The 122,186-nt window shown below is 41.1% G+C and overlaps 2 protein-coding genes, 1 long non-coding RNA gene and 1 pseudogene across 4 annotated transcripts; 1 reads left to right on the top strand and 3 right to left on the bottom strand.

The window, feature by feature from the left end:
* Positions 1 to 1,757: 1,757 nt before the first annotated feature.
* Positions 1,758 to 17,523, top strand: rab39bb (RAB39B, member RAS oncogene family b). The gene is made up of 4 exons (XM_085450774.1): positions 1,758 to 2,270; positions 4,979 to 5,260; positions 11,615 to 11,795; positions 12,708 to 17,523. The coding sequence occupies exons 2-4, from the start codon at positions 5,046 to 5,048 to the stop codon at positions 12,951 to 12,953; spliced, it is 642 nt and encodes a 213-aa protein (XP_085306900.1). The 5' UTR covers positions 1,758 to 2,270; positions 4,979 to 5,045; the 3' UTR covers positions 12,954 to 17,523.
* Positions 17,524 to 21,931: 4,408 nt separating this feature from the next.
* On the bottom strand, positions 21,932 to 28,830 carry vbp1 (von Hippel-Lindau binding protein 1). The gene is made up of 6 exons (XM_085450775.1): positions 28,705 to 28,830; positions 26,905 to 27,029; positions 26,580 to 26,646; positions 24,407 to 24,505; positions 24,121 to 24,259; positions 21,932 to 22,762 (listed from the first exon to the last, which is right to left on the bottom strand). Exons 1-6 carry the CDS (start codon positions 28,783 to 28,785, stop codon positions 22,686 to 22,688), a joined length of 588 nt encoding a protein of 195 aa, XP_085306901.1. The 5' UTR covers positions 28,786 to 28,830; the 3' UTR covers positions 21,932 to 22,685.
* Positions 28,831 to 30,037: 1,207 nt separating this feature from the next.
* On the bottom strand, positions 30,038 to 92,201 carry LOC146714311 (scavenger receptor cysteine-rich domain-containing protein DMBT1-like; annotated as a pseudogene). Its single transcript, XR_014916506.1, has 22 exons — positions 92,181 to 92,201; positions 91,770 to 92,109; positions 91,365 to 91,676; positions 90,921 to 91,248; positions 90,502 to 90,857; positions 85,851 to 86,162; positions 80,834 to 81,148; positions 80,332 to 80,643; positions 75,158 to 75,472; positions 74,709 to 75,020; positions 74,314 to 74,625; positions 73,812 to 74,123; positions 73,366 to 73,677; positions 72,891 to 73,238; positions 72,490 to 72,801; positions 59,800 to 60,114; positions 59,117 to 59,431; positions 52,377 to 52,691; positions 33,487 to 33,795; positions 31,211 to 31,519; positions 30,361 to 30,497; positions 30,038 to 30,139 (listed from the first exon to the last, which is right to left on the bottom strand). The product of XR_014916506.1 is annotated as a scavenger receptor cysteine-rich domain-containing protein DMBT1-like (transcript).
* On the bottom strand, positions 61,631 to 62,801 carry LOC146714312 (uncharacterized). Its single transcript, XR_014918792.1, has 2 exons — positions 62,468 to 62,801; positions 61,631 to 61,877 (listed from the first exon to the last, which is right to left on the bottom strand). It is a non-coding gene; the product is annotated as an uncharacterized LOC146714312 (long non-coding RNA).
* Positions 92,202 to 122,186: the final 29,985 nt, after the last annotated feature.

Here is a 122,186-nt window from a genome sequence, read left to right on the forward strand (position 1 = left end):
GGCTTTAAGTCAGCAGAGTCCGGGGTTACAGGTGCATCGTTCTCCTGTGTTAGTGTCGCTTCAGGCTGAATTCTTTTTGTGCTTGCAGATCACTTAGATCCTTTTTTGCACGGAAACATGTTTGAAATAAATTATAAATCCTCCGAGCCAAACACAAACCAGTGCGTTACTTAACATGCTGTGCTCCCTCTGCTGACTGGAGTCTACCATGGGACAGCAGCTCTGGGTTTCTGGGGGCTGATTGGGTGACTGGGCTGATTTGTCACACAGGTTTGGGAAACACTTGCAGTATTTTCTGTGTTTAGCAGGTAGTTAGTTTAAGGATCCCAGATAACTGGAGGCTCAGCCTGTCTCAGTTTATTCTGCTTGATCACCGGTCAGCTGTGCCTCGGGTGGAAGAGCCGATCATCTAACAAGCAGAAGGTCAGCGGATCCCTGATGACTGATGGTCACATTGAAGAATTCTTGGGAAAGATACTGAACCCCGAGTTTCCCCTGAAGCATCAATCCGAGTTTGAGTGTGTGTGTGAATGTTGGATAAAGCCATGGATTAAAAACACTGTATGAATGGGACTTGCAGTAGAAATCACTTTGCACCCAACTGAGTAGAAAGGCAGTGTGTGAGTAACTATCCAGTCAAGCTGCGTCTCTCTACAGTCAGCAGGTGAGCTGTTGTTTACATCTCCTAGCCACGAGGACTCCCGTCTTCACTATCCCACATCAGCTCTGTGACATTTCAGTCAGACCTCTATCACATTTTCCCTTTTGTTTTCTGTGCCCACATTTAAAAAGCACCTGACCCACGCAGCACAATCACTCTTTAAATCAGCTGCTGTGGCTCAGCAGGTCGCCTGCTAACTCGAAGCTCCATGGTTTGAGCCTCAACTCCTCTAGTCTACACGCCGAAGTATCGTTGGACAAAATACTGAATGTCCATTGGAGTGTAAGTGTGTGAGGGTTAGGTGAAAGTGCTTAAGCACAGATTTAAAAAAGTAATACAGAGAACATTTCATGTGAATGAGTTACATTGTGGATTCTCTGAGTGATATCTGACTTTATAACAGGTTTATTTTTATTGTTTGTTTATTATTTATTTATGTCCCCACAGCAGAAGCATGAGTAACACACACACACACACACACACACACACACACACACACACACACACACACACACACACCGAGAGAGAGGGCGTTCTATTTGTTATTGCTTAAAACTACAACTCCCAGGTGCTGGAGCTTCTCACAGGCTGTTCCGTGACTGCGCAGTGGCACATAGACAGCGCAGTGAGTGTGCAGCTTCCATCTGGTGGCAATATTCTTCAATAAACAAATAAATTATTAATAATAATAATGAAAATACTCACAGTATTGTTTGTTTTTCCTCATCCATAAGTCATATTTTCAGTTAGTTTCCTCACAATTACGATCTAACAACCAAACATTTTGACTTTTTGGTCAAAATGTTGTTAGAGAAACTAACTTCTGTAAGTTTTTTCAATATTCAGGGTTTTTTTTTTTTTTTGGTCTTTAAACTGTGCAAATAAAATTAGTCTTTGTGTGTTTTATTATCCGTTACTTTGATGACGTCAGCAGACTGTTACAGTACATAAATCCAGTTTTCCCTACATATAAGTAGGATGCTCTCTTACAGAGGCATAATGCAGCTTCTGGGCGTTAATATTATGATACATGGAGGTTTACTGTTATGTGCCCTCCCCTCTAAAAGCCGTGCCGCCTCCCGGTGTTGCGCCTCTGCGCGTTCCTTTACGGTAGTGGTACTGATGCGGGATGAGTCAGGCTATATGATGCTGCTGCCATTTCATCAGCAGCGAAAGCCTCCAAACCCCGAGCAAACACAGAAACGATACCGCGGGATTTCCCTCTCACAGCCTCGTAGACATCCTCTCAGCTCGGAGGCTCGAAACAGAGTACAGAGGCCTGCTCGCAGTTTATTCGCGGCTCCGAGCGAAAGCGCAAGATCCCTTTTTTCTGGTCGCACCTGCACTTGGATGCGTTTTTCTCCTTTCAGCACTCAATCGGGCCTGACATTAAGGAGGAAGTCAGCCCTGAGTCCTCAGGGGCCTGCCGCTCACCAGCCTCTGTGATCCAGCTTCCACACAAACATCGAGGTTTCGCCGCTTTTGGGTTGTTTTTGCGGCTCCCTGAGCATCGATCCCCCGGACTAGCCTGTATCATGGAGCCCTCAGCAGCCTGAACAGCGTGACAAGAGCGACCATTCTGTCCCGAAGCACTCCACTGCTGCTCCAAGTAGGCTGTTTTCCTCTACTGTTTTATCTCCGTGTCTTTGTGGTGTCGCGATAAAAGCGATGGCTGATTAAACCGAAATGACTATTTCCAGGCCTTTAGATTGCTTTGCATGGATGTGATTGAAATTCATAATAGCAAGAAAAGTCGCCTTTGGAAGAAACATCGTTGTCTGTTGTTTGATAAACAACATCAAATCGATGATAAGTCGTGATTTTGCGCACAAACTCACCTCAAACACGGATAAATTTACGCAAATAAATAAATGAAGCAATGGGATCAATAACAACCCCCACCCCCCTACGCATGTAATCATGTCAGTCTGAACCGCAGCCATCTGTAAATGCCGGATATGTGAAACCCTGCGTGTCGTGTCGAACCCACGAGCTGCCCATCCCGGCGCGAGAGCCCATCAGGCTGCTATTCAGCAGGGATTCAGCCTCTAATGTTTGCATACCTCCCGAGCTACGCAACCTGACTCCACAGAGACGCGCATGGGGTGATGGGAGGCCGCGTGCTCGCCTGATGGCCTGGTCGGGAACAGCTGTATTGTGAGGATCTGTAGGGGACAGGGCTGCTGTACAGAGAGCAGCATAGCTTATGTTATCAAATCCCTTAAGTCACATATTTCAGGAGACGTTTTGCCTCTTAAAAGAGAAAACAGAGCTGAATGGACTAAATAAACATAGTTCAGGATTGAATTACTATTTCAGTTTACATTTTTCTGCAAACCCTTAATGATCTGATATATTTAATGTCGTATACCATGTGCAGAATATGCATGAGTAAATATATACCTGTTCAACTGGCACATTAACAAGAATATCTAACCAGCAGCAGCTCAGTGCATTCAAGCATGTAGACGTGGTCAAGACAACCGGCCGAAGGTCAGACTGAGCATCAGAAAGAGAAAGAAAGGGGATTTAAGCGACTTTGAACATGGTGGTGTTGCTCGTGCCTGATGTTTGAGTATTTCAGAAACTGCTGGGATTTTCCCACACAGCCATCTTTAGGGTTTACAGAGCAGCGGCAGTTGTCTGCGTGAAAATGCCTTGTTGGTCAGAGGAGAATGATCAGAATGCTCAAATAACCACACGTTGCGAGCAGAAAAGCTTCTCTGAATGGTCTACAGCAGCAGAAGACCACATTGGATGTCACTCCTTACAGCTAAGAGCAGAAAACTGAGGCTGAAATCCACACAGTCACACAAACAACAGAAGACAGGGACAATAGAAGATTGAAAAGATGTTCTCTGCTTTGTGTCTTCATTTTTATGCTTTGACATTCAAATAATAAGGTCAGAATTTGGTGCAGACAACATGAAAGTATGGATCCATCACAGCTTGGATCACCAGTTTTGGATGATGGTGATGTAATGGTGTGCTGGATGTTTTCTTGACACCCTTTGGTCCCTTTAGTAGTCAGATTGTTACATTAATATATTTATTATATTATTTTAAGACATGCTTTAACATGTCACCACCTGTTTAGAGTGGTATTTGTTATTGTGTAGCAATCAGAATCGAATTTGGATCGAAGAATTATTTTGTATGAGAAGTGGCATGGAGCAAAGAGCAGATAATTACATTTGAAAGGTAGAGGAGTCAAAATAAAGTCACACGAACTATTGGAAACATTGGGCACATTTCAAAACCCCATCTATAACTGAAGAACTTAAATGTAGTTAGTTACCTGTGACTGGTTTAATTATAGCTGCAAGAAAAATCAGTCCAATCAAAGCAGTTGGTTATATTTGTAATTATATCCCCCCCCCTCTGAAAAAAGCAGGCTTTGATTAAATCAACAGTTGATGCCATCAAGTGACTAAAGAAGCGTAAGAGGATTCCTCCTTATACCCTGTGGTGTTAATCATATCACACAGGCATGTGAGCAAATTACCAGTCGAAGGTAGCGACAATAGCTAACAATATCAACAGTATTGATATTGTTAGCTTATGTTTCTATTTGTTTATTCCTGCTCTGTCCACTCTGCTGTTTCTCATCTAATCTTATCTTATGTGCTCATTGCCTCTCACTCAGTGCTGCAGAAATGAGCCCTAAAGCCCAGAAACATGTTTCTGGGCCTGCAATCTTAAAACAGATGTTTACAATCCTCTTGAGTTTGTTCATATTAACCGTGGAAAGTGAAAAATACCAGGTTATAATATAAAAAGTCTACAAATGAACAATTAAAAAAAACACCACTGGACGTCCATTTACATCATATGTGGCCACAGAAGTAAAAGTAAAAGTCATCTTACTTCCTGCGCTTGGATTAAGGCTTCAAAAATTATAGCTGTGTGAGTTTGTGAAGATAATCCTGCAGAATGAGACTTGTAAATATCGCAACCTTTTATTAATTTTAGTGATTATTTCTTGTGATTATCCCCAAAAATCCCATCGACTTTTCATCAAGGGAGCCCGGGTATTTCTAAGTATCCAGGCTGGTCTGCAAAAACCCTCCAAAACTCATTATTTTGTCACCCTGTGGGAGCTTGGACATTGCAGCTCAAAGAACAGGAAGTGAAGGGTCAGATGGTAGCATTTGGTTTGCAAAGAAACAACCACGCTTAAACCAAGAAGAACAGTAAGATGTGCACTTAAACAAACAATCTAATGTTGTTTGTTGATTCCTCTCTTCCCTCGCCTCCTCCCTCCCTCCCTCTCTCTCTCCCTCCCTCTGTCTCTCTCTCATGTTTGTGCACCAACAGCTCGTACCACAGCAAGTAGACCAACACTTACAAGCGCACCGGGGAGAGCTGCAGACCAAGCTAAGTCATGGAGGCAATATGGCTCTATCAGTTCCGGCTGATCGTCATCGGGGACTCCACGGTGGGAAAGTCATGTCTGATCCGGCGGTTCACGGAGGGTCGCTTCGCCCAAGTGTCCGACCCGACCGTCGGGGTGGACTTCTTCTCCCGCCTGGTGGAGATCGAGCCGGGCAAGAGGATCAAGCTGCAGATCTGGGACACCGCTGGTCAGGAGCGCTTCAGGTAAGTGTGTGTCTGGAGCTTTACAACGAGTCTGCGTTTAATGTGGTGTTATTTCCTTTACATCTTTATGGAAATATTATTTAAATTTACTGGAGGTGACGCATGGTAATTTAAGAATATTTGTTTAGCAGGAGAGGATGCGTTTATATGCAGCAGAAATAGTGACATGTGTGCAGGGTGTGTCAGGAGCTATCAGTGTTGTGGTTTGTGTCGTTTTGGGTAATTAAGAACCATGTAAGCGCTCAGAACTAGACAAACACAGCCTGGATGTCTCAGAACGTGAACCAGCAATAATTTGCACAAAGAAAGCTGGCATTCAAATGAGCTCCAGGGTCATGTGCTCAGAGAAAACAACCAGAGCGTTTGTTTCTAAAAAGAAAACAGTTGCAGGTGTTGCTAAAACCTGATAGTCGTCATTTTGGTGCTCCAGGCGACTCTGAAGTGAAGTGAACTGCCTTTACAGAGAAAAAAAGCTCTCAGTTTTTTTTCAGATGGTGTGTTTACATGGTCATAGTCAGATTACACAAACCTATGGTGTGTAATATGGTGTAATAAAGGTGTAATAAAGGAGAAAGAACAAAGAGTAGTTTAGTAGTTAACACAGGTCCCACAGTGCTGCAAACTACTTCCAGAGGTGCAATCACATACAGAAATGCAAATAGTGGCTGTTGTTGTCGTGTCCCAGTATCCCCTCCTTAGTTCCCAATCCCTGTTGTGGTCATTTTTTTCCAGAAAAACACATTTGTCGATTTCTTTTTTACATTCCCGCACGTCCAATAGTTTCGACAATCCCCTTCCAGGAAATTGCTGACAACAGCGAGGCTGCTGTTGTTATTCTTTCACTGATAAGTTCAAAAACTGTGATGAGAAAATACCCAGAAATGCACAGGAGGAATCAACAGGACTGAACAGGTCAATCACAGTAGTTGCAGACTGCATAACTGTACTTTGCTGCGTATTTTCAGAGAGCATGCCAGTGTAGGGGTTTGCAGTTATGACCTGGATTTAACACCAAAGTATTAAACCTCTCTCAGACTGATTGAGATAGGGAAATTATTTTTAACTAATGAAAGAGTTAAACACACATTTTATTAAATGGGAGTCTTTGAAATGCCAAGTATGTCATGTAAAATGTACATGTAAAAATATGTAACTGACTAGGAAGCCAGCGTTTAATATGCATCCTGCGATTAAAGCTGAGATTTTCATGCTGAATGTCCTGACACAAGCCCAAAGTGAACCAGGGAGCTTTTGGTTATTAAGTCAATTTGTAAACAAGTATGCACTTATTTATTTTATTTAAGGAATCAAGCGATCAGCAAGTCTGTTGTAGCTGAAATGCGATGACCAATTTAAATTTTTATTTCAATCATTTCAATTTACTCATTTTATTAAAATCTTTATATTTTTAAGTGTTTTTATTTCTCATGCACACTCTGAAGTTTTCTAGTGTTCATTTGAACTGTCACATCATCTTTCAAATGTCTGTGTGCCAAGCTAATTGATCAAAATGCTGATTTAATATGTTAGATTAAAGATGTTTCTCCATCAGAACAGAACCTAGAGTACATGAAGGGTAAAAAAGGGTAACGCATAGCTATAATAATGTATGCCTCATAGCGGGAAAGCACTTTCACACATGCACGCACACACACAGCACAGCTCATCATCCTAACAGAAGAGGACCGGTCTCACCTGTCACCATGATGAAAATCTCTATAGCAACCGCAGCAAGTCCCTCCGAGAACGAAGGATGTCTCAGACCTTTTTCAGCCCGAACACCACGAGGCCTTTTCCTAGAAATAAATCTGTGATACAGTGACTTTTCTTAGAAGCACTTCACACAGATAAGTAGCACTTCACTTCTCAGATGATTTCCTTTGAATTTATGTATCATGAAATCATTTTTTAGTTTCGTATGCTAGCAATCAGATTTTCTCTAATATAATATAATATAATATAATATAATATAATATAATATAATATAATATAATATAATATAATATAATATAATAAAAAACAGTAAGCCATTCTCTGACAGGTTTATGAAAGTGTGTTTGGTGAGAAAAAAGAACAGCATTTGAGAATATGGACAATTTTGACTTTGTGTTATTGGTTTTTGGATGAGAGCTGTGATGTCCGTGACACAACCTAGTTGATTATCTTTCAACTTAGGATATTGAAAAACTTTAAAGTCGTGGAGGAGCTGGCAGCAGTGCACTCAGTGAAAGAGACAACAACAGGAAGTGATTTGTTAATGGGGCTAAGTCCAGGCTTAGATAGGCTTGGGCTGCAATAGGATAACTGGCAGGTGTTATGATCAATATGTCTATAAATCTGGGAAAAATGTCCAACAATTTGAGTTGGGTGCAAGATAAAGTGATTAACAACTGAATACGGCACTGAATAAAAGATAGTTTGTTACACTTTTGATGGGGGAGGAGACTGAACATGGTGACATAGGCTGCCACACAGCTGTCAGGTGGCTCAGCCTGAGCAAAGAGTGTGGAAACTGAGAGCAGAATTTCAAGAGTTTGTTGAGAAGAAGAAAGTCAAAGACATCCTAGAGCTCAAATGCAGAATGGAAAGACTAAAGACCTAAAAACCATATTTGCATTTGAAATGCTCATGACGAGGTTGTAGCTTCTTCAAAGCTAGTTGGAGAACAGCATTTTTATTCACATGCCAACAGTGAAGATGCTTCATGTTCTCCTTGAAGAAGTTTTATAAATCGAGATATAGATCCTCTCTCAGTGATGTTTTCCCACAAGGATCCAACTCAGATATTGAACCTGACTTTAATGCACTTGTTGAAGCCTGTCAATTGGTAGACCCACAAAACCCCTATACAGGAAGTTGATTTCGGCGCTCTGATAAAGAAAAGTCTTGATCCCGGATCCTGTGAGTCTTTCCCAGTAGATAATGCAGGGTTCTTCAGCTGATGTGGATGAAGGGACTCGTCCAGCCTGACTGCCTTGAACAAGCAGGTGTCTTCCCTGCTTGTCCTGGTATGAAAAAACTCAAGTAGCCTTGCAGGTCAAATTTATCAGGAATTTCCTTTGAGTCTTGGCAAAGGATAAGCACACAAAAAAGAGAATAATCAGATTACATGAATTCTACTTATTGAAGTAACTCACTCTAAGCTAATGTTCATGTTGTTCCTATCTTTGGAACAGAGGTTGGTGGTGAGATGGACACTTCCAGCACTGAAGATGTGCTTAGTGCTCTGTTAATGGTAATAATCAGGAATGCAGGATTCCTTGATAAGTCCCACATCTTCACAGAGGAAACCTTGAAAGTCTTGAGAATCTGCAATCCACTTGGAAAATGATTAAAGTCCAAATCCTTCACAGAATTATAATCCAACATGGCAAAGATGATGATGAGCAGAAATAAAGCCAAATCCAAGTCCGATCTGTAAGTCCAGTCCACCATAGCGCTTCTGCTGGAATTTCCAACGGTGAACTTCTGGAACTGCTCATCTCGCAGGGCGCCAGAGACGGACCCAGAACGCCTCCTGGCATCCCAGTTTATTCTTTGTCAAGTGCCCACTCACTCCACTTCTCTCTATAATAACTAGTCAACCAATCAGGTGTTTACATAAGATTCACTGATCTTCAGCCCCACCTTATCACTCACTCTTTATCTCTCTCTTTAAGTATGGAAAATGTCATTACATTGGAACAAGTCACCCACATGAGCCCACATGCATACTGTACTTACTAAAGGTGTATTAATCAGCTGGTAATATTAATTTTATAGCACTGTGTATCTGCCAACATTTATAAAATCAGTAGGTACAAAGAGGCTTGAGGCTGAAAACTATGAACAGAGGAGATGGACAGATGAACTGTTTCCTTTGTTTTTCCCCTATAATTGTTGGTAATAACAGAAATAGAGGACATTATCAGCCTAATAATTTATCTACATGGAGCAAACAAGAATTTAATCATAAATTTATTCATTTGTCACTTGTTTGTCTGGTTATCAGTGGCACAGACTGCACCCAGATAATCCTTCAGTTATTACACTATGGTTGACTAAAGTAGCTGTTTTAGGAAAATATTTAAAAGCCACTATTTTGGGAACTTGTGACGCAGCAGTCCTTGCTTGTTTTAATCCACCACACAGTCCTCTGTTCACTTCTTCTCCACCAGCGATGCAGATCTCTTAGTCATTGTTGTTTCATCTGCGTGGTTCTTGCTTCTAAAAATACATATAAACTATGTGTGTGTCCGATCAAATGAATCACTCTCCGGCTCAGGTTTTTCTGCTATCCACTCCTCCTCTCTTACTGTCTCCTCTCTGTCAGCAACTCCTCCCTTCTTCCTCTTTCAAAACACGTCTCTCTTTCCGTCTCCAGCTTAAGCCTCTAATTGTCCTTCCAGTTATATTTATATTCGCATGCAGTCTGTGAGGAAGAGAGAGAGACGTCATGAGGCAGTCGATGTGTCCCTGCGTGCATGCAGGTTGTCGCATCTCGTCAAAATCTAGCAGCACTTTTCCTCCCTGTCAGATTGCGTAGAGGAGTTACAGTTATATAAACCACAAATCCAGTTTCCACTTGGTATTAAAATGATACCCTAATGACACCTCCATCTTCCTCTGCGTTCACACCTCCTTTCGTTAGGTTTATCTGTTTTATTACTAATATGGCTTATTTTTCTATTCATCCTGAACATATAATGGGTATGTTTATTTTTAAAATCAAGAGAAAAATGTATAAAGTGCAGGGTGTTTGTGATGTACAAGCTGCGTGTCTGGCTAACCAGCTTAACTGCTGCATCAAAGACTTAATGTTTTTTGAGGTAGACGAAAAATCGCTGCAGGAATAATTTGTAATTAATGTATTTCACACAGTAGTTCTGGATTTTTAGCAGTTCACTACAAATGTTTATACAATCCAAACTAAGGACAGTGTTACCCAAGATGAGTTATCCAATATGTCCTGTCTGTTCTTAGTTTTTTTCTGTTGAAACTTTTTAATAAAAATAGTTTAAGAATATATTAATAGTTGCTTACACAGACCCAGAGATTCCCCGACCGGCTGTGAGTAGTTGTTGGAGGTTGTTTTGCAGGTACAGTAGTGCAAAATTGGTATGTAGTGCTGCACCGAAATCCTCCTTGCAGCTGCTTTGGTCACCACCTGATTGCTGTGGTTGCCTGTAGTTTGCATGGAAGACTCTACTCACCATGCAGGGGAAACTGTGAAAAGTGTGCTGCAGTAAATTTGAAGGAAAAACTTTTATTTGAATGATGAATTTCTAAGTTTCACTACAGCTTGGGGAGTAAATGACGAGCGTCTGCAAACAAATTGGTACCTTTGAGCAAAACTACAGGCAACCATGTTAGCTAACAGGCGAGCCAGGATACAGCAGTCTTCTGTACCTACAAAGCTGTTTTAAAATAAATCTGCTGAAAACATTAAAATGTAATTTAGTGTTAAATAAATCCACGGAGCTAAAAGGTGCTTAAATAACTAACTTGCTACAGTTTCTAAATTTAGCCTCATTTATTAAAATTACAATCAGTGTTTAAAACAATTTGCTGAAACAGTGATGTTACACCCTCGGTCACAACTGGTGTTGAAGTGATTTCTGTACACAACAATGATCCTGACTCACAGTCTATTAAAAAATTACATATATTTTTTGCACTAAGAAAGTTAAATGCTGTTGAAACCAGATTTGATGTCTCCTCTCCATCATCAAGGCTTTGTGAATGTAATAAATGTAGTTATTAAGACTATTTCTCATTTTACTCTTAACTCATCTGCATCACACATGTGATCAAAATGGTTAGCAAGAGAAAACTTATCTGTTAAAGTGATTATAAATGGCTTGTTTGCATGCTAATGCTAGCTCTGTTTCCATGCAAAGCAGATTGTAACTGCTCTAAGAACTCCTGTCACTTTCCTGTCGAAGACCAGAGGTTTATCCACAATATGCAACTGTAAGCTGCTACTGACTACAATAGCTTGACTGCAAGCAGAGTTAATCCTGCTTCCAGAGATGATTACCAGCTTCGACCACAAGATCGCAGTGATTTTAGGATTGGATACAGTTGAATACAAGACTTATGAGAAAACACAGAGATGAAAATAGATTTTTACATTTTTATTTATTTGTAAATTTTGCTGGACAAGCAGAACTTGCTTTGCTTGACCAACAGAACTCGATTTATTTTCTTTGTGAACTTCATACATGTTCTTTGCAAACAGAAAGTATATCCACTGGCCACTGCTTTATCTGTTTAACTTCATATAATCAAATTCTTGTGCGTTTATTATAGTTGGTGAAATAACTGCATGTAGGATTATGTTAAATGCTTCCCTCTATTTTATGTCCTTTCCAGGTCTATTACCAGGGCTTACTACCGTAACTCTGTGGGTGGGCTTCTCCTCTTTGACATCACCAATCGCCGATCTTTCCAGAATGTCCATGACTGGCTGGAGGAGGCTCGTAGTCATGTCCAGCCACATAGCATCGTATTTCTATTGGTGGGCCACAAGTGTGATCTGGAGGCACAGCGGCAGGTGTGTACACTGTAAAGTAGATTAAAACTGGATCAAAACAAGCACTTTCCCCTGTTGTGAAAGGTTACGCACTATGCAATACAACAAAGTCACAGTTTTGAAAATAACTTTTTTGTTCACATTTATTTATTTGTTTTTGTTTGCACTTATTTTGTTCAGAGGCACAGTTTATTGTCTTGGGTCAGTAGGCAGACAGAAATAAAAATATATCCCCTCTGAAAATTAGACAGCATAACACCACATCTACATTAATATCCCACCATCGTGAGAGCAGGAATAAAATGAAATGAACGAGGAAATTATGCAACATTTCCCATATTAGCCACTTACCCCTATCTTGATCTGCCCACTTTCATAACTTTGTGTTAGAGGGCTCGTTTACCAGCTTTTCAGTTGCCATCATAAATTGGTCAATAATGCTTCAGCTTTATTTTGTAACAGGACTGAACAGTCATTATCTGTGAGTGTGGAATCAGGCCTATCAGCAGAATAACACACTTCAGAGTAACTGGAGACTCTGTGACCTTTGGAATGAAATAGATGATACATGTAAAATTAAAAATTTAAACTGTTCTGTGCAATATGCAATATCAATGCGCTCAAGTTCAAGGAGTGTTTTAGCCTCTTATTGGTTTGGGATTTTTAGTTGTGCTGGGTTAGCTTAGGGCATGCCACAATATGATGCATAATAATGTCTTGATGTGGAAATATGCAGCTGAAGTAGTCACTCAAATTTGACTTTGTGTGCGAATGGCAGTCCAATCCAATAAAAACCTACAGCTTGTCTTCTTAGTCCTTGCACTTCCTGATAAGACCATTTGTTGTTGAATTGCTGTCGTGGCACTCAAATGTGTTTTACAGCCACTACAGGAGATAGCGTCATTAACTCACTTAGCTCATTTGATCTTGTAGGTGACCCGCCAAGAAGCAGAGAAACTGGCTGGGGCGTATGGGATGCGCTATGTTGAGACGTCAGCCCGTGACGCCATCAATGTGGAACACGCCTTCACTGAGCTGACCAGAGACATCTTCGCCCTGGTTCGGTCTGGTGACATCACCATCCAGGAGGGCTGGGAGGGTGTGAAGAGTGGGTTTGTGCCCAATGTGGTTCACTCATCCGAGGAAGTGACCAAGAGTGACCGCCGCTGTCTCTGTTGATCTGGGAAGACTGAAGATAGGGGAGTGAAGTGGATCAGAGAGGGGTAGCTGACGGACTGAGGTGTCAGCCCTCTGACTGAAAACTGGTGGTAACCCTCGTTGTTCTTTCTTAGAAAAGACACAGAAAGGGATGTTTGGCATATTTTAACAAAAAGGCTGGTAGATCATGGAGAAGAACACCTTGAATGTGGGTGTAAGACTAAAAATGGTTGCGCCCATTAAAGATGCTCATTTGAGGGCTCCCTTTTCTTTTGTTTTGGGCTTCTTTCCTGAATAAACCTCCCTTGCAAAAGCCTTAGAAAGATGATCCATTTCATGTTTCTTCCTCCGTTTAAGTCTTCGGTCACCTCTCTGCTCCCTAGCCTTCTCCTCTCAATATGCAATTACACGATCGCACTGAAAGCTATCACTCCTACGTTAGTGTCCAACATCTTTTTCAGCATTTTCAGTGTAGTGTACTTAGATTCAACCTCATTGATTATTTGATTAGCATCTACAGTACTGTGCCAAAATCTTGAGTCAGCCTAATGTTTTAAATATTGTGTTTGGAAAATAGGAAATAGTTGCAATAATGTCCTAAAATGTGCAAATACACAATCCCAAGACTATCCCACTCTGCTTCAGTTATGTTAAGATCCGTGCTCTGGGGAGGCCAGTCCATGACTGATATTGCTCCACTGTGTACTTTTCTATCCGGGTATATTTGTACTGCATAGGAAGTGCTTTTGGGATCATTGTCATGCTGAAAATGCAGATGCTTTCCAGATGATATTGAGTGGTGGATCATAGCATTTATTTTGACAAAATCTCCAACACCACTGGCTGGAATGCGCCCCAAACCATGGCAGAGCCTCCATCATGTTTTACTGATGGCTCTTGGCACTCACTGTTGTACTTCTCTACTGATGTCCTTTGCACATGTGAGAATTTGAACCAAAAATGTGAAATTTGGATTCAATGGTCAATAGTTCAGTGGCTTAACAACAACCCCCCCACCCCTGAAAGACCTTCAGAAAGGCTGGACAACTATTGCTCGAGACCACATAAAAAAATGACAAGAAAATCTGGCTCCATGAAAGCAAAACATAGAGAAATGAGAGGCTACTCAAGATTTCTGCACATTACTCTATCTCCACTTTCAACCATCAAAGCTCAATGGAGACGTCCTGGAGGTCCTAAATATATAAAACGTGATTTTGTTGCTATTTTATTTGACTTTGAAGCAGTTTAGGCCTCCTGTAAGCTCAGTGACATTGACTACATGGTTACATCCACTATCATTTTGCTAAACACCATACTGCACATCCAGTTTCTAATGGACTCCTCAAGCAAGAAAAGTCAACGTGTACAGCTGTGTAACCCAGGTGGATTCTTGTAAAAATTTTGTGCTGGTTTACCTTTCAATGAGACACTTTTTAAGGTGGATTAACAGGAGTGAAATGGAGCCAAACAGCACCTTAGTAACCAAGTTCGTCTTAAATGTGGTACCATTTGGGGCATTTGAAGAAGGAAAACAAGCGACCTAGGCAAAAGAAACAGATACATTGGAAAGAGATGCATTGAAGGGAAATGGACTCCACAAAAGAACCACATTACCCACAATGCAAGACGAGACAGACAGAACTGAAGCTTCTAATACAGGGGATACTATTTTTTTTTCTGAGCAAGTAGTATACAATTTTTTTAATGTGTGTGGGTAAGTGTATCATATCTAACTTTTGTTTTTAATTTAACACAAAGCTTCAAGTGGATGTCACTGCCATGATTACTTGAGTTATACTATTTATAAGATGGCCATGAGGGTAGATTTAAAACAAAGGGGAACATTTGAGATCTCAAATGACTATATTTCAAACAGTCTGAATTTGAATGTGGATATATAATCATTCAAATGTTGTTAAAATATGTTTATGTGTGACCTAGAGGTTTAAGAACGTGAAGTTTTAGCCACATTTAGCCCAATTTTACTATAATTTTAATCTTGATGCAAAATTCAGTATTTGTGGGTTACTTGAATGATTAAATCACAGCTGTCTGCTTTATGTTATATTTATTTTTGAGGGATACCTTTAGTAAATTTCTTTAAAAGGCTTAAATAATAAATAATTACATCATCATTAAGACCAGAGGTACAGCTACTTTGCCATGAATGGAAATACTGACCTAACTACAATAACAAATTTTTATTTCTGCACATTTTTGTACAACTTAAGCGAGAAATAAGATGTTAACGTTTTGCACAGAGACTAGCTTTCACCCTATTTTGACTGCTAAGCTAAGCTAACAGCTGCTAGCCTCATCGGTCCTTTGACTGAACATATTCTGCAAAAAAAACGATTGCTTTTAAAGTAATTTTACTCTTAAATTAATATTATTATTTTACACTATTAGTTTTTTTTTAAAATACCAGACAACAAACAAAACAGTGAGTAGAGAAAATCAGCAGGTAACCTTTTTGCCATTTATATGACATGTTCTGCAGAAATCAGCACTGGACTAAATATAATACTCTGCTTACCCTGACCTACATACCCACACCAGTCACTTTGTTAGGTACACTTGTTCAGATACCCGTTAATGAAAATATTTAACCAGCCAATTGTGTTGCAAAAATGCAATCCATTTTAGGTGTGTAGACACGGTCAAGACAACCTGCTAAAGTATAAACTGAGTGTGTTAATAAAATAAAGATATCTGATCCCAACATAGGGTTGGAGTTACATGTTAGACTGCCTTTAGTGTGCACTATGAGAATGGGAGAGAAAGTTAATTTGACTTTGAACATGGCATAGTTGTTGCTGCCATGTAGACCATCTGATTATTTCTGTTGCTCTACTGAGTTTATAGAGATTGATGAGTGTGGCGGGGCGTGGCCTGCGGTGCCGTGCAGAGGAGGCGGACGCACCGCCACAATGAGAAAAAGAGAAAATATCCAGTGAGCTTGAGTGAAAATGCCTTGTTGAAGTCAGAGCTCAGAGGAAAATGGACAGACTGCTTCGAGCTCACAGGAATTCAACAGTAAACCACCCGGTACAACCAAAGGATGCAGAAGACCATCTCTAAATGATCAGTGTGGAGTACAGCAGCAGAAGACCACACTGGCTGCCATTTTTGTAGACTAAGAACAGTAAGATAAGGTTACAATCCACACAGGCAAAGTTAGATGATAGAAAATTCGAAAACTGCTACCTGGTCTGATGAGTCTTTATATCTTTTGTGAGATCCGTATGGTAGGGTCCCAATTTGCCATAAATGACAGGAAAGCATGGATCCACCCTGCCTTGTTTTAACGGTTCAGACTGGTCGTCGTGTAATGGTGTGGGGGATATTTTCTTAGAGTTGTACAATGAGATACAGAGCATCTCCTACTCAGTGCAAACATGCTGGGGGGGAGGGGGGGACACAGTTCTGCAGCGCTATATACATATGGATAGTATTAACAGAGGGAAGTAGTAGTAGGGGGGATGGAACACCACGGCCCACCTGAATACTGTTACTGACCACGACCATCTCTTTATGTCCCATCTTCTGATGGCTGCTTCCAACAGGATAACACACCATGTCACAAAGATCAGTTCATCTCAAACTGGTTTCTTGAACATTTCAATGAGTTCACTGCACTCAAATGGCCTCCATAGTCTCCAGATTTCAGCCCAACAGAGCTCCTTTGGGATGTGGTGGAACGGGAGATTCTCATTATGGATTTGCAGACGACAAATCTGCAGCAACTGTGTGATGCTGTCATGTTAATATGAACCAAAATCTCTGAGTACTGTTTCCAGCACCTTGTTGAATCTATGCCACGAAGAATTAAAACTAGGAAGGTGTACCCAATAAAGTGGCTGGTGAGTGTATATGAGTGTAATTAAAGCCATTTTAAACACGGAGAAGGAACATATAGACGGTTATAGGGTTCTTAGCAATTAAATGTACCTTAAAATACTCATCTAAAGAACCTGGATTGTTTGGTGTACATGTAGATATCTATATATCATTTTGAAAAATTTCCATTTTTTTCCCCTCTCTGTCTCTTCTGTGTAACTAGGATGCTGCTGTAGATGTAGGAAACTTATGGTTTGATTAAATGTTTTACTCTGGTTGTCTGTAACCAGATATACATTCCTGCTATGATCACAGCACTGATTATTCTTTTTCTTTTGTTTTTTAAATGAATGAGCATTACAGTCCTCTGTCGGCCAGTGAGGATAAGTATATGTCTTCATTTTCTCACATTGTATGCCTTCTTTTTAAGTGTTTCCAAAGAGTTTTGTGTCTGTCATTTTATTTTTACATGAATGTATCGTTAAGGGGGATTTTACACTGAGTTGTCCTATTAGAGTAATAATTTCGAGTCAAAGCAAAACACTCCTCTGAAAGCTTTGAAAAGTGATGTACATGTTTTGAGAGTTTATGAGAAACTATTCTAATTATAATAACCCATTTCCACAGCTATACACACTGCATTATTCCTCATTGAAGTGAGTGAAAAGCTGTCGCCAGACGGAAAAGATCGATCTTCAGAAAAGTCCTTACAGGAATAATAAAAAACGCCTGAGCGCTCTCTCCCTGATGTCCTCCTGTTTTTGAAATGTTTCATCTCACAACCGCTTTAAGAAGTGTTTCCTTCCTCTGCCTTGCTGAATCATTAGGGACTGGAATTGAGAACCGGTTCTTGTAGAAAACTGGTTCCCAGTAGTCCAAGTCTGCCTTTCTATCGTTCCCACATATTGGTTCTTGCACTCTTGCCATGATCAGCTGATTCCTGTTCGCAGATCTTTTCTCTTCTACTAAGAGAAAGATCTTAGAGATGTGTGTCCTCATTAGGGATTTGTGTTGGTATGTGGGGTCTACTCTTATGTTATTACATCATCATTAAGACCTTTACTCTTTACAGAGTAAAGGCCCTTTCACATCGGACACGCATGCACTGCGCCAAAATTAGCGTGGCACTGGCCGCTGTGCTTTGCTTGTATGTATTTTTTTGTGGAGGCTCTGCGTGTACTAGATGCGCCCACTACTTGTCATTTCAAAACATGTATCGCTCTGCCTTTGTATCCTCTACGAGAGTTTGTGTTGTATTATGCTCAAAGTTCCCAAGAGGATTTCATTGAGTCGACAGTTTAGAAGGTTTTCGTGGGTTTTAGTCTCCTGTGTGTGCTGCTCCTCCTCATGGGTGCCGAAAGCTTCGTCAGCAGATGCTGTCTAGCTTTTAGACCGGCATGACTGGAGAGACAGAGTACAGGTTTTCATCTACTTCCACATGAAGAAGAGCATAAAGTCTGCAGGTTACAGCTCCAGCACAGTTTGTCTTATACTCTCACGATGATCTTCATGAAGATGAAACATGTCAATTAAATCAATTATATATAATACAAATGTTGCTGGGCTTTACTGAATAATGTCTGATAGCCTGGGAGCCAAAAAGAGCCCAAGCTTTGTGAAAATGTGAAAATTTCCAAAGAAAGAAAGAAAAACGAGAGAGAGCATACATTTTGGACTTTTAGCTATATTTTCCTCAGATTTGCAGTTCTCATTGAAGAAAAAACACTATTCTGTTATATAACAAAAAACATCCAGTTTTTTCACTATATACTATTGAATTTTATTACGGTTTTCTGTAGATTCACAGCACAAGTTATTTTGCAAAATAAAATAAATTTTATATTTTGTAATTATAGGACAAAGTCTGGATAAGAGCTGCCTGCACTTTTTCTACAATTAAGCCAAAAGAGTGACACTGACTTTTACAACAGCAGCGTTATAACTGTGGAACAACTGTGATGCATTTTTGAAGCTGTGCACATTTTTCTTAAGAAGCTTCATGCTGTTCACAATCAGTTTTTAAATAGGTGGTTTATTATATTTAATGTACAGCTGAACTTCTTCCCAGTAAACTTATTAGACATAGTTTTAGCTGTCTGGACCTCTTAAGATTAAATTTGGCCTGACTTTGATACGCCTGGTGACAAAACACACCCTCTTCTTACCAACTCAGCCCATCCTGTTTCCAGTCTTTATGGGGGAACCCTTTAAGATCATCTTCACTGTCCAGTTTAATCAATGTGTCTTCAAAAATACAACCAAACCCTCCTGGGTGGACAAATTTTTCTCACTTCCTATGCTGGACAAAACCTTTTACAATAAAATTCATTTTTTTCATTCTTAACTTGCAGAAAGTGTGAAATCTACTGTAATTTCTTTTTCATGCTCCACATTTGTGGTCTTTTAACATGTGAGACTTTCTAAATGTTGAAGGTTATTGTAGGCTTACAGCTGAAAAGAGCATCGACGCTCTTTACCTCTAAAACTGTTTCTTTTCAATAGAAGGACAAAAATGTGTAATAAAGACCAAAAAGGCACGTTCAAATTTAGTCATTACTCCCAAAGAGAAGTCATTTTCCGGTAAAACATACGCTAGTGTGTGAAATAAGCAGTAACACAGGCTTTATGTTAGTAGCCTCTTCTTTCCTAGAAGTCCACAAGGCTCTTGTGGTCTGGAAGTGTTTTTTAATGTTTCAGTGCTAGTTTGACCTGCAGCCTGTGAGTGAAGTAATTTACTTTCCTTTTCCGGCTCCGACACACACTCCACAGAAAGTCACATGAACTTGCTGATCTCGAAAGATACACTCTGTCAACTGGTCCTTTCCCCCCTTACAGAAAAACCTCCTTGGCCTTGAAAGGCTCTGAATCTTGACTCGGCAGGAAACAAAAAGAAACATTCAAGGGTGCCGACAAAGTCACCTCAGGACCTGTGAAGTGATCAAGGGAAAGTATTTTGTGAGATGTCTTTCATATGATGGAAAGTAGGTTCATGCTGACAGCAAAGCAATCTCCTTTAGGGCTCTTATCCAAGAGGAAACACTGCACCGTTTTCTGCCAGGATCCTTGGCTTTGGTTTCACTGAGGCTGCTTTCACACTGAATACAAAACACTGATGTCACCACGGCTGTAGCCTTACAGGGGCTGAAAGCTTTTTATCTCCACTGTCATTTTGTTGCAACCTTGTTGTTTTCAACCTTGTATTGCAAGGACAGAACATGTGTTGTACACAGACAATATATAGATGCATAAAAGAGGTGAAAAGTGAAGCCAGTGCAGGAGGGCAATAGCAAAGAAAAGCAACAAGAAATTCATTGCTACGCATGATACACAAATCTGAATTTTTTAACAGGGTTTATTTTACAGGGTTTGAACAGTTACACCTAAAAGTCAGATCTTTCTACAATGTTTTATTTTATTACTACAAGGATGTGGATGGTAACTGATTTCTGTCAGCAACATATAATCGATGGCGATGACGTCGATACAAATCAGTGAAAAACGGGTTTAACCCCTTCAGTGTATCTGTGCACTTATGAAACTACAGTCTTAAAAACAAAACACACCATCTTTTAATTCTAAAAAATAATATATCAGGACATTAAAAAACATTGAGGTCTTAAGATTAACACGGCATATCATCGTTTATGTCACAAAACCTAATCAGTGTGATATACTACATAAACCCTTTGATACAGTAGTAAAACCACCTTTGGTAGCAGTAACTTGAAGTATGACTTTGTCTGTGTCTCACATCATTGTGGGACTTTTAAGCCACTCTTCTTTGCACTGCTGCTTCAGTCCATTGAGGTTTGCAGGCATTCATCTGTTTGCTGCTGTGCTCGGGATCATTGCCGTGTTGCATCACTCAGTTAGACGGATGGCCTCACATTTGACTCTCGAACACTTTGTACACAAAAGTTCGCGGTTGACTCACATGTAGCTGTGCTTTAGAGCCAGACATCTCCACCTTGGGCTCATCTGTCCACTAGCAGGTGTGCTGCTTCTTTTCAGAGAGAAGACCCTTCCAAACAAGCCATTCTCTGTCAGTCTTTTTCTAATTGTGCTGTCATGAAATTTAGAGACTGAGATGTAGGGCTGGTGTTTTCTGCAGTTTCTCTGAGCATTGCACGGTCTAACTTTGAGGTGAAACTGCACGGATGTCCACTCCTGAATGATTGTGGCAACTCTTTAATGTTTTGCATTTGTGAATAACCTTTCTCACTGCAGAATGATGAACTTCAAACAGTTTGGAATTGGCCTTAAAAGCTTTACCAGACTGATAGGCAGCAACATTTGCTTTTTTAAAGATTATTGACGCGTTTCATTGTCAGGAATAATGCTCCAGACCAGCAACCTGCTGAGACATCTGCATTTATAAAGTGTATTTAATTTAGCAGCACCTACCTCTCAACGCCTATAGAGGGAGCGAAGAGTTCTTAGTTGTTAAATACTTTAATAGACTATTTGTGATTACACCATGTAACGTGTCATCTGTTTTCATTCATCTGAGGTAAATAATTTTGGAACTTGGAAAGCCTTACCTGCCTTGTCTTGTGGATGAGGCTGAAAGACTATGCACTGGTATACAGCAGTGTAAGCTACTGGTTTATCTACAGACAGAAAACAAAGACTCCCTCATGTATCTCATTGTGGATTCGTCCACCATCTACTGCTCTCAGTCCTGTACTTCGAGAAGTGTAAACAATTTATGTGAGAGCTTATTTATTCCAACAGTGACGTGAAATATTTTTGTTGTAAGCAGACTGCATGTTATCAGCTCTGTTTCCTTTCCATTAAATCTTGTGCTTCAGCGCAGATGCTACATTATTTTGGGGGAGGGGCTACTTATGCTGGTATGTCAATGCAGGAAGTTTACACACACTAAAAATCCATAAAACTCAATTTTCAACTAGTTTTTGTTCGAGTTCTTTCTTATAGGTTTATCGCATATTCAACATGAGCCCCATTTAAAAAGATCTCTACTATTTGAGCAGCTATTGTCTACCTGAAGCTTCTTTTAACAGAAGCAGCTCACTATAATAAACGCAGACACTCATTTGTTTCCCTGCATCACTTCCTGCTGGCCTCCGTACATGTTTCACTGCACTTATTTACACACTTTCTTTCTCTGCTGAAAAAATACACACAGCACCAGGTCAAGGTCTCATCTCTTTGCCCAAGTGTTCTCCTTTTACTTCATTCATCGTTTAATGAATACAGTGAGAGACAAATAAATACAGACAGAACAGTGGTAAAAAGGAGGAGGAGGAGATGGGTGAGTGTGGAAGGTCAGAGGACGGAGGAGGAGCAGTGGTGGGTGTGAAGCAGGACTACAGTCCAAACTAACTTTATTGTGTTGTTCGTCTCCTGTGGAGACGATGGTTTTCTTAGAGCTTTATTCTACTCACAGCGTGGTTTTAGAAACTTAAAGTCCTGCATGTAGATGTTGCTGAAGGAGGAACAAAAAAGAATAACTAAAAAACAGGAGAGTCCGGTCAGTAAGGAGGGAAAATGCAAAGAGAAGATGACGTGAGAGAGCCCTCGCTCACAATCTGCCAAAAACAATCAAATAAAATGACAGGAACATACTCAAATCTTTAAAAAGAATACAAAAATTGCCTCGTTGCTTTTGTTAGTTTTTACTTGAAAAAATACTTTAAAAAGTAACAAATCAACAGAAAACAGTACTGGTGGAAGTTGGAGGCTGGCTGCATAGAGGGCACAGAAATCAACTCAAAGCCGCAGCTCGAGGAAAGATTTCCAACACGCCCTCTACGCGCCGAGCTCCGGGGTGAACATACACGTGAGTCTGGGGGACGGGGTTTGTTTTTTTTTAAAGTTTTTTTCTTTTTAGTACTGACTAAGGAGAGATATTCAGCAGAAGGTGGTGTGGACGCCGTCCCGTCGATATTAAGACTTGTCTGCTGATTTGAGGAGGTTTTCTTTGCTCCTTCTCTTCACGTCCCAGTTGTAGACTCGCGCCATATCTGGAGGGAGCAGCGAGTTAAGGAGCAACAGAGGGCTCGTCTGGATTGATGTTTTGATCTGGAGTCGTGAAATAGTTAACCAACATTACAAAACATTGTCACCCTTACCTGCTGTGTCAGGTCGACTGTAAACTGAGGAGATGAGAGGTACATCTTGCCCTCATTCGACTTAATGTAATTATTACCGCTTGGTTGGTTGCTCATTTTGAACAATATTATTTTGTAATATTTATCGCAGGCGTCCTCTATAACGGCGTTTAACTTCCACTCTATGAACTGTGGCTGATTGCCTTTGGCGAAGTCTGCAGAGATGCAGATCTAAACGTCTGTCGGCCGTGCACTTTACAGTGCAACATCAGGAACGTCCAGACGCACAGACTCACTATGATTGTGTCTCAGAGGCTGTGACTCTGGGACTGGCCCAGCACCAAACAGGGTTTTCCATCACTACAAGTAGCAGTAAACAGTCGTGTTGTACACTTCTGTTAGACCTCGAATAACCGGATACATTTTTTGGTCTGACTCACACAGCTGGAGCTTCCAGTCACACTCATGAGCTGATGATCTTCCTTCAAGTGTACTGAAGGTCATAACCAGAGACCCAGCTCTCATTATCCTCTCATTAAAGTTTGATAGAGAAATCAGTGAACCCAGTGAAGTGATGCTGGTGACCAGCAGGGACTTCCAGGGAGCGATTCATATGGGTTTACTCCCTTAAAGGATCATCTTGAAGGTTATTTTCAGTTTTTAATGGGCAAAACTGCAGTTTATCATCTATCATGGTCCACTTCATGCTGTGTTTCTTATCAACCAATATTTATTTTCCTTTTTTAAATCATTGGTTTATCACTCAAACAAGTTACTCAATGAATCGTCTGGTCTAAAAAACACCGGAGAGCAGTGCCTCATGCCTGAGCAGCCTAAGCTGTTTATTCAATTATCTTTGCAGCTCTGGTGTAACAAACAAATAAACCTCTGGGTTGATTTGTTTGTTACACTCCGTCTTAAGTCTGGACATTATTTTTTAAGTGAAAGCTGACAGAGGCAACTTACTTTCACTTTATGGTGAATGCACCTCAAGAATCGATGCTTTTTCTTCTAAACAGTGAATCATTTATACTCATTAAGTCATTTCCAAATAACAACTGAAATCCTGTGTGTAATAAGCTGCACTGAAACAACACCAGCAGTACAGTGTGAGGTCATGCCCTCCACTCACACAAATGGAAAACCAGTAGTTTGGCCACTAGATGTCGCTGTTTTTCACTGAAAAGTGAACCATATTTGCTTCAGAGAGCTTTGTCAGTGCCATCAGTGGTGTAACCTCCGCCTGGGCGGGCTACGCTGCGGAAGGATACTGACTTCAGTGGTGGTGAACTGGTCTCGCAGGAAGTCCAGATCCTCCTCGAGCGTCTCCAGGTTGCGAGACGCCGTGGAGAGGTTCTTCTCTAGCAGAGCCTGAGCTTCATCGATGTCGTATTCTAACATGACGTTTGCCTGTGAGGAGAAAACGTCAGGGTGGGAAGAAAACGCTAAGCTTCATCTAATTAACTCTTCTATGAATAAGGTCCACAAGACAGCCCTTTTTGATTCATTACTTTTTGGCTTTATCCTTGAAATAAAATGCTCACTGAGAATACTTACCCCTAACCATAGGCAGACTTTGTCAGTGGGTGGCACTGACGCCTTGCAGTAAACATTGTCAGCCAACAGGAAGTGTGTCTCCATTGGCTCTGTGGTTTCCTGAAGGAAAGCAAACCTGGTTAAAGGTGCTTCACTATCAATTTCTCTGCCACACACTTTAACTTTGGCCGACCTTCAAGCATCACCACCGCTTTGACCTCGACAATCTCACAGTTAAATGAAGAAGTCTCTGTGGTTTAGTCAGACAAACACTAAAAGATTTAGTTATTTCTGTGTTAAGTGGCCTGATTGATAATGTGATAAAATATTAAGTTATTGGCTCATTATTTAACCAAGTGTAATAAAATATGTGCAGATTGGTCCTTTAAAAAAAAAAAACAGTATTATTTTTTTTAACAAGATACATTTTTATACACTGAATTACATAATTTTTGAACTGATGAAGTCATGTTTTAAACAGCTAAGATTTTGGCTTTGAAATTTACATAATCAATACCACGTTGGATCATTTGTAAACAGTAGAGCTGATGTGTGATGTAAGGATGTAAAGTGCAGTATGATTGCTTCAATCTTTAGTTTAACAATAATTAAAGTAACTTAGCCGTGTAATATTTCCAGCAGCTGCACAACATTGTCACACAGTAAAGCTAAAAATACTTTCTACATGGGACTTTTTGACTTGGATCAAGCGTTTTCACCAGCTGCTTAAAGCTCTGCTTTTCCACAAAGTTACAACATCAGTCATTTCCAGCCACTGCTTCCTCTGCCTTTTTCATATGGAGAGCAGTTAGCAACACTTGGTTGAGCCATTTGTTTATATATAGTATCTCCTTCTTTGTAACATGTCTGTACTCAATAGTATGATTTTGCATGAAGTGATGAAACATGTTTGTGGTTTCCACCTTCAGCAGCGACAGTTTTCTTGCGTACTCTGCACAGTATTGTGCTTTGTTTGAGGTTTCCACAGTTTCGTTGTACACATACAATAAAGGGCTATTCTATTTTATTCTATTGTTGAAGTAGATCTTTTTAAAATTTATATATGCTGACACTCAGTTCTCGTTTTCACTAGGGGACTTAAAAGCATTGCGTTGCTATAGCAACGATATCCTAGGATAATATTTTTGTATTGCATAAAAATCTATACTGTTGTTATCATGGACGATATGATGCGTCTCTGTAGATGATGGCATTTCTTCTGTCACGGCTTGAATTGTGTGTTGGTATTAAACGTACAGCCCTTAAATGGATACAGTCACATCTGCAACACGGGAGTTTCCTCTGTGTCCACACTTAGTTGTCGGGTACCTCAGGGTTCTGTGCTGGGGCCCACTATCTTCTTTCATTTCCACATCTCTATTCATTGCTTTGAAGATAACCTACAGCTATGTAGGTCATCGCCTATACAAACCAGCAGCTACGCTTCTATTCAGGCAATGGTGAACTGTCTCAGCTATACAATCATGGTTGGAGATAAACTTCATTAATCTGAACAAAAGCGAAACAGAAATTATTTTAATTGGACAGTCCAACCTGTAAGATGGGTATGACAGTGCCATTGGTCTCTTAACCTCTAACCTGTAAGGAACCTTGGTGTGATATTTGACATTTCTATTACCTCTCGTCTAGACTGTTGTAACTCTTATATGTTAGCTCTGATCAAACAAGCTGTACAAAATGCAGCAGCTCACTTTGATCGATCACATTACACCTGTACTAGCCGCCTTAAACCGGCTTCCAGTCGATTTCAGTATCCAGTTGCTTTAAGAGTCTCAGTGGATACAGAACTTTTAGCTGCCCATCATTTTTAAAAACCCATTTGTTCTCACTTGCTTTTGAGTCTAGTTGAGCAGAGTACTCCGTCTTTAATCATGCAAACGCAGTCTAATTTACTTGTTTTAGATTTTTTCTGTGTATACTTATTGTTGATTTTGCGACTGTTGTATACAGTGTACATTTTATATAAATTGTACAGCACTTTGGTCAACTGAGGTTGTTTAAAATGTGCCACAGAAATAACCTTTGACCTGACAGGCATCCCTATAAATGAATTCAAACCATTATTTGTTTGATTCACTTAACATCAAGTCAAATTACAACAGGCTCAACACATAATTACACTGGTGTCACACAATGGTAACATTTTAAAGTTGTTCACAACAACCGTACGCACCTTCTTCTTCTGCATGTGTCGTAGGATTTCTAGCGTTTGTCTGATTTGAGGGATCTGGTTTTTCAACCTGCGAGCAAAGAGATGTGATTTGGATGTTATTATGGAGCATGTGTGGAGTGTGTCCTTATTCTTCTAAATTCTGCTGATGCTCTCCTTTAAATAGCTCACTAAATGTCTTTAATATCTGTCCAAATCTTTGATTATCACTCAGAAATTATGTCCACCAGCTGATGATGTCCCATATTAACACCAAACTCTAATGACCTCTGTCAAACTCTGTATAAGCCAACAACAACAAGGTTAAGTGTTCCTTCACTGGTGTCACCTGAGTTTCTTCTGAGACAGGTTGAGCTCCATGTATTTATATTTCTGGTACTGTTCGTCCAGCCTTCTCAGCACCGCGTCCGCCGTCTCATTGCCGGGTTGCTTCATAAAAGAGTCGACATCCTCCTGAAAATCCAGGCAAGAGAGAAAGAAAGCATTAAGCAAGATTAACTAACAATGAACTAAACTATAACAATAAACCAGAAAGCAAATAGTTGAGCTGGTTTAGGCATCAGATTGGGATGCCTCATAAGCGAGGTGATTTGGGCACCAGCACACGCTGGAGAGATTATGTACTACCTCAATTCCAAAACAGTTGGGATGAGGGCAACAATAGTGGTACTAGAAAGAAAGTTTTCCAACTAATTAGGTTAACTGGCAACACGTCAGTCACAAGATTGGGTATAAAAGAAGCATTTTGGAGAGGCAGATTTCCTCAGGGTTAAATACAGGCAGAGGCTCAACAGTCTACAAATTGCAGAATCATTTCAGAATAAATTTTTCGAACGGCATCTTCGTGCCACGTTTTCAGTAAGTTAATGTTAAGAAACTTATGACGTCAACTCTTCTGTAACAAAAAACATTGTACGTTATGGAATAGCTGGTGATTTGGACGTCAATGAGGACAAATAAAGGCAACTCTACAGAAAGAACAACATTATAACTTTAGAAATTACTTTATTACACTGTCAAGATGTTTAATAATCGGGCCCCATGTATCTTAAAGATCTCATAGTACCATGTCTTTCAAATTAAAGGCCTCTTAGACTCTTACTGGTCAGAAACACTTCATTTCTTGACGAGGCTTTTATTGTCAAAGATCTGTTGGGACTTGCAACAGCTCAAACTGTTTCTACCATAAAAATCTGAAACAAACACATTTTAAAATCACATTTATAATATCTGTGAATCTGATGTTCAGCTTTTGATTAGAAATGTACATGTGCTCCTTACAGGTGAGTGAGGGATAGAGGGAGCAGAAACAGAGAGATTACACATCCAGGAAGCAAAGCTGGACGTGGTGGCTGACAGGTGGCGATGGAGACTACATTAATCTGCACTGTGCTCTGACATGCACATGCATGTAGGTATATGTGTGACTCAACCTGTAAGCGACAGACCAACTCTAGTTTTAATTGTATGTATTTGCTCAGCAAAGGCCAAAGGACATACATGAGTGAAGATTAGCAGTGAAATAAGTGATGAATTACTGAAAACGAATCACCTAAGGTGCTTCTAAGTAAATGAAGATCAATATTTTCTAGTTTCGGTGGAGCTTTGAACTGCTGACCTCATGAAACAAACACGTTGAAGACACGGCAGTGGGCCCTGTGATATAATGCCCATCCTAAAGGAGAAAAATAACCTGCAGATCACGTGACGCTTAACTTTCTGCTGTATTTGCAACTGTCAGGAGACAGGACACCTGAGAGCAGTAGCTCATACATGTTCGGACGTATTCACTATACACCTTAAATCTAAATGTGCTTATCTTACTGTCTGATTATGCACGGATGAGGCTAATGTCACCAAAGCAGCCTCCAGTTAGACTGATGTGTGGCTGGATGAACTGACCTAAAGCCTAAAGAGGAAACGAGGCATAGTGACAATAATGCAGTGATGTCCATAGATGGAAACGAGCTGCCGCCCAGCCTGCACACACAGCAGGATTATCTGTTAGCTTAGCTGTTAGCCAGCATGCTGCACCCGCACACCGGAAGCTACAGCTACAAGTGTGTCTTCAGCGGAGTAATAACAAGTCAAACCAGCGACACAGCGAGAAATGTCCGGGTTTACCCACCACAAAAACCGCTTCTGGGATACCGAGGTGCTTTCTCTTTGTCGCCCCTACGGCATTGCTGTTGTCTATGATCGCTGCCATCTTGGAGAGAGGATACTCCTTCCTTCCTGACGTACGAGCATGCGTACAACCGTCTTAAGCGGGGAAACAAGACTGTTGCTTCTAGTGGTCGCAGGCTGCAACTGGAGTAACACAAAAGGCTCACCGAGTATTTTTGAATCAAGAACCTTTTATTCTCACACATAATAATGATACATTATTGATGATTTATAATAGTGTTAGTAACATGGCTACAGCATTCAAGACACATATAAATTCAACCAACTAAACAAAACATAATTACAGTACTGTGAAAAAAGTGTAGTCATCCCTCATTTCTCTATATATTACTTCCAAGGAAACAGACTTTCTTCTAATTTTTAAAGTGCTCTTGAGCAACAGTTTTCCAGGCTTTCTGAGTTATTCTCTGGAAATTGGCTGCTTTTTCATTTATTTTCAATCCAGCCCTTCAACCAGACCATTTCCAGTGGAATGCTTTTGATTTTTGTTTTTTATTTGATAAGCCACATAACACTGGTATGAATTATTCAAGCAAAAATGCATCTATATATAGAGTTTTGCACGTTTTAATTAAATGATTCTATCTTCCATTTCTCACACAAAATATAAAAAAGAAGGGATGGCCAAAGACTTTTGCGCAGTAATGCACATCTCAGAACACTCATGAAATAAAACCACAGAAAAGGGAAGAGTAGGTTAACTCAAGCGATCATGCAATGTAAATTCATTATGCAATAAAACCAAGAATTAAAAAGAAATGCTTTTTTTCACTAACATAGACAAAAATATTTGAAGCTTCAGTTAATATGCAGGTTTGATGTGAAATGCGTCCTGGTAAAACACACGGATGAAATTTATCAATCACTTCAAAACATCTCAGATAAATTGGTTTGAATTTAACTTTGTGAGAGACAAAGAACAATTCATTATGGGCAAGGAAGGTTAAGGAAGATATATTTCCATATTGTTTTTCATGATGCAAACCACAGGGAAATATAACTTCCTTACCTTGAAAATCACTTCACTTGACCTCAATTCAAAGCAAATGTTAAATTTCATATTTGTCTGTAATATTTCTCTGAAGGCACCAACAGAGCTCGTCTTCTTTGGAAAATCATCAGAGAAATAAGTCATCAAACGAGAGAGATTATGAACCACAACAGAAAGCAAGCAGTCACACAGATATCATGTGAAAAGTAAAGATTAAATGAATCACATCAGTTTTACAGGCCGTAAGCCGCCTTTATCCAGCTATTGAAACAAACAGTGTGAACTATGGAGTACACGCCTCTTGTTTTTTGATATCTTTCTTTTCTGGACGTTTCCACCAGCTCATTTTTAGGTCGTCAGCCGTACTTCCCAACTCATTTTTGATCTGCACAACAGAAAAGAGAATTTACTGATTACACCACAAATTATAGTCTGTTATAGTTACATTTTAAATGAAATTTGACATGAAAGAGACACAGAAAAATGCAAATAAAGCATTTTTTTCTGGGAATATTAATCATCTAAGACTGTCTTAAAAACATCTGGAAGGTTTTTTCCTTAAAAAACAGTAAAGACACTTTACTAAGATTTCTTAACATAAGTTACCGAATTCATGATGGACTCCATCACAGCTGGGTCTTTCATGTCCACGGAGGAGTCGACAGCAGCCAGATTCACTTTCACCAAGAGCTTCCTCCAACTTCCTACTTTCTCACTGGGTGTCACACCTTCGGAGAGGGCATCTGGCCTCAAACATGGGGACATCCAATCACACTGTTAACATCTAATCAGCCCATGCCCTCTCACACTTTATCCTCCTCTCTCTAGCTGTCTGACTTTTCCACATCCATAATTTAAAACAAACTTTAAACTTCAAAATCACTTCGTTACATTTTCTTTTCTGTGTTAATCCTAACGTAGAAAATTCCATCACATTCGAACCTTAATTTACTTTACTTTCCGACAGAGCTGGTAATATTATGGAGTCCTCTTTAATTTTAGTTAATATCTGTAAACATTCCCATCATCATTTCCATCATCATCATGAACACCAAAACACGGCCACTTCGAGTTCTAACAGCGATGATCATAAATGTGGATGCCTCAGACTCAAAACTAGCAACCAGTCATTTTAAAATAACAATAAAGTGTGTGCATTTTGTTTTGCACTTGTTCTATATATTTGGTTGCACTACTATAGTATATTGTAATATAACTGCAGCTACTTTTAACGACTCAAAGAGTTTCCACCGAAGACAGATATGCATGTAATTGATTTGTCACAGATTTAAAGTTAGATGCCGTTCTTGGCTATTTAACACAAACTATTTAACCTTCTGGTTGTACCTGTTTTAACTCATTTGCCCTTTACATTTTAAGTCTGTATCGTTTGATGTAAAAATAAGTTTTCTTTACAGTATTTGACATCTTGTGAATGACCAAGAATATATCTCACCTGAACAGATGACACTAGCGTCCTCAGAATGGTCACAGTCGTGGTTGCCAAATCCACTGTTGGGACAGTCAGTCAGAAAGTCTTCACTGCCTGAACAGGTCACTTCATCAAGCCATATTTCTCCAGTTCCTTCACCAAAGGAAGCGTTCTGAGGAGCTTCCAGTGCCGGTCCACAGTTTAACTGTCTGCAAACCACCTCAGCAGCATTTAAGTCCCAGCCATCATCACAGACTGTTCCCCAGATGTTATTGTGATAGATTTCAACTCTGCCAGAGCACTGAGTCAATCCAGACCCGGCTAATCTGATGTCTGAAAACAAAACATAGAGACCACAGATTGTTGAGAGAACATACAGGACACATAACTGAATTATAGAAAAGGAAAATCACACTCTAAAAGCGAACGTTTCTAACAGTATGAAGTTTTTAAAAGTACAACAGTCTACCCATAATTTTGATGGCATTTTGTTTAATGTGCATATTTTGTATAGCTAACACGCCTTTATTGTTAAAGTGGTAAAACAATCTCCAGACAATCCTTATTGCATGTATCATAAATTCTGTCAAGTACAAACTGAGGATTCAGATGTGATTTAATGTTAAATCACGCCTTTCAGAACACTCAAGGACACTGTACACAGTAGAAAAATAAAAGCAACATAAAAACAAACAGTTTACACAATCATAAAAGCATAAGACATAAAACAAATTTAAAATAGCAGAGTGGAGAGGTTATGTGGGATAAGCCATTTTGAACAAGTGAGTTCTGAGTTGGGACTTAAAGAGAGAGAAGGAAGTGATATTTCTTAAATCAGGAGGTAGGGAATTCCAGAGTCGAGGAGCAGAGCAGCTGAAAGCCCTGCTCCCCATGGTGGCAAGACAGGGGGAGGGGACAAAGAGAGAAAGGGAAGAAGAAGATCTGAGACACCGAGATGGGCTGGTGATCTGAACCAGATGAGAGAGATATGGAGGAGAGAGATGATGAATAGCCTTAAATGTGTACAAGAGTATTTTGAAATTGATACGATATTCGACCGGGAGCCAATGAAGCTGCTGCAAGACAGGAGTGATGTGGTGGATAGAAGGGGTCCTGGAGATGATACAGGCCGCAGAGTTCTGGACGCGTTGAAGCTTGTGGATGGACTTTTGAGTAAGACCAAAAAGAAGTGAATTACAGTAATCGATCCGGGACGTAACAAGGCTGTGGACAAGAATGGCAGTGGCATGTGGGGTGAGAAAAGGACGGAGACGATTAATGTTGCACAATTAAAAATATGCAGACCGAGTGACATTATTAATGTGTGAATTGAAAGATAGAGTACTGTGGAGGATGACACCCAAACTTTTCACAGAGGAAGAAACGAAGACCGGCGAGTTATTGATAGTAACAGAGAAACTGTTGGTTTCTGGATAATGTTGACTTAGTGCCTACCATGAGGAGCTCGGATTTGTTACTGTTGAGTTTGAGAAAATTAGAAGAGAACCATGAATTTAGTTTGGCTAAGCAGAGGGTGAGGGAGGATGGGGGAAGAGCAGAATCAGGTTTAGTGGACAGATAAAGCTGGGTGTCATCGGCATAACAGTGAAACTGGATATTGTATTTATGGAAAATGTGTCCAAGCGGAAGAAGGTAGATAATGAAAAGAAGGGGCCCCAGGACAGATCCCTGGGGCACGCCTGGTCAGAGGAAAGGGCTGAGAAGTAAAGGATTTGAGTTGAATAAACTGAGTGCGATCAGACAGGTATGATTTACCTGTCTGGCAATACTTATCAGCTAGCATTCCTCCAAAAATGTAAAACTACAAGGAAATGTTTGTCCTCTTACACTATGGTTGACACGCTTCCTTCCTTTTGTTAACGCTGGATTAAGTTAATAAACAGACAACAACAGAAAACAATGGCCCCCTTTTATCAACATTTTTAATGACAAAACTTCAAATTATGTGAGGTTGTTGTAGTAAAGTGGGAGGATTTCAACCTGCCCTTTTTCTCTGGGCTTGGAGTGGACACCAGGACTACAAACATGGATTTATCTGCCCTCCCAGTCTCAAACACAAACCATTTAACTTCTGTTTTATCTTTTTGAACTCATTTGGCCTTTGCATTTGAAGACTGTATCAGTAGTTGTAAAAAGAAGTTTTATTTACAGTATCTGACATCTTGTTGATGACCAAAAATATCCTGATTATGTTCACAGTGTTGTGCGGCATATAACTCTTGCATGAGACACAAAAACATAATGACCTAAAATATCTTCAGCATCTAAAAGTTTCTCACCTGTACAGATGACACCAGCATCCTGATCGTGTGCACAGGTGTTTGTTCCCCATCCACTGTTTTGACACTCAGTTAGAGAACTTTCACTTCCTGAACAGCCCACATTATCAAGCCAAATCTGTCCACTTCCTGCACCAAAGTAAGCCATCTGAGGAGCTCCTAGTGCCGGTCCACAGTTTAACTGTCTGCAAACCACCTCAGCATCATTTAAGTCCCAGCCATCACCGCAGATTGTTCCCCAGATGTTATTGTGATAGATTTCTACTCTGCCAGAGCACTGAGTCAATCCAGACCCGGCTAATCTGATGTCTGAAAACAAAACACAGAGACCACAGATTGTTGAGAGAACATACAGGACACATAACTGAATTATAGAAAAGGAAAATCACACTCTAAAGAGATTAATCCTTTGATGCATTACATGGTGCAAGGTTTTTCTCGACTATCGACCTGGCAAGTGGCTATCATCAAGTGGCAGTTCACGAAAGGAACAGGCAAAAGACTGCTTTTACAACCCCATTTGGGTTGTGTGAATATACCAGATTGCCCTTTGGCGTGTGTAATGGTCCAGCCACTTTCCAAAGACTCATGCAGGCCACTATGAGTGACTTAATCCTTCAGATTATGCTTGTGTACCTTGATGACATATTAGTCTACTCATCAACTTTTGAAGACCATTTGGCACGTCTTCAGACAGTGTTGCAGAGACTCAGGGAAACTGGGCTGAAGGTTAAGGTGGAGAAATGTCGTTTTCTCCAATCTAGTGTACACTTTTTGGGTCACCAGATCTCAGCTGAAGGGATCGGTACGGACCCAGACAAGATAGCTGCAGTGAGGCAGTGGCCAGTACCCACCACAGTTAAAGAGCTGAGATCCTTTTAAAAATAGCCCTAAAAACTAAGTCAGACAGAAAAAGAGTTTAATTCTGAAAACCAAAAACTTCTAAATCTGAATTATGACAGATGATTCAAAGTGGACTTAAAACACTACATGTATAAAGGCTAATTTACGCCATTGAGCCCTGCCCTCAAAAACTGACATGGATGCAATTCTGTCTGTGAACCTGGATTTAAGACATAACAGTTTTTCTGTCAAAAAACAAGGATGTAGTGTCTACTTTCACTCTCTTATTTTCCCCTGAGTTATTGGTTCTGCTATTAGCTATCATAAACAAATGTAGACCTATTGACCACAGCCGACCAACGAATATGGTGACGTTACATTCTGCACTGACAGAAGATGGTGCCGAACATGTTCTAAAAACTTCAAGTTTAAGGACTTATTTCTTAAATCCATTTACGCAGACAGTGTTACAAGGCTCCATGATGTAAATTAGCTTATAAGTGTTTCATGTGTACTTTAATTGCATGCTTAAATGCAAACCCGGAGAGAACTAAGAAAACGTGTGTGTGTGTGTGAGAGAGAGATTAACACAAAAGGAGGAGAGAAAAGTTTTCTTCTTTTCCAAGTACAGAAATTTAAATAAGCAATGCGTGGCACAAATGAGGACAGTGCTATCTATTACCTTTATAATAGCTTTTTTATATATAGCTTATATATAAAAGTGTCTCGAGCCAACTGTTGTTGGGATTTAGCACTATATGAATAAAATAGAATTGAGTCAAACTGAATCTATTTATTGTGTAGCTCAGAGGAAACAAACAGGGTTGAAATCAAACTTGAAACTTGAAGTTGTTAAATTGTTCTTGGATACTTACCAAACAGCTGTGAATGACCATCTGCAAAGTGGAACATAAAATAAATATGTTAAACCAGGGACTGGTTTGCATTAGGAAGCGTGTTTCAAAGAGAACGGAAATATGTGAAAGTTCAACTTGGATCTGTTCTCTAATCATTTATGTCTCAGCACTTTCAGAATTGCTGATGTGAACATTTTGGTGAAAGGTTCAGATTATAGTGATGTGGAATTTGTCAACACATTTTGGTTTCTTACTAACCAAACAGCAAGAGGAAACAAATCTAAACATTTAGTGAAAAAGGAGTTTTATGATTTACACCACCTGACTGTGTACACTAAGTTTAAAACATGTAGTACTATAATGACCAGTTTCAACATTATAACAATATTATAGCTGCAGTGAACATTAGTAACCATTGAGAAAGTTTTATAAACACCAGGGACAACTTTACAGTTATGATCCAGATAATTTCACTGGCCAACAAACCTGTTATTAACCAGTTTAGTAGATATTGTTAAAGGTAAACTAAAACGTCCTCGTTATTGTTACTATTGATTAATAAAGTGTTATTGAATTCAGCACTGCCAGTCACAAGGTAGTTGCTTTCTACTGACTTTCTATTTGTCAGTATAAAAACACTATTACTTGTTTTATTTTGTCTTTTTAAAGTAATATGTATTACTTTTTTTCCTTGGCCTTTAAATCACAATGAGCTTGTACCGCTTTTATTTGTCTTATTTCCTACTCAAATCTTCTCATTTAATGCTTATTTTTCTTAATTTTTCAAATTTCAATGTTTTTTTTTAAATCATGTCTTCCTTCCTCTTTTTGTTATCTTAAATGTACTGCACCTTGGTCAATAGTTGTTTTAAATGAGCTATATAAATAAATTTGACTTTAACTTAGACTACGTAAAAGAAAATTAATGCATTGTAATAATAATGTATTTAATTCTTTGACCTGGTCAGGTGGATTTAAATGAGAGTTCCTTCTTTGATCCATTTTGACTCACATTCCCATGTTGTGTCAGCCTACAAGCAGGTTCACAAGTTTGTTTGTATCTAAAGAACACATTTTTATCTGCAATAGTCTTTAAAGAGGTGCAGTTGAACTTGTAATAAACGACACAATGAGAAAATATTAAATAAAAATAAAACTTCTTTCTCACCTTTGCATAAAAGAATAGTTACCACAGAGAAACAGGAGACAAACAGTTGGAGAGCCATTTCTAACCACACCTGATTTAATTTGACTTATTAAATTCGAATAACCACATGCCAAGCTCCACCCACTGTCATATGCTGTGGGAGTGTCGGGTCGGGTGTGGTCCAGGTTCCTGTTGTCCGTCCCCTGGGGTGGAGTTGGCCTGCTCATCACCTGCTTCCAATTTCCAGGGCTCCATCTAGAGGGTTTTTAAGCCAGCACTGCCTGCCACTCCTCGCCAGTTCGTCCTGCTACCACCCGTGGTAAACTTGGCCTCCTCTGTGCTCGGACTCTGTGTGCCTGGATCGTGGGTTAATGTGTTCTCCGTCTCCTGTATTCTCCAGATTCATCACCCGTCGTACTCACCAGCAGCGCTGGTTCTGTTTCCGTCCCGTTGTACAGTCTGCCCAGAACCCTAGGACCACATCTTCTTCTCAGCCTGCCCTCCAGCCCATACTTCAACTTCCCTGGACACCTTGGAACCTGGACCAGCCTCCCCACACTCTCCACCATCCCTGGAACACTCCCACGGCAACCCCTTCCCCGCCTAATAGCCGGTGTTTTCAAGTAAGCACAAGACTCTCCTCTAGTACCACTCACCTCTGCCCTTTAATTGGTTCCCATTCAGTAAAACCCTTCTCCTGTGTTTGCAGAAGTTCCCGCCCGTGTTCTCCCTGTGTTCTACGTCCGTTTCTCCGCCCTCGGGCCTCCCTCAGCTCCTGCGAATGATTTCTGTTAGACCCAGTCTTGTTTAAGTTCCTTTTCCTTTCAATAAATTGTACATAGTACGAGCAATTGAGTCTGCTCTTGAGTCCACTGCATCCTTGTTTGTGACACCCACAGGCTGATGTGTGACCTTCCCATCACAAACAATATACCAAATCAAAGAACGTACCAGTCTTTGAGGACACTGACTTTTTAAATAAAAGCTCTCCATCAGGTAAAAAGCATCAGTAGAAAATTAAATTACTGTTTTTGATTACTGATTAACTAAATGACTCAAAAAGGAAAACTATGTGATTGGCTGTGCGTGGACATTGACAGTGGATATTGGAAATTGACACAGTGACATGCGGTGAATTTTCCCAGTACACACGCAAACACAGAGCTGAAAATAACAAGTGGTGGAAGCATTTTCAAACCATCCCCTTTAGAAAAGAAACAATAAAACACTATGAAAACACCTCAGCACGCGTAAAACTATTATTGGACTAATGTGCATAAAATATTAACAGCAAACATCAGCTGAATTAAAAAAGTTGAACATTGTGTAATATGGTTAACTGTCAGTATCTATAGGGTATTCAAATATAAGTGAAAAATGTAGGGGAAGTGTTGGCAGAACACAAAAACATACACCGTCTTTATATTTTTTTCTTGTTTGCAATTTGTCTCCCTGCAGCTATGTAAATATGTAAATACGCTAACAGAAAAGTGAGATGAGCCGTGTGGAAATAATAAAGGAGGATCCAATCGCAGGCAGTAGTGAAGGTGTGAAGGTGGTTTATTGAACACAAAAATAAGAATGGGCAAACGGCAAACGGAGAACTAAACTATACTGGGACAACTAAACTACTGAACCTGAACAAGAACACGAACCTGAACATGAAGGAAGACGGAAGATGGTATATGACGGTGACAGCAGGGAGAACACACGAAAGGAACATGGTAGATACACAGACGGACCAGCAACTACAAAGACAGAAGACACGACTTAAAAAAATGACACATGGAACTAGACCTATACTAAGCAGACACGACCGAAGAACAAATCCTTAAACAAGAACAAACAGACACAAAGAATTCTAATAACAATAATAATAATAGCACCCGAAAACACAACAATCATACAAAAATAAACCAAAACATCAGAACTCAAACTACTGGGTCGAACCGACCCAGAACCGTGACAAAATCACATTTTTAAACACATTCAATTTCCACCTATTACAAGGTTAATGTATAAGGGTTCATGGTTAATCACACAGTCATATCATGTGGTAAGTAAAATAATTAAAATTTACTTGCTCATTTGGAAATTAGGCCAACCCTGTCATGACTGGTGGGTGGTCCGAGCTGGATAGTGTAATGAAAAGTTCGATTCCCGCCCGGTATCCAATAAGGGTCCTGGCTTGACCCCCCCATGCTAAAAGCCGAACTCTGGAGCGGTGCGTCTACGTGTGCAGCTTGGACACAAGCATTTCACTACATGTTGTACACTGTATGACTGTGTATGTGTAACATATGTGTTAAATACTTTTGAATTTCACCCAAAACACATTTTTTTGGATTAAATATGTCATTTTGCATCTCAATCTCCTACCTGTGTGATCTGAGTCTGTGTGCGTTCGTGTGTGTGTGTGCGCTGCGTGGTGACGTAGGCGCGTGCATGTGTGCCCCGGTCACAGCTCCTTTCAGCATGGCCGGAGGTAAGTCACTGCCACGTTGCTCTCAGCTAATTAAAGTTTGTTCAGATCCCAAGCTGCCATGTGAATACAGCCGAACCGCCGCGTTTTTGTTTGTCATTAAGAGACTCATTCGGGATAAGTTTTGTGGAGGGCGGAGTTCGCTAATATACGCTTATAATGAGTTTTAGCCGAGAACGCAGCTGAAATGCTAGCATAAGTATAATGTTTGAACTATAAGTACCAGAATATTGGGTCCTGGTTATTGAATTGTATTTATCTGACTGTTTATTTGTTTTTGAATTATTTTGTTTATTGTTCTTATAAGTTGTTTTTGATGTTTTTTTAGTGACATATTATTTATTTTGTGCTTTTTGTTTTTGAGAGCTTAAGTTAATGTTTTAAAACAATTTGTTGTATTTTATTTATTATATTATTGTAGTGTTAATGAAGCTGCAGGCACAGCTCCTTTCAGCATGGCCGGAGGAGAGGTGTACTGGCAGTCGCGTGACACACACAGAACAGACACATATTTCTGTGTTGCAGATGTGCAGTAAAGAGCCAAAGACCCAGTACTGTCTCCTGCCTCTTACTTTCACGCCAGAACACAACGCATTGACGGGCGTAACACATGAACGGGTTACATATGTGACAATAAAGTTTGCTTGTTGCTGTTCAGTTTGAATTCTTGTTTATCATTAGTCTCTCCTTTTTTTTAATATATAGATTTGATTGTGATGTATTCTGTAGTATCAGTTCTTATTATACTTTGTTACTAGTTACCAGTTGTGTTTATAGAGTTTAATTAGCATTAACAGAGCTCCCCCCATCTCATCCTTCTGTCTTCCCCTCTGCTAAGTTCACTTATGTCCTGTCTGTCTCTTTTTCAGTGCGGTTGTTATTCATTCCCCGATTTACACGGGTAGACATTTGTTTCCTGTCTTTTGCATTTAATTTTACTTCTCCTTCTATCCCATTGTTGTTGTCTCCATGATTACTGTTTTTTGTATGAATAATGACGTCTTTCCCTCAGTCCTTGCCTTAGTATCCTGTTTATTTTCCTGTCTCGTCCTCTTTGCGTTCTTCAGGCTCTTTTGGGTAATTTCCATCTGTTCATACAGTTTGTTATTTTGCTTTTAGTAACTTGGCAACAGTCAAAAGCCTCTACATTTTCCACACAGTCTTTAATCCCTGCATATAGTGACAAATCGAGATATTCCTCAGAGGTGTATTTGTAAGCATATATCATGTACTTCATTATTTTTGCACCACTACTAGCAATAAAGTACCTTATAAAGTGGCTGATGTGTGTGTATAACTAAATATCAAATATGAGTTTTGCTGAATGCTTGTCTGGAAGTTTTTAACAGCTGCTTTTTAGTAAAAAACAAAACAAACAACAACCCTTAAGTTAACTCATTCACTGCCATTGACGTCTATAGCCGTCAATGGCAGTGAATGAGTCAATGGGTTTAACTCATTCACTGCCAATGGCTGGCAGTGAATGAGTTAAGCTAATAATGCTTAGAATTAATTCTTTTGTATTCCAGTTTATTTCACTCTCCCCCTGAACTGTCTTGCAAGTATACACCTCACTGGACTCATCATAACTGAGCATCGAGTTGTGTTAAACAAACACATCTCCTTGTTCTTAAAGAGTCCTTACCTTTAGCAACCATCATCCTTCAGTGCTGAGTTACGTCCTCTAACAGTTTGCATATTTTTTTCCTTTGTCTTTTACTCTCAACAGCAACATCCTGATTTAATTTCCCAATGCAAATCTCTGTGCTGTTCTGTGCAATGCAATTCTTAAGATTCTGCTACTTCTCAGTGTCAAGCTGACCCTACTGAATGGAAGACTTCATATTGTCTTACTCTGTCTCCATATAATCCTTCACATATAAAACCTGTTGCTGTACCAGTTTTGTTTTATGACACAATATTCTCACATATATAACTTGTTTATATAAATACCATTAACAAAAACATACAGACTGCTGTCATAGAAATACAGAGCTGTGTTTCATGGTGAAGGTGAATGTTTTACTCTGGAAATTACAATAAAGGAGATGAAAGAAGATGCCGCAGACGTGTGAACTTAGTTGTATAATGCAGTGAAGACGAGTCGGTGTCACAATGAGACTGGGCCATGTGAAATCACCATCATGTTTGACAGAGGGGAGCCGGGGGAAGGGGCCGGTATTCATATACAAGTTTCGACATGACTTGGAAGACCACGGAGTGTGTACTTCATAGAGCTCAGTGAAATTAAATATAAAAATAACCCATTTAAAATCCTGTCTCTCTTTTTTCCTGTAAGACAAAAAAATGCCCCCTTCCCTGCAACTGCTATAAAACCCCCCCGATGTAGTAGTATTTTCTTTTTATTTATTTTTTGCCAAGAATCAAGTATTTATTCTCAGTGTCTCGGTGATCTCTTATTTCTGCTGGTCACCTGTGCCTCAGTATTATTCCACAACTTAGACACTCACATTACTCACACTCTCATGAAACATACATATAGGGACTTGGGGGTGGGGACACTAAATGGCATCCAGGGGACGAAATGTTTATTCAGCCTCACCTCTGGTGCTGATGCCCACCTCTTAATTTTAAATCCATATAGACACTGAGGGTTTTCAGGAGGGGCCGTGCTGACACCTGCTGTTATCTGGGCTGTTGGCACCATGTTGGCACCTGGGAGTATAAAGTATGTATGGGGGAGTGTCAGTGTGTCTACTGCATTCATTTCTGTCTGCCAACAGACCCAGGGTCCAGTTCTGTCTGCTGAACTGTGCCCCCTGGGTCTGTTGGCTTCATGTCCTGGGGGGCAGGGCTTTGGCTTCCCACACTAGATGCATACATGGAGAAACCTTATGAATAAAAGCGTGCTCACACGGACAGGTATACAAACAGGTACACACAAACACGATCACTATCACTCACTATCTTGTATTATTAGTACCTAGTGCTATTCAGTAATGTTTATTATTTATTATTTACTGTTATTAATTCATATTTTGGTTGTTGCCTTGGTTTCTCTGCTGTGTTGTTTTCAGCAGTTGTTGAAGCTGATTTTCATTGTTTCTTCTCTCTCACACCATTATCCCCCATCAATAGCAAAACACACTTAGTTTAGTAGCATGGCACTCTTGTAGCAAAAAAGTGTTACATTTTGCTTCATGCTCTGAACGGTAGCACCACCTGGTGGCCAAATATAAAAACTCAAACTTTAAGGTGAGTAGTCCTAAATAAAATTAAATACTATTAAATGTGGGATCAAAAATGTCATTTTAAAGGTTTTTTATTTGGGCCTTTTTTGGCCTTTTGGTCATTTTAGGATAAAATGTGGCGGCTTCTCTGTAGCTTAGCCATTTGAAGCTAATTTCTGAAATTGAGACAAAAATTCTATTTAAAAAAAAAAAAAAAATTATCTGGTAAATATGAACTCTATTCATTCAGCACAGCCAAAATTCCATGAACATAAAAAATGGCATGACATGGAAATTTGTGCCACTCCGTAAGAGTGCCCTGCTGACCACCACTATAGCAGTCATAATTCCTACATTTAAAGTCCCTACGCTCACCTCCACATTCCCATCTTTCCTTTTTAACATACCTTCCCTCACTCACTTTATCTTTGGCCAACAGTAGAGGGTTTCCATCAGCACCCTTGTAGCTAACTGGAGGTGGTCTCTGTCAACCCTGGTCTTAACTGATCCAGTGTAAAAGTGTCCGTGATTATGATCCGCATATTTGATTTGTCCAAGATTTTACAGTGAGTGCTATTCTTAAAACTTCTCTGCCTTGTGGCCAGTGGCCATGGCGGGATTTTCTATGTGAAAAACAGTGATGAGTGAGATTGTACTTTTTGGTTAGGCTATTCTTTATGAACAGAGCTACTGAAGCTCTGAGATTACACACAGAAAGGCTAAGACAGACACAGTGAGTATTAGACAAAGGGCGACCAAGTAGAATGAATGGTTGCTCCATGGCCCTCCGCCGGGCAGCAGGAATGGACACAGGCCCCGGCCGGGTACAAGCCGCTCCCACCCGAGGAGTGGGGATGGGGATGAGGGATGAGCCAGGGATCAAACCACTAACCTTCCGATAAGTAGGTGACCAGGGGTCCGTTCTTCGTACCTCGCTAAGTAAGTTAGCTGGATTAGATTGTTGACGATTTCGCGTGATCTTGGATCGTTCGGTTCTCCGAAGCTCATCCGGGACTTGCTGTCATAGCAACAGATCCGTAAGCGTAAACCTGCTCGGGAGCAGGCTTACTTTATGTAAACAGGATTAGATCGCGGCCACTCAGGTATGTCCGCTTCATTTATACGAAAGCAACAGCGATATTTTAACCACTGTTTTACCATAAATAAATATTATCAATGTAACTAAAGATAATGCAGCACTTGATCCTTTTATTGATTTCATACAGATCATTTCCTAAAAAAAGGGAAATGTACTATTAATCATTCTATTTCATGTATTTGATTATTTCAGATGTAATTCATATTTTAGAGTTGTAATTGTAAATTACTTCGTGTAATCAAGATGAGAGACCACGGCCATAAAAGCGAAGGTGGATTTGGGAAGTCTGTCGCAGCCATGTCCTGTCCGTTTACGCGAGCAACCCATTGCGAAAGGTGCAAGATTGATAAGGAGAGTTTTCAGAATTCAGCGTATATTGCAGGATAGACAGGATCCTTTAGCTCAGCGCGACAGTGTGCTCATAGAGAGATATCGATTTTCCCGTGAGGGTATTATTTACTTAACCAACTTGTTGACGAGGGGGTGCAGGACCACCACCTGTCTTTTTTTGCTCTGCCCTTTTCTTGGTTGCTGTTATAAACAAACAGATTATTTCTGGGTCTCTTTTCAAGAGACTAAAAGCAATATAAGTGATAAATATTACCATTCTGTAGAATATTCTTATATTTCACTTTTACTTGTTCCCATGTTCTAGTGGGTCCTGTCGTGGCTCTAATGTGAAAGAGGATATAATGTAATATAATATAATAAATTTACCCTACCGCCTACTGGTGTTGGCCAGAGGGGCCGATGGCGTGATATGGCAGCCTGGCTTCTGTCAGTCTGTGATGATCCTGAAAGTGTGGTCTGACAGGAATATAGGCGCACATGTTCCTGTCCAGCCTGGGGGCAGTATGAAATATGCCCGTTGTCCACATAGCCAGGCCATTCCTTGCACCCAGTACTTGCCGTTAGAAGGTCCACTCGTGTTCACAGGGGCGCCCTCTCTGTGGCCTGCAGTTTGGACACAGTTTGTGGTGTTTCCAAGGGGTCTGTTACCTTTCTCTTGTTTGTAGCACATGGAGTGGTTCTTCCCTGGGAGTTGGTCCAGAAACACTGGGAAGTGGATGGATGTATTCCAGTTTGTCACATTGAAATCGATCCAGAAGAGTTGATCACATGTTCCATTACTAAGTCCAACAGCATGTGGGATTGTGTCGTTGGGGATGATTCGGCTGTGTTGGAATCCAATGCCAGCGAAGCTGGCTGCACACTTTGCTTGAGTGTTGTTCATATATTCACCATATAGTGTGGGGTGTGTCGATGTGCTGGGCATATGAGAACAGACATAACAGTCTGTATTTGCCAATTCCGCCTTGGTCCTGTCGTGGATATAACGGTACCAGGCATTGTTCACCCAAGGGTGGATGTGGTCTTGCGTCATGTCTATTAGGTGGGAGTTGTCGTGCGTCCATCTTTTCTGTCTGCCTCGTGGTTCAGCTGTTGTTGGCATCAGCTGGGGTCCTGTAAGGGTGAGCGTCGTAGTCAAGGTAACCAAGAGGGTCCACCTTCCCATGGTTGCACACAGGTCCGTCACACCGTGTCTGTCAAGTGTTCTCTATCTGTGAGGTGCCCACACTTGAAAAAGACCAGACTTTGAATTTCACTCAAATTTATTTTGACCAGCTAATTAGATAGCTGATAGGTAGGTAGATGGATAGATAGGTAGGTAGCAGCAGGTGAAAAACCTTTCAACACAAAAATAAAGAACATTTCATTAACCAGTAACCATTCAGATAAATTACATGCATTACACAGAAGACAGATGAAATAACAAAATATACACTTCAGTAAAGCCATTTACCATGTGGTTAACTGTGTTAATTTAACTGTGGTTCTTAAATACACACATATATACACAAACATACATACACACATATGCAAAATGTGTCTTCTTTGCATTTTACACTTTTTTATAAACAATTATATTTTAAAGTATACATTTTAGAGTTCGCAAACATTTTAATAGAGACTTTAACCAAGGATTTTCTTTTACAAAGAATTATTTTCCTTAAATCAAAACCAAACATTTATTCACTAATTTTACGATCCACCCAAGGATTTGGGGGGGGGGGGGTAACTATTTTTAATATTAATTAACATAAATATGTGGGAACACTAACTGCACAAACAATTTATTCAAACTTAAACATTCATTTTTGTCAATATAATTTTTTTAAACTTAAATGCAGCAACTATTTCCCTAAGCGTAAAACATTTGCACAACTGAGCTTCCATAGTTCCAAATATATATGCAGCAAATGTGAGCTCAAGAGCTTACCGATAGCCCGTCTTCCTCAAAGTCTTCCTCACATTGGAAAAGTGGATCGTACTTTGTTTGCTGTCCTCTCAGTATGTCTCACACAGGTCAAATGACTGCTGCATGCATTTTAAGGTCTACTAGGCACGCCCACCCTTGATTGCTCTAATGTGGCTCACCTGGCAGGGCGGCGCACACCAGGCCGCGCTTAGTTGTTGATTGCACACAAGGTCTAATCAGCAGCCATGCGCAAGCAGCAGCACTGAACAGGTAGTGGGTAGGAGGAGGAAGAGAGGAATAACAGCCACACCTACTAGGTCAGCGCGACAGTGTCACTTTGCCGCCCTAGAGTTGATCAGCGGCTGGAGGTTGAAGTGCGAGCAATTCCCTACGGGCGCCCAGTCAGCACTTCCCCCTCACCACTGAAGCAACCTAGTGAGGGTGAGACTTTCCCTTACTAGTTGATTTCTGTGAAGGAAGTGGAATCCTCTGGGACCTCAATTTTTTTGCAGTGGCTCTGATGTATCCAGGAGGGTCTCTCTGCTATTTTGCAGGCAGTTGGAGTGGTCAGAAGCACTTGGTATGGACCCTCCCACCATGGCAAGCTCCAATTTTCCTTTGGAGTACTCGGACAAGGATCCAATCACCTGGCTTCAATCTGCAAGAAATAGGTGAAAAAGAGTCTTGCGGCAGTGTATTGTTCAAAACGACTTCTCTGTTTGTCAACAATTGAGTCATCCAATCTGCCAGGGTGGTTTCACGGATTGATTTATCTAGTGGCTCGCTAATAACTGGCAATGGAAAAGGCCGCCCATGTATAATTTCAAATGGGGACAGTTTGTTATTTCCTTGTGTTGTTCTCATCCACATTCTGGCCAAGGGCTGCCAGTTTCTTCCATTGTTTTCCTGAGCCTTTGTTTTATAGTGCCATTTGTTCTCTCCACTAATCCTGCACTCTGTGGATGGTAGGCACAACGGTGTTTTAAACTGAAACCTAGTGCTTCAGATACTTTGCTGATCACATCATTTACAAAATGGGTTCCATTATCTGATCTCATCAGAGTAGGAATTCCATATGTTGGAATGAAATGGTTGCATAGACGCTTTGCAACTGAGATTGCGTCTGCTTTTTTCACTGGATAGATTTCCAGCCATTTTGAGAAAACATCTATAATTACTAGAGCGTATTTTTGAGCCCTGACACTCATTCAATTCAATGAAGTCCATGTGAATTGTATGAAATGGGTGAGGTGGTGTAGGAAACTGTCCTCTTTTTGGCCTTAAGTTACCTTGGGTATTGTGTTTTTGGCAGGTCATACATGTTCTCACATATTCTTTTGCTGAAGTTTCAAAATTAATAGTGTAAAATTGTCGGTTTATTATAAAGATCATTCCTCCCGTTTAAACATGGGCTAAGCCATGGCTCACTAGAGCGGCTGTTTTGTGCAATGATTTGGGAAGAATGGGTTTTCCTGCTACTTTCATTATGTCATCAGCGTCTAGTGCTGCTCCGTGTTTTAGCCATTGTTTTTGTTCTTTGGGTGGTGCTGCTTTTTGTTCGTCCTGCAGTACAGATAGTGGAATGGTGTGATTTTCATGAGTTGTTAACAAGACTGTGGTTGCTATAGCTGCTGTTTTTGCAGCTTTGTCAGCAAAATTGTTTCCCTTTGTAATTTCAGAGTCATCCTTCTGGTGTGCTTAACATTTGCAAATTGCTAAATGTCACATCACATAAGGAGTTTCCTCCCATGTAAACAGATGTGTGCCATGATAAAACCTTCCTCCACACACTAGAAATAAGAAACTAATTTCAACCCTCTGTTACATCTTATTCACTTATTTTATAATCCAGTCATTTTTCAAATCTAGTATCAATCAACGAATTTGCATATCAGCTTATAATGCGCTAAGCTGACAGGTCAACAGAAATGCACGTTCAAAATATTATCACAAAAGAGAATTTCCTCCATACAGTAAATTACTTGTGTTGCATCAGTCAAACAGAAAGCATCTCACAATTTATTGTTACCAACTAAATGTATTGTCTGATTATTGCTTGGTCATACCAGACTCTCTCTGTGTCTTTATTTTTTCTTCTCTGTTTTCACAAACATTTCACCTATTGTCCTGCAAGCTGGAGAGTTAAATGTCAGCAGTGGATAAATTCAGCATTTGATAACCAAACTCCAATGAGAGATACAGGCGCATGTATAGTGTGTGCTATAGTGTAAGCTGTTCTTCATTGCATGTATGTGTGTTAGTACGTGTGCATGCAGGGCCTCTGGGCCTCTCTCACCCAAAAGGGCATTTTCTTAACAGCTGCCTTTCTCTCACGTGTGTTAAGAAAGGTAAATGTGCTTGAGATTATTATGCTGTTATATATTACATTATACCTGTAATCAAAAGGAGTGAATCATGATACTGCTGTAGGCCACATCATACTTCTTGTGTAATCAGTATGTAGTTTTAGTTTGCATCATACTTCTGAGTTAAAAGAATGTGAAAATCATTAGATTTATTAGATAGGTTTGTATTATCCTATACTGCTGATTTACTGTGAGTGAGTTCCACTGTTTCATGACATTTCATACTGCTGAGTTATGAAGAGAATATTATGTTCAGAGAGTCAGGGCCTCTCTCTTTTTTTTTTTTTTTTTGTTTTTTTCATTGTAGAGACAACAGAGCACATTGCACGGGAGCAGAAAAACAGGGAGCCAAGGTCATAACTCAGGCTCACTGACAGAAAGAATGTGAATGCTTAGTTTTGTGGCTGTGGCGCATTTTGTATAGCTTCTGTTCCTTTGTTTAGTAGCTTTTTGCCTTCACCTGAGAGGGTGTGCCCTAAGTATGTGACTTCATAATTAGAGTTTATTTAAAGATACCTTGTGGCCTTAACTCAGCCAAGTGACGTAACACAGCCATAGTATTTTGCTTACACCCTTCCTCTGTGTGGCCAGTCACTAAAATGTCATCTACGTAGAGTAGAAAACTGTCTCTGCTGCTGGCAAGAGGCAGGACATCATTGATTTCTTTAAAGCTTCAGCATAGAGAGTGGGGATTTGCTACTACTGGTAGCATCATTTCAGTGATTTCATTTATTGCTCGCAGATCATGCACTAGTCGGTATTTAGCAGTATTAGCTTTCTTCACCACTTAAACAAAACATCACTCTTTGTTTTATTATTATTATTATTTTAAATTCTCCTTTCTCAAAAACAGAAAATGAAATCGTAGTTGTTCTTGGCTGAGAAATACAAAACCTCGTTCTTTCTTTTTTTCCCTTCAAGACAAGAAACTAAGTTTTAACTTTTCTGCCTTATCACCTAAAGCAAAGCAGACAACCCAGCTCTCAGCTGGCTCTGAACTTATCATCATCAAGGTCGCATGATGAGAGCTACTTCAGAAGTCACAGTACTCCTCACTCAAGCAACACGTCAAAAAACAAAAAAACAAAACTCAGCACACTACACAGAGAACAACAGCCAAGACACAACTGAAGATGCTGTTCTTCTTTGTTCTCCTTAAATTTTAGCATAAACTTCATCTGCATTAGTAAATCATATGCCGAATAATTATGTGTCACTGTGATCTACAAGTATGGTCAGAAATTTATTTATTTTTCAAAACAACAAAACAAAACAAGTCGCTGATAGCATGAATGCTTTACACACATGTGTCAGGATGCTGCCAAAGGCAAATCAGAAGTGTGAGGGGAAAAAAACTGAGCTCACAGACAGCTGCATGTTTGAACCCTCATGCAGCTCCTGCTGTAAAAAAAAACAACAACCCATAGTACTTGCTCATCAGCTTACAGTGACCACATATTTAATTCAGCTTCTCAATTTTGTAGCTTTAGCTGTTGTATACAGGGTATAGCTTATTAGTTGTTAGTATAGGTGTGCTCTATATTTCAGCAATGTCTCATCTAGGATGACAGGTTTTCAAGCAGGTCAAGTGCCTCTTATGCACTTAATTAGTTTAGATATTTTCTTTATTTTCTTCATCTCATATATCATTGTACTGAATTTGAGCAAACCTTGAGCTTGATGCAGACTACTTCTAACAATTATCCACCTCACATCATAACTGACTAAGGTGCCTCTTCATATTAATATTATGTCATCATTAATGTTACATATAGTATATTACAATATTTTATTTATATTTTATTTTGTATCCACCAAGGGCTGCGGGTGATCTGCAGTTTCACCCCCTCCCAAGGTGGAGACATTTTCCTTTTCACACACTTTCCTTGGCTGAACAATGACACAACCTTAATATACCTTATGCATCTCTCTATTTCATTTAATATGTGTTTGTGTGAATCATGTATTTTCTTTCATTCTATGCATTCTGGGCATGGTCTTCATCCCAACTATGTGTCATTGTTAATACCAGTTTACAGGTTGTTATCCTTGCTATTATTAGCTTGAATACATTACAGTTAAGTTCTAATTCAATTTAGCCTTTTGTTTATTTTACTTTATTCCTCTTGTATTTATATGTATTCAGTCAGGTCTGTTTCCAGCCCTTGTTAAACTTCTACTTTGATCTCAAATTTTTTACTTAGTGAGGGATTATTATGTTCTTCCTATATATTGACCAAGATGGCGGCGCGTGAACAACGCGAGGCTCAGTGTCTCTCCAGAATCTGCTATTTAGTGGGTTTTTTTATCTACTTTTAACCGGATTATTCATCCAGAATTGCTGTGCGTTGCTGATTTATGCACTGAAGCTGGCACATTCCCTGAGCTTTTCCAGCAAGATGGTGCACCACCACATTATGGGTGCCAGGTCCGAGCATTCCTAGATGAAAAGTTTCCTGGAAAGTGGATTGGTCGTCGTGGCCCAGTTGAATGGCCCCCAAGGTCTCCCGATCTGACCCCCTTAGACTTTTATCTTTGGGGTCATCTGAAGGCAATTGTCTATGGTTTGAAGATACGAGATGTGCAGCACCTGAAACTACGGATACTGGATGCCTGTGCTGGCATTTCTCCTGCGGTGTTGCTATCAGTGTGCGAAGAGTGGGAGAAGAGGGTTGCATTGACAATCCAACATGTGTCCAACAAGTACATTGAACACATGTTATAAGTGGTTAGAAACTTGTAAATAACTCATGAAAGAATAAAGTTACGTTGAAACCAAGCACACCATTGTTTTTCTTGTGACATTACCAATAAGTTTGATGTGTCACATGGCCCTCTTCCTATTGGAAAAACAAAAGTTGTATCCAAGATGGCCGACTTCTAAATGGCCACCATGGTCACCACCCATCTTGAGGAGTTTGCCCCCTCACATATACTAATGTGCCACAAACAGGACTTTAATATCACCAACCATTCCCATGTTATTACGGTGTATCCATATAAATGGCCCACCCTGTAGTTTAAACTTAATTTCTAACTTTGGGAGAGATAAAGAAAAAATCTCTGAGGACAAGAAAGGTTGGGTATGGTATATTTCCATATGGTTTGTGTTCCATTATGCAAACCACATGGAAATATAATTTCCTTCCTTTAAGGTCACTTTCCTTTATCTCAATTCAAAGCAGATGCTAAGTTTCAGATTTGAAAGTAATATTTTTCTGCTGGCACCAACAGAACTCGTCTTCTTTGGAAATGCATCACAGAAATAAGTCATCAAACGCATTAAAGTAAAGTTTGGAGTCAAAGAGATTATGTGTCATGTACTGTGTGCGGGAGGCAGAAATAGTGGACCCAAAGTGCAGACTCCAGGAGACGAAAAAGTGCACTCAAACAGCTTTATTGCTGGATACCAAAATAATTAAATTGAAAATATAAATAAACTATGCAGGCAGGCTGACAGACAGAACACACAGTGTAGAATGAGGGATGGAGCAACAACGAGCAGGGGAAGACGCAGACACTAGATACAAAAGGTGAACAGGACCAAGAGGAAAAAGCTGGGAGATATGCCTGACACTGATTACACAAACGAGATGGGGAGCCTTCAAAACTGAAGGCACTGACATAAGACACAGACTTTCAAAGTAAAACAGGAAACTCAACACAAATGCAGAGACACAGGCTTTACACTGAGACCTGACGGAACTGGAACAGAGGGTGTACAGAACCAAACCCTAACAATTAGCAAATCTTAACAGAATACATAACCAAAATAAACAAGAACATAAGTCAATATTAATAAACACAAAACAGTGAATGATCAGACTCAGGACCATGGCATTATGTTTGTTTTACAACTAAATGTAACACAACAGAAAGCAAGCAAACACAGATATCATGTGAAAAGTAAAGATTAAATCAATCACATCACTTTTACAGGCTGTAAGCTGCCTTCATCCAGCTATTGAAACAAACAGTGTGAACTATGGAGTACACGTCTCTGTCACGTTTTTGATATCTTTCTTTTCTGGAAGTTTCCACCAGCTCACTTTTAGGTCACCATTCGTACCTCCCAGCTCATTTTTGACCTGCACAACAGAAAAAAGAAAATTTAATGATTACACCACAAATTATAGACTGTTATTGTTACATTTTAAATGAAATTTGACATGAAAGAGACTCAAGACGCTAATGCTAATAAAGCAATTTTTTGGAATTTCTCATTATCCAAGACTTTTTTTTAAAACAGCTCGAAGGTTTTGTTATTAAAATATAAGTATAGTCGTTTCACTAAGATTTTGGGATCACACAAATTACCAAATTCATGATGGACTCCATCACAGCCGGGTCTTTCATGTCCACAGAAGAGTTGACAGCAGCCAGATTCACTTTCACCAAGAACTTCCTCCATGGAGCTGGTAAGATTATTAATTTATTAATTAGTAATGCAACCCTTTCATTTCTCTGGACTGCCATAGGAGTATACTAGCTTTTGATAAGCTCAAACACAAAGCATTCACCTTCTGTTCATATTTGTTTTAACTCATTTGCGCTTTACATTTGAACACTGGTTTCAGTAGTTGTAAAAATAAGTTTTATTTGCTGTATTTGAAATCTTGTGAATGACCAAAAATATATATCTTACCTGAACAGATGACACCAGCGTCCTCAGAATGTTTACAGTTGTGTGCTCCAAATCCACTGAACTGACACCCAGTTAGAAAGTTTTCATTTCCTGAACAGGTCACTTCATCAAGCCAAATCTGTCCGGTTCCTTGACCAAAATAAGCAAACTGGGGAGCCTGTAATGCCGGTCCACATTTTAACTCTCTGCAAACCACCTCAGCATCATTTAAGTCCCAGCCATCATCACAGACTGTTCCCCAGATGTTATTGTGATAAACTTCAACTCTGCCAGAGCATTGAGTTGATTCAGGCCCAGCTAATCTGATGGGTGAACCTGAAAATGCAGAAAAGGAGTTAAGAACAAAAAAAATATTGTAATGGCAATTAATAGTTAAAATGGAGAAGTTTTCCATAATTAAAATACAGTTTGTAGTTCTATATTTACATTAAATCCTTTTGTTTAAAGTTATTGTATTTCATATTAAATAAAATATTTTAAGAAAGCCTATTAAATTTAACATTCAGATGCTCAAACACTGTTAATCTTTGATCTCTTTATTTGCATGATATTGCTGTAAGCATCACTGTACTGCCACTATAAGACATTTCACTTTGTATACATATGAGGCTTCATATAAATTGTCACTAAACTACAGAGAAATATTTGTTATTTTACACTGTGGTTGAATAGCAAATTATAACACACTTAATTCCTGTTGTCAACATTTAATTCTGTTAACAGAAAGCAATGTCAATACTCTTGATAACAAAACTTGAAATTTGTGTTCTAGTCCTGGGTTTTATGTTTGTGTTCTAGTTTGTCTCATTTTGTCTTATATGATTGGGTTTTCTTAGTTTTAGGTAAGCCTATTCCTGGGAGCAGGACCCTCAAGCTCCCAGGCCTCTGGTAGAGGACCCGAGCTTGAAGAATTGACCGCCCACAGGGGCGAGTGGGGAATTTTTATATATATATATATATATATATATGGTAGAGGACCCGAGCTTGAAGGATTGACCGCCAGCAGGGGCGAGTGGGGAATTTATATATATATATATATATATATATATATATAGGCCTGGGAGCTTGAGGGTCCTGCGCAGTATCTTAGCTGTTCCCAGGACTGCGCTCTTCTGGACAGAGATCTCAGATGTTGTTCCCGGGATCTGCTGGAGCCACTCGCCTAGTTTGGGAGTCACCACACCTAGTGCTCTGATTACCACTGGGACAACCGTTACTTTCACCCTCCAAATTTTCTCGAGCTCTTCTCTGAGCCCTTGTTATTTCTGGAGCTGCTCGTGTTCCTTCTTTCTGATGTTGTTGTCATTGGGAACCGCTACATCTATCACTATGCCCGTCTTCTGTTTTCTACCACCACTATGTCCAGTTGGTTAGCCGCCACCATTTTGTCCGTCTGTATCTGGAAGTCCCACAGGATCTTAGCTCGCTCATTCTCCACCACCCTACCACGTCTCCCACGTCTCCCATTTTGACCTCAGGACTTCCAGTCCATACTCGGCACAGATGTTCCTGTACACTGTGCCGGCCACTTGGTTATGGCGTTCCATGTATGCCCTGCCTGCTGGCATCTTACACCCTGCTGATATGTGCTGGATTGTCTCAGGGGCATCTTTACACAGCCTGCACCTGGGCTCTTGCCTGATGTGATAGACTCTCTATGGATCTTGTGCTCAGAGCATGTTCAGAGGTGCGGTGACACCCAAACTAGGCAAGTGACTCCAGCAGATCCCGTTAACAACATCGGAGATCTCTGTCCAGAAAAGCGCAGTCCTAGGAACAGCTAAGATACAGGACCCTCAAGCTCCCAGGCCTCTGGTAGAGTACCCGAGCTTGAAGGATAGACCGCCCGTTACGGTATTTGTTACTATACCACACTTGTCTTGTTTTCCCTATGTAGTTTCAGTTGTTTACCATGGTGTTTGTCATTTCCCTAATTACCATAACTCTATGTGCATTTAAACCCTTAGTTTGAATAAGGTCTTTGTCACATATAGCACGTATTTGGATGTATTTTTTCTACCACCCATTGGACTTCTGTTACACCAACATGGTAGGTTTGTATTTTGTGCATTAACTCCACTCCATCTCATGAGTCTCCAATTGGGTCTAGATACCTACACATGACCGAATGACGCAATCAGTGCCACGACAATAACTTGGTCTTAAACACCAAAAAGACCAAGGAGATCATTGTAGATTTCCGGAAGAAGGGTCATAACAACCATCTGCCTCTCTTCATTGGCAGTGAGGCGGTGGAGAGGGTGAGCAGTTTTAAATTCTTGGGGGTAACTGTGACCGAGGACCTGTCCTGGGGCAACCATATCACCTCAGTTGCACGGAAGGCCCAACAGCGCCTCTACTACCTGAGGAGACTGCGGAGCGCACACATTCCCAGATCTCTGATGTTGAACTTCTACAACTGTGCCATCAGCAGCGTTCTGATGTATGGATTTCTAGTGTGGTTCCCCAGCTGCACCAAGGCCAATCAGCAAGCACTCCAGCGGGTGGTGAAAGAAGCTGGCAGAATTATTGGAACAAGTCTGCCAGAGATCAGTAATATCTTCCCCACTCGCTGTCTGAGGAGGGTGCACAGTATCCTGCGGGACCAACATCACCCTGCGCGCCACCTTTTCCATCTGCTGCCCTCAGGGAGAAGGTACAGGTTTATACAGGCCAGAACATCCAGACTGGCCAACAGCCTGTATCCACAGGCTGTGAGGCTCCTGAACTCTCTGCCCCCCTCTCACGGACAATAACCATATCCAACTTCTTAATAGCAATGAACTGGTCTGCATTGGTGCATCATATCTTTATTCTCTTTCCCCCTCCTGCCCCCCCCCCCCCCTCTTTCTTAAATAGATAACTATCATATCTGACATCATATCTCATGTCATGTTTCTCAGGTCTTTGTCTGAATTTCTTATGAACATTACTTGTCATGTTCTTATGTTGTTGCTAAGGATTGGCTTATTGTACTGGAGTCACACTGGGTTAAATATTTACACTTGGGTTTTAAGGGGTATTTATTATTTTCTTCATTATTTTATTTACGGTTTGTATGGAAGCCCCAAACGCAATTTCATTGTTCTCTGACAATGACAATAAATACTTAAAGTTCAATGTACTCAGCTACACTGTTATCCAGCATTGCTTGTGGATGAGGAGCTGAGTGAGGATCTCTTAAGTTCTCTTCCAGGATTCATAATTCTAAGAACATAAATATTTTATCAGTCTCTCTGCCATGAGGGCAATTATCTGTAATAAACCTCAGCTACTTCTGTTCCCAACAATCCTGGACATTCTTTATTTAATAACAACATGAAGACACAGCTAACAGACTGAAACCTGAGCATCCTCTTTTTTTTGGCCTTTATTATCATCACCTGGACAGCCCTCTGAAAGATGAAGCAAGGCTCCTCTGATGGACTCACAACTGCAAGCCAGGCGTTGCAATCATCTTTGACCAGCTGCCTTACTTCTAGAGCCAGTAGACTTTGCTTGTCCTGTTGAGCACTCCCAGTCAGATGGGATTGCATGCCCTGTGCTGAAGTCCTAAACTCCCTGAGCCTGAGGGTCCTGAGCTGCCTGAAGGTATCTATAACTCTATCGTTGTGTTAGTGTCACATGGTCAGGGAAACAGAACACGGAGCACCAGAAGGTCCCAAAACAAAACATGGGTCCAAAACTAAAAAAAAAAAATACTGGAGCCCAAGAAAACAGTCCCAAAACCAGTTCAGGGGACCAGCCCAGAGGCCAACAGCACAAGAGTTCAAAACATGCATGCAAAAAGATCTTTTGTTAAAAGGGTTGGCGTAATAAGCAAATGCTTCAGCCAATACCTTTTGATTAGCCTTGTCTCATGCTTTCTTGCTTTGTGGTAGATCTTTGTTCTGTCTTCACTGAGATATTTGAATGCTAATCAATAAAATAAAAATAAAAAAAAACCCAAAAAAACCAAAAAATACAGTTCAGTTCAGGAGGCTGACTGTGTGAAAAGCAGCGATAGTGACACCATTAAAGGAAATCCGGAGGCCGACAATGCAGAAGGCAGTGGCAGCGACAGAGCAGTCCGGAGGCTGGCCACGCGGCAGGTAGTGGTGACAGAGGTGACCTCGTTCAGGGGGCCGCCCTCGACAGCGATAATGTCCAGCTAGAGGCCTGGAAAGTGGCCGGCAAAGGCGAGGTCGTCCAGGCCGAGTCGCATTTGATGGCAAGACAGAGGCTGGACCAGGCGAGGATGGTGCTGGACCAGGTGAGGATGTGGAAGCCATAGGTGATGGAGCTGCAGGCGACGGCATGGAAATCGTAGATGATGGAATTGCAGGCAACGGCGTGGAAGCCGTAGATGATGGAGCTGCAGGCGGCGGTGATGGCTGGATGGGCCCCTTGGACCTTCCAGCGAAGACAGACACAGGACCAGCAGGCGCCGAGACTCCTAGCAGAGACGGATCAGAACCAGCAGGTTCGGGACCTCTGGCAGACACAAAGGTAACTGGAGCTGCACAGGGTCCTGGCTCAGCCCAGGAAGCACTGACATGGTGCAGTTCCTAGGGGCCTGCTTAACCTTCAGGGGGCCAGAATCAGCTGGGGACTGAGACCTAGCCTCTGGGGAGACCCTGGAGTGAATAACTGCACCTAAAGCAGCTAAGTTATGAGAAACACCCTGGTTGGGAATTAGATTTTCTCCCTGCATAGAGATGATGGATGGCTGAGTGGCTCACAGAACCGAAGACTGAGCTACAGGTAGCGGGGACACTGGAGTCTGAGCTACAGGTATCGGGGACAATGGAGACTGAGCTAGTGGCTGCTGAGCAGGTGACACTGGAGACTGAGCTAGTGGCTGCTGAGCAGGTGACACTGGAGACTGAGCTAGTGGCTGCTGAGCAGGTGACACTGGAGACTGAGCTGACGGTTGCTGGGCCGCTAATTGAGCGGACTCGGTGGAACTTTTAAATGACTCGGGCAATGCTGGCTTTTCAGTCTCTAGGGAACGCAGCCTCTGGGAGGCCCTGAATTCCTGCAACATTACCACTTAATGTCTTTGAATGAGTGTCAGTAGTCCAAGAAATGACACATTCAGGTGCACACTGAACAGTCTCTTGAGGTGGCAGCTTGGAAAATAAAACAGTCTTAGTATCATTAGAGCTGGGGTTGTTTGGTGAAAGCCACAGCTTTAGCAGACTCTGGGATAGCTGATACGGGATTAACAGGGTCAGAGAGAGTTAATCCAGGCTCAGAAGAAGCAGAAGAAACACAGCCCTTTGTTTTCCCAGAAGTCTTAAAAATACCAACCTGGGAGAGGTTAGTTACTACGAAGGCAGGTAAGCTACGCGTATTAGGTCTCATCAACACACCCCGAACAACCCCAGAAGAAAAAGTCCTGAAGTTCAAACCAGTAATATTGTCCTTTTTACTCACCACAGTCGGCTGCTCTGATATCCCGAGGTCCGACTGTGGTGAGGGGCGTTGACGGCGTGAGTGTCATTTCCCTTTCAAAGGCTCAGCCGACGGGCCGGGCAGAACAACCTCCGTCGGGCCAGGCAGCGAAGCATTAGTTGCTGGGTGGGTGGTAGCAGCCAGGGGGTGAAGGCGAAGCTCATTCAGAATGAAATTCTGTGCGAGCAGGTGAAGTGAGCTGAAACCAATCGCTGTAGCTGGTTAGCCACAGCTTGCCGAAGTTCTTTCCCCTCATGTTCCAGCCACAAATTAATCAATTTGTCCACAGAGTACACAATATCCTCACAGAGCTCCTTGAGCGAGTCAAATGCTGCTGGGTCCATTGATGGCTGGTTCGTACTGTCACGGCCAGCGGGGCAAGCCGTTTGTAAATTATTAAAGGACCCAAAATGCAAGCACTTCTTCTGATGAGAGTGAGCTTTATTGAAGTGGATGGCAAACAACGAAAAAAGGGCGAGGCTGGCGAGAACAGAACTGACAAACCTAAACTAGCAAAACTAACTTGAAACCAGAACAGAGATGCAGGGAGATAACGCAGACTAGAGAACAAAACACCATATAACGCAGACGAACCAGCAACTGCAGTCAGAGGCAGACAAAAGGCTTAAATACACAGAAGGATAACGAAGGAATGAGACACAGAAGGAGGGCACAGCTGGGAGTAATTAGACAGTAATTAGACAGGACGGGACAGGGGAAACGAAACGAAAACACGCTGAACACACTGACATCAGACACGGACCTTCAAAGTAAAACACAAAACACACACACGCAAAGACACAGACTCAGAGACGCGGGCTTAACACAGAGACCTGACGACACTAGAAGGGATATACAGGCAGGGATGACACAAAACAGAAGGAGCACTGAATAAACACTGGGAAACCAAAACACAAATAGTCATAAATCATAATAAAATCCAAAGTAAAAGTACAAAAACCAAAAACACAGGACCGTGACAGTTAGCCTCTGGTCAAAGCTCTTGTGGTGCCTTTTCACCTCCATGTTTTTCATTTGGCTTTTAGGTCCCACCATCCTGATCTCCTCCACACGACCTGAAGCTGGATTTGCATGCCCTGCCAGTGTTTTAACTCATTTGCCTTTGAAGACTATGACGACTATACAAATAATTGTGAAAACAAGAAATTATTTTTTACAGTATTTGGCATTCTGTGGATATATCTCACCTAAACAGATGACACCAGTGTTGTGATAGTGCCCATAGTTGTTTGAACAGTATTACTTAAAATAGGATTAGGGTTAGTATCTAAACGTTTTCTCACCTGAACAAATGACACCAGCATCCTCACCATGTATACAGTTGTGTGATCCAAATGCACTGTGCTGACACTGAGTTAGAGAACTTTCACTTCCTGAACAGACCACGTCATCAAGCCAAATTTGTCCAGTTCCTTGACCAAAGTAAGCTGATCGAGGAGCTTGTAGTGCCGACCCACAGTTTAATTCTCTGCAAACCACCTCAGCATCATTTAAGTCCCAGCCATCATCACAGACTGTTCCCCAGATGTTATTGTGATAAACTTCAACTCTTCCAGAGCACCGAGTTGATCCAGACCCACCTAATCGGATGGGCACACCTGAAAACTCCCCCCAAAAAACAGAAAAGATAGGAACATAAAGGACTTGTAATGTTCATCTATAGTTGTATGTAAATATAAAGTACAAACTGACTGATCAGATGTGATTTTGCATAAAATCATGTGTATTTACGAGATATAAACCTTGAAAATTTTACACATATTGTGTGTCCTCCTGGTCTCAGGTTACCTTATCTGTTTTAACTCAATTGCCTTTTATATATTTCTAGTATTTGGCATGCCTTGGATGAGAAAAATATATCTTAACAGAACAGATGACGCCAGCATTATTATTGTGCCCACAGTTATGTGTGACACAACTCATGTATGTCACACAAGAGGATAATGACCTAAAAACGTTTTCTCACCTGAACAAATGACACCAGCATCCTCGTGATGTCCACAGTTGTGTGATCCAAATGCACTGTGCTGACACTGAGTTAGAGAGCTTTCACTTCCTGAACAGACCACGTCATCAAGCCAAATTTGTCCAGTTCCTTGACCAAAGTAAGCCATCCGAGGAGCTTGTAGTGCCGACCCACAGTTTATCTGTCTGCAAACCACCTCAGCATCATTTAAGTCCCAGCCATCATCACAGACTGTTCCCCAGATGTTATTGTGATAAACTTCAACTCTTCCAGAGCATCGAGTCGATCCAGACCCAGCCAATAAAATGGGCACACCTGCAAACAAAAAACAGAAAAGATATGTTGTGAATATAAGATTCAGAAGTTGTAATATTGTAAATTGTAACTGTAAATTTTAAAGTGGTAGGATGGCTCCGTTAACAGTGAAGTTTAAAAAAGAAAAGGTTAACAGATGGAAATTAAACTAATTCCAAAGTCAATAGAAACTGCTTAAATTTCCTAGTATTAGTTAGCTTTCGCCAGTTCTAAAAGAAAACAATGTGTTTGTGTTGTGCAGGCAGACCCTATACAGATCAGAGCTTTGGCTCAGGCTTAGTTGTCCCAATCCCATCTCCCAATACCCACACTCCTGACACTGAACCAGCACCTCTGTTAGTTGAAGAACAAAGTTCATTCTTTTATGTCAAGCAATGTGTCTAATTGCAGGGAGGCCCCTTGGGATTTTTTTCCTACAGACTTTTTATTTATTTTGCAATAAAATGCATTTGTCACACAACAGGCAGGTCGGCCAGTGAGGAATGTCAGTCCATGACAGCATTATAAAATTAAATAAAATCTGAGTTCCACTTAGGTCTCATGACATAGATACTTTTCAATTGGCTACACTTTATTCGGTAACTGAGTTAAGTTATATTTGCCAGTACCTTAATAATTTAAATAAAACAATTTTGATCAGTAAAACATAATTTTAAACCATTTTATAGATGAGATTTAAAATTTATATCCATCCAAAAAGTTAATGGCTATTTAATTTATATTTGTATTTGATGTAAAGGCACCAATCATTGTAAAAAACAGACAAACAAAAAAAATCTAATAATATTATCATGAAAAATATTAAAATGTAACAAATTGCACATTTCTCAGTCTTGCATAAATTAAAAAAAATCTATTCATCTAAGCAGAACATTGGTCGATGTCTGCACAGAGTTATAATTCTAGGGCTGGCAGTGTTTGCAACATTAAAGTGGTGGGGCCCAAAGTGATATTTCTTTTTCACAGTTCCCAAATCCATGGTGTTACTCCTGCAAGGAACTGTACACTACTGATCGAAGGTTTTGGAAGAAATTTTTTTAACACATCAATTCTTCTTCTTGTCCAATGAATAGCCTGAAATGGTACAAAAGTAGGTAGGCACCCCCAACCAAATTGGGTACCACAGCATTCTGCAGAGCCATGCAGCATCCTCTGGTATGTGCCTAGCTGCTTAGGGGTTCATCCTACACAGCAAATCCAGCATGTCCAAATTAACACTGTCGGATTTGATTTCAACACTATTAAAGTGTCTATATGGGTCCACACCAGAGAGTGTTAATTTAACTCTTTTTGGAGAGTTGGTACGTTAACTCTGATTTAGTGTTAAACACCAAATCTGTCTGGAGTTGATAATTTAACACTTGGTGTTAAGAGTTTATATATTAACTCTCAAAGAGTATTTTAGTTTAACTACGTAAGAGTTATCTTCTAATTCATTCTAAAAAGCGGGAATTTTACTGTTCTGAACTTCTAGAAATTTCTTTTGGAAATAAACATTTACTAAAAAGATGCAATGGTTTTTGAAAAACATTTATTCTGAACTGTGCACCACAATTTCAAAACATTTTCTGAAAGATGTAACAGTGTACATGTTCTCACTTTCATTAGAATTTTGTTTATCAAAAGGTCTGACATGGTAAATGCAAATAACAGCATTCTCATCACTTATTTCTTCAATACAATATGCATGTCCTTCATTCATCCCTTTGTGGAACTTCAACGCACTTCTGCTCTCCCCCATATTCCATCTTCACAAGCATATCCTGTGTGGAGATTGAATAAAAATTAGTTGACACTAATTAACGGCACAAATAATCCAGTAAACAATTGCAGCACAGTAAAAAAAAAAAAGGAATCCTCTTTGAGCCATTACTTGTGTAAAGTATTTTCCCAAAAGACAAGGACACAGGCAACAGGTAATACTGAACTAAATGTAAAACCTCAACTTTTTTCATTTTTACCTAAACCGTGTGCACAAAACTCTGGAGGGATCTATGCTACCGTGGAATCCAGTCAGGACGTCTGCTACTGCTGTTTGCTCGTGTTTTTTTATTTTTTTATGGGCGATCGTTTTCAGGCTTCAAGTAGCACCATTATACCAACATTTCACATTCTAGACATTGTTTTAGGTGTATTTGACCAAAAGTTTGACTGAAAATTCACATGCAAGCTTTTTTTCAAGGCTGTGGTATTTGCCCGCAAACAATACCTTTCAGCTAGCTAAAACAGAATATTATGCTATCAGCGAGCAACATGGCTAATGCCTTTCACACAGCTTTGTCTCAACTCCAAAGAGCCACAGAAGTAAAAGCTCATAATAATAATTGAAACAATCTTTGAAAAAATGACTTACCAAGCATGGCAAACAACTCAAATATGTAGAGCAAAATGTTCTGAAACGGCTTCACTTCAGCTTCAATTGGAGCCGTGCTGGGGGCGGAGTCTGTGAATTTACTCTGTTGGTGTCATAGCCCCTGTAGGAGTTCAGAGTTAAGAGGTCAAGAGTTAATGTTTCCATTGTAACACCTCCAGATTTGAAATAGAAACACTCATTTTTAACACTCGATTTTAACTACTATCATTTTACACCTCAGAGTTACATTAAAAGAATGTGACTCTGCTTAGAGTAAAATTAACTCTACTTTTGCAAGGAGACTATTAACACCAAAAAATTTAACACTTTTGAATTTGCTGTGTACAGAAAGATAATAACCCAAAATATAAGATGAAGCTATGCCAGAACTACCTCGTGAAAAAAGAACAAGTTAATAAGCTTCAAAACATGGATAAGAGCCCACTGAGCTGATTTTGATGACCTGGACATAAGAGTGAAAACAAAGCACCCTACAAGTGCCACACATTTATGGGAACTTCTGCAACAGAGTTGGGAAGAACTTTCTGAGGAACATTTGGTTTGCATTTTAGAAAGAATGCCATGGGTGTGTTCAGCTGTTATATCTGCCAAAGGTAGGTACTTTGATGAGTCAATAGAATACATTTAAAAAAAACTTTAGTGGTTTATTAAGTCTATTCTTTCATTTCAGCGTATGAAATGAAACAACAGAAAAAGGTATCTTGGAAAGAAAAGCATCTGGACAGAAGCCCAGATGCTTTTCGTTTTAAATCGTTTTACATTTTTTCATTGGTATTTTGTTGTTTGATTCTTTATGTTATTTCAGTGTAAATGGATAAGTTTATGAATATAAATATTATCAGAGATGAGAGCTTTTTGCCAAATTTAGTTGTTTTTAAAAAAAATTTATATTTTACAAGATTTCTATTTTTTGCACCACTCTGTTCCATGTTAACTACTACTACTAAACCATATAAATAATCCTATTTATATGGGATTTACATAATCAGCTGTAGAGCTAGAGCCAAAAGGCAATTTTCATCTAGTCTAGGCTATCCAACTCCCTCATCTGAATTATGAGTTTGTGAGGACTGCAGAACATCCACTATGAGACAAGTGAACCATGATTTAACTACAAGACCCGAAAAGTACTAAAAGAAAATCATTTTCATCTTTACATGCAAACACAGACATACACACAACATGTATCTCTTATATTAAAAGTTCCTATTCTCTATATGGCAAGCTCTATGGCTACACTGTAGCTTTCAAAAATCTTTAGACTGTGCTGGTGCTCTTCACTTGTTATGGTTAATTGGTCCAATTAGTTAACTTTAGATTGTTACTGACAGTGATAAACAGTGATCCCCTGCTTCTTAGAAAAGGGGGACACAATCTCCAAAGTGTCCTTTAGTAGTAGTATAGGTGTTAAAGATAGCAAAGGAAGGAATAAAGACATTTAATCCCCAGTTTTCTTTTGCTCAAACCAATGAGATTAGTACTGCCTCCTTTTTATTTTCTTTTTCTTTTTTTTTTTTTTTTAGCTCAGCAGAGAAAACAGCTAAGGTTGAAACTAAACTTGAAACTTGTTCTTGGATATTATAAATACAAATATCCTTACCAGATATCTGTGCATGGCCATCTGAAAAATAAAGGAGAAAATAATTATAAAAAAATGTTAAACCAGTGTACTGCACATCATGATTTACATTTTGAAGCATTAGTCAGACAGAAAGTAAATACCTGAAAAGTCAACTTGGATCTACACTGCCTTTTCTTATTTCCTCAAACTTTCAGAATTGTTTACCTGAACATTTTGGGAAAGGGGCAGTCCAAATTATAATGATCTTGAATTGGTCAAAAATGCACTGTCATAAGTGCTATATATAAAGTATATATGAACTTTGCTTGCTCACTACCCAAACATCAAGTGAAAACAAACATTTAGTGAAGACTTTTGTTTTGCACACTTTTCCCTGTGCGTTCTCTGTATGGATATGCAGGGTTACAATGATCAGTTTCAACATCTTAACGGGTATTATAATAATGTTACAGCTGTACAGCACATTGTTAACCATTTGGGAACAATACCCATTTATAAAGACCAACAGCAACTTGAGAGTTAACAAACCATGTAATTAACCAGTTAGTAAACATTGTTAACACTAAGCTAAAACCTGTTTTATGTTTAATGATCAAGTTGTACTTTATCAGTAGTAGTTAACATCATGTCACTGAACTCAGCCCTCTCAGTGAGCACATAGTTACTCTCTACTACATTTCTATTTGTCAATACAAAAAATATAATAAATAACCCAATTAACTTGAAATGTTTACATTACTATTGCTTAAATATTTCAAACAGAAAAAGTTTTGGAAAGAAAAGGGGACACGAACTGCTGGCTGGACAGAAAATGCATTAGCAGAAAATTGACAAAATGATAAATAAAGTGCTGTGGATCACATCAGATACAGGGACTTTACTGATCTGATCTACATTGTAAAGTGAAACATAGTCCTGCTTTCACCTCTAGGTATTTGCTTTTTTACCAGGTGGATTTTTTGACTCTCTTTCTTATCTTGGATCCATCTACAAGCAGGCTACCAAGTGGGCTGCTTTGAAGTATAGTAGAGTACTTTTAATTACAATAGTTGTTAAAATCTGTACAGCTGAACCTTAAATTAACATTGTACTCTGTCCAGTCTTCATATAAAATAGGTCATGAGAAACAAAATCGAATTTCTTTCTCACCTTTGCATGAGAGAATGATCGTCACAAAGAAACAGCAGACAAACTGTTGGAGAGCCATTGTTAGCCACACCAGTCTGAATTTGACTTTTTGACTTTTAAATATGTATGCTGAGTATGCTGAGCCCCTCCCACAGACCATTTACTGTTGGACACAGGCTGTCCCAAATGGCCTTCCCATCACTAAGCAATGAATGAACATACATATAAAACAAGGTAACAAATCAAAGGACTTGATACTTGAATTTGAGGACATTGCATATTTATACAAAAATTGCATACAGTTTGCATGCAAAGAATGCATTTAAAAACCTGTTAAAGATGAAAGAAAATTAAACACAGATACAGACCACAATTCTGAAACAAAATCTTCCAGGGTTGCTTTCTTCATCTAACAGTTTGCTGTTGGTCTGAATAAAAAAACAAACTATTTACTTAACAATATGCATGGCTTATTGCTGTGACACATTAACATGGTTTCTGTGGTGGGTGGGGCCCATGGCTCAGCTGCAGGGAGAGGGTATTGCAGTGGCTTTGCAGGGCAGTGTCAGAGGAGGCTGGTTGGGTGGCTGATTGAGTCCCGGTGTCTGGCAGAGGAGGCAAAAAAAGAAAAGCAATGAAAACAAAGAGTACTGAATTGCAGTCTGAGTCCTGTGTATGTGAGTTGTGCTGGATGTCTTTTGTCGCGTGTTCGGAATATTGAGGATGAGAACAAAACAACGAAGGTCCAGAAGAGTTAGGTCAAACGATGATTTTAATGAACACACGTGTGGGGAGATGAACACTGCAAAATATCAGCTGTAGATCTCCGCCCAATAATACACAAGCAGTTGTTTTTATAGCATCAGGGTATTATTTATGACGCCCCCTCATGTGTCAAAGCAGATACAATACATGCATAACTTTCTGGTAACGACTTTTGACACAGTTTGAAAAGAACATTTTCTTCGCCTCCAAGCCAGGTGCTTCCTGTAGCTCGTCTCGCTCTTGCTTCTCCAAAACCTCAGATGCATGCTCTGCAACAAAACTGTCAATTCTGAAGGCCCAAAATGCAGTTGCAAGCTTGCAAAATATGTCTGAACTCTTACCTAGAAATGAATCTACCTAAGATGTGTGTGTATGTGTCTCCCGACCTCAATTGCACTGTTTCACCTCTCACCTCGCCTACTAAAACTCACAACCAGACAGAGGCCACTCTCATATGTGTAACAATCTGACTAAAACTATATATGTATATGTTGAATAAATGCTTTAATTAAATGCCACTACTCAAAGCTTAATAAATGGTAAAAAATGGTAAATGGCCTGCATTTGTATAGTGCTTTACTTAGTCCCTAAGGACCTCAAAGTGCTTTACACTACATTCAGTCATCCACCCATTCACACACACATTCACACACTGGCAATGGCAAGTTACATTGTAGCCACAGCTGCCCTGGGGCGCACTGACAGAGGCGAGGCTGCCGGACACTGGCGCCACCGGGCCCTCTGACCACCACCAGTAGGCAAACAAAGTTAATAATATAAAATAATAAAAACAATATAAACGAATAACGGACAATAATGAATATCCTGGTTATTTAAATAGCCTCGTCCAGACAGCTCCTCAAAATAACCACCAAAAAATGCACACTTTACAGAGGAAACAAAGACATTTTAGAAGTACACTTCCTGACTTATTCTGAGTCATCTGTTACCAAGCAAACTCAAACGCAGCATGTTGCCGAATACACTCAGGCCTCTGCTCAGCTACTATTTTACTGTAAGATTAACCTTCTAAGCTCCACGTCACTCATACTCTTCTTAGTTTCACTTTTGCAAGCACGCTCTGCAAAAGCATGCAGTTTCCTGTCTACTTTGGCACAGAGTGTACTCAGAGTTGAGCCTTCCTTTTATAACCCAATATAATCAGCATATAAGCATTTAAGATTATAGATTTAACTCAACAGTTTAAAGTGGTTATAACTGCACCCATAATAAAGGCTAATTGGGTGCCAATATGTTTAAACATCTGAATGCAATATCAATGCTGTAGAATATCTTATTAATGCAATGGTAATGATGATAGTTATGAATAGTAGCAGTAAAATAATTTCCCTGATCCCCACACTTTGTAACCCTGAGTGTTACAATATAATTTTGACATTTTCTGTCAATTCTTGAATGTTTTGGGTTTTTTTTAGCTAAATATCCATCAGGTAAAAAGTCCATTGGTAGAAAATTATATCACTGTAATGGATGAGACAAAATGCTGCTGGTTTGGAAGTTTACAAAATGCTCAACAAATTTTTTTTTTAAAGTCAGTGTAGTTGGATTTAGTAAGATTCAAAGCACTTCAGTATTGAGGAAAAGTGCTACATTGGACATAAATTGGGTGGAGGGTATTATTACACACTTCAGTTGACCAAACTTTTCCTGCTAAAGTTTGTGTCAGGGTGTGGTCTGCAGCTTGGCTGCGGGGGAAGGGTGGTGCAATGGGTTCAGGGGGTGAGTGCCAGTGGAGGATGGCTGACACAGCTGGTATTCCTCATTCCTCCCCTATGTTCAGTTAGGTTCTGCCTGTCAGTGTGGTTGCTATTAATTTGCTGTTTTACATTGGTAGTCATTTGTGACTGTCTTGAGCTACATCTTGCTGCCCTCCTGTGTCCAACTCCCTGATTACCCTTTTTTTTGTATAAATAACACTGCCTTTACCTTACTCCTGGTCCTAGTATCCTGTTCACCTTTCTGTGTGTTCCTCTTTGGACTTTACGTTTAAAACTTTATTTTATGTTAAAGGTTATTATATTTGGGCCGAGTGGACCTGGTGTCCCACCATCTGACTTGGGTCCTCTTACATCCTGTGTCACACTCATTGTCACCAATCTTGGAGTAAAAATTGACACAGCTCTTAAAATGGACAAACAGGTAAATACAGCGGTGAGAAAAAGCTTTTTTTCAGCCGAGGCAGCTCTCTAACGTAAAACCTTTTACTAGATAAAAATAAAACGACTCGGTTTGGATTCAATCACTGTTGAGAACTCCAGGTTGGCTGGTTGGAAGAGGCAAAACACCAAAAAGTGACCTCTTGCTTCTTGTTGTCTTCCTGAGCTTGCCCATTGGTCTGGGGCAAACTCAGACTTGAGTCATATGATTTAATAAATACAAAGACGTAGTTTCTTATACAGCGGTGGAGACATGACAAAATCGAATACAATAATAAATCAGGTAAATATCAGGCACATTTACGTAAGTAAAATAAAGATAAAACAACATTTACAGTTATCAAGGACTCAGCAGGGAAAACATTTCATAATTTTACAGATATAAATAAGGTTTTTAGGAAGTTTTACATGAATCTATACACCTCTGACCATGACTCAAATATGGACGATATTCACAAATTTCCTAGTGCTTTAGATCAACCTCATTTAACACAAGCTCAAGTTAGGGTGTTGGATAAGCCTACAGCTCTAGAAGAATTATTCTGCACTCTCAATAATAAGACACCTGCTCCAGATGGCTTCCCTGCTGAGTTATACAAACATTTCTGGTGAACTCTGTCCACACCATTTGTAAGAATGATTGAAGAATTTATGATTACCTCTAGAATTTCTCCTACCACGAATACTGCAGTGATTGCCCACTGTCTCTGGTAAATACAGAGAGTCCTTGCATCCCAAAAGTAATTCCAGCACTTTTTCATGCTGACTAGATGGGTTTTATTATAGGCAGACATTCAGCTATCAATACTCCTAAACTAATTAGCTTAATGCAGCTTTCACACTACCAAAAAAAGTAACAGTCTAATTGATGCAGAAAAAGCATTTGACAAAATAAGCTGGAACTTCCTGTTTGTAATATTTTAAGAAATTTGGATTTGGAGAATCGTTTTTCAACTGGATAAGAGCATTTTACACATTGTCAATCGCCACAGTCACCACCAATGGATCAGTTACACAAAACTTTACTCTTCATAATGGTACCGGGCAAGGATGTTCGCTCTCTCCATCGCTATTTCCATTACTCATAGAACCAATAGCTGCAGCTATAAGACAAAACAGCAATATTAAAGGTCTAATACAGAACACAAAATTCTTCTTTATAAAGATGATGTGTTATTGCTGCTTCAGGACCCCCACTCTTCTTTGCAACAATCATTCAAGGTTATGGATTTGTTTTTTGAAGTCTCCAGCTTCTCTGTAAAATTGTAAAAAATCTTCTATTTTTATTCATATGTATGAATGAGGAGCATGTAGCACATTTTGTTTCACCCCATAGCCCTCAAACAGGCAGTATTAAAGAGATCGGGTAAAGAGATCGGTTGTTATTGGATTACATTGTGGAAGAGAAATTGTCTAAGCCATTTTTCCGAAGTAACAAAGAGCCGACGGATGGTCTGGATTGCAGCCATTCGAAGACCAAATATAACGTCCCAGAACACTCCAGCTCACAGGTTAGTCTGCTCCAAGCATTCCCACAAAGGTACGTCTTCTGTTGTAGTTATCATAACATAATTGTTGATGTAGGTTACAATATGTGCCGAAGGGTTGTATTGAAGCAATGAAGTGATGAATAACTGTTTTCCAGTATGTTGTTTTGATATGTTTTTTTTTTGTTGCATTATTGATTTGTTTTTCACTGAAGCAGCTAATAAAGCATAATTGAATCCAATTTTGCCTCTTTCTTGTAAGATTCTATATGAGAATGAAACAATAATGCCAGTTATAGATAAATACAAAAAATTGAATGAATTACGAAACACAATTTTTTTTTTTCTATTAGATCTGAAAATGTTGTGTAATACTACAACCTGAAACGAGAAATGGATTGCATTGGCCTGTACAGGAGATAAAGGGAAAAAAATCAACAACAGCTGTGAAATGGAATAGTCCAAATCACCAAAGTAAACTGGACCTGGGCTTGTTGCAGGGATCTGAAGTTAATTAACATTTTGTGAGTGTATGCACTAAAACTTAGAACCATATAATAATGAATATGTGCGTGATGAAAGTTGGGCAGCACGCTAACATCCTTACTCCACTCTGCTCGTATGGGTCTCACCCACACTCCTTTGATTTTTTTCCTCGTATTTGTTTTTTTGGGGGTTTTTTGCCTTTTCGTCAAGTCTGTCTTTGTTCATAGAAATGCTGCCGTGTTTTCCGTCATTTTGTACATAATTGTTTTTGGGGCAAATAAAATGCAGGTAGTGATTAAAACAGCAGAATTGATTATTACCAGTGCTGGAAATTCTAGCGCTTGCAGTGTTTTGATTTTGTTGCCACTCGTACCCACAATGCAATGCGCGAAAGTCACGTGGTCTGTCAATCTCCATAGATACCAAAATTTGCTGGTAGCACTTTAGTCATATTCATGGCACCCTGCAGCATTTCAGTTTTGCTCAAGCAAAGCACAGGATAAATTAAAAATCTTTTTTCAGTCTTTACTGTTCTTTGGCGTTACTGTATCCAAGTTCCTATGCGAAGGTCTTAGTAAATGCTGTAGCTCATTACAGGCTCTGTATTTATTGCAAAATAGGACCATAAGATTTTAAGCAGTAATGCACTTATTCTTGCAGTACTGGTTGTGTGTGTCGACACAACTAGTTATATAAATAAATTATCTGATTCGGTGTTACACGAAAACCATGATTTGTAAATTATTACTGTTAAACTGGGTAAAACTAAACAACTGTAAACTTCATCCTTCTGCTTTTTGAGAATATTTAAAGATATTTGTTGCAACTGTATTATTTTTTAACTTTTTTTTTCCTAAACTGTTTACAGTGTATTTTGTTATATTTTTTATTTCAAGTTCAAAATAAAATAGTCAATCTATCAATTAATTCATCTTTAATAATTCATAAAATGCAGTACAATACATAATTTATATGAATTCACAATAATTATTAATTGATCATTACTGAATCCAAGTAAGTAAAATAAGAGCAAAAAACAAAGCAGAACTACACACTCTCATGAAAAACAAACACAAAGGGAAGAGAAATCATTATCTAACTTAAACACATTATTGAAGAAGCCAAAGGTCTCCTGCTATGTGTGTCCTATTTAAGTATTGGTCTCATAAAAAGAAGCGTTTTTCATCAATAAAGACAAAATAATTTGAGGCTTCTTGAATTAATATGCAGGTTTATATTGAAATGGATCCTAACAGAATGATCTTCCTGTTGTGTTTAATATTAAAAATTAAAAATATTTGCTAAATCCATTGAAGTTAGCACTCTTTAACAGGTTACGTTTGGCTTACAACTAAATGCAGCACAACAGTAAACAAGCACAAAAAGCAGATATACTTTGTAAAAATATGGAATGAATCAATAAGGTGCTTTTTAAAGGTTTTATATAACATTAGGTCTTTTTTATACAGTTTTGGAAACAAACAGACTGAACTATGGAGGACACGTCTCTTGCTTTTTGAGCCTTTTCTTTTCTGGAAGTTTCTGCCAGCTCACTTTTATGTCATCAGATGAACCTCCCAACTTCTTTTCAACCTGTGTAACAGAAACGAGGATTTAATTGTTGCCTGTATTTTACAGATTCTCTGGGTAAAGATTAGAAAGTTGTCTCAGTGTAAAAGTAAGCTGTGTGTTTAAAAATTTGACTGTTTAGAGAAAGCATGTCTGTCTGGGAATTAGGCAAGTAAATTACCTTACTTGAACAGTACAGAGAAATCTCCATCAACAAATACGAACATCTTGAAGATGAAACTTTACTCTGCATTTAAGTATTCTATACACGTTACCCATTTCAAGATGTTCTCCCTCACAACGGGGTCTGTCATGTCCACTTGGGAGTTGACATCAGCCAGATTCAGTTTCACCGAGAACTTTTTCCGTGAAGCTGGTGGGATCATAAAATTCTCTTTAATTTTAGTTCATATGTATACAGTTTATATAATTACAGTCACCACCAACATTGTCAATATTTCTAACAGTGGTGTTTATGTGGGTGTCTCAGGTTCAAAACTGGTTTGCACTCATTTTTATGTCAAACTGGCAGCATGTTCTTGTTCTATACAAGTTACTGAACAACTACATTACAGTGTAATTGATTGTAATGATGACCCGATGGGATGTGAAAGGAATGAGCTGAGAGGTGATTGAACATAACTGTAGTAAAGTCTGTGTCAAAGCTGATTGTATTATTTCTCTTTCTCTGTGGATAGAGGTGCATTATAGACAAAATGATTTTCCCAATGAGATATATGATGAAGCAATGAAATAGTTATAATTACCATTTTTAACATTCTGTGGATGATCCAAAATTTTTCTCACCTGAACAGATGACAGTAGCGCTCTGACCACGTTCACATTTTTTTATTCCAAATCCACTGTGTTTACACTCAGTTAGAGAACTTTCATTTCCTGAACAGGTCACATTATCAAGCCAAATCTGTCCAGTTCCTGGACCAAACTGAGCCGATTGAGGAGTCTTTACTGCCGTCCCACAGTTCAGCTCTCTGCAAACCACCGCGGCATCATTTAAGTCCCAGCCGTCAACACAGACTGTTCCCCAGATGTTATTGTAGTAAACTTCAACTCTGCCAGAACATCGAGTCGATCCAGACCCAGTTAATCTGACTGGACCTGTGAGGCAAAAAGATATGAAGAGTATTTTGAAATATTCCTTAAAGTAAAAAAGAGAAAAATTTCATGTATGATGCACAAGAACAGACTGGCTTGCCCTGTATTGAATATCTAAAATTTCTCACCTGAACAGATAACACCTGCGTCATTGCCATGTCCATAGATGTATGTTCCCCATCCACTGTTTTGACACTCAGTCAGAGAGCTTTCACTTCCTGAACAGGCAACATTATAAAGCCAAATCTGTCCAGTTCCTGCACCAAAGTAAGAAAACCGAGGAGCCTGTAGTGCCGGTCCACAGTTTAACTGTCTACAAACCACCTCAGCATCATTTAAGTCCCAGTTAAAATCAAAGACTGTTCCCCAGATGTTATTGTGATAGATTTCAACTCTGCCAGAGCATCGAGTTGATCCAGATCCAACTAATCTGATCGGACCTATGAGACATAAGATTTGATCAATATTGGAATTTGTTCCTGATAAATAAATATTGATTTTTTTTATTGTATGAGACACAAGGACAGATTACATTTCAATGTCTTTATTATCTAAATGTTATCTCACCTGAACAGATCACACCAGCATCTTTATCATGTCCACACTTTTTTGATAGAAATGCACTGTGCTGACACTCAGTTAGAGAATTTTCATTTCCTGAACAGGTCACATTGTCAAACCAAATCTGTCCAGTTCCTGCACCAAAGTGAGCTGATCGAGGAGCCTGAAGTGCCGGTCCACAGTTTAACTGCCTGCAAAGCACCGCAGCATCGTTTAAGTCCCAGTAATCATCACAGACTGTTCCCCAGCTGTTATTGTGATAGATTTCAACTCTTCCGGAGCATCGAGTTGATCCAGATCCAACTAATCTGATTGGACCTGTCAGGAAAAATAATGAAGAATATTCTGAGATTGTTAATATTATTCTTCCTCACATTAACAAAAGTATTTCAGACACAACATCCAAGAACAAAGTGATCTTCATTCTCTTGAGTATCTGAAAGTTATCTCACCTGAACAAATGACACCAGCAGTCTGATAATATCCACAGGTGTATGTTCCAAATCCAAGATGTTGACACTGAGTTAGAGAACTTTCATTTCCTGAACAGGTCACATTATCAAGCCAAATCTGTCCACCTACTGCCCCAAAGTAAGCTGATCGAGGAGCCTGCAGTGCCGTCCCACAGTTTAACTCTCTGCACACCACCTCTGCATCATTTAAGTCCCAGCCGTTGTCACAGACTGTTCCCCAGGTGTTGCCATAATAGAATTCAACTCTTCCAGAGCATCGAGTCGATCCAGACCCAACTAACCGGACTGGACCTGCCAGGCAATAGAAGTTATTTATATTTCAATTCCTCTTTGCACTAGAAAAACCCCAACACTTTTATAAATTTATAAAGCACTTTTAAAAACAACAGCAGGGCTGAACAGATGCTGTGAAAACATTTAATGTATGACAGACTAGACCAGGCTGACCAACAATGACATGAGTATCTAAAATGTTTCTCACCTGAACAGATGACACCAGCATCTTGTTGATGTCCACAGTAGTTTGTTCCAAATCCACTGTGTTGACACTCAATTAAAGAACTTTCATACCATGAACAGCCCATGTTATCAAGCCAAATTTGTCCAGTTCCTGCACCAAAGTAAGCTGATCGAGGAGCCTGTAGTGCTGTCCCACAGTTTAACTGTCTGCAAACCACGTGAGCATCATTTACATCCCAGCCATTATCACAGACTGTTCCCCAGCTGTTATTGTGATAAACTTCAACTCTACCAGAACATCGAGTTGATCCAGATCCAACTACTCTAACTGTACCTATCAGGCAAAGAAGTTGAAAAAGTATTTCATATATGACACACAATACCAGACTAATCTGCAATGGCTACAATTTTTCTCACCTGAACAGATCACACCCGCATCCTGACCATGTCCACAGCTGTTTGATCCAAATCCACTGTGTTGGCACTCAGTCAGAGAACTTTCATTTCCTGAACAGGTCACATTATCAAGCCAAATCTGTCCAGTTCCTGCACCAAAGCGAGCTGATCGAGGAGCCTGCAGTGCTGTCCCACAGTTTAACTGTCTGCAAACAACCTGAGAATCATTTAAGTCCCAGTTATCATCACAGACTGTTCCCCAGGTGTTACTGTGATAAATTTCAACTCTGCCAGAGCATCGAGTCGATCCAGACCCGGCTAATCTGACCAGACCTATTTGGCAAAAAAATAAATAAATAAATAAATAAATCTTTAAAATGTTGGTTAAATTACATAAAAATAAAGATTTTGTAGATGATACAAAGGAACAGACAGACTTTCATTTTCTTTAGTTTATAAATTTTTTGCACCTGAACAGAAGACACCAGCATCTTGTTGATGTCCACAGTAGTTTGTTCCAAATCCACTGTGTTGACACTCTGTTAAAGAATTTTCATTTCCTGAACAGGCCATATACGAAAACCAAATCTGTCCAGTTCCTGCACCAAAGTAAGCTGATGGAAGAGCCTGTAGTGCTGTCCCACAGTTTAACTGTCTGCAAACCACCTGAGCATCATTTACATCCCAGCCATTATCACAGACTGTTCCCCAGATGTTATTGTAATAAACTTCAACTCTGCCAGAACATCGAGTCAATCCAGATCCAATTAATCTGATGGGAACACCTGAAAACAAAACAGGGAACATTCATCTAACAACTCCAACATCATTGTGAAGTTTGCGGACGACACTACAGTGGTGGGTCTTATCACCAACAGTGATGAGACGGCTTACAGGGAGGAGGTCAGCGCCCTGACCCACTGGTGTCAAGACAACCATCTCACCCTCAACGTCACAAAGACAAAGGAGTTGATAGTGGACTTCCGGAGGTGCAGAGAAGTACACACCCCCATCACCATCAACGGCGCTGCTGTGGAGAGAGTGAGCAGCTTCCGGTTCCTTGGCGTACATCTGGCTGAGGATCTTACGTGGTCAGTACACATAAACAAAACAGTGAAGAAGGCGCAGCAGCGCCTCTTCTTTCTCAGGAGACTGAAAAGATTCGGCATGAGCCCCCGCATCCTCAGGACCTTCTATCGCTGTGCCATTGAGAGCATCCTCACTGGATGCATCACCACCTGGTACGGCAACAGCACCGCCTACAACTGCAAAGCTCTCCAGAGAGTAGTGCGGTGCTCTGAACGGATAATTGGAGGTGAGCTTCCCTCCCTCCAAGACATCTACAGGAAGCGCTGCCTGAGGAAAGCGGGGAGGATCATCAAGGACTCCAGTCACCCCAGCCATAAACTGTTCAGACTACTTCCATCAGGAAGGAGGTTCTGCAGCATCCGGTCCCGTACCAGCAGACTGAGAGACAGCTTTTTCCAACAGGCCATCAGACTGCTGAACACTTCATAGACACCTCAGCTTCACTACTGGAACTTCAACATTATGCACTCCACACTGTACAGTAATGCCACTGTTTTGCACATATTCAACTCTGTATATTTTTATATTTTTATATATTTTATTTTATTATTCTTTACTATTTAATTTGTAAAAATGTGTATACACACACACACACACCCACACACACACACACACACACACACACACACACACACACGTAGAAAAACATTTAGTATACACATCCAGAAATGCATACACTATTATATATTGTACATATATTTATTAGTGTCAGGTTGGCCATTCTTGTATTTTGCTCGTTTGTGTTGTTGTGTTTGCACATCTCTGTTGCTTGTGGGGCTCGCACACAAGAATTTCACTCGCATGTGCTGTGCCAGTGTGCCTGCACATGTGATGTGACAATAAAAGTGATTTGATTTGATTTGATTTGATTCATTGTAAATGGTATTATGTTTAATTTTCACGACTAGTTAACTATGTTCAACATATATTCTAAAAAGTCTTAGCGTGCCATCACACATCCCATTTTTCTATTGCCCATCTATCATCATTATTAACCCTGTTTTCTTCTCGTAGTAATTCCTAATGCTGTTTGGATGCAAATGGCTCTCCTACATGCATGTAAACTGAGCACGAGGAGCATGTGGGTCTCTCCTTCTTGCTTTCTCCCTCACCACCATAAACTTTGCTACTAGTTTTTAGTTGCTTCTAGCAGATATGTTTAATTATTACTAATCAAATAATCATTCTTATAAACAAGAATCTTTCCTGCTCTTTTTCCATTGTTGAAGGAAAAGAGCAGGTAAAATTGAAGGAAATTTGAAATTTGAAATTGCTGACTAAGGATGAAGGTATATTTGGTAAGAGTCATGTTGCTGTGATGACACTCGGTTGCATCAAACTGATATTGAATCAGTGTGCAGTTTTACTAAAACAATGATGGACTCTATAGTTTTCTCTCGTCCTTTGCCCTATCAGCCAGATGTGACATGTAAGCCATATGTTCTTCTTAAACTGCTGACTGACTCAGGGTTGTCCACAGAATGATGTGGGATTCTTAGGTAATATAAACAATTCTGGGGAAATCCTGGTCCTGTTAAAAAAACTGGCATCCATCCCACTTTAGATGTAGGAATTTATTAAACACCCGAAAACATCATGAAGGAGAGTTACAGTCCTATTTGCCTCCTTGCATCTTCCATCCACCAAAGACCTTATTCTCATTGATCAGGGGTGGCCATCTCCAGGCCTTGAGAGGCAGTGTCCTGCAGGTTTTAGATGTCCTTGATCCAACACAGCTGATTAAAATAGGTAGATTACTTCCTCAATTTGTCTTGAAGTTCTCCAGAGGCTGGTAATGAACTAATCATTTGATTCAGGTGTTTTGACTCAGGGTGAGCTCTAAAACCTGCAGGACACCGGCCCTCGATGTCTGGAGTTGGCTTTTCTTCCTTGTTAGTAAATAAATTAATTGTTGATCAAGATAGTGATTTATTCGGCCTGACAGACACCTGGTTGGAGCTAGATGAATATGTTAGTTTATATGAGCCATACTGCCAGAAAACTCAAAGCACAGGCCGAGGAGGTCGAGTGGCAGCAGTCTTTCACTTCCACATATTATTCAACCATAGACCCAGACAGAGTTTCAATATGACTCTTGGCCTTGTCCACTTAATTGGAAAACTAAAAAAAACAGCTTTATTTGTTTTAATCCATCATCTACCAGACCATTATAGTTTCTATCTGAATTATCTAGCTGACTTTTGTATTTGTTGCTCAGTACTGATTAAATAATTATGGCAGGTGATTTTAACATTCATGTACTTGGTGAAAACAACGGCCCCAATAATTAATTTATTATTAGACTCAGTTGGCTTCTCTCACTTTGGATCTTGTCCCGAAATATTGGTCAGAAACCAAGCATTTAACAATATTCCCTGAAAACCCTCTTTTGTCTGATCATTTACCAACATTTAAATTTACAATGAAGTACACAGCAGTGGTGGTTAAATTTTTGTTATCGTAGGTGTAATGCTGAAAGTCCTGTAAGTTTAAGGCAGTGATTCATCCACTTTTATCTTCTTAAATGCTACCTGCCGGTTACCTAAACCTTTCTCCTTCAGAGGTCAGTTATTCCATTAATAGTGCTATTTTTTGTGCTATAAAAAAGCAAGGATATCTTGAAGTTTACACAGCAACATTCTCACCTCAAAACATCTTAAAAGTTTATTTTGTGATCTAGAAAGAGTAATATTTCAAACTCCGCCACTCTGCGTTCCTCTGCAACTGCCTCGTTTGAGTTTCGGATGAAATGCATTCTGGGATATTTGCCTGGATTTGGCTATAGTAGCTAGCAAGCTGATTGAAGACCAAAAAAACCAATCAGAATTTTTGCATCCAATTCTGTCACTGGTTGGTTTTGTGGCACAAATATAACGGTGTACAGAAAGAGTTGAACGCGCAGGGGCAGAGACGTTGAGACCGCAAGCAACACATTGCCAGCGGGTCCACAGAGATCTTAGCAAGAGCAAATGCAAAAACTGAGCGAGAGGGCCTGTTATTGTGTGTTTATATGGATGATAGCAAACACTGAAATACATTTTTTGCACGCAGCAATGAATTTTGTTTGCACAAATTTAGGTTTTCTTCACTCAAAATAAATTTCTCGTCAAAATGCAACACTTGCACCTGCAAATTTTTTTTACGTGTGCTCAATTGGTTTTTTTTTTTACGTGTGCTCAGAATAGTGGCACAAAAATAACACCATACCCATCGAAGTGGGATTGTTGTGTGACTTCCTGTTAGTTCCCCAGCAAGCCAGTAAGTGTTAGTCTGTGTCCCAATTCAGGGTCTGCACGCTTGAAGTACGCATTTTAAGTGTAATTACGTCACCACCACGCGACGAAGGCTGTCCCAATTCGAAATGTACTTCAAATTTATACTCCAAATGCGCCATCGATTTCCCCAAATATCAAGCGTGGTCCAGTGCACGCTTCGTGGTCCCATTTACCCCAAATTTCATAGCACAGCGGTGGGTGTGGATAATTTTGCCGCAAAATACGGCAGAAGGGAGCAGCCGAAGAGTGAACTGTCAAAAGTAAGTACTGAATATGATGTCACTTATTTATGTGCGAATGTTTAATAATGAAGAACATTAAAACTGTTGGCCACATGTCGGCAAAGTTGTGTGACATTAGTGATGTCTGTACTTTCAGCGTTAACTTGGTTGTAAAGCCAACCAAGTGCTGAAAATGACTTTTCAGCACAGAAATGAAGCCCAACAATCATGTTTTACAGTCCTGTGGTCTCAGCCTCAGATACTCAACTAATCAAAGTGATGTCATCACAAAAATGAATGACTAACAAAACATTTTTCTCCTTCATTTCTGTCACACAATGCTGTATGTAACGTTTCTCACGGTTAGTATCATGGTTGCTAGGCAACCTGCAGCGCAACAAAGCCTAGACCGTCTATTTCACAGGCCTCTCACTTCCGCACTTCTCGTACTTATAGTACGCACCGTACGTAGTACGCGTAGTGTGCGTACTTCAAGCATGCAGACCCTGAATTGGGATACAGCCTTAGTCTGCCACGATTGTGGAATTTACTAATGGCTGCCTGTGTTTTTCCCAGGAGGATTGCAGGAACTAGAGGACAGTCAGCTCAAGGAGTGGAGACATGGAGCACTGGGATGGAGAGAATACACAGAGCAGGAGTCTGGAATGCACTGAGGATTTGTTTTTGGATTATTATTTACTGCATCTTGAAAGAGCTGATTGTAAAAGCGAAGCTCTCAATTTACTAGTCGATCTACGTCCCTACCCTCACCTATGGTCACGAGCTGTGGGTAGTGACCAAAAGAACGAGATCGCGGATACAAGCGGCAGATATGAAAAATACTTTTTTTTTTTTAAGTTTTGTATAGAAATTACACAAAATTCAGAGCATGGAGTCGATCCAGATCCAACTAATCTGATCAGGCCTGTCAGGAGAAATAATGAAGAATATTCTGAGATTGTTAATATTATTCTTCCTCACATTAACAAAAGTATTTCAGACACAACATCCAAGAACAAAGTGATCTTCAGTCTCTTGAGTATCTGGAAGTTATCTCACCTGAACAAATGACACCAGCAGTCTGATAATATCCACAGGTGTATGTTCCAAATCCAAGATGTTGACACTGAGTTAGAGAACTTTCATTTCCTGAACAGGTCACATTATCAAGCCAAATCTGTCCACCTACTGCCCCAAAGTAAGCTGATCGAGGAGCCTGCAGTGCCGTCCCACAGTTTAACTCTCTGCACACCACCTCTGCATCATTTAAGTCCCAGCCGTTGTCACAGACTGTTCCCCAGGTGTTGCCATAATAGAATTCAACTCTTCCAGAGCATCGAGTCGATCCAGACCCAACTAACCGGACTGGACCTGCCAGGCAATAGAAGTTATTTATATTTCAATTCCTCTTTGCACTAGAAAAACCCCAACACTTTTATAAATTTATAAAGCACTTTTAAAAACAACAGCAGGGCTGAACAGATGCTGTGAAAACATTTAATGTATGACAGACTAGACCAGGCTGACCAACAATGACATGAGTATCTAAAATGTTTCTCACCTGAACAGATGACACCAGCATCTTGTTGATGTCCACAGTAGTTTGTTCCAAATCCACTGTGTTGACACTCTGTTAAAGAATTTTCATTTCCTGAACAGGCCATATACGAAAACCAAACCTGTCCAGTTCCTGCACCAAAGTAAGCTGATCGAGGAGCCTGTAGTGCTGTCCCACAGTTTAACTGTCTGCAAACCACCTGAGCATCATTTACATCCCAGCCATTATCACAGACTGTTCCCCAGATGTTATTGTAATAAACTTCAACTCTGCCAGAACATCGAGTCGATCCAGATCCAGTTAATCTGATGGGAACACCTGAAAACAAAACAGGGAACATTCATTGTAAATGGTATTATGTTTAATTTTCACGACTAGTTAACTATGTTCAACATATATTCTAAAAAGTCTTAGCGTGCCATCACACATCCCATTTTTCTATTGCCCATCTATCATCATTATTAACCCTGTTTTCTTCTCGTAGTAATTCCTAATGCTGTTTGGATGCAAATGGCTCTCCTACATGCATGTAAACTGAGCACAAGGAGCATGTGGGTCTCTCCTTCTTGCTTTCTCCCTCACCACCATAAACTTTGCTACTAGTTTTTAGTTGCTTCTAGCAGATATGTTTAATTATTACTAATCAAATAATCATTCTTATAAACAAGAATCTTTCCTGCTCTTTTTCCATTGTTGAAGGAAAAGAGCAGGTAAAATTGAAGGAAATTTGAAATTGCTGACTAAGGATGAAGGTATATTTGGTAAGAGTCATGTTGCTGTGATGACACTCGGTTGCATCAAACTGATATTGAATCAGTGTGCAGTTTTACTAAAGCAATGATGGACTCTATAGTTTTCTCTCGTCCTTTGCCCTATCAGCCAGATGTGACATGTAAGCCATATGTTCTTCTTAAACTGCTGACTGACTCAGGGTTGTCCACAGAATGATGTGGGATTCTTAGGTAATTTAAAAATTCTGGGGAAATCCTGGTCCTGTTAAAAAAACTGGCATCCATCCCACTTTAGATGTAGGAATTTATTAAACACACGAAAACATCATGAAGGAGAGTTACAGTCCTATTCCACCAGGGACACCCACCCCGGAACAAAAGTGTCAGGCAGGCAGTGGTGCACAGGACCAGGAACAGGAAATGAGTCTCTTGGGGGGCGAAAAGGCAACAAAGAGGTATCGAAACATGGGGTAGGGCTCTCAGGTAAGAATTCCCCGGGGACCCGGAGGGGCTGGCCGAGGACCAGTTCAGCCGGGGAAACCCAGAGGTCTTCTTTAACCGTGCTACGCAATCCCAGCAAAACCCACGGAAGACGATCGACCCAGTCGCCACCTGTTAAGGAAGCCCGGAGCGCGGCCTTAAGTGACCGGTGAAACCGTTCGCTTGCGGGTGGTATGCTGTGGTGCGGTGGACCTTGACCCCCAGGCCGTCAGCCATAGCAGACCAAAGCTCAGAAACAAACTGGGGGCCCCTGTCTGAAGTAATGTCAGCAGGGGGGCCGAAACGTGAAACCCACGTTGACAAAAATGCTGACTCTGAAATGGCCGCCAACTGGCGCTGCTGGCATGCGCTCCATGGGTCAGAGACATTGGACATCGCAAACGTCAAAGGTTTGTGGTCAACGTACGCAGTAAAGTTGCGACCCTCGAGGAAAAAACGAAAATGTCGTGTCGCGAGGTGCAGGGCCAGCAACTCCCTGTAAAAAACACTGTACTTGCGTTCAGCATCCCGGAGCGTACGACTGAAAAAGGCAAGTGGTTGCCAGAGACCTGGAACCCGCTGTTCCAACACCCCACCCACTGCCACGTCGGACGCGTCGGTGGTCAACGCAATCTCCGCCGACGGAAGCGGGTGTGCCAGCAGGACGGTGTCAGCCAGCGCAGACATGGCTGCGGAAAACGCATGGACGCGTTCCGGCAGCCAGTCAACCGGATCTTTGGATGTTTTACCTTTTAAGGCAGCATAGAGTGGCTGTAGCAGGTGGGCAGCTCTGGGGAGAAAGCGGTTGCAAAAATTTATCATCCCCAAGAACTCCTGCAACGCTTTAACCGACGTAGGACGTGGAAAAGCCGAAACGGCCTGGACTCTGTCGGGCAACGGAACCACACCTTCAGGGGGTAATGACAGCGGTTTTAGGAACACACAGGAACTTGGTGATACCCCCGCACCAAGTCAATTTTAGAAAAAATCAACGTTCCGGCGAGATTGGCAGAAAAATCCTGAATGTGGGGGATGGGGTAACGGTCATTCTCCGTGGCATTATTTAAACGGCGGAAATCTCCGCATGGCCACCACCGACCGTCCGATTTGTCCACACCCGTGTCGTTGATGCTTACCTCCACATTGGGTGTGAGTAGAGCCCTTTAATGGTCCACCACAATACCATCTCTAATATAAAGTAGAGATGGGCCGATCCGATATTATGTATACTGACCTAAATTACTGGATCGGCTATCGGAGAGAAATAAAAGTGTAATCCGATCCATTAAATATCACGAAAGCACCTCACAAAACTTGCGACACGCCATAACTCGCCTCATAACCGTAGGATGTTGGAGCGGTATGCATCACGTGATAGAACGGCTGTGGCGTGCGAGACCTGTCGGTGGTCTGGTTGAGCATTTGGAGCTTCGCTACCAACCCGGCATTTCATCTCCGACAAAGTTATCCCCGAGAGAAGTAAAGCAAGTGTGTAAGTCCATCTCTGAATGTTTGTAAAGCATTCCCACGTTAAGCTTAACAAACGATATATGGAGCGACTGCCTCTTCTCTCTCTCTCCCTCTCCTGCTGCTACTTCAATCGTGAAACTGATCAATGATCAGCTGATCGGCTTTTCTGTTGCAAGTCCGTCTCTCTTCTTTGTTTTTGGCCCACTTCGCACCAGAAAGAGGAAACCAGCGGATAAACAACAGCAGCACGTTTGAGCTTAATAAGCTGTTGTTAGAATTTATTTAATATTACTTTCTACACCAGGATCTTTTTCTACGTAGCTGATGGCTGGTAACTGTGCAGGGGCGGATCTAGCAAAGTTTAGCCAGGGGGGCCGATAGGGCATTAACAGGGAAAAGGGGGCACAAAGAAATACTTTCTTATTCTCATTTAAAATGTCTAGCTTTTATTAAATAACTATCTGACACCCAAAGTTTTAATTTGACGTAAAATGAATAGAAGTCCATTACTGTATATAGTAACTATTAAGTCTAATATACCCTAGTAAACTATACTACTTTTTCCTTTGGGAAGATACCATCTGTGGAGTCTGCAGTTCTGTTAAAGAAAGATGTTGAATCTATTTAATATTTCTTGAAAAATAATTGATTTCTGTGCATTTTCTTTCACACTGGATCAAATTAAGGTTGATTACGTTGATTAAGCATCATGAGGTGGAGGGTGAGGGGTGGTTCCCTATTTTTTATTTATTTTTTGTTGCTAGGAGTTGGAACCCTATTAGTTAGGCTGCTTAATATTTACGCTAAGTACTCTATAAAATACCAGAATAGGGAGGATGGTGTAGGTTTAAGTTTATTAGATTGATCAGTATTTCTGAACTATGAAATATTTTTTTGCATACAGGTATAACAGAATAGCTTTAGTATTGTTTTTTTTTTTTTAATTGAGTATGAACCTATTCAAAATGTAGCAAGATATTTAAAAAAAAACAAACAGTTTTATTGATTAAAAAACACTATATCGGATTCATATCGGTATCGGCAGATATCCAAATTTATGATATCGGTATCGACCATAAAAAAGTGGTATCGTGCCATCTCTAATATAAACTAGACCACAAATCTGTCAAAGTGAGATACAGCATGCCAATAGTGCCAATAGAGGACAAGAAAGCTCACAGGCAGGCATTTAAAGTTGGAGAAGATTTCTGGGGGTCAGATTTCTGTCTTTCTCCCTTACATATTAACTTTTAGGGTCATAGTTTGTTTATTAATATACAGTGATTTTAGTTAGCTATCCTTGTTGTTTGTTAATTATTTCCAGCGTTTAAGTGTTTTCTGTGCCTGCCTTGTGTTCCTGGTGTTGTGTCTAGTGTCCCCGGTTCAATATTTGTGTTATTTCATGTTTTACTTTGACAGTCCCCTGCCCTGCATCAGTGTATTCTTTTCTGCTTTATGTGTGTGGTGTAGTGTAGTGTGTATAGAGATATATCTATATATAAATAATTTTAATTATAGTCTGTGCTTCCCTTTTGGTTTCATGTCGGATCGTCTGCGCCTTTGCTGGTCTTTCCCCTGTGTTTCCAGGTCTCAGGTTTTCCAGTTATGTTTCCTGTTTAGCTTTCCCAGTATAGGTTTTGTTAGTTAGTTTTCTAGTTGTCATTGCCTTTGTGTGTGTGTATCTTTGTTTATTTGTGTTTTCTAAGATTTGTATAGCCCTAACAAAAGGCGAGCCTTTTGATATCATCATCGCCAGAGGTGACAATTAGTCAAGTTGGAAGTTACTGTCAGTCTCATTTTCTGATTGATTTCTGTTAGTTCAGTTTTGTTAATGTTGAGTGACTAAGCCTGAATCTGCTTCCCCATTGTATGGTTGGTTCCTGTTCATCTTCCTCTTTGGTCTCTTCAACTGCAACTGTGTTGAGGCGTCTTATATATTAGAATCCATTGAGCCATATATTTAGGAATTTTGAAGCAAACCAACACTCTTGACACAAGAATTGTGTTAACTACAAAAATAACTTAATAAACATCAACCAACCAAAAATAGAATTTCATCCTGACTCAGAAAGGTATAAGACTTCCAAATCTGAGTTTATGACAACTATATAACACCCAAAATACAAAAAATTAATCATGAAATAAAGTTTCCCCGTTTGCAGATAAAGATTTTACCATTGAAATGCTGCATTGAATGGTTACTGTGCAGCTTAATTTGATGGCTAACGCTTAATTTCAGTATGAAACACATCAACGAATGGACAAAAAATCTGTAAAGGGAAACTGTTGTATTTACAGTGTCTGACATGGTATAGATGATCGGAAAAAAAAATTCTCACCTGAACAGATGGCACCAGCATCGTGATCATGTCCACATTTGTTTGATCCAAATCCATTGTGTTGACACTGAGCTAAAGATTCTTCATTTCCTGAACAGGTCACATTATCAAGCCAAATCTGTCCAGTTCCTGCACCAAACTGAGCGAATGGAGGAGCTCCTAGTGCCGTCCCACAGTTTAACTCTCTGCAAACCACCTGAGCATCGTTCAAGTCCCAGCTATCATCACAGACTGTTCCCCAGCTGTTATTGTGAAATATTTCAACTCTTCCAGAACATCGAGTCGATCCAGATCCAACTAATCTGATCAGATCTATCAGGCAAAGGATGTGAAGCAAATTTTTAATGTGTCTTAAATTAACAAAGAAAAATTATGGTAGTATATACCAGTTGAACGTTTTAAAACACCCCAATTTTTCCACTTGAATTTCATGCTTTTATTTCTTATTTACCTTATGCCTAAATTTGTATTTTGCCATGTTTTCTTATATTGTATTGTTGCTATATTTCTGTACTTTGGTAAGGTGACCTTGAGAGTCTTAAAGGGGCCTATAAATAAAATGTATTATTATTATTATTACTATTATTATTATTATTATTATTATTATTATTATTATTATTAGTGGTCATAGTAAGCAAGTCTTAGTTTCAACTGTGAAAAGAAGACTTTGCCTTGTTCTGATATCTTGGCAATGGTTTTCTTGCTTTAACTCATCTTGTCAAACCTGCAACTCAAAGAGGTTTGCCTAGGTCATGAAACGCCACCAATGGACTACTGAAGAGTGGAAGAAGGTATTATTGACAGAATAAAAATTTGAAATTTTCACTTCATCACACAGGATCTTTGTATGTTGTAAGTAGGTGAAAGGATGGTTCCACGCTGTGTGGTAACAACTGTCAAACATTGACGAGGAAGTGTGATGGTCTGGGGCTGTTTAGCTGGATCCAGTGTCAGTGACTTGTAAAGAAAAGTGAGATGCACTCTGAACCAAAATGGCTTCCTCTGTCACAATTTGACTGTGCGGAGCAGGCAGGAAGGGACCCAAATGCAGACTCGTAAGCGGGATATGGACTCAAAACACAGCTTTAGTTGCTGAATGGAAAATAATACAACCCAAACTGGGAAATTAGAAGACCTAAACACACAGGGAGGCACACAGCTATGATGGAGATGCTGACATAAATACACAGGAGGATAACGAGTGCAGTGAGAACACACAGGGAACACAGCTGACACAACATGACGTCACAGAGGAAGCACAACTAGAAACACCGAACATGGAAACACAAGAGCTTCACAATAAAACAGGAAACGCAGGAACATGATGCAGGAGTGGAGGAGAGGCAGACGAGAAGAGCAAGGGAACATGAGGGAGAGAGAGGAGAGATGACGACCCCTGGAAACAGAATGGAACACAGGAAGGGAAACAAGACGCAAGGGGTGTCACGGTTCTGGGTCCGTTGGACCCAGTATTTTGAGTTTATTATGTTTTGGTGTAATTTTGCATCAGGGATTGTTTTCTTGTTCTCTTGTTGTGTTAATGATGATGATGATTATGATGTTTATTATTAGAGTTTCATGTTTGTGTTTAGGATTTGTTCTTCGGTTGGGTCTGCTTAGTATATGTCTAGTTCCATGTGTCATTTTCTGTCTGTCTCTCAAATGTCAAGTCTGTGTCTTAGTGTGATGGTTTCTTGTTCCTGTTTTATTGTGAAGGTCTGCATCTTATGTTAGTGTGGGCAGCTTGGTTCCCCCCGTCTCGTTAACCCTGATCTCTCCCAGCTGTGTCTCCCTCCTGTTGCCCATTCGCTGATTACCACCCTGTGTATATTAGCCCTGTGTTTTCCTGTGCTCAGTGTCGCGTCGTACCCTCAGACCCTGCCTGTGTGTTCCTGCTTGGTTTCATGGTTTGGTTTGGGTTTTTGTTTCATGCCAGCAATAAAAGCTGTGGTTTTAGTTACATTTCGTCTCGGAGTCCTGCATTTGGATCCACATTTCCACCTGCCCGCACGCAGAGCCCTGACAAGGGGCTCATATAACATATATAAAAACAGACGGATAGAGACATAGAGGGCAACTAATAATTAAGAATATAAACAGGGAATAAAAGAAACTCACAATACAATAACTAAGACTATAAATGAACCTTAACATAAACCATAATACAAAATATTATTAGAATACAACAAAATAAAAAATGCTGGCTCAAAAGGACCCAGAACCTTTACAACTGCAGCATTCTGCAGCACCATGCAGTTCCCTCTGGTATGTGTCTAATTGGTAAGAGGTTCATCCTACGGCAATATAATGACCCAAAACTAAGTCCAAGCTATGCCAGAACTACCTCAGGAAAAAGAGAACAAAACCGTAAGCTTGAAAACATGGAACGGACAGCACAGTCTCCAGTCTTAATTAGCCCCATCACGGTGGTTTAGGATGAACTGGATAAAAGAGTGAAAGCAAAGCAATCATGCATTTATGGGAACTTCTGCAACAAATATGGGAAGAATTTTCTGAAGAATATTTTATTTCTATTGCAGATAGAATGGTGTGTTTAGCTGTTATATGTACCAAAGGTGCTTACTTCGATGTGTCAAAAGATTAGCCCTCTACTGCATGACTTTTTAATTTTGGGGGAAAAATATATTTCTCCCTTTTTTGGGGGAGCTTTAGGGTCCCTAATAATATATCAATCATAAAATTTGACACCCTGCCCCCCCCCCAAACAGATATTGGCTTGTTGCTTCAAGGCAACACTGTGCAACAAGGGTAGTAAAATGCCAAGTAATTCTATAATAAGCTGTATTAGTACAACAAGGATGAACAAATAAATAAACAACAAACAAACAATGTAAACATTTCACAAAACAATAAAACACCAAAATACATCCAACATTTGACCCTAACCCCATGCACGTGCGCGCACACGCACACACACAGACACGTTGTGTTTCCATCACTTTTGGGGACATTACATTAACTTACATTAATTTCCTGGCGACTTATCCTGACTCTACCCATCACAAGTCCCTGCCTGAACCTTACCCTAACCCTGACTCTAGCCTTCACCCTAAAATTGAATGATTTACCTTGCCCACACAATGTGCTTACACATGGCCCACATACCGCAAAGAATGATGGCCCTTTGGTGGCCCAGACCTGGTTTGCCAGAGGTGGCCCACACATGGGCCAGCACAAGGCCAGTTTCAGACACCCTGGTCGTCCTGTGCTGGCCCATGTGTGGATTACCTTTGGCAAACCTGATCTGGGCCACCAAAGGGCCGTTATTCATTGTGGTATGTGGGCCATCTGTAGGTGGTGTGCAGCCACGGGCGAGTTGTAGACACACTGCTGGCCCTGTGCTGGCCCAGAACGGTTCCAGCTCTAGCCCCAGATGTCAGCATAATGTGTACCTTAATCAAGCCATGCAATAACAACATGTGCCAGAACATGCAAAACAGTGCAAAAGTAACATGCCGAAACTCTGTTCAGACAGTGAATGGACTGATTTTTATGTAGCGCTTTTCTACTCTCCCAGATTACTCAGAGTGCCGGCTTGATACCAGATCCTGGCCAGACCTGCTTGCTATGTGGGCACTAACACACACACAGACACAGTTACTTTACCAACTGACCCCGGACCCCTGAGCTCCTAAGTGTCCCTCAAACCTCATTCAGGGATCCACTCGTCAACTTCACTGTCACTCCCTGAAAGCTCACTGTCCTCACTTTCTGAGGACAGAAAGTGCACATTCCCTTGGTTTCCTTGCATAAAAAGTTTTTACATCCATGTCCTGTAATTATGAGTAGATTGTAAAGTAAAAAACATTGACTATGATCATATAAAAGCACACAAACACATCTCTACACACATATCCAAATGCATTATATTGCCTGAAAAAAATTGGGCTAACTGCGCAGTGTTGCCTTGAGGCAACGAATGAAAATGAACAGTTTTACACTATATACACTCAACAAAAATATAAACGCAACACCTTTGTTACTGCTCCCATATTGTGTATCTGGAATGAATTTTAGGAATGAATTTTAGGTCTCTACGTCCATCCCATGGGGAATGGGAGCAGTAACAAAGGTGTTGCGTTTATATTTTTGTTGAGTGTATATTCATGCACATACAAGTATTTTTTAATATACATTTACTTCACTATAAACATGTAAAATAGTGATCTTTATCTTGCCTCCTGATGGAGATGTCTCTGATGTAGTGCAGCTTGCAGAAAGGGGCCCTGCCCCCCCCCCAAATCAAAGTCACACCACCTTCAACTCATCATTTTATTTGAAAGAGATGTGCCTGGTAGCATTGTTTGAAAAAAAAAAAGTTTTTTTTTTTTTTTTGAAGGGCCACCATAAGGCATGAAAATGTGGTTTGTTGCCTCAGGGCAACGCTATGCAGTAGAGGGTTAGAATACATTTTGGTCTGTAAATTTAGTCCATGGTTTAATTTTAATTTTAATTACTTATTTTTACTATGCTTTAATTTCAGAGTTCAATGACACATTACACTGCATAAATAAAATCATTATTAAAAAGAACTGGAGAAATTGGGGTGTTCTAAAACTTTGACCGATAGTATATTGCACCCAAGAAAAGATTTGGTTGAAATGCTTTCAGAATCAAAAATCTTTCTCACCAGAACAGACGACACCAGCATCTTGATTATGTACACAGTTGTTTGTTCCAAAACCACCATGTTGACACTGAGTTAATGAGCCTTCACTTCCTGAGCAGGTCACACGATCAAGCCAAATCTGTCCAGTTCCTGCACCAAAGTGAGCTGATCGAGGAGCCCCCCTTGCGGTCCCACAGTTTAACTGTCTACAAACGATCTCAGCATCATTTAAGTCCCAGCCATCATCACAGACTGTTCCAAAGCTGTTATTGTGATAAACTTCAACTCTGCCAGAACATCGAGTCGATCCAGAGCCAGCTAATCTGATCAGATCTATTAGTTAAAAGATGTGAAGAACTTGATAATATGTTCTTGACCTTGAAAGAAAATGGTTTCACTGATGACAGACAATTTCTGAATGATTCATGTGTCTTTGGTACCTAAACATTTTCTCACCTGAACAGATGACACCAGCATCCTCACCATGTACACAGTTGTGTGATCCAAATGCACTGTGCTGACACTGAGTTAGAGAACTTTCACTTCCTGAACAGACCACGTCATCAAGCCAAATCTGTCCAGTTCCTTGACCAAAGTAAGCTGATCGAGGAGCTTGTAGTGCCGACCCACAGTTTAATTCTCTGCAAACCACCTCAGCATCATTTAAGTCCCAGCCATCATCACAGACTGTTCCCCAGCTGTTATTGTGATAAACTTCAACTCTTCCAGAGCATCGAGTCGATCCAGATCCAACTAATCTGATTGGACCTATGAGACAAAAGATATGGACAATATTTTAATGTTATTTGCAATAAAAACAACAAAGTATAACAAATAAGAACAGACTGACGTGCAATGTGTTCAGTATTCAAAATGTGCCTCACCTGAACAGATGACACCAGCGTCTTGTTGATGCCCACAGTTATTTGTTCCAAATTGGTTGTATTTACATTCAATTAGAGAATTTTCATTTCCTGAACAGCCCACATTATCAAGCCAAATCTGTCCAGTTCCTGCACCAAAGAGAGCTGATCGAGGAGCCTCTAGTGCCGTCCCACAGTTTATCTGTCTGCAAACAACCTGAGCGTCTTTTAAGTCCCAGTAATCATCACAGACTGTTCCCCAGATGTTATTGTAATAAATTTCAACTCTTCCAGAGCATCGAGTCGATCCAGACCCGGCTAATCTGATCCGATCTATGATGCAAAAGACATAAACAAAATATTTCATGTATGACACACAATAGCAGACTGACCTGAAATGTCATTGGTACTTAAAAGCTTTCTTACCTGAACAGATGACATCAGCATCATGGTGATTTCCACAACTGTATGTCCCAAATCCACTGCCGTTACATTCAATTAGAGAACTTTCATTTCCTGAACAGCCCACATCATCAAGCCAAATCTGTCCAGTTCCTTCACCAAAGTGAGCTGATTGAGGAGCCTCTAGTGCCGACCCACAGTTTATCTGTCTGCAAACCACTGCAGCATCATTTAAGTCCCAGCCATTATCACAGACTGTTCCCCAGCTGTTATTGTGGTAAACTTCAACTCTACCAGAACATCGAGTCGATCCAGATCCAGTTAATCTGATCAGATCTGAAATGAAAAATATTTTAATACTTTCCTGACAAAATATAAATCATTTATGACATAGAGCGAAATATGCTGTGTTCAGTATTTAAAATATTTTCTTACCTGAACAGATGACACCAGCATCATAATAATAATAATTATAATAATAATAATGATAATTATTGCGCATTCCCCATCCAGAGTAATGACACTGAGTTAAAGAATTTTCACTTCCCGAACAGGCCACATTATAAAGCCAAATTTGTTTAGCTTCTGGACTATAGTAAGATGATAGAGGAGCCTGTATTGCTGTTCCACAGTTTAACTGTCTGCAAACAACCTCAGCCTCGTTTAAGTCCCAGCCATTACCGTAGACTGTTCCCCAGATGTTATTGTAATAAATTTCAACTCTGCCAGAACACTGTGTTGCTCCAGACCCAGCTAACCTGATGGACACACCTAAAAACAAAATACAGAGAACACACATTGTGAATAAAACATACAGTATGTTTAATGTTTTCTTAATTTTGCTGTGAAATCATGTAGTAAAAATAATCTTAGAGGTCAAAACGTCTTACAAAATGCTTAACATGTTAATGTGTAATCCTATAAGTTCCTACAACATAGTAGCTACTTTGGCTGCTTTGTAGGTTTTCAAATGTCCTCAGACTGTTGCTTGATCTTCCTCTTTGGTGCTCTATAGTTGGATATTGTTGTAATATACAGTTTTGTTGTTGATGTTGTTAGCAATAGAGTAGAAAATGGTCCATGGTACTTCTTTTGCTAGCTTGTTAAGTAACATACACGTGTCAATTGTTTGAACTTGAAGCATTTGCAAAGTTGTTCTTGGATGCTTACCGGGTGTCTGTGAATGACCACCTGAAAGTGGATCATAGAGATAAACAGGTCAAATGAGTTTATTGCACATTATGATTCACATTTCTCAACATGTGTGTTAGAGAAAGGAAATTCAATCAGGGCCTAGTCCCATGTATAAGATTTTTTCTTCAAACTTACAAAATGGCTAAACAAAATGGACAAATTCAGTCCAGGTTGTAGTGATGCTGACTATGTCAAAAATCTGAATGTAAAGAATTACAAATCATTTTTACTGGCTTGCTAATTAAATAGCAAGTAAAAAACCCTGAACATTAGCAAATAACCGTATACTAATCAGTTTCAAGTAATGCAGTGTGGGTCACAACAGTCTACTCACTGATTTCCTTTTGATCACATTAAGAAATCAAATGTAACTCTATCTTCACCTAGCATGTAGCTCAGTTACAGTGACAGTTAGTAAAGAACTATTTAAAGATCGTATATAAAGTCATAAGTTTTAATCAAGTATTGGATCTGTATATGATGTGTTTGATGAATTACATATTTTAATTTTATGAAACATACAACAAACTAAATATACAAATTTTGTGCTTTTCAAATGTTGTATGAAAATTCTGGGTACTTCTTTCCAGGATAAACAGGTTAGTTTGCATTAATATGGGGAATTCCCAACTCTGTGTTGAACTGTGGCTTTAATGGTCAGTGTTGGATCACATCAAGTGAAGCAGAGATTACTTTAAATTTGAAGACCCTTATAGTCATTCAGTGAATTCAATCATTATAATAACTTTATACAGTCTAGTTTAAAGACAACATACTGCTAGCGTAGGAAATGGAAACCAGCCACAATCACTGTGAAAATGCCACATTTTTTAAATTCAGTTCTATAAATCAACAAAGAGCAGCAAGTGAGCTGATCACAGCTTGCGTGCTAAGAAAGCCTAGTTGAGCTCTAAAAAGGGAGTTGTTAGTATTTTTCCTAACAGATCTTAGTGTTCCCTGCTTGCTGAATCTCACTTTAACCCCTGTTTTACACGTTGTCCAGGTGTGGAGGCAAAGTGACTCTCTAACATGTATGCAACAGAAAATAGTTATTTATTTATTTTATCCTCTTTGACTGCTTGTGTCCGATTCAAGCTGAGTGCATTCATTAGAATTTTAATTTAGATTTGAATAACATGTATGTTCTAATGTACTCATATTTTTTCTATTATATTAATATAGCAGAAGGTTCAGTTACCTGTGCCTCAAACAATGAGTAGAATTGTCTTCCAATGAGCTACTTTCTACTTTCTACTCTAAGTACATTTTTAACACAAGTATCTGTACTTCTACTTGACCTCCAGTCATTTCACAGTTTCCAGATAGAGTTTTAAAAATAATTTACAGTAGTTTGTAAGAGCTTGGTAACAAGAAAATGTGTACTCCAAATAAAAATCAGACTTTCTCACCTTTACATAAGAGAATTGTCATCACAGAGACACAGTAGACAAACTGTTGGAGAGCCATAGTTAAGTATACCTGTTTTAATTTGACTTCAGCTATTAAATACTGAAATTTGCTCCACCCCACCCACAGGCTCATGTGTCCTAACTCAGCTTTCCTCTCACTGACTACAGAACTAACATGAGCAACAAAAACAAGACAGCAAAGTTTTCCTGTATAAATATACAGTGTAATATAAAATATATAGCATATACACACAAATACAAAATAACAGAACAGCATATACATGACCAAATTCCTGAGACTGAATTTTCCACAAACACTTTCTTTAGCCAGTAATCAGATGTGTGAATTTAATAAAAATAAGCAGAAAAAAAAAAAGAAAAACTTTGTTTTATAAATCTGGGACAGTCTGCACAGTGAGCTGCCAGAACACATCTGCATTTTTGTGTATTTATCATGTAGGAATGCTGTGATATGTTGTTGAAACCGCATTTTAGATATAAGATATTTCAGGGATTGATGTGTAGTTAAATGTTTTTTACACTGACAGAAAGGGAGTTTCATTCATGTGGCCACTTAAGTTTAAAGTGGGCTGTATGTGGGCCTCATTGTAAAATAAATTTAACATCCCTGGTCTAAAGTATCCCTACAGACTCAAATATATACATACACTAACCTACGTAGTGTAGCAAGAGCAAGGTTCTATACAATGTTTAGAAGATGACAAAGCCTTTTAATTTCTTGTTAGAGGTCATGATATCTAGTAGTTTCTCTTCGCAGCATAAAAAAGATTGTTTGACAGCAGTCGCTCTGTCACGGCTGGGCGGGGTGAGCCGTGTGGTGTAGGAGGAAAAGGACCCAAAATGCAGGCAAGCGACTGGTGATGAGAGTGCCGTTTATTTACAAAGTGGCAGTGGCAGAAACAGGCAACGAAGCATGAGAAATTACTAATGGAAACCTAAACTGGGAAAAACTAAAGAGCAAACCTGAAACGGAGCAGAGAGACGCAGACTAAGGAACAGGATACCAAGAAACACAGATGAACGCAGACGAGCCAACAACGAACACAGACCAACACCCACTAAATACACACACACACACACACACACACACACACACACACACACACACACACACACACACACACACACACACACAAGGTAATCGGGTAATCACACACAGGAGGGAAGAACAGCTGAACCCAATACATGATGAGTGGAGGAGACAAGCTGAACACAATGACAGACAGACAGAGACCTTCAGAACAAAACAGGAAAACTAGAACCCGAACCGGACACAAAGGGGGAGGACACAGAATAACTAGAACAGAGGAAAATAATCACAAAACGCTGGGTCAACGACCCAGGACCATGACACGCTCGGTATGATACTCTGAACAGTGGAACTCAGCGAAATGTCTGTTGTAGCCAATTCTAACCTACTGACAATTCCAAGACCATCAGTTCAAACAAGTAGTATGGGTAGATTGCACAATGTTGATGTAATGAAGGAGGACTACCTCCAATTCTTCAACTTCAAACCAATAGCTAGACGGTAGAAAACTGTACGCAATTGGTTGTTCCAGCAGGACAATCATCTGAATCAGAAACATTAGGTTTCTGGAATGACCTTGCCAACGTCTCAAGATTAACCTTGTTGAAAATTTATGGACTGCGCAATTTAAATGAACTTTTAAAGGAAGCAGAATTTCTGCCAAGAAGAGTAGTAAAATATTCAGCCAGAATTATGGCAAAACCTCGTTGATGGATAGAAAAAAACTCTGGTTGAGGTGCAGCCAGCAAAATATTTCTTGGGGTGTATGCGTATACAGTATTTGCATGTATATATCTGAGGCTGCATACATACTTTTGACCCTGTGTGTGTTAGAGCCAATCCAAAATAAATTCAGTCATGTAAATCCAAAATAAAAGAGTAATACTAGAGAACTGAGAAAGCTAGAAATACAAAACAGAAACCAGAACACTAGCAGTGATAAACCAAAATGAAATCACAAAAAACACAACAGTGGGTCTCAGACCCAGCCCCTGACAAAGTGTTAATTTAACTCAAATGTTTAAGCTGCTGCCAAAGCAAAGCGTGTGTGCATCATAGCTGAATTAAGTAAATCCAACATGGTGGGGGGGGTTTTCAGTGCAGAATTGGGGAAGATTTTTTTTCTTTTCATTGCTAACAGGGAGAATAAAAATAATTTTTCAGGAGTCACATAAAATCAGAAAAAGGGGAAATCCCCCTTCTTTCTTTGAAGACTTGCATCCTGTGTACAGCTAAAACCTGTGTGGCCCTGAATTTAAATCATTCAAACTGTCATTCACGAGACAAACAAAAAACCTCTGTTAGCACTTCATGTCATGAAGTCACATATGAGTGTGGAAAGTTTGTTGATTTTTATCCAGCACTAGCACCATAACAATAATGTGGAGGCAGCAAGGGCATACCAGACCATTTGTACACTTTCAGAGGCGTAGATGAATTTGCATGTTTTTTCCTGGCAGGAAAACAAAACAAATGAAACACTATCACCTCTTTTTAAAATCTATGTAAACATAAAAAGAGAGGAAAAAAACTACAGTTTGAAAATAAATGCTAGAGGTATCAGTATCTTAGTGGGGATAGGTTAATTGGTTAATCCAAATTGCCTCTAGGTGTGAATGTGCGAATGAATGTGAGTGCAAATGGTGTCTCTGTGTGTTAGCCCTGCGACAGACTGGCGACCTGTCCAGGGTGTACCCCGCCTCTCGCCCTATGACAGCTGGGATAGGCGCCAGCGCCCCCCGTGACCCTGTAAAGGATAAGCGGATGCGAATGGATGGATGGATGGATGTATCCTAGAAGAAATTCAAAACTACAGAAGTCCAACAAAAAGTAAACTGACTGGTACTTACTTAACACCTTTTTTACTTACATCGACTGACACAAAGTGCTCCCTCCTCCAGTCTCATTCATCAAATCACACACATTCATGTTACACTTTTGTCTATACATTAATGTGTTTGCAAATATTCACAATTTAAAGTTCAGTATCCTGCCCAAGGATGATTCTTATTTAATTTTTATTTCTACAAACATTTTAAATGTAAACTGTTGGACAAAATTCAGACTGGGCATCAAATCCTCAAACATTCAAACATTTCTCAGTTAAACAATCAATGTTTTCATCTCTTTTCTTTTCTCCTTGTCATGCTTTGGTGATCACAATTAGTAGATCACAGTCAGCCAGGTTGGAGACCTATTTTGGACAGACCTCTTGTAGTCCCTAGATCAGGGCTGCCCAATCCCGATCCTCGGGAGCTACTATCCTGCAGCTTTTAGATGCATCCCTGCTCCAACACAGCTGAATCAAATGGTTTGATCTCTTCAGCATGCCATCATGTTTGGCAAAGGCCTGATAACAAGCCATTCATTTGATTCAGGTGTGTGGGAACAAGGATGCATCTAAAAGCTGCAGGACGGTAGCTCTCGAGGACCGGGATTGGGCACCCCTGCCCTAGATCTTTAAAGTTCCCAAACCAGAGCCTTGTCACTCAATGCCGTTGTGGTGAAGGAGGAGACAATACTGACTTCCACTGGAGGCGCTGAGGACAAGATGCAGACACGAAACAAACTAGAAATACTGATAAACCTGAAAAAACTAAACTCATGGCTAAAAAACAAAAATGCAAAGTAAAGAAACCACAACAAAATGCTGGGTCACAAACCCGGGACCATGACACTATGAAAGTCCCAGTAATAGCATTCAGACAGACAGCAGTCTCAGCAGTCCTGAGAGTCATAAAATGTCGAGGTGCTGCGTCCTTTAACTCTGTCCTCCTGGACTACATCTGCTGCCAGTTTGCATATTTTCCTTCCTCTTCGTATGTTTACAACATCAACATCCCGATTGACCTGTCAAATGCAAATTACTCAGTGTTGTACTGTTGAACAAGAAATCATGTGTGATTTTCCACCGAAAACTCAAATGAACCTATTGCAAATTTGTATCTTTAAGAGGTCTGGGACACTATGACCACAAACTTAAACAGACAGTAAAAAATAAAGCGAAATGATCACTCACCATTCTACAAAAGTTTCCTCGGGGGTCACAGAATGGCAATGGAAAAATTATTGATATGCTATATGTCATTTTTTTTTCTCCTGTCCCGTTTGGTTCTTTTGCCATCAGAATTATTGTCTAAAGGCAAAGAAAGATGCCCAACGGATTTACTTTACCAAATGGACCATCGCAGCCTTGCCGTATTGGTATATTTGATTTACCTTTGCTTTTATTGTTTATTTTATTTTATTTTCACTTGCTAAACACGGGACAGACCTGACTGGGGAAAAGAAAAGAGAGAAAGAAAGAGGGAAAGAAAAACAGTGGGGAAGAGGAACAGTGATAAAGGGCAAAAAACCCCAAAACCAACAAAACAAACAGACAAAAAATACATATATCAATCACCTGGATCACCTGTTGAGAAAGAAAAAAGAAAACAAGCAGAAGAAAAAGAGAGCAATAGAATAAACAACATCACGATCATATATGTGAATATAACAGTAAGTATTAAATATTAAACATTATTGTGCAGCACGTAAGATCGACAGCGCACAGTGTGCTTTGAGGTAGCAGCCAAAAAGGGTGTAGTTTGTGTGTGTGAGCACCAGAGGTGGGTAGTAACGAGTTACATTTACTCCGTTACATTTACTTGAGTAAGTTTTTGAAATAAATGTACTTTTAAAGTACCTTTTTTGCACGATACTTTTTACTTTTACTTGACATTTACATTTATGAAGAAGAAACGGTACTTTTACTCCGCTACATTTCCAAAATTCGACTCGTTACTTTTTTTTAAAAAAAAAATTAGTTTAACACATTAGATAACATGCCGCCAGTGGAGTTTCCGGTAACTTTTTTACCAATCAGATGTGGCCATGCAGTCACATGACCAGTTTGAAACTGTGGCGGGCAGAGCGGCCCAAGCGTTTCAAAGTAGCGGACACACGGAAAGAAGAAATATTAAAAACATGGCAGAGTCTACGCTAGAGCTGAAGAGGATGAACAGCATTTTCCTCACATACAAAGAATGTTTCGCTTAAAAGCAGTACAGAAGAACAGTGATTTTTTTCAGTCACGTTATTCAGCTCCTGCTCAAACTGCACAATTGAATCTCAGGGGTTAGAAGTTCATAGGTCACGATGCAGGGTCTCACACTATATGGCCTGATGCTCTGATGCGACCTGAGTGCTCAAACTGTGCGTCCATAACATGAAGCTTATCATACAAAATCTGTCCCTCACTCACTCACACAGGCACACACACCACCACCGTCAACTTTGCTAAATTACCAATGAAAAACATTGACCAGGCAGCTGTGATTGAGCAGCAATGTCCATCCAACTCTTTTCATGGTTGTTGTAGTCGTGATAATTTTGTGAGGCCACATTGAAAAGCCTCGGATACGAAAGCGCAGAGCTGCCACCCAGGCAAAAGAAAAATAGAAAAGTGAAAAGTTTATTGTTCTAACAATATACTATCATGTATGTGGAATACACCAGGCACAAATACACGCACGCACAAGTATGTACTGCCAATTTCCACATTTATTGACGTGTTTTTGTTTTGACAGCTGAATCGGTCGCACAGCCTGACAGCTCACGAGCCCAGCTGATCTTCTTTCCGCCGCTCCTCCCCGTCTCACTATAAACACAGCGGAGGGAGACCATCATCAGTACATAAACACCATCAGCTGTTCTTACGGCCTCGCAGCGCCGCCCTGTTGAGCCTTCTGCTCCACTCCTCCCCTGCAGCTGCGCCCGGGGCCACGCCTCCGCCACAATGTACCTTTCACGTTTGAACAATATAATATCACGTTATTACAATATACAGAATTATCACTTTCGTACAATATAAATATTATATAGGCTACATCGCAGCTCCAGTCACGGCTTCCATCACCGTCTTTCTCGTCTTTTCCCAGAGTAACAGCCAAACAGGAGGATCTATTGGCTAGCACTGCTTAGCCTTGCACGCATTCTTGTTTTAAACTTAATATGGAATTTATTGCAAACTGTTTGTGCGGAATATGAATGACAAGATTTTGTTTTTCAACAAGAGTTCAAAACCTCTCCAGTGTGATCAAATCTTCTTGCCAAACATCCGCAGCTTAGCAGTGTATACAGCACTATAATGACCAGACCTAATTCTTTTGGAAACCATGCATCTTTCCACAGGTCTCAACTTCATCAGACATCACCTGGACTCAGAGCTGGATGATGCCAGCGCAAACAGCAGCCTAACTATTGCATGATCTATTGCATGGCGTTCCTCACATCAAGAAGCTGTCGATCAAAGTCAATACAGCTCTTCCTGCATCTGGAGCTTGTGAAGGACTTCTCAGTCATGCAGGACTCCTGTTCACTGCTAAACAGTTAGAGCTTCACAGCAAGAACCTTGAGAGCAAACTGCTGCTGAAGCTTAACCATCACCTCACTGAGTGAAGAAATGGCACATTTTTGCTAAATATGCAGAAATAGATGCACACCCATACAACTTATGGTAAACTGAGCTGCCTTGTATGAACATATGTTGAAGCTGCCTCGTTCTGTTTTCTCTGAGGCTGCTGTGCCATTTGGAGCAAAAATGAATATAAAGTTTACAGCATATCTTGTCACTGGAAATTGTTTGCACTGTTTATATGTTTATATTATTTACCGTAGGTATTGGTGAAAAAAGCTTTATGTTGTGAAAACTGAAATCTGGAAATCAGAATTGTGACTTATTTTGTTGATGTTTTTACATATATTCCTTTTGAAAATGGTAAAATTTGTATATTTATTTATTTTTGTTTGTCTGATAACATTTATTTATAGAATAAATCGGACATTTCAAACAGTTACTCGCTACTTGAGTAGTCTTTTCACCAAGTACTTTTTTACTCTTACTCGAGTAACTTTTTTGACGACTACTTTTCACTTTTACTTGAGTAATAATATTTTAAAGTAATGCTACTCTTACTTGAATACAATTTTTGGATACTCGACCCACCTCTGGTGAGCACCCGTGTGTACACCTGTGAGCATGAGCGCGCTTGTACTTAAAAGGTTCCTTCATGTAATGATCTGCTAGAGGGTGTGGGGGGGGCCACAGCCCCGTCCTCCTGGGCATGAAGCAGGTATGGAGGAGATTCAGGCTCCAGGCATCCAGAGGCCCCCAGGGCACAAGAGACCAAGGAAGACCAACAGAGGGGCAGCCGCGCCACTGTCCCAGTAAGACCTGAGGAGAGTCCCAGATGAGGGGTCACTCAGCAGCCACGGAGCAGAAGCCAGGGGGAGTTGCAGTGACGCGCCTGTGAGCTCCGCCGGCAGCCAGCTGTGCCAGAGCGACCGAGCCCCAGGCCGAGAGGCCGGGGGCACCCCACCCCCAAAGGGGCCCGAGTGAGCCCCAGGCTCCAGGCCCAGACAAGCAGCCACCAGGAGTGAGCCGGTGTGTACCTGGACGCCCATCCCCAGACACAAAGAACCACCAACGCACCGATGTCTGAGGGTGTCTGCCACTGGCAGGAGGAGTGGTGGGTGGAGATAGGCCTCCAAACCTTGGAGGGCCTGAGATGTCCCCAGAGAGGTGGCGTCTGATACCCAACCTGACATATAGACACAGACATACAGGCACACACATATACAAACATCCATTCACACCCTCATGCTCTCATATGCACTTACTCCACACTCAACCAACGTGAAGACAGACATAAAGAGACGCTGTACACATGATCACACTCCCCAAGCGTACTCTACGAACCGGGTCTAGGTACCCTTGCCCCTGGAGGGGGGAACTGCACCCAGACCCAGGTGGTGTTACCCTTTTCCCTGCGGTGGAGAGAAGCAGACCGCCCTGACTCCGCAGCAGCAGGGAGGCCCCACATTTAAGACCCCAGTCGGACGGCCAACTCCTCCTCCCGGCCCCCCGCCCCAACAGGCAACAGAGAATGGGGGTGTGTGAAGACTCCAAACCTCCCTCTTCCCGGTCATATGTAGTGTTGATGCATGTGTGTTCTAAGGTGCATTTAAAACCCAGGAGGGCATGGAGCCACCTGCCAGAGAGCAGCAGGTCAGTGCATAGCTCCTCCTGATAGCCCTCAATGTATACCATCCATCCATCCATCCATCTTCATCCGCTTTGTCCGGGGCCGGGTCGCGGGGGCAGCAGCCTAAGCAAAGAGGCCCAGACCTCCCTCTCCCCAGCCACCTCCTCCAGCTTGTCCGGGGGAATACCAAGGCGTTCCCAGGCCAGCCGAGAGATATAATCTCTCCAGCGTGTCCTGGGTCTGCCCCGGGGCCTCCTCCCGGTGGGACATGCCTGGAACACCTCACCCAGGAGGCGCCCAGGGGGCATCCTTGTCAGATGCCCGAACCACCTCAGCTGGCTCCTTTCGATGTGGAGCAGCAGCTGCTCTACTCTGAGCCCCTCCCAGATGGCCGAACTTCTCACCCTATCTCTAAGGGAGAGGCCAGCCACCCTTCGGAGGAAGCTCATTTCTCGTTCTTTCGGTCACTACCCACAGCTCGTGGCCATAGGTGAGGGTAGGGACGTAGATCGACCGGTAAATTGAGAGCTTCGCTTTTATACTCAGCTCCCTCTTCACCACGACGGACCGGTGCAGCGTACGCATTACTGCAGCTGCAGCCCCAATCCGTCTGTCGATCTCCGGCTCCCTTCTCCCATCACTCGCGAACAAGACCCCGAGATACTTGAACTCCTCCACTTGTGGCAGGAACTCATCCCCGACCCGGAGTGGGCACTCCACCCTTTTCCGGCTGAGAACCATGGCCTCAGATTTGGAGGTGCTGATCCTCATTCCCGCTGCTTCACACTCGGCTGCGAACCGTTCCAGTGCGAGCTGGAGGCCTTCACCCGATGAAGCCAACAGAACCACATCATCTGCAAAAATCAGAGATGAGATTCTGAGGCCACCAAAGCGAAAGCCCTCCGCCACTTGGCTGCGCCTAGAAATCCTGTCCATAAAAATTATGAACAGAACCGGAGACAAAGGGCAGCCCTGGCGAAGCCCATCACCCACCGGGAACGAGTCCGACTTATTGCCGGCAATGCGAACCAAGCTCTTGCAACGGTTGTATAGGGATCGAATGGCCCGTAGCAATGGGCCAGACACCCCATATTTCCGCAACACCTCCCACAGGACACCCCGAGGGACACGGTCGAATGCCTTCTCCAAGTCCACAAAACACATGTAGACTGGTTGGGCAAACTCCCATGCACCCTCAAGTATCCTGGAGAGGATAAAGAGCCGGTCCAGTGTTCCGCGACCAGGACGAAAACCGCATTGTTCCTCCTGTATCCGAGGTTCGACTAACGGACGAACTCTCCTTTCCAGCACCCTGGCATAGACTTTCCCAGGGAGGCTGAGGAGTGTGATCCCCCTGTAGTTGGAACACACCCTCCGGTCCCCTTTCTTAAAGATGGGGACCACCACCCCGGTCTGCCAGTCCACAGGTACTGCCCCTGATCTCCACGCAACATTGCAGAGGCGTGTCAACCAGGACAGCCCTACAACGTCCAGAGCCTTCAGGAACTCGGGGCGGACCTCATCAACACCAGGTGCTCTGCCACCAAGGAGTTGTTTAACTGCCTCAGTGACCTCGCCCCCGGAAATTGGCGGGTCATTCCCCTCATCCCCAGACTCTGCTTCCTCCTCGGAAGACGTGTCAGTGGGATTAAGGAGGTCCTCGAAGTATTCCTTCCACCGCCTGACAATTTTCTCAGTCGACGTCAGCAGCGCTCCGCCAGCACTATACACAGTGCAGGTAGAGCACCGCTTTCCCCTCCTGAGACGTCTGACGGTTTGCCAGAATCTCTTCGAGGCAGCCCGAAAGTCTTTTTCCATGGCCTCTCCGAACTCCTCCCACACCCGAGTTTTTGCTTCAGCCACTGCCCGAGCCGCATTCCGCTTGGCCTGTTGATACCTGTCGGCTGCCTCCGGAGTCCCACAGGCTAACCAAGCCCGATAGGACTCCTTCTTCAGCCTGGTGGCTCCCTTCACCTCTGGTGTCCACCATTTGGTTCGGGGATTACCACCACGGCAGGCACCCACCACCTTGCGGCCGCAGCTCAATGCAGCAGCTTCGGCAATGGAGACTCTGAACATGGTCCATTCGGACTCAATGTCCCCAGTCTCCCTCGGAATGCTGTCGAAGCTCTGCCGGAGGTGTGCGTTGAAGATCTCGCGGACTGGGGCCTCTGCTAGACGTTCCCAGCACACCCTCACTATGCGTTTAGGTGCACCAGGTCTGTCCAGTGTCCTCCCCCGCCACCTGATCCAACTCACCACCAGGTGGTGATCAGTTGACAGCTCAGCCCCTCTCTTTACCCGAGTGTCCAGAACATATGGTCACAGGTCTGCTGATACGATTACAAAATCGATCATCGACCGACGGCCTAGAGCGTCCTGGTGCCACGTGCACTTATGGACACTCTTATGTTCGAACAAGGTGTTCGTTATGGCCAAACTGTGATTAGCACAGAAGTCCAATAAGAAAGCACCCCTCGGGTTCAGATCAGGAAGGCCGTTCCTCCCAGTCACGCCCCTCCAGGTCTCGCTGTCGTTACCCACGTGAGCATTGAAGTCTCCCAGCAGGACAACAGAGTCTCCAGGTGGAGCACCCTCCAGCACCCCCCCCCCCCAGGGACTCTAAGAAGGCTGGGTACTCTGAACTGCCACTCGGCGCATAAGCGCAGATGACAGTCAGGACCCGTTCCCCGACCCTAAGGCGCAGGGAACAAACCCTCTCGTCCACCGGGAAAAACCCCAACGTACCGGCAGCAAGCCGAGGGGATATTAGGATACCCACCCCAGCCCGCCGCCTCTCATCAGGGGCAACTCCAGACTGAGACAGAGTCCAGCCCCTCTCCAGGAGACTGGTTCCAGAGCCCAAGCCATGTGTAGAGGTGAGCCCGACTATATCTAGCCGGTACCTCTCAACCTCACGCACTAACTCAGGCTCCTTCCCCACCAGAGAGGTGACATTCCATGTCCCTATTGCCAGTCTTGGCAGCCGGGGGTCAGTCCGCCAGGGCCTCCGCTCCTGGCCGCCACCCGGCACACAATGCACCCGACCCCTATGGCGCCTCCTGCGGGTGGTGGGCCTGCGGGAGGATGGGCCCATGTCTCCTCTTCAGGCTGTGGCCGGACTAAGGCCCGGCCACCAGACGCTCGCCCTCGGGCACCCTCCCCGGGCCTGGCTCCAGGGCGGGGCCCCGGTAACCCTATCCCGGGCAGGGTAAACTCGGTGTCCTTTTCATAAGGGTCTTATGAATGTATACGTGTATTTAAAATTGAGAGGTGGGCAACGACGCAAGGGGTGAGGTTGTACAGGGGTGATGGTGTTCTGGATGCCGTGTAGCGTGCCCACCCCCAACGTCCTATATGTATGTGTAATGAGAGTGTGAGTAATGTGAATGTCTAAGTTGTGAGATAAAATTGAGGCGCAGGCAGTCAGAAGGGGACAGAGGGGGGGATGCCTCCCCTCCACCCTGGTGACACACCTTTACCCCAAGGCCCTGCGTGTGTGGGTGATTGTGGTGGAGCAGGAAGAGGGAGGCAGCTGGAGATGGGGAGGGAAGGAAGGGAGGGGCAAGCTCCCCCGCTGACCCCAGTAGGCACCCCCATACTCTGCAACCCACCAGGGCAAAGGGGCCCCGGCCCATCCGGACCAGGGCCCAGTTCAGCAGTGCCACCTGGCCCCACAGAGCCCGGGACAGCCCACCCGACCCCACCACAGAGAAAACTGCACCCACCCCACCATCCACTCATCTTCCAGACTACACAAGACAATAGACAATCTTCCTCCACCTCTGCTATATCTCCCCCACCTGCAGAGTGAGTTCCTGGAGAGAGGAGACCTATATGTCATTATATTATAGGTTTAACACAGAATGTAAAAACATGAGAAGCCGCGTAGGTATAGAATGCCTTAGGACAGTGAAAACACCAAAACATAATAAAACAAAGCAGAACAAAACTGTGCTAACCACTATGCTACCATAGTTATTTGACTTTCTTTTATTAAATCTAAGAGTGGCCTTACACTTGAAAGAGAAAACAACAACAACATTTAAGCTCAGTTTTTAAAACCTTAGGATGTAGCTACAGCCCAGCCCATGCAGCAGTATATGAATGACTAGCCTCGTATTGTGGATGGATTATCTCAGTTGTTCTCCTGGCTGAAGTTTGGTCCTTTTACAGCATCTTGCCATGCGATTACATTTGTTCCTGACCACCGAGAACACTCACGTTAACTTTTATCGAGTGGGGAAAAAAGTTAGCTTGTTTATATTATGCTAACATAGCTGTGTCGCTAGCGGTCAAGTAGCACATCATTATATACCAGCTAGCCAAACTTCAGTAACTTCAGTCACTGCTGTTTAGTTTTCTGTCTTCATTTATGTTGGAAGTGATAGAAGAGCTGTACGTTTTAATTTGTTTCCAAAACCCCGCAGTCAGGACATGCTATATTGTATTTAGATAGAAGCTAGCGAGCTAACTCCCTGCTAACTTCTAACTCCGTTAAATGTCATAAATTCCGTTTTCATCAATGCCTGGATGTTAAACTCAATTGTTACACCTGATAGAGCAGAACGCTGATCATTTTATTAAAGATGAAAGACTTTAGACAGTTTTTCAATTCTCAGTAATGCCATAGTGATCGTTTGATATATGGACCTGCAGCAGAGTTTAGGGCCAGACACGGCTAGTGCCGTCAGACTTAAAGACCGGATAGCATCAAACAGGTCACTGTGGGATTACTTACTTATAGATTAAGGTTAAATTTTAAAAAAGCAAAATATTTCTAGTAATCTCCCTTGGATGATGTGCTTGACCCATGTGTTGTCAGTTACTTCTGTGTCTTTATGATTTCATTAAAAATATATCTTTGAGAGAAAGAAAAATAAAACTGTGACTTCAAATCTGAATCTAAACATTTAGTTTGCAATTTAAAAAGAAAAATTCACAGTAGCAGCTCCAAGCTCCTCATTTTAACATAAAATAAATCTTCATGCATCATTAATTTATTTTTTTTATTTGCTTTTAAAGTTTTCCCTCTTTTTTTGATAAGCTGTGGATGTTGCCAATGTGTGACTTTTATAGTTTGGATCTGATCTTATATCATCTATGTGTCATGGTCCGCAGGGCAGACCTTGTGTGAGAGAGTGAGGTGGACCCAGGTGCAGACACAGATGAGGAGACGGAACAGAATCTCAAACGAAACACGAGGCTTTATTATGGCAGATATAATGACATGACAAAAATAGCTGGGACGGAGGCTAAACTTAACCAGAACCTAAACTGGAGAACAGTATGACTTAACTATGGAAACTAGGGAGAGTATGGCTATGAGCACTATGAACAAGATTCAGTGCAGGTGCATAAAAGAACTATGTGTAGCCAAGTGAACTAATACTACGCATGGAAAGGGTTTAAAAAGAGGGGATTGTGTTTTTGACTGATTGCCTGTCTACCAGAGGTCTGTTGTAGACAGTGGCGGTCCTAGCCTGTTTGGCACCCTGGGCGAACACTCCCTCTGGCGCCCCCCCGCCACCCAACCCCCAACCCACCCACCCACACACACATAAAACATATTATGGATTGTACATTAACATAAAACTTGTTGGAACCATACTTAATTTCACCAGAGAAACACACATACGTGAAGAGAGAGAGAGAGAGAGTATGCATAGTATGCAAACGGCTACCAAACAGCCATCATAATTCGGCATACAATGAGAACAGGACAAATAAAGAATTGACAATGACTAATTAATATTGTGCTGAACACACGCTCTTTTCTACTCTGGAATATTCTCACTAATTTTCTTGATATTTATTTATAATCACCTCTGTTAATCCTTGATATTTATAATTGAGTGATCTATATAAATTAGTGCTATTTCTTAAATGTGTAAAATCTGTAACATAATGTATTGTTTGGAGTTTAGTCTGTTACTGTTACTATTTTTACCATTTCTTCTTGGAGCAACTGTAACCCACATTATTTCCTTAGGGATTAATAAAGTATTTTGATTCTGATTGTTTCAGGATGACCTGCTATTACCCAATGACACATCTTACCTGCATCTTTTGCTCACTTCTCCTCCTCTTCTTTTATCTTTTTTCTAAACTGAGCACCTTATGGCTTTGAACTTTTTTTGTTCATCTTCCATTGGTTTTAATTTTGCACTCCAGTATGAACACCCATCCCCCAACCCGAGGATTACCACAACATAACCTAATAGACCTACACCTTAGTTCACAGATTCGCTTTGTCTAGGGTTTATTTCAGGGATTTCGCACAACCCAGGATTCAAATCATGAATACATAATGGGCTTGGATTTACAACATTATGAATGAAATGTGCTCTACTTGGAAGAAGCAAGCCCCCCTCCCCTTTCGACGGGTTGTGTGTGAGACTTTAAATCATCAAACTGTAAATTATAAATTTACTAGTCCTAAAGTGTATATTTATTTTCTTACGCTTCTTATATTTATTGTTCGTTTACTTGCACTGCTGTAACTGGAGCCACGTCGTCTCGTCTCTCTCTATACTGTACTGTATGTAGCGGAGATGACAATAAAGTTTACTTTGACTTCAGCAGCAAGCAGGCGCACCGAGGGTTCTCGCGCTCACTTTTTGAAAAAACATTGGTGCAAATAAGTCTGTATTATAATGTCTGGTGTTTTCATGTTTGTTGGTTTGTTTTAATTTTGTTTTATTTTGCGAGCTGGTTATTAGATGCTGCTCCAGCCAGCCAGAGAATCCCCCGCTGCCCCGTCCTCTCCTCCCTGTGTCGCAAACAGCAGGCGCACCTCGCAAACGGAGGGCGCCCTTACTCCCAGCAAATGGGCGATAGAAAACCGATCGGTGCCTACGACGATTTTGCCATTCCTAATATGGTAGCAAATTCTCAGATGGGATTTTTCTGTTGCCACAGCTTGAAGCTTAAACTTTAAGCGCACATTAAGGGCCTGTGAGACTGATTCAGTAACTAACCCATGTCTTTGTGCTACATGCAACTCTGCCATTCAAAGACACTTTGTATATAGTTTGTATATTATGTAATATTCAATCAAATTTGCATTTCAAATTTAGTCTTTTTCAAAGAAGAGGTTTTTATTCAGTGTTTTCATTAAAAAAAAAGTCTTATTTTATGCATTTACTACTAATAAGGAGAACACATGAGCTTTAAAGCTTGGACAAGTTTGAAACCTTTTGCCCTCCACCATGGCAAAATGACTAAAAATTAAAATGGGTATCACTTTATCCAAATCTTAATTTTATAAATCCTGCACTCAGCTTTGCAGTCTCCAGTATTACTGAAATGCTCTTTTTTTTTTTTTTTTTTTTTTTTTGCCTGTCCCGTTTGGCTCTTTTGCCATCAGAATTGTTATCTAAAGGCAAAGAAAGATGCCCAACGGATTTACTTTACCAAATTGACCATCCCAGCCTTGCCATAATGGTCCATTTGATTCACCTTTTATTGTTTATTTTATTTTCACTTACTGAACATGGGACAGACTTGACTGGGGGAAAGAAGGGGAGAAAGAAAGAGGGAAAGAGAAACAGCTGAGAAGAGGGACGGGGGAGAAGGGCAAAAACCAAAAACCAACAGAATGAGCAGAAAAAGAAAAAAAAGAAGAAAAAAAGAAAAAAAAATGCATATATCGATCACCTGGGTCACCTGCTGAGAAAGAAAAAAGAAAACAAGCAGAAGAGAACAAGAGTAATAGAATAAACAACATCACAATGATATATGGGAATATGACAGTAAATACTAAATGTTAAACATTATTGTGCAGCACATAAGATCAACAGAACACAGTGTGCTTTGAGGTAGGAGCCAAAAAGGGTGTAGTTTGTGGTTGTGATCACCCGTGTGTACACCTGTGAGCATGGACGCGCTTGTTTTTTGTTTTTTAAAAGGTTCCTTCATGTAATGATCTGCTAGAGGGTGTGGGGGGGCCACAGCCCCGTCCTCCAGGGCATGAAGCAGGTATGGAGGAGATCAAAACTCCAGACATCCAGAGGCCCCCAGAACACAAGAGACCAAGGAAGACCAACAGAGGGGCAGCCACGCCACTGTCCCAGAAAGAGCTGAGGAGAGTCCCAGATGAGGGCTCACTCAGCAGCCGCGGAGCAGAAGCCAGGGGGAGTTGCAGTGACGCGCCCGTGAGCTCCGCCGGCAGCCAGCCGTGCCTGAGTGACCGAGCCCCAGGCCGAGAGGCCGGGGGCACCCCACCTCCGAAGTGGCCCGAGCAAGCCCCAGGCTCCAGGCCCCGATAAGCGGCCGCCAAGGAGTGAGCCGGTGTGTACCTGGACGCCCATCCCCGGACACAAAGAACCACCAACGCACCGACGTCTGAGGGAGTCCGCCACTGGCAGGGGAAGTGGTGGTAGGGGGAGATAGGCCTCCATACCTTGGAGGGTCTGAGATGTCCCCAGAGAGGTGGCGCCTGACACCCAACCTGACATATAGACACAGACATACAGGCACACACATATACAAACATCCATTCCCACCCTCATGCTCTCATATGCACTTACTCCACACTCAACCAACGTGAAGACAGACATAAAGAGACGCTGTACACATGATCACACTCCCCAAGCGTACTCTAAGCCCCGGGTCTAGGTACCCTTGCCCCTGGAGGGGGGGGAACTGCACCCAGACCCAGGTGGTGTTACCCTTTTCCCTGCGGTGGGGGAAGGAAGACCGCCCCGACTCCGCAGCAGCAGGGAGGCCCCACACTCCAGACCGCAGTCGGACGGCCAACTCCTCCTCCTAGCCCCCCCGCTCCAACAGGTCGCAGAGAATGGGGGTGAGAGAAGACTCCAAACCTCCCTCCACCCGCTCATTGTAGTGTTGATGCATGTGTGTTCTAAGGTGCATTTAAAACCCAGGAGGGCTTGGAGCTACCTGCCAGAGAGCAGCAGGTAAGCGCATGGTCCCTCCTGCTGGCCCTCAATGTCTACGTGTATTTAACATTGAGAGGTGAGCAACGACGCCAGGGGTGGGGTGTACACCCTGATGGTACTTTGGATTCCGTGTATCGTGCCCACCCCCAAGATCCTATATATATGTGTAATGAGAGTGTGAGTAATGTGAATGTCTAAGTTGTGAGATAAAATTGAGGCGCAGGCAGTCAGAAGGGGACAGAGGGGGGGATGCCTACCCTCCACCCTGGTGACACACCTTTACCCCAAGGCCCTGCGTGTGTGGGTGATTGTGGTGGAGCAGGAAGAGGGAGGCAGCTGGAGATGGGGAGGGAAGGAAGGGAGGGGCAAGCTCCCCCGCTGACCCCAGTAGGCACCCCCATACTCTGCAACCCACCAGGGCAAAGGGGCCCCGGCCCATCCGGACCAGGGCCCAGTTCAGCAGTGCCACCTGGCCCCACAGAGCCCGGGACAGCCCACCCGACCCCACCACAGAGAAAACTGCACCCACCCCACCATCCACTCATCTTCCAGACTACACAAGACAATAGACAATCTTCCTCCACCTCTGCTATATCTCCCCCACCTGCAGAGTGAGTTCCTGGAGAGAGGAGACCTATATGTCATTATATTATAGGTTTAACACAGAATGTAAAAACATGAGAAGCCGCGTAGGTATAGAATGCCTTAGGACAGTGAAAACACCAAAACATAATAAAACAAAGCAGAACAAAACTGTGCTAACCACTATGCTACCATAGTTATTTGACTTTCTTTTATTAAATCTAAGAGTGGCCTTACACTTGAAAGAGAAAACAACAACAACATTTAAGCTCAGTTTTTAAAACCTTAGGATGTAGCTACAGCCCAGCCCATGCAGCAGTATATGAATGACTAGCCTCGTATTGTGGATGGATTATCTCAGTTGTTCTCCTGGCTGAAGTTTGGTCCTTTTACAGCATCTTGCCATGCGATTACATTTGTTCCTGACCACCGAGAACACTCACGTTAACTTTTATCGAGTGGAAAAAAAGTTAGCTTGTTTATATTATGCTAACATAGCTGTGTCGCTAGCGGTCAAGTAGCACATCATTATATACCAGCTAGCCAAACTTCAGTAACCCTACAAACGTCACTGCTGTTTAGTTTTCTGTCTTCATTTATGTTGGAAGTGATAGCAGAGCTGTACGTTTTAATTTGTTTCCAAAACCCCGCAGTCAGGACATGCTATATTGTATTTAGATGGAGATTATTGAGCTAATTTCCTGCTAACTTCTAACTCTGTTAAATGTCATAAATTCCGTTATATTGGATGCCTGGATGTTAAACTCAATTGTTACACCTGGTAGAGCAGAACGCTGATCATTTTATTAAAGATGAAAGACTTTAGACAGTTTTTCAACTCTCAGTAATGCCATAGTGATCGTTTGATATATGGACCTGCAGCGGAGTTTAGGGCCAGACACGGCTAGTGCCGTCAGACTTAAAGACTGGATAGCATCAAACAGGTCACTGTGGGATTACTTACTTATAAATTAAGGTTAAATTAAAAAAAAAAAAAGCAAAATATTTCTAGTAATCTCCCTTGGATGATGTGCTTGACCCATGTGTTGTCAGTTACTTCTGTGTCTTTATGATTTCATTAATAATATATCTTTGAGAGAAAGCAAAATAAAACTGTGACTTCAAATCTAAATCTAAACATTTAGTTTGTAATTTTAAAAAAAATCCACAGTAGCAGCTCCAAGCTCCTCATTTTAACATAAAATAAATCTTCATGCATCATTAATTTATTTTTTTATTTGCTTTTAAAGTTTTCCCTCTTTTTTTGATAAACTGTGGATGTTGCCAATGTGTGACTTTTATAGTTTGGAGCTGATCTTATATCATCTATGTGTCATGGTCCGCAGGGCAGACCTTGTGTGAGAGAGTGAGGTGGACCCAGGTGCAGACACAGATGAGGAGACGGAACAGAATCTCAAACGAAACACGAGGCTTTATTATGGCAGATATAATGACATGACAAAAATAGCTGGGACGGAGGCTAAACTTAACCAGAACCTAAACTGGAGAACAGTATGACTTAACTATGGAAACTAGGGAGAGTATGGCTATGAGCACTATGAACAAGATTCAGTGCAGGTGCATAAAAGAACTATGTGTAGCCAAGTGAACTAATACTACGCATGGAAAGGGTTTAAAAAGAGGGGATTGTGTTTTTGACTGATTGCCTGTCTACCAGAGGTCTGTTGTAGACAGTGGCGGTCCTAGCCTGTTTGGCACCCTGGGCGAACACTCCCTCTGGCGCCCCCCCGCCACCCAACCCCCAACCCACCCACCCACACACACATAAAACATATTATGGATTGTACATTAACATAAAACTTGTTGGAACCATACTTAATTTCACCAGAGAAACACACATACGTGAAGAGAGAGAGAGGGAGTATGCATAGTATGCAAACGGCTACCAAACAGCCATCATAATTCGGCATACAATGAGAACAGGACAAATAAAGAATTGACAATGACTAATTAATATTCTTTATATTTATAATCACCTCTGTTAATCCTTGATATTTATAATTGAGTGATCTATATAAATTAGTGCTATTTCTTAAATGTGTAAAATCTGTAACATAATGTATTGTTTGGAGTTTAGTGTGTTACTGTTACTGTTCATATTTTTACCATTTCTTCTTGGAGCAACTGTAACCCACATTATTTCCTTAGGGATTAACCCTTTAAAGCCGGTCGGAGCGGACACGCTCCATTTTGCGTAACAATTTTTAAATCCTGGTAGCTCTGCAACCACGTAGCGCAATAGTTTTTTTTTTTGCATATGAAACCGGAGGAGTTGTACTTACATCTTATGCCATCAGCTTGTCCTAGGTCACAGTTTCCTTCCACATATAGCTTTGCAAAAACTGCATAAAAAGCAACAAAAACATAATATTCCAGAAACACGCTTTGCCGATCCGATCAGCTGTTCATAACACTTCCTACGTCCATCAGCGTGAACTATCACATGTCCGGCATGACCTGCCCGAAACCGGAAGTGACGTCATTTTGCGGAAATGTAGTTTTTTACCATTGTGGCCTTATGAGCCTATACTTGTGTTTTTAAAAGTTATGTTTGACTTTATGACTTTCTGTGTCGTTTCTGGGATGCTGAGGACTCATATTGCACTGCTGGAAATAGTTTATTTTGATGCATATGCTACTTTTTTGCAAATTTGCACTATAATATATTTTTTTGTTTTTCCTGCAATATATGAAAATTGGTGTATTTCAAAAATAAAACTATGAAGACACTTAAAATAAATTTCCTTTGTTGGGAAACTAGTTTGTGCAACTTTTTTGTATTTACAGTTTTGAGGGATAAGCCTCTTGAATTTCTCTAACTAGAAATATATGTTAAAAAATCAAAACCGATTTTAAATTTTTTTGTAGTTTATTGCACTTTTTTGCAATTTATGTAATTACTATACACTTAATGCAGACATATTATTAAAATTTGGGCTATAATGGTTGTATTGATGTGTAGCAACTTGAAATGCTCCAAAAAATGGCTCCACAGCATGTAAAAATATAATATAAGCTCTGGCGGACTTGGTTCTATGGTAGGTCTTAAAGGGTTAATAAAGTATTTTGATTCTGATTGTTTCAGGATGACCTGCTATTACCCAATGACACATCTTACCTGCATCTTTTGCTCACTTCTCCTCCTCTTCTTTTATCTTTTTTCTAAACTGAGCACCTTATGGCTTTGAACTTTTTTTGTTCATCTTCCATTGGTTTTAATTTTGCACTCCAGTATGAACACCCATCCCCCAACCTGAGGATTACCACAACATAACCTAATAGACCTACACCTTAGTTCACAGATTCGCTTTGTCTAGGGTTTATTTCAGGGATTTCGCACAACCCAGGATTCAAATCATGAATACATAATGGGCTTGGATTTACAACATTATGAATGAAATGTGCTCTACTTGAAAGAAGCAAGCCCCCCTCCCCTTTCGACGGGTTGTGTGTGAGACTTTAAATCATCAAACTTTAAATTATAAATTTACTAGTCCTAAAGTGTATATTTATTTTCTTACTCTTCTTATATTTATTGTTCGTTTACTTGCACTGCTGTAACTGGAGCCACGTCGTCTCGTCTCTCTCTATACTGGACTGTATGTAGCGGAGATGACAATAAAGTTTACTTTGACTTCAGCAGCAAGCAGGCGCACCGAGGGTTCTCGCACTCACTTTTTGAAAAAACATCGGTGCAAATAAGTCTGTATTATAATGTCTGGTGTTTTCATGTTTGTTGGTTTGTTTTAATTTTGTTTTATTTTGCGAGCTGGTTATTAGATGCTGCTCCAGCCAGCCAGAGAATCCCCCGCTGCCCCGTCCTCTCCTCCCTGTGTCGCAAACAGCAGGCGCACCTCGCAAACGGAGGGCGCCCTTACTCCCAGCAAATGGGCGATAGAAAACCGATCGGTGCCTACGACGATTTTGCCATTCCTAATATGGTAGCAAATTCTCAGATGGGATTTTTCTGTTGCCACAGCTTGAAGCTTAAACTTTAAGCGCACATTAAGGGCCTGTGAGACTGATTCAGTAACTAACCCATGTCTTTGTGCTACATGCAACTCTGCCATTCAAAGACACTTTGTATATAGTTTGTATATTATGTAATATTCAATCAAATTTGCATTTCAAATTTAGTCTTTTTCAAAGAAGAGGTTTTTATTCAGTGTTTTCATTAAAAAAAAAGTCTTATTTTATGCATTTACTACTAATAAGGAGAACACATGAGCTTTAAAGCTTGGACAAGTTTGAAACCTTTTGCCCTCCACCATGGCAAAATGACTAAAAATTAAAATGGGTATCACTTTATCCAAATCTTAATTTTATAAATCCTGCACTCAGCTTTGCAGTCTCCGGTATTACTGAAATGCTCATTTTACGTTTTCTCTGGATGACACCAGCATCCTGACCATGTCCACAGCTGTGTGATCCAAATCCCCTGTGCTGACACTCAGTTAGAGAACTTTCATTTCCTGAACAGGTCACATTATCAAGCCAGATCTGTCCAGTTCCTGGACCAAAGTGAGCTGATTGAGGAACTTCCAGTGCCGACCCACAGTTTAACTGTCTGCAAACCACCTCAGCATCATTTATGTCCCAGCCATCATCACAGATTGTTCCCCAGATGTTATCGTGATAAATTTTAGCTGTGCATGAGCATCACGTCAATCCAGACCCAGCTTATCGGATGTTGGGCTCACCTTAAATCAAACCATAAAGACCCTGTTAGGACTGGGGCATGCTGGTGTGTTTCACTTTTAGCTTTCAGATGGATATGTGGATGAATCCTGTGGAACTGCCCATTAGTAATGTGGCATTTTCTCAGGCTTACTATGCACACCTGGACTCTATTATCAAGACTGTGTATTTAAGGATTAGCAGTGTTGTGTTTCTCTTCCAGACTCCCCTATTAATTATGGTGGTAAATCAGCTCCCTAGGTTATAGCTTATATTTCTTGATGCCTTGTTTTGTAAAACTTCTGTCTTATTTGAGTGGTTTGACTGGTATACCCATCACCCAGTTTAATATGCATACCATGGATCCATGGTTTCATGTTGTTTACTCCAAATTCTGACCCTACAATCTGAGCGTGTTAATGTTTCCTCAATCAGAGCCCCCACTATAACAAGGTTGACTGAGGGTTGTGGGACATGAAAAAAATAACAAAAAAATCTTCTGGAGGTTTTATAATATATCGGTAAAAATACAGTCTTTACATTATTCTCACCAGTAGAATGAGTATGGAAGTTTTTGCCCTGGCCTCTGTCTGTCATGGTACATTTTAGTGTACATTTTTTTGTTGCATAGTGTTCCAAGTGCTTGGAGTTGCCAAGTGCTCAGTGCAAAATAAATAAAACTAAATCCAACTGAATTGAACTGCAGTGAGCTGACTCTTCCAGCCTTATGTCAGACTCATTAACTAGAATAGAATAGAATAGAATAGAATAGAATACCTTTATTGTCACTATACAGTTGTACAATGAGATAGAGAGCATCTCCTACTCAGTGTAAACATGCTGGGGGGGTACAGTTCTGCAGCGCTATATACATATGGACAGTATTAACATAGGGAAAAGGATATATACATATATATGTATATAAAATGTACAAATATGCAAGCCGTTTTTTGAAAAAAAAGTAATATGTAATAACTAGTGTTGTGTATATAACAGTTGAGTTATTGCACATAGAATTGGTATTGCACAGTGGTGGTCCATAGAGGAAGTGGGAAGAAAAAAATTGGGGGGGGGGCTGTGTTATCGGTGCATGTGTGAGTTCAGGGTGGTTATTGCTTTGGGTAAGAAACTGTTTTTGAGTCTGTGGGTTTTTGTGCTGATGCACCTGTAGCGCTTCTGAAGCAGGCTGAACATGTTGAAGCCAGGGTGGGAGCTGTCCTTGATAATGTTTGCTGCTCTGCTGAGGCAGCGGGAGGAATAAATGTCCATCAGGGAGGGGAGAGGGCAGCCGATGATCTTTTGTGCTGTCTTGACCACACTCTGAAGCCTCACTCTATCCACCTTGGTGCAGCTGCTGTACCATACCGTGATGCAGTAGGTTAGCAGGCTCTCAATGGACGAGCGGTAGAAGGTCAGCAGCAGGTTGGAGTTCAGCTTGTACTTCCTGAGGACTCTCAGGAAGTGCAGCCGCTGTTGGGCCTTCTTGACGACCGCTGAGATATTGTCTGTCCAGGAGATGTCAGCAGAGATGAGGACACCAAGGAACCGGAAGGTGTGGACCCTCTCCACACACTCCCCGTTGATGTAAAGGGGGGCCAAGTCAGTGCTGTGTCTCCTGAAGTCAACAATGAGCTCTTTGGTTTTCTTAGTGTTCAGTGCCAGGTTGTTTTCTGAACACCATGCTGCCAGCTTCAGGACTTCCTCTCTGTACTCTGCCTCATCTCCCTTTGAGATGAGTCCGTCTACCGTGGTGTCATCAGCAAACTTGATGATGAGAGTGTTGTTGTGGGTCGAACTGCAGTCGTGGGTGCAGAGAGAATACAGGAGGGGGCTCAGCACACAGCCCTGTGGGGAGCCAGTGCTCAGTGTGCGAGTGGAGGAGAGATGAGGGCCAAGTCTTACAGTCTGGGGCCAGTTTGTGAGGAAGTCCTTTATCCAGGCACATGTGAGAGGAGGGAGGCCAAGAGTGACCAGTTTGGTGATGAGGATGTCCAGGATGATTGTATTAAAGGCTGAGCTGTAGTCCGCGAAGAGCATTCGGACGTAGCTTTGCCGCTGCTCTAGGTGACTCAGCACAGCGTGGAGGGCTGTGGCGATGGCGTCTTCTGAGGATCTGTTTGCACGGTATGCAAACTGGTGGGGGTCGAATTCTGGGGGGAGGTAATCCTTGATGTGTTGAAGGACTAGTCTCTCAAAGCATTTCATGATTACCGGTGTGAGGGCCACAGGGCGGTAATCATTCAGGCTGGAGATGGGAGACTTCTTCAGCACTGGGATGATTGTGGCTGATTTTAGACAGGAAGGGATGGCTGCCTGATCCAGTGAGAGGTTGAAGAGTCTGGTGAAGATGAGGGTGAGGTGGTGTGCGCATGCTCTTAGTACCTTGCCAGGTACACTCTGGACCGGCCGCCTTCATGTGGTTCACTGCTAGGAGCACACGTCTGACATCGTGCTCCTAGCTGTTTATTTCCTCTGCCAGCTGCCCACTCGGGTTTTCTGTTTTCGCAGTGCTGCCTCTGTGGTTGATGATGTCTTGTATTCCCTGCCACACCTCCTGTGTGTTGTTGCTGGACAGGTGGGACTCGATGTTTCTTTTGTGGTCTGACTTGGCTTTTTTAATCCCCCTTTTCAGGTCAGCTCGAGCAGCCCTGTACAGAGCTCTGTCACCTGACCTGAAGGCGGCATCGCAGGCTTTGAGGAGTAAGCGGACCTCGCTGGTCATCCAGGGTTTTTGGTTTGGGAAAACCCGAATGCTTTTGTCCACAGTCACATTTGCAGTACAGAACTTCATGTAGTCCAGTACTGATCCTGTGAAAGTTTCTAGGTCCTGGTGTTCAAATATGTCCCAGTCGGTCTCTGTGAAGCAGTCCTGTAGTTTGGAGAGAGCATTTTCCGGCCAGGTTGTAACAGTCTTTGTGGTGGGCCTGGCACTGCACCTGAGGGGGGTGTAGGCTGGGGAGAGCAGGAGGGAGAGATGGTCGGACTGACCGAGGTGGGGGAGGGGTATGGCTCTATATGCATGCTTGATGTTGGAGTAAACATGATCTAGAGTGTTTTCTCCTCTGGTGGGACATTTGACATGCTGATAGAACTTTGGGAGCACAGTCTTTATGTTGGCCTTATTAAAGTCACCTGCAATTATGTGAACACCGTCCGGGTGGGCCCGCTGCTGTTCGTTAATGGTGTTCAGCAGGATAGAGAGCGCCGTGTTTACGTTGGCATTGGGTGGAATGTACACAGCCGTGATGATCACTACTGCTAGCTCTCTCGGTAGAAAAAAAGGCCGGCATCTTACTGACATGTACTCGAGGTTCGGGGAGCAGTGACTGTTTATAATTGTCCCGTTGTTGCACCAGCTTTCATGCATGTAAATACAGAGCCCTCCCCCCCTGCTCCTACCGGAGTCCTGACGTAGTCTGTTACTCCAGGGTATCATAGTTGAGGGGTCGGCAACCCTGGGCACACGTGCCACAGCTGGCAGGCGAAGGGTTAACTGATGGCACGACCATAACTGGACTGGCCATCGGGCGTACGGGCCATTTGCCCGGTGGCCCGATGGTGATTTTTCATTTTTATGGGCCGATGTTTTGTTGTTTTCTTGTTGTTTTTGTTGCTGTTGTTGTTGTTTTTTGTGACGGTGTAAACAATGAAAGGTGGTGGATTGGCCAGATGCTGGCCAATGTGTAAAGATAACTCAGTTGTTTGGTGGTGGTTATGGCAGAGCTGCCACAGAGGCCAGCAGGTGGATGAGGGAAATCGGAGGCAGGACGAGGAGAGACCCGAAGTGGCCGCCAGTCCGAGTGTCAGGTGAACTGAACTTCAGGTAAGAAGTTATGACCTGCAGTCAATCTGGGTCAGATATAAACCAAGTTTAGGTGGAGTTTATTTTGTGCTAACTTTTTACCATCAGTTACAATAACTCGTACTGCGTGCTAGCTAGCATGACGGATTTTCTATACAGCTGGGTGGGTGCTATGATGTTACTGATAGTGAACTTTAGTTAGTAGAGTTTCCAACCGTCCCGTAAAAAACAGAATCGTCCTGCATTCAGAGAAAATATTACGCATTTCATATTGAGCTGAAAAGGAACACAGTTTGTCCCGGACTTCAGCTACAATGAAAAAGACACACAGCTGGAGTTATTCTGCGTCTTTACGCTGCACAGCTGCCTCTTCTTCTCTCATTCTCTCCCCCTCCTTCTCCTGTTGCTACTTCAACCATGAAACTGATCAATGATCAGCTGATCGGCTTTTCTCTCTTGTTTATTTATCGCCCACTTTGTGCCAGAAAGAAGAAACCAGCGGATGTCGCGGTAAACAACAGCAGCACGTTTAAGCTTGATCAGCTGTTGTTAGAATTTATTTAATATTAATTTCTAGTATCAGCTGATGTTTGCTGGAGCCACAGCTGTAAAAGCTGCTGGTCATTATGTCGGTTTGGTTATCTGGTGAGAGGGAAACATGAAGATGAAACCAGGAGATGTCCTTACTGGATCATCAGAGCTGAACAGGTGATGGAGAAACAGGTTTACCTTTTAGGTGACATGAATGGGTTGAAGTTATGAACTGTTTCTGAGAGACAAATAACACCAGGATCCTTTTTTACGTACACATTAAGATGTGTATCTCTGTATTAACAAACATGCAATATTGGCCCAGTTTATTTTTCTTATTATTGTTGTGATGAGACCATAAATAGCATTTGCATTTTCTGTTGTACAGTTCATTTGCTGTTATGGAGTTAGTTTTATGGATAAAAGTTTCTTTTTTTGTTTCAAAATAGCTGATAACTATTCGCTGATAGCTGCCAACATCTGCAAACAAATATAATTCTGTCAAGGTTCGCGAGGCAAACCGTGTGATGTTGTTAAAGGACCCAAGACGCGGCACCACTGAGGTGAGGAAGCTTTATTGACGGTGAGGTAATAAACAACGAAAAGGGCGGCGAGAAACAGAATTGAAAACACTCTAAACTGGGAAAACTAAAACTTAAACAACAAAACCTGCACATGAGTGAGGGTACCTTGCAGGGAGAACAACGCGGGGAGAATGCACAGGAAGACGGAGGAAGATACACAGATAAACCAGCAACGAGGACGAGGTAACACACACTATAAATACACACACCAAGAATCAGGGGATGGGAAACAGGAGGGGAACACACCTGGGAGACATCAAAGCTGACGAGGCAGGGAAAACGTAAAGAGAACACACTGACATCAAATAGGGACCTTCAAAGTAAAACAGGAAACACACAGACACGCAAATACACCGACTCAGAGACTTAGATTAAACACAGAGACCTGACTACACAAGAGGGGATACACAGGCAGGGGTGACACCAAACAGAGAGAGCATAAAGTAAACCCTGGGAAACCAAAACACAACAGTCATAATACATAACAATGTCAAAAGTAAAAGTACAAAAACCAAAAACACTGGGTCACCAACCCAGGACCCTGACAAATTCTATATAGTTGTTCTATATAGTGTGTAACTGTTAATATAGAGTGTTATTAAATTTATTGCTAATGCAATCATATGGCACATTGACTTCTGAGGAAATTTTAGATGGCACTC

This window comes from Copadichromis virginalis, linkage group LG3 (assembly GCF_057382275.1).
Source record: "Copadichromis virginalis isolate Kocher_CV1m ecotype Utaka linkage group LG3, C_Virginalis_male_GT1.1, whole genome shotgun sequence".
Lineage (NCBI taxonomy): Eukaryota > Metazoa > Chordata > Actinopteri > Cichliformes > Cichlidae > Copadichromis > Copadichromis virginalis.

Bases quoted from the DNA above. Each gene is read 5' to 3' on its own strand.
- rab39bb (XM_085450774.1), top strand. From the start codon at position 5,046: ATGGAGGCAATATGGCTCTATCAGTTCCGGCTGATCGTCATCGGGGAC. The intron at 5,261-11,614 runs GTAAGTGTGTGT...TGTCCTTTCCAG, and splicing joins GCTGGTCAGGAGCGCTTCAG to GTCTATTACCAGGGCTTACT. The intron at 11,796-12,707 runs GTGTGTACACTG...TTGATCTTGTAG, and splicing joins ATCTGGAGGCACAGCGGCAG to GTGACCCGCCAAGAAGCAGA.
- vbp1 (XM_085450775.1), bottom strand. From the start codon at position 28,785: ATGGCAGCGATCATAGACAACAGCAATGCCGTAGGGGCGACAAAGAGA. The intron at 27,030-28,704 runs GTGGGTAAACCC...CTGGATTTTCAG, and splicing joins TCCCAGAAGCGGTTTTTGTG to GAGGATGTCGACTCTTTTAT. The intron at 22,763-24,120 runs GTATCCTTCCGC...TGCTCCCTCCAG, and splicing joins GTTCACCACCACTGAAGTCA to ATATGGCGCGAGTCTACAAC.